The 121489-nt window shown below is 35.9% G+C and overlaps 17 protein-coding genes across 28 annotated transcripts; 7 read left to right on the top strand and 10 right to left on the bottom strand.

Moving 5' to 3' along the window:
* The first annotated feature begins 6841 nt into the window (after positions 1-6841).
* On the top strand, positions 6842-10449 carry LOC121743172 (BEL1-like homeodomain protein 1). Its single transcript, XM_042136400.1, has 5 exons — positions 6842-7017; positions 7187-7710; positions 8718-9031; positions 9117-9177; positions 9903-10449. The coding sequence occupies exons 2-5, from the start codon at positions 7270-7272 to the stop codon at positions 10224-10226; spliced, it is 1140 nt and encodes a 379-aa protein (XP_041992334.1). The 5' UTR covers positions 6842-7017; positions 7187-7269; the 3' UTR covers positions 10227-10449.
* A 1875-nt stretch (positions 10450-12324) lies between these two features.
* On the top strand, positions 12325-16469 carry LOC121743743 (R3H and coiled-coil domain-containing protein 1-like). Its single transcript, XM_042137101.1, has 7 exons — positions 12325-12661; positions 12976-13019; positions 13200-13268; positions 14716-14952; positions 15227-15385; positions 15684-15773; positions 16013-16469. The coding sequence occupies exons 1-7, from the start codon at positions 12387-12389 to the stop codon at positions 16207-16209; spliced, it is 1071 nt and encodes a 356-aa protein (XP_041993035.1). The 5' UTR covers positions 12325-12386; the 3' UTR covers positions 16210-16469.
* Positions 16470-17557: 1088 nt separating this feature from the next.
* Positions 17558-18931, top strand: LOC121744053 (E3 ubiquitin-protein ligase PUB24-like). The gene has a single exon (XM_042137494.1). It carries the CDS (start codon positions 17561-17563, stop codon positions 18821-18823), a length of 1263 nt encoding a protein of 420 aa, XP_041993428.1. The 5' UTR covers positions 17558-17560; the 3' UTR covers positions 18824-18931.
* A 17602-nt stretch (positions 18932-36533) lies between these two features.
* On the bottom strand, positions 36534-37882 carry LOC121744038 (E3 ubiquitin-protein ligase PUB22-like). Its single transcript, XM_042137479.1, has one exon. The coding sequence runs from the start codon at positions 37776-37778 to the stop codon at positions 36831-36833; it is 948 nt and encodes a 315-aa protein (XP_041993413.1). The 5' UTR covers positions 37779-37882; the 3' UTR covers positions 36534-36830.
* Positions 37883-40387: 2505 nt separating this feature from the next.
* Positions 40388-44472, top strand: LOC121745089 (protein IQ-DOMAIN 5-like). Of its 2 annotated transcripts, none has more exons than XM_042138866.1 (7): positions 40388-40545; positions 41138-41355; positions 42114-42371; positions 42482-42709; positions 42819-42932; positions 43459-43960; positions 44030-44472. In XM_042138866.1, exons 2-7 carry the CDS (start codon positions 41272-41274, stop codon positions 44176-44178), a joined length of 1335 nt encoding a protein of 444 aa, XP_041994800.1. In that variant the 5' UTR covers positions 40388-40545; positions 41138-41271; the 3' UTR covers positions 44179-44472. The 2 variants fall into 2 exon arrangements, with proteins under 2 accessions (XP_041994800.1, XP_041994799.1); XM_042138865.1 differs by having other exon boundaries at positions 41261-41355.
* Positions 44473-44650: 178 nt separating this feature from the next.
* On the bottom strand, positions 44651-49001 carry LOC121745090 (outer envelope protein 39, chloroplastic-like). 5 transcript variants are annotated; one of them, XM_042138870.1, is made up of 11 exons: positions 48806-49001; positions 48641-48707; positions 48528-48569; positions 48280-48424; positions 47696-47854; positions 47521-47591; positions 47358-47436; positions 47149-47264; positions 46567-46714; positions 45584-45653; positions 44651-44980 (listed from the first exon to the last, which is right to left on the bottom strand). In XM_042138870.1, exons 1-11 carry the CDS (start codon positions 48837-48839, stop codon positions 44931-44933), a joined length of 981 nt encoding a protein of 326 aa, XP_041994804.1. In that variant the 5' UTR covers positions 48840-49001; the 3' UTR covers positions 44651-44930. The 5 variants fall into 5 exon arrangements, with proteins under 5 accessions (XP_041994804.1, XP_041994801.1, XP_041994802.1 ...); XM_042138867.1 differs by having other exon boundaries at positions 44651-44996; positions 48806-49000; XM_042138868.1 differs by having other exon boundaries at positions 44651-44996; positions 47358-47418; positions 48806-48999.
* Positions 49002-53063: 4062 nt separating this feature from the next.
* LOC121745528 (GTPase LSG1-1-like) lies at positions 53064-56795 on the top strand. The gene is made up of 7 exons (XM_042139474.1): positions 53064-53383; positions 53700-53801; positions 53882-53968; positions 54298-54391; positions 54930-54986; positions 55342-55421; positions 55510-56795. The coding sequence occupies exons 1-7, from the start codon at positions 53163-53165 to the stop codon at positions 56636-56638; spliced, it is 1770 nt and encodes a 589-aa protein (XP_041995408.1). The 5' UTR covers positions 53064-53162; the 3' UTR covers positions 56639-56795.
* Positions 56796-62139: 5344 nt separating this feature from the next.
* On the top strand, positions 62140-71099 carry LOC121744609 (serine/threonine-protein phosphatase BSL3-like). Of its 3 annotated transcripts, XM_042138206.1 has the most exons (22): positions 62141-62867; positions 63267-63327; positions 63444-63522; positions 63615-63694; positions 63838-63932; positions 64005-64104; positions 64293-64362; positions 65202-65303; positions 65428-65509; positions 65992-66171; positions 66970-67240; positions 67307-67541; positions 67647-67817; positions 68160-68398; positions 68782-68866; positions 68944-69042; positions 69120-69319; positions 69404-69479; positions 69929-70064; positions 70286-70425; positions 70525-70588; positions 70673-71099. In XM_042138206.1, the coding sequence occupies exons 1-22, from the start codon at positions 62474-62476 to the stop codon at positions 70684-70686; spliced, it is 2973 nt and encodes a 990-aa protein (XP_041994140.1). In that variant the 5' UTR covers positions 62141-62473; the 3' UTR covers positions 70687-71099. The 3 variants fall into 3 exon arrangements, with proteins under 3 accessions (XP_041994139.1, XP_041994140.1, XP_041994138.1); XM_042138205.1 differs by having other exon boundaries at positions 62140-62867; positions 67310-67541; positions 70525-71099; XM_042138204.1 differs by having other exon boundaries at positions 70525-71099.
* A 266-nt stretch (positions 71100-71365) lies between these two features.
* Positions 71366-74799, bottom strand: LOC121745624 (J domain-containing protein spf31-like). The gene is made up of 9 exons (XM_042139605.1): positions 74647-74799; positions 73753-73843; positions 73599-73659; positions 73093-73170; positions 72582-72655; positions 72252-72365; positions 71984-72091; positions 71791-71829; positions 71366-71666 (listed from the first exon to the last, which is right to left on the bottom strand). Exons 1-9 carry the CDS (start codon positions 74751-74753, stop codon positions 71583-71585), a joined length of 756 nt encoding a protein of 251 aa, XP_041995539.1. The 5' UTR covers positions 74754-74799; the 3' UTR covers positions 71366-71582.
* A 3675-nt stretch (positions 74800-78474) lies between these two features.
* On the bottom strand, positions 78475-81608 carry LOC121745578 (putative axial regulator YABBY 2). Its single transcript, XM_042139534.1, has 6 exons — positions 81084-81608; positions 79960-80079; positions 79719-79851; positions 79076-79124; positions 78902-78977; positions 78475-78805 (listed from the first exon to the last, which is right to left on the bottom strand). The coding sequence occupies exons 1-6, from the start codon at positions 81150-81152 to the stop codon at positions 78758-78760; spliced, it is 495 nt and encodes a 164-aa protein (XP_041995468.1). The 5' UTR covers positions 81153-81608; the 3' UTR covers positions 78475-78757.
* A 1881-nt stretch (positions 81609-83489) lies between these two features.
* On the bottom strand, positions 83490-88118 carry LOC121743262 (E3 ubiquitin-protein ligase RHF2A-like). Of its 2 annotated transcripts, none has more exons than XM_042136508.1 (9): positions 87945-88118; positions 86607-86735; positions 86481-86527; positions 85884-85946; positions 85705-85813; positions 85231-85604; positions 85037-85144; positions 84459-84825; positions 83490-83802 (listed from the first exon to the last, which is right to left on the bottom strand). In XM_042136508.1, the coding sequence occupies exons 2-8, from the start codon at positions 86733-86735 to the stop codon at positions 84498-84500; spliced, it is 1158 nt and encodes a 385-aa protein (XP_041992442.1). In that variant the 5' UTR covers positions 87945-88118; the 3' UTR covers positions 83490-83802; positions 84459-84497. The 2 variants fall into 2 exon arrangements, with proteins under 2 accessions (XP_041992442.1, XP_041992441.1); XM_042136507.1 differs by having other exon boundaries at positions 83490-83861.
* An 879-nt stretch (positions 88119-88997) lies between these two features.
* LOC121744770 (outer envelope protein 61-like) lies at positions 88998-93549 on the bottom strand. Its single transcript, XM_042138404.1, has 11 exons — positions 93162-93549; positions 92607-92837; positions 92350-92406; positions 92121-92249; positions 91765-91842; positions 91584-91654; positions 91367-91416; positions 91074-91269; positions 90128-90806; positions 89510-89653; positions 88998-89351 (listed from the first exon to the last, which is right to left on the bottom strand). Exons 1-11 carry the CDS (start codon positions 93255-93257, stop codon positions 89205-89207), a joined length of 1878 nt encoding a protein of 625 aa, XP_041994338.1. The 5' UTR covers positions 93258-93549; the 3' UTR covers positions 88998-89204.
* A 1197-nt stretch (positions 93550-94746) lies between these two features.
* Positions 94747-103937, bottom strand: LOC121743009 (kinesin-like protein KIN-12E). The gene is made up of 22 exons (XM_042136181.1): positions 103554-103937; positions 103201-103356; positions 103036-103119; positions 102719-102838; positions 102272-102385; positions 101730-101822; positions 101262-101351; positions 101087-101157; positions 100900-100974; positions 100719-100806; positions 100465-100523; positions 100251-100314; positions 99971-100036; positions 99537-99695; positions 99350-99454; positions 98058-98293; positions 97806-97875; positions 97650-97706; positions 97497-97559; positions 97286-97345; positions 97098-97177; positions 94747-96934 (listed from the first exon to the last, which is right to left on the bottom strand). Exons 1-22 carry the CDS (start codon positions 103818-103820, stop codon positions 94822-94824), a joined length of 4290 nt encoding a protein of 1429 aa, XP_041992115.1. The 5' UTR covers positions 103821-103937; the 3' UTR covers positions 94747-94821.
* Positions 103938-105212: 1275 nt separating this feature from the next.
* On the bottom strand, positions 105213-107351 carry LOC121743270 (probable carboxylesterase 15). Its single transcript, XM_042136521.1, has 2 exons — positions 106175-107351; positions 105213-105633 (listed from the first exon to the last, which is right to left on the bottom strand). Exons 1-2 carry the CDS (start codon positions 106864-106866, stop codon positions 105327-105329), a joined length of 999 nt encoding a protein of 332 aa, XP_041992455.1. The 5' UTR covers positions 106867-107351; the 3' UTR covers positions 105213-105326.
* A 135-nt stretch (positions 107352-107486) lies between these two features.
* Positions 107487-108859, bottom strand: LOC121743271. Its single transcript, XM_042136522.1, has 4 exons — positions 108474-108859; positions 108325-108361; positions 107782-107865; positions 107487-107653 (listed from the first exon to the last, which is right to left on the bottom strand). Exons 1-4 carry the CDS (start codon positions 108783-108785, stop codon positions 107601-107603), a joined length of 486 nt encoding a protein of 161 aa, XP_041992456.1. The 5' UTR covers positions 108786-108859; the 3' UTR covers positions 107487-107600.
* A 1426-nt stretch (positions 108860-110285) lies between these two features.
* On the bottom strand, positions 110286-112396 carry LOC121744147 (ubiquitin C-terminal hydrolase 12-like). Of its 2 annotated transcripts, none has more exons than XM_042137595.1 (4): positions 112246-112396; positions 112080-112154; positions 111828-111896; positions 110286-110776 (listed from the first exon to the last, which is right to left on the bottom strand). In XM_042137595.1, the coding sequence occupies exons 1-4, from the start codon at positions 112339-112341 to the stop codon at positions 110744-110746; spliced, it is 273 nt and encodes a 90-aa protein (XP_041993529.1). In that variant the 5' UTR covers positions 112342-112396; the 3' UTR covers positions 110286-110743. The 2 variants fall into 2 exon arrangements, with proteins under 2 accessions (XP_041993529.1, XP_041993527.1); XM_042137593.1 differs by having other exon boundaries at positions 111828-111899.
* A 3432-nt stretch (positions 112397-115828) lies between these two features.
* On the top strand, positions 115829-119016 carry LOC121745032 (protein AIR1-like). 3 transcript variants are annotated; one of them, XM_042138791.1, is made up of 8 exons: positions 115829-116177; positions 116282-116335; positions 116565-116708; positions 116788-116946; positions 117302-117451; positions 117553-117669; positions 118024-118137; positions 118232-119016. In XM_042138791.1, exons 1-8 carry the CDS (start codon positions 115890-115892, stop codon positions 118679-118681), a joined length of 1476 nt encoding a protein of 491 aa, XP_041994725.1. In that variant the 5' UTR covers positions 115829-115889; the 3' UTR covers positions 118682-119016. The 3 variants fall into 3 exon arrangements, with proteins under 3 accessions (XP_041994725.1, XP_041994727.1, XP_041994724.1); XM_042138790.1 differs by having other exon boundaries at positions 115830-116177; positions 118229-119016; XM_042138793.1 differs by lacking the exon at positions 116282-116335 and having other exon boundaries at positions 118229-119016.
* Positions 119017-121489: the final 2473 nt, after the last annotated feature.

Below are 121489 nucleotides of genomic sequence, written 5' to 3' on the forward strand. Positions count from 1 at the left end.
AAGTATAATTGAAAAAGGTTGGTTGAGTTTGTACTTAGAAAAAAAAGTGAATGAAAAAGAAAAAAAAAGAAGAAAAAAAAGGAAAAAGAAGAAAGAAAAAAAAATTGTATATAGAGAATAATTTGAGGTCTTTGGAAGTTGGAAAAAAAATTAGACAAAGTCTAGTTATTATCTAGAAGTGTTTTGAGAATGGTTGAAGTTAAAAGTTGATTGTTGTGATTTCTTGGGATTTTACGTTTTGGGAATTTCAGTCACTTTAGCCAAATATTTCCTCACCTTACCAAAGAGCCTACATTATAACCTAAATAAAAGACCTTTCGGACTCTTGATTTATTGTCACACGAGGTAGAGGAGAGGTCAGACATTGAGCAAGCTTATGGTAAACAATGCATTTTTGCTTGATTTGAGTGACTACTTGATACGTTATACACTTTTTAGTGAGGTGAATATACACACATATATACATCCCGAGTGAAGTACGAATCCAAGGTGATATACGAGTTAGTAGCAAAAGTGCATTCGACAGCTTAACTTGATGGAATTTGTATTGTGATATGCTCATTTATTCCATATTCTTTGAGACGATGATGATGTCTAAAACCCCTTTAAATCCAAGTCTTCTTTTAATTCTTTTTCTTCATTGCTCGAGGACTAGCAATTATGTAAGTTTGGGGGAGTTGACATACTTGGATTTTAGAGGGTGGTTTTGTATGAATGTGATCATATTTCGTCTATTATTAGGCGTGTTTATATCTACTTCTCTATTATGTTGGTATGTTGACCTTTTTGTTAAGAATGTGTAGAAAAATGTGTAAAATAGGTGGATATGCAGCAGCCTTGGTTTGAGCCCATTCTGGAAGTGATTTTGAAGTCCAATCAGTGCCTACTAGATACCAGTCTCCTCGTCTTCGAAAGACCTTCGCGTGGATACCTTAAACATCTAAATCGGAGTTCTGTGGAGAAAGTTGTGGACATTTTACAAACATCGCGCAGTGCAGTCAAAATCTGGCAGAAATTAGGCGGAAATTCACGGAAGAAAAGAAATTATTATATTGTGAAGCCAAATCTCTCCTATTTCTTGTAGGGCACGAAATTTATGAAAAATAAACCTTTTCCAGCCTATAAATACCTCTGAACCTAATTTATAATCTTCATCTCAGAGCCTCCAATCCTTTTCCATCTCTACACCTCTTTCCATTCCATAATCCACACATAATTCATCCATCTTCCATTGGAGCGGAGCTTTGCAGATCCAGGCAAGAGAAGACTGAAGATTGAAGATTCAACCTTGGGTTTTATCAATTTCTTTCATGTCTCGTACTTTAATTGTAGTTTTTACTTGTCTATGAGTAGAACATCTTTTGTAGAATTTTTGGTATAGATATTCGATTGATTTTCCTTGTGAGCTCTTGTAGTTATTTGATTTATCTGGTGTTTTCTATGTTCAATTGATTAGCTACCTCTTGAATACATGTTAGAGTTGATTAGAGTACTCGGGAGACGAAATAATTGACTTGGTAAAAGGGATAATTCACACCTTATTTCAATAGAACTCGGGAGAGTTGAGGTTTTGAGTGAGGTCTTTGATCTTATATGCTTTTAGGAGTTAGGGGTTTAAGGGTTAGAAGGGGACTTCAATCCTATCACCTAATCTACAGGTTTCTCACCTCGGGAGGGGGTTTAATCTATAATTGTGATCGACTTAATAGCTCTGGAGACCGTAATTCAAGGAAGTCGGTTGTGTTTTTGGATCCTAAAATTCTACATTCTTAAGCATGCTTTGTATTATTTCTTTTTATGTTTTCCATTTTTTTGTTTATTTCTTTCAATCTAGTTTAATTAATCAACCAAAAAATCACGTGTCTCTGGATAGTATATGACGCTTAGTATATGGTAGTCAGTTGCAATCTTATTCCCTGTGTTCGATATCCGGTACTGACCTTTAGCTATACTAGATCTACCCTGTATGCTTGCAGGTATTTTTAGTGCTAATAAATAGTGCATCACCGCACGTCTTCACGAAGGTCGGCCACTTCGGGTAGACGCCGTCGGCGAGATAGTACCCCATTTTATACCGCCGGTTGTTGGCGACGAAGTTGATGGCCGGCGCTTTACCATCCAAAACTTCGGTAAAGAGGTCGGACTGTTGGAGCACGTTTACGTCGTTGTTCGAGCCAGGGACCCCGAAGTACGCGTGCCAGATCCAAAGTCGGTAGTCGGCAACGGCCTCGAGTACAACGGTTGGGTGGGTGCCTTTGTGGCCGCTCGTGTAGGAACCCCTCCAAGCCACCGGGCAATTCTTCCATTGCCAGTGCATGCAATCGACACTGCCAAGCATCCCGGGGAATCCGTGCACTTGTTCGTGCAGGTTGAGGAGGAACTGACAATCCTCCGTGGTTGGCCTCCGGAGAAATTCGTCACTGAAGGCTGCCCGGACGCCTCTGCAGAAGTTGAGCAAGCACAAGCGCCCAGTGCTGTCTCCGATGTGCAGGTATTCGTCGAATATGTCGGCCGTTTGTCCAGTCGCAAGCTGCCGGATGGCTGCAGTACATTTCTGCAGCGTCGTGTGGCTGGGACAACCGACCGCGTCGAACCCTTCTCGGAAGAACTCCTCCCTGGCCGCCAAAGTATTCGCTATGTGGAGAAATAGCGGTTTCCGCATGCGGAAACGGCGACGGAAATAGGTATCTCCCCAAATCGGGTTATCGCAGAAGTAGTCGCGTACTAACCGTGCGGCGGCTTCCTCCCGGTTCCGATTGATGTACTTCCGGGAGCGTCGTGGGGGTGGTGCGGCTTCCTCCGCCTCTCATCGTCGATCTTCTTCGAGTGATTGTTCCATTAATTGGCGCATTTGCTCAAAAGGATCCATTTGTTTGAGTTGATTGAAGATGAAAATTGGAGTGATAGAGAGGATTTGAGAGGAATAGATGTGTGTTTGTGTTTGAAATGAGTATGGAATAGAATTATTTATAGAGTAAAAAAATTAAAAATTTAAAAAATGAAAATAAATATTTAACGGTAATATTACCGTTTGAAAAAAATTTTTTTATTAAAAATCGATTTTTTTTTAAAAAATGAATTATTGCGTCATCAGTGACGACGCCCACTCGCGGGCCAGCGAGTGGGCGTCACGCACGCATGGGGACGTGCCACGTGTCCCTGGCGCGTGGCGAGACATCTCGTCTCGTGTCTCGCCGAGACGAGCTACGCGACGAGACGGGCGCGAGCTGGAGACGAGATGGGCGCTGCAATGCGTCTCGCGGGGGTCTCGTCTCTCCGAGACGAGACGCGAGCCCGGCGCGAGACGCGTTGTGGATGGTCTAAGGTCTCCTACAAAATTCTGTGTGAAAATTCTTAATTATTTATATCCAAACTTAATTAGACTATTGTACTTTCATATATTTTCGCTGACACGTGTTGATCATCCGTAAGTATCATACATCATTCAATAGAGGATTGAACTTGCTCGTAATGAATGTTCTTGGGTTAGTGAAGTTCGAACCACTAATTAATTTCGAAAAGATAAAAAATGAGAAATTATAGATTTGAAGTTTCCTTTTCTAATTTGTTGCGCTTAATGTGGCAGTTGTAATTAATGTGTTGGGCTATTAAAATTATAATTGAAAACGAAGGTTAGCACTATTAGAAACCGAAAAATTAGATTTACCAATAATATTTTGGGGCTTTTATATTATAAATCAAATATGTTCATGAATTAGTTAAGCACGTGTGTTATATTGGGTATATATTGCTTGAACTTTCTAATCGAAGAATATTACCACGATCTGAACAACTATGCTTAAACCATCATTTGCATGTAAGACAATTATACAAATAAATATAATGTTCACATGTTTTTTTTCTCATAGTCTAAATATAGCGTATAAAGATATTTACTCATAGTAAATACTCCTTTTGTCCCACTTTAGAGTCTCAATCACTTTTGCACACCCATTTTATAAAAAAATAATAAATAATTAAAGGGAAGAAATTGTAAAGTAAGAGAAAAAATAATATTGAGAATAAAACGCGTGCACAAAAGTGACCAAGACTCCTAAAGTGGGACGGATGGAGTAGATTGTAACTTTGACTAAAATAGATCATTTTGGTCAAATATGGATTTAAATTGGACCAACTAATTATATGAATTTGATTGATTTATTTGCTAAAATTTAATGTGAACACTCCTGTTTTAGTTTTTATCGATTGATGATAATACTTATTAATTATATGTGGAACAAATTTAAATTATTAATAAACGCTCATTTTTTAAATCATTTATCGATCTACTTAAATGGGTCTGGTTTTACTCAAGATATACTAAAATATCGCTTCGATAAAAGTGCATCTGAGGTTATTGAGAGAACACACGTAAATTATTATATGAACCAAACTTTGAGCTTAACTATTCCTTATGAAATGATTTAGTTTTAAAATAGGAGTACTATATTATTAGTCCGATACAACTATATAATATATAGTCGTTACTAGGTATTACAAGACCATCTCAAATTGTATCCTAAAACTCAAAATAAAGTAGTAGTACTGCTTAAGTAAAATAGCTCAAATGGTACATCCCATTTAGAGTTTTTGACAAATACTATATAAGCTCAAATGGTACAGGAAAAAATCATTAAAACGCAATAGAAATGATATACTACTAAAAAATAAGCATAAAATGATTGTGGTCGTGTGTTGTTAGTTCAGAAAATGGAGCAGAATGCATGGTTATAGTATTATACTTGGATTAAAAATGAATACTTTCATTTCATATAATGAAATACTAAGATGTTTGGGGTGGGGTCCAGGAGGAAGAGACAAGAGTGATGATGATTGAATTAGGGGACCCAAGTCACGACTTTAGCACAACCACTTTTTGCGGGAAGCCACTTATTATTGAACCCTACCCAACACGTGTTTGAGTGCCACTTGTAGAAACCCTTCCACACAAATCTTCACTTAGGATTTCTTATTAATGGATAATATAGTGTTATATGTTGATCATATTTTGGCCATTACAATATTAAATTATAACATTTTCTTAATATTATATTTGGTGATGGTCAAGAAAGAATTGTTAAGTTAAAAATAAGAATAGAAAAAAGAACAGAAAACATATTGTATTATTTTAACATCGTCGTTTGAAAAAATACTAAAAGTCGTCGTTTTGTACAGAAATGAGACAATTGAAAAAAATGAAACTTTGAGATTTAATATTTATTTTCAATTTTTATAGGACTGACTAGAATTTTACAATATTACGTTATTTAAAGACTTATTTTTTTATATAAAACGTTAATTATCCATTTTAACATAATATACTGAACTTGTAATTACAATGTGATTTTTCCAATTTAATTACAGATCAAACATGATTATAGGTGAAATTTGAACTATAACTTTTTACAATTGCAAGCTCCTAGATTACTGAAAAAATATAGCATGTGAGGTTTTGAATTGTACATGTTGGATACTATACAAAATTAATTGTAATAACAAAAATCGAAATGTTTTGTTTTAGTCGCAATGTTTGAAAGTCAAATTATATTCGCAAATTCGATGAAAGATGACATGTATTAAATCTGAAAATTAATAATGTTATGATACATATTCAAATTACATTATACTCTATCAATATTGCATGAAAGATCACTCTTAAAGTTGGAATATTTCCTTCCAAATTGTTAACGCATAACCATGAACCTTAGACGCTGGCTAGACGAAGAACGTAACAACATAATTTATTTGAAAAGTGTCGTTAATTAAATAGCAAAACATAATTGATTACAAGTAATCAACCTACTTAGGATTCTCTTAAAAAGAGTTAGCCTGCCCTTCGCAATGAATAAATCATATATTTTACGAAGAGAAGCTATTAGTTAACATATGGAGTACTAATATTATGATGGAAAATATCCGTATATATACTCCAACAATTTCCATATAAGGAGGCAGTTAAAAATAACTTAAATTTAACGTATATAATGAAGTATGCGCAATGTAGATGATGAATGATGTATAAAGTAAATTTATTTGGTGTTAATATATGAAGTAGTGTACTTTTTGGTCAATTATACTCCCTTTTAATGCTTTTGGATGATTATATATGCAATGACCTGCGATATTAGGCAGAATTTCAGCTTTCCATAATCAGCTAATCCAATGGATAGGATTTGATCCTAGTTATGCATTGAGGGTGTAGTTCCCTAATGCAACTCTGTACATATACATATATGAAAATGTGGGTTATATACATTATGTCGAACTAATTTCAAGTCAGAGACCAAATCTCAGCCATCCATTTTTCTAATCTAGTAGATAAAATAAATCAAGCAAATCTTAATTTTATATATACGGAGTTTATTTTTGATTATTTTATACGGAGTTTACTTTTAGAGCGTTATAGTTTACTCTAGAGATAATGAACTAAAACGATCTTAAAATGAAGTATGTGTTCTCTAATAATGAACTTTGTGTTAGTTTGACGGTTCAGCAGTATAAATTAGTTATGTGTATATACTGCAACCAATTCCAAATAGTTATAAACTTAGATACACTCAATGCACATTTATAGCGCGCGCAGACACATACACTAAATACACATATATATGAGTGTGTGCGTAGTGTATGAATTGTGTGTGTAAAATATTTTCTTCAAATTTAATTTTACTATCAATTACTTCAGGTTTACTAAACATAGAATTATAATATTTTGCTTTTACTAAGCTGCTACTTAGAAGCGAGAAGACCATTGATTTCTTATTTATTTTTGGGAGAAGGATCGAGTCTGTGATCAATAATTGAGACGTACGTAGTTGTCTCCCCCAGAATTAAAGTGAAAAATATCAGTGTGACCATTGTCTGGTAATATCACTATATTTACATAACCTCACCTTCTCCTTAAGCTCATCAGTTTCCCTTCCTCCTTCTAGAGAGAGAAGATAGAAAGAGAGAGAGAGAGGCAGACTGACAACATAGATTCAATCCTTCTGTTCCCACCGTGGACAGTTTTGACATGTGAGTTTTATCCTCCTTTAATTCTCTTTCAACACATCCTTTCTCGGATCCCTATTTTCTTCTATTCCCCTTTCATTCTCCATCTTGTCCTTTTCTTTTTCAATTTAGCTTATAATCATATATATATATATATATATGTATGCAATCTGACTGCATTGTATTTGTTCAGGTCTCACCGGCTTATTTAGATTTCTGGTTCCGCCACTGGTTGGTTGAATGATTCCAATTTCAGTGAAAAATTAATCACAAGAAATGTACTACCAAAGCAGCACAGAAATCGAAGGCGATGGGCTTCACACACTTTATCTGATGAACCCTAATTACATAGACACCCAATCCCAATCCAACATGCTCTTCTCCAACATCTCCGTCCCTCACTCACAAACGCCGCGAGGCCTGTCGCTCAGCCTCGCGCCTCATCACAAACAACAAACCGGGGGTGATCGTGATTTCGGGGCGGGGAATAATTCGTCGATCACGGGCTCCAAATACCTAAAGGCTGCTCAGGAGCTTCTAGATGAAGTGGTCAGCGTCGGAAACCACCGCACCGATAAGGGGAAAATGATCAAAGGCGGCGGCGCGAGTAAGGAAGCTGCGTCTGCGGACAAAGGCAACGGCGCCGCCGATCTCACTACTGCTCAGAGACAGGAGATTCAGATGAAGAAAGCTAAATTGCATAGCATGTTGGACGAGGTATGATTTTTCATGTTTTCAGTTACTGTTAAAAAATTGTATATTCCACAAATTAAGTCAAAATACTAGAGATTTGAAGCAGCTTCAATATTTTCTGCAAAAGCCTAAGAAATGTCATCTTTTGCACAGGGTGTGTGGCTCACAGTTATCCATAGTGCGCGAGTCCACCTCACTTCACATTTTGTATATGACAAATCGTCAAATAAATCACGAAAGATGATCTTTCCTATTATTTTCAATTTCTGTAAAATAATTTAGTACTAAGTTTGAAATTTTTACAATTATTTATCCTTCACTGTTTCCGATGAATTCCGTATCTATGTGGTAACGGTTCAAAACACGTAAGTAAAACGGTGGGTAAATGAAGTTCAAAACGACGTTTTGTTAACGTATCTTAAACTAGTTGTCCTATATCTGCGTAATTTGTTGGAAAAGGGAAGGATGAAATAATTGTGACCATCTTTTATTCATACTAAAATTAGACTATCTTTCGTGATTTAATTGATAAATTTTCCCATTATAATATCACCAATGAAAATTTGAGATAATTTACATTAGTTCCAACGTTTATTACTTTTCTTAAATACGCATTTAGCGTTGAAAATGTTGCTATGGAAATTTAGGGTTAGGCTTTCAAATACCCTCCCGCGTACGTGTGTTGATATTTAGGGCGAATTATCGACATCAAACATTTTTTTTGGTATTAACATGTTAGGATTTAAAAATTGTGAGATTAATTTTTTTCCAAAAATGTACTAATAATCGTCGAGATATTTAATGCTAGAGTATATATTTTGAAAAAAATTAGAAAAGTATTGACGCACATATAACTAACCAAACTCGTAGGCTTCGATTGATGATGAATAGGCCCAATTACAATTAAAAGCGATGGTGGGATGATGGTCCCCTTATAACAATTTATTGCTTTGTCTCTCCAAACACAAGGAGACAATCTTTTCCCAAAACTAACTACCTAACCAAAAATGTGAAAATCAAATTTACTGCAGGCGGAGCAAAGATGCAGACAGTATGACCACCAAATGCACACCATGATAGCTGCGTTCGAGCAGGCGGCTGGCCCGGGGTCAGCGCGATCGTACACGCACCTCGCATTGAAGACGATCTTGAAGCAATTCCGGTGCCTGAAATCAACGATTTCTGCAGAGATGAAGAGCTTAGGCGAGGAGGGAGGCTCGGAGCTGTCGAGGCTGAGGTTCGTGGATCGGCAGCAGGCAGGGCATGCGTGGAGGTCGCAAAGAGGTCTACCTGAGAGAGCGGTGTCGCAGCTTCGAGCTTGGCTGTTTCAACACTTTCTTCATCCGTAATTAATTGCTTGCTTTAATTGATTTTGAGTTTGATTAATAGTTATAGTGTTAATTAATGTTGGTGTTGTGTGAATATTGTAGGTACCCTAAAAACTCAGATAAGCAAATTCTAGCAAAGCAAACAGGGCTTACCAGGAGTCAGGTATGTTAATATAACCAAGTTTTTTTTTTGTTATGTAAACAAGAAATTTAAGTAAGATAATGGAGCGATTAGGGATTAATTATGTCGTCGACCTATATGTATTGTTAATTAAATATATAATTCTATGTGAGGATAATTGCATGCATATGAATTGTACAACAAGTAGGACGTACATACATCCAGCTTATTAAATTCGTTGAAAGAATGTGGCAAATTGTACTCTTAGTCTAATGGAGTACTAACCTTTAATTAGGTGAAATGTTTTTTCACCAACTTTGCTACTGCTTAAAAAAAGTAAGGATACAAGTGTGAGGCTTTGAGAGGTAGGCTTCTGGCAGGCTGTGAGTTAGGCCCTCCCCCTTAGCGGGTTACTGCGTACCTTGATTTAACACCCCTTACAATAGTGTCAGATCGGGATGTGGGGGGCCCTTAGGGTTGAGGTTTATGAAAAAAGTAAGGGCACAAATTGCGTATTAAATTTTGGGAATCACTTACTATCATTTTAATATTTGAACGTTTCAGTAATTGCACCTTATAATAGTCCATCATTTTAGTATTTGAACTTCACCATAATTGCACCTTAAAATAAATTACGAGAATAGTAAAAATTAATTATAGTGGTAATGAATTGTTTTGGGTCCTTGGATAATTACCTTTTCTCTATATATTACTAGTTGATATGAAATACTAGAATTAGGTTGGTTAATATGTATTTAATGGTGCAGGTGTCTAATTGGTTCATAAACGCTCGAGTTCGTGTATGGAAACCCATGGTTGAGGAGATGTACCTCCAAGAAACCAACGCCGGAGTCACGCCGGAGTTATCATCTCTTCCTGCCAACTCTGTACCAATGGCTGCTGCTGCTGAAAACACCAACACCTACGGGATTGAGATCGAACAGCAGCAGCAGCAGCAGGGGAACATTAACGGTTTCTCTCTCTCCCTTGGCCACACCTTGCAAGTCGACGAGGCTGCTGCTTATGAGATGGTGGATTTCCACAACAGGAAGCCCTTTCCGCCACACCTCTTGCCCGATTTCGTCGCCTGAACTGAACTGCACAACACATGCATCTCATTTTTCATAACTATATACATACATCTTCAGTTGTACAACACTCCCTACACCATATATTGTAGATATATAAAAAAAAACCAGTTGTTTGTCTATATACTTGATTACAAATTAGAATAGGCCATATATATGTAATTTCTTGTGTTGAATAAACAAATTAAACAATACATTCTCCAAAAATAAAATACTATTCTTATCACCTGATCAATGTATATAACTATGTATATGGTTGAATGTGGTTATTCATATCATTAGCGTGGATCTTCTAAATTTTTTGATGTTATGCTATGAAATTCAATGATGCATCCACACGCATGGAGGAATTGTGGTGTCATGGATTTTTAATTTTTCCTTTTTTTAAGATACAATATTATAGATTAAAAATGATTTGGTGATTCTATTTTATACAGATATTCTACCACGATCTGTCAGATACAACCTTTTATTTTGTAGCTATCTTCTACAGTAGAATGTCTTTGTTTTTCAGGAGTATGAGATACTCAAAATAAGTTTAGTTTATCAAAATTAGTAAAAATAAGAGATGATATTTAATGATGTATATTTTACAATGATAATATAATAGTATTTAATAGCGGATATGTAGAGTATATACATGTAAAAATTTGAAAACCAGCAAAAAAGTATACATAGTACTTAGTACTCCTATTTAACTATTAAATGAACGTCCAATTTACATGGTTTCCTTGTTTTCATTTGTTATTTACACGATTTGATTGAGACTTGAGGTATGCATGCTTATAATAATTTCAAATTACTACAAAACAAATATTATTTATTACTATTTGGAATACAATATTAATAATTATAATTAATCAACCTACCTAATTAATAAAATTTTTTTTGCAGCCCAGGTTTAGCAGAGAAAATAGCCCACCAAGAGAATGGGCCGCAGCCCAGCTAGAAATAGAATGAGTTAGGAAGGCCCTTTCTCAGCTCTTATTAAAGAGGGAATGGCCCATAGGGCATGAGTTATCTATATTAGAAATGAGTCACTCACCCCTTAAAAGGGGTCATAATAGGGAGGATTATCCACACTTATATAGATTAGATGGGATCTTCACCAAGTCGATGTGGGACAGAATTTTTAGAGAATTTAACACGCCCCCTCACGTGTGGGCCGGAAAGGAAATCGGTCTTCCATCACGTGAGTAGGCAATGCAAGAGATAAGAGAACCATCATCGATGTGGGCCGGAAAGGACATCGGTCTTCCACTCGTGAGGTAGATAAGAGATAAAGAGAAAACCATCATCGACTTGGACCCGCTCTGATGCCATATTAGATGTGGGACACTCACCCCTTAAAAGGCCTCATAAGGGGAGGGGGATCTTCACCAAGTCGATGCGGGACATAATTTTAGAGAATTTAACAATCTAGATAGGAGAAGAGAAATATTTAGATATTATTTCTGATTTAACTAAACAAATCTCTTTTTTTTTGTTTGACCACAGGTATACCGAACCAGTCTATGGCGGAATCCGACTAATCCTACTTGACCGGGTTTACTGATTAACACCGAAAGTCTCCCAGCGAGTTGTGATGTTTGATCCCGTAATCTATGTTGTTCGACTCTCTCAGAAAAAAAAAGATTATAATTATCTATGTGACGTGATTACAAGATCCCGTACAATTCAAGAATATGGACATCTTCAGTGGGATGAAGGGAATATGAAATATGGCGCGTAGACAAGTCTGATTTAACATTGACTTATACTCCCTTCGTCCGCCATTAGGAATAACATTTCTTGGCAGCACGAGTAAGAAAAATGAATGGAAAAAATTATGAAATATGAGTCTCACTTGTATATTTTAGTTTTAAATAACGTGAATAAGATGAGTTAGTTGAATATAAAACTCTATTAACATTTATAATAAAATTGAACAGTACTTATTTACGAACTTAGGGAGTATCGATCATAGGAAATTAGCACCATTCATAATATTTGTAATTTCTATATTACTTTTAAAATTTATAGAAAATACTCAGTTTATTATTTATGAGACCAATTTTTTATCTTATGAATTTATTATTGTAGAAATAGAAGAAAAGAAAAGGAAGGGATCGCGGAGGCGCAGTCTGTAATAAAACAAAAAAAGAAAAGGTTAGAGAGACGGCGATGGAGTGCACGACGCCCAACTGGACTGAGAAGGTGGAAGACCTCGTCCACGCCGGAGAAGTAGACCAAGCTATCACCTTCCTTGAATCCACAGTCTCCAATCTTGAACACCTATTCAAAACTCATCAATTTGGCCGAGTGTCCTCGCCCTCTTCCGTACCCCATCAGTTGGCCACTGCTCTTCAAGACCTCTCCAAACTTTATTCCGCCCAAGGCTTCTCTCTCAGAGCTGATCAAACACTCTCCCGCGCCCTCCAAATCAAACACGCCAAAGGGTATCTCCAATTTCTATCAATTTCAAGAAATTCTTCTACTTTACTGTATTTGATTTGCCTTAAAGATTGAGTTTTCATGTTTCTTTATCATGCCAATCCAGAACCTTGCTGAATTGTATTCAAGAATGCGTATATTTTGGGGTTAATTTATTCGAAAATTGAGGTGTGAGTAAGAAAGTAGATGATGGATTGTGTTTCTGTATTAGGAGAAATGAGATGGGAATAAAGGCTTAATAGGGAATCATACGTTGATAGAGGAGAACGTCTGTTAGTTCAACTGATTTTTGGTTGTTTTGGATTGGTTTGGTTTTCAGGGGTTCACGGGATGAAGTTACCTCTGATGATATTGCAGGACATGGTTTGTCTCTTTCAACTGTTGTGGCGTTGTCTTCTCTATTTATATGTCATTATATGGGGATGTTCCTTTTTTTTTGCCTTTGTCTGCTTAGGTAGCATTGATTGGTATTTGAAGTGTTTTTTCATATTGTTGCCTTGCCTAATTCGGGAGAACTGATTGTTCTTTACTTTTGTTGCAAAGGTTGTGCTGAGAGTTCTTCTTCACACTTGAAAAGTGATGGCATCCCAAAGGAGGATGATGCTGAAGACGGTAACAACTGATCATATTGCATTTTCTGATGATAAATTGAGATCCTGTTGAAATGATGCCATAGACAAATTTTCTTGCCCCTCTAACCTTAAAATTTCTTTTTTTGGCCTTTCTTAGAAATTATGCTAGCAATGTGCTAATATCCTGGTTAATATGTTAGTCCATTGACACTGTTTATGTTCTGAATTGTGTTGTGCAATGCATTGGATGTGGTAAAATATTCGTATTCAGCTCAATAGCAGGCTAGTGTAATGTTGGGGAAGTTATGTTCTATTAAATCTGTTATACAGTTTAACATGCCAATTTTGTACTTATTTGACAATTTTACTTTGGTTTATGCTTGCTCAAAGCCTCAAATTGTTCAAATGTGTCGAAAAATGTGAAGCTAGTTAAGATTCCTGTTTAGTTTGGTTTCATCTCATTAAGTTTTACTTGCAATAGTCAAGCAAGGTCAATAAGTGTAAATGAAACTTGAACGAAACCTTCATGGCTCAACTTGATTATTTATGTTGCATCCCTATAAGTATATAACGCTTGAGCTCATCTGTGTGGTATATGGCACAACTATGTGTCTTGAGCTTACATTTTTCAAGATTCAGGATACTTGGATAGGACTAAATGGAACCAAAATTAGGATGCAGATACATGAATACTCTATGCATAGACTGACACATATACAAGATTCTTGCTATATGCGGCCGCAAAATTATGTCGCATAACATAAGACTTAAGAGCTTAAGAGAAATAGCATTTGACATCATAGCAGTATACATAATAGTATTATACCATATTCTTTGTCACCAGTGATGGATCCACTTTTATGGAGAAAGATCTGGGAAGGGTCTTATAGCATATTCCACGACATGGTGCTTGAGGCTGTCCTAACATCAGTTCTTGGTAATGGTTCAACTGTAAGCAGAATAGTTTTGGAAGCCAGTAGTAGACAAATGAACAATGAAAAACTTTACACGTTTCTAGTTCAGAATTTTGGCTGAATGCTGGACAAGTTTCCCTTCCATAGAATCAACAGTATGGCTGAGCATGATTTTGAAGTGTAAAAGGAAAAGGAAAATACATTAATGGTTTTAGTGATCCATGATAATTTCTGCTAGCTTCTTCATAAGGTAGAAAGGGTAAAGCTAGAAAAATGCTTTGACAGTTTTCGTGCTATTCTATTAATTTTATCATGTACTCTAATATCTAGTCCATCTTAGTTGCAGTATCAAGTAATTTATATGAAAGTAGTCTTTCCTTACCAGTGGGTGGTATGAATATAAGTCAATTGGTCAGTACTGGATAAGATTCAGAGGCATTTTGTAGGTGTTGCCTTTTGCGATCCTGTTATTACTTGTTCAACTTAACAAGGTTCCTTTTTGCACGAACTTCCACATTTCCTAAAGATTTATATTTCACTTGGGATTCGGGCTAATGATGTTTCAATTTTCAGATTGGGAAGCTATAGCAGATTGTTCCCCGGAGGAGTTACTTTCCCCACAATCTTTACCAGGGATATCAAAACTTTCTCTGGAAGACTCAAAAGCACAATCCACCAAGAGGCGAGGAAGGGGAACATTTTCGTACAAGAAGCAGGGTCTTTACAGTGATAGCCAGTCTAATGAACCTTGTATAGATGACTCTGAAGATACGTCTTCATGCCAAGAGGAAGACCTGGAAAAGAGAAGCGGTACGTTTCTAGGCAGTTCATATTGGACCTGATCCGTGTTAAAAGATTCTCTAACCTACGTTAGCATATAGTATTTTGAATATTCATTTTATAGGCAAGACAGAAAACATTGTAGAACTCTTTTCCTACGCATGTTTGTTGTATTTTTTTTACAAATATCGAAGTTTATTCTGCATTCTTGTGAATTCTTGCTAAGTGCTTCTTATCATATGAGCTAATCATGAATGCTGTATATTTGTCGAGTCCTGACAGTCCCTTATGGTTTTGGTTTCAGAAATGTATGGTACACGCCATATTCTTGTTCTAGCTAGCTTGAATCTAAGCACTAGGACGACTGACCTTGAGAGGTTACTTGGGAGCTTCAAAGATCGTTTTGTAATTCGCTGGGTGAATGATACAACTGCACTAGCTGTATTTAGAACACCATCTGATGGTATGATAATTGCTTGCTTATTCGGTTTTGTCATTTTTAACCAACTCAAGTCGTGATAGGTGCAATATGCCATTTGGTAAGGCTACTGAATGGGTCTTATTTTAAAGACTCCTCATTTCATGTATCGTTTCTCCTATTCCCAATTCAGCTGATATTTCAAGAAATGTAGTGAAACTTACTCTCCTATATACGAATGCGCCTATTTTGCTAGTTCTAAGACTCCTGGTGTTTGTACATCAGTTTATATCCGACTCTTGTTGGCCTACAGCAAGCTGATGCTTTTGATTTCTTGATGCAGCTCTTGAGGCTCTTAACTCCACCCGGTGCCCCTTTACAATCCGTATACTTGACGAGGACGAAGAACTTTTCAGCAAAATTCCACCAAAAGGTAACAGAGACCAGTATTTTGTGTATCTTCAGAAACATGTTTATTTATTTTTTCCTTATTTTGGCTGGCACATTAATTTCTAATGTATGGTTTAGAGACTGGCTTTGAAACATGAACTCGAGCTTACGTTGATGTTATCTTAACGTAGTTTCAGTTGGGGGTTGAGATGCCCTTTTTATCTCAAGAATCAAAAATATTCTAGGAATGTTTGATTATTAGTTCTGATATTCTATTCTCAGATTTGGAACCACCCCGGCAGCGGCCTCAGACATCAGCAAGAACTGCTCAAAGATTGATTGCACAGAGCATGGGAATAAAACTGCCCTCGTCGTTTGGATCCAACGAGCTACGGAAGCAAGAACAAGCCAGGAAAAATCGGATAGTCTCTAGGCAAAATATGCGGGATGATGCTTGGGGTGATGAAGATCCAAAGTAACTTAGTGTGTCAGTTCTCTACTTTTTGAATGGATTGAAATGGATGAGTGCAGTGAAAGGGGTGTTTGATTAAGAATTTTTTGTGAAACATTCACTCGGTTTTCTCAAATACAGTACAGTCATTTTTACAGAGTTAGTGAAATGCTTCCTAATGTTTTTAGGTTTGATCATACTCTACTTATGTAAATTCGTCTTTCTTATATGAAACAATTGAAAATGATTGTCAGATATGCAAATTCCAGAGTTTTGCGCAGAAGTATACATATAGTATTCGGTAAAGTAGCATATACGGATCAGATATAATATAATATTATAATACTCCCTTCGTCCCCTAATAAACCACGAAAGATGATCAAATTATATTCACATGCTTTCCAAAATCTACAAAAATAGTACTGGTAAATCACAAAAGATTAATTTTTCTCAATTATCTTGTTCGTTCTTTTTTCTGCTTAATTATGCAATGATATGACAATCGGTTTAAAACACCTAGATCAAACGTTGTTTTGAACATAATTAGATGTTGTCGTTTATCCATACGTTGTTTTATTCACGTGTTTTGAACTGGCTGTCACATCATAATTCGCCAGAAAGATGTGATATTTGAGAAAATTTTATCTTTTGAAAAGTATGGGACAAAATATAATTACACCATTTTTCGTGTTTTAGTTAAAAGTTTGTCCTTGATTGTTTATTATCATTGTGTTTAATGGTCCTGTTTACTAGTTTAATATTTCGTACATTGGATATAACCTACTTGTACATCGAATTTCATTGAAGGATGAGTTTACCCAATTTACACGTCATCTCATTGCGTGGATATTTCCAATAACAACAGTTTTCCAATTTCTAATACGCACTTCAAGTGGCAACTGGTTTGCTAGTTATTTCAAAGGCACAAAATTTATTCAAATATTACCTAGAATAGCAGTATAAGAGTGAGTTGCACGTGGTAAAGATCGATATATATATATATATATATATATATATATATAAATAATGTTCATGGATTGGCTAGTCAGGCATTATGAATTTATGACATGATTCGTCACGAATGATGAAAAAATAAATCTCACTTGTGTATGACCACTACCATTTAAAACTAGTTGCCAACCGAAATTAACCTCCCACTTCATTTTGCCGCCAAGAAACATTGCCTTCCCCTTCTCCACCACTCACCGCCCGCCACCTGTCCCTTCTCGAAATACACTATTTTCTACAGCGTTGACTATCTCTTTCTAAACCATGGAATTCAGTCATGGTGAACTCTTCCTTCTTTTAATCATTTCTTATTAATTTATATATTTCCAGTTCAATTCAAACGCCGCATTCCTTTACTATCACAACTATAAATGCTTTCCCTGAATATAATTCAACTGAAAAAGGAAATATTTTTCAAAAAAATGGGTGAAGAAATTGAATTTCCCCAATACTTCCTCTGCCCAATCTCACTCCAAATCATGAGAGACCCCGTCACCACCGTCACCGGCATCACCTACGACCGCGCCAGCATCAAGCAATGGCTCGCCACCGCCGCCGTCTGCCCCGTCACCAAGCAGCCGCTGCCGCCTACCTCCGACCTCACCCCCAATCACATGCTCCGCCGCCTCATCCAAGCCTGGTGCACCGCTAACGCCGTCGATCGCATCCCCACCCCCAAATCCCCTCTCCAAAGATCAATCGTCCTCAAACTAATCCGCGAACTCAATCGGAGTCCAGACGCCGATCGATCGACGCAGATGAACGCTCTCACCATAATCGACAAGCTCGCGGCGGAGAACGACGGCGTTAATCGCCATATCATGGCGGTGGCCGGTGTGCCTAATGCGATGCTCTTGTTTATCGTGAAATACTTCAAAATCGGCGAGATTTTGGGGGTCGAGGAGGCGTTGAGAGTTCTCAAGCTGACGTGGACGCCGGAAGCTGAGATCGGCTTCGTCGGGGACAATTCCGATGTAATCGGATCAATCATGTGGATTTTGAAGATCGAAATTGAGGATTCAGCGAAATTAAACGCGCTAATAGCGTTGAAGAATCTGATAGAAATTGAAACCTCAACCCTAATTGAGAAGCTCAATCTCGAATTCTTTGAAGAAATTGTTAAAATGATGAAGGAGAAGAAATTCGCGCAAGCGGCGATTCAGGTTCTGATTGAGACGTGCTCGTGGGGGCGGAACCGGGCGATGATCGTGGCGGCGGGGGCAGTGGCGGAGCTGATCGAGATGGAGCTGAGAAGCAATCAGGAGACTAAGAGGGCGACGGAGGTGGTGTTCGGGCTGCTGGCGCAGCTGTGCTATTGCGCGGAGGGGCGGCAGGAGCTGCTGAAGCACGCGGCGGGGATGGCGGTGGTGGCGAAGAGGCTGCTGAGGAACTCGGCGGCGACGGACGACCGCGCGCTGTGCGTGATGGAGTCGGTGGCTCGGTTCGCGGCGACGAAGGAGGTGGTGGCGGAGATGCTGAGGGTGGGGGCGGTGGCAAAGCTGTGTATGGTGATGCAGGCGGATTGCGCCGATTACTTGAAGAGGAAAGCGAGGGAGATTTTGAGGCTGCATTCCAGTGATTGGAGCAATTCTCCTTGTATACAAGTGTATCTTCTAACTAGAAACCCTAGATAGCATGTTAATTATATTTGAAAGTTTTTGTGCTAGATCGTCTGACGGGTCAAGATCCGGATCCGACTTGTGTTTTGTATATCGATGATGTTATACATACCATTGGATATGAACTTGGGTCCGAATGTAGACGGATCTTAACTCGTCAGATAATCTAGCATGTAATTTTGTATTTCATTTTTATATAGATTAAATTTAATTACAAAAATATGTAGTATATATCTTTGAGCTTTTCTTTTTCCTTTTACATGAGATTATGTTGCACTTTTGTTTTATTGGATCGTTTGGCACTTGTGTTTTTGCTTTTCCATTCATTTATTTTGATGAAGATAAAAATAAGTATGGGATCATATTATGGTTATTTTGTCTTTTGGTTAAATGAAAAGTTATTACTGTATGCATGATGACAAAAACTTAAACGAATCATTATTCGATAATGATATACATGTACGAAAGTGTTAATCTATTAAGGAATGAGAATGATTGCCATAAAAAAAGTGTTAATCAGTTAAGGTATAGTAGTATATAGTATATGGGAATGATATGATTGCCATGATGCCATCCAAATTGGGAATGATCCTTAATGGCATTTACATGATAATTTCTCATAATAATACTATAATTTTAAATGGGTGAATATCAGTTAAAGGCTTAAATTATACTACTACCGAGTCACAATTACATATCCTGAACTATTGATAATATGAAACGAAGTCTGAATTGTGAAATTCGTAGCAAATATAACTTGATTTATGTATGTTTTTTATCGCAAAAAGATGGTGTGCAGATTTGTTTTCGACAGCGTATTATATTTTCGTTATCGACAACTTCCTTTGGTTCATCATGTTGATCGTACCATGCATATGTTTCGTATATTGTGATATTAGCTAATGCTTACTGTGTTTTCACTTATTTTCGTATATAAATAGAGCTTGAGCGAGAACATGATTGTGCTTAAAAAATAACTAGTAATTTAAAAGTTACAACATACATCAAACTCGTCTAACACGTGACATGAAACATGCAATATTGTAAATACTAAAATGCAATATACATTTATAGAAACTGTCGATGGATTTCTGCAGATTGCATTTTAGTATTTATATATAGTTGATTTTGCATTGTAGACAATCTATGTTAAAATGCAAACTGAACAATATAAATTGCAATTTGCCTATAACTAAAATGCAATATGCGGAAATTCATCTACAACTTCACAAATGTATATTGCATTTTAGCAGTGGCGAAGCCAGAAGTTTTACAATGGGGAGCCCAAAGTACTATTAATAGTCATATGATTTTTTTCGATGTCCGTGCTCAAGAATGAATATAATGATGAAAGAAAACAATTAACATAATTAGTGGTGTAAAAGAGAACAAATAGAACAAAGATGTCATACATGGGAATGAACCACCTGCGCTAACGCCCTCACATATAACTTCATGTTTACATAAAATATATATAGTTAAAGGCCAAATTGATGGGGGACCAGGGGCTCCCCAGGCCCCAACGTGGCTTCGCCACTGCATTTTAGTGTTTACAATATTGCATGTTACGTGTCACATGGCAGCACGCGATTGGATTATATAGTTAATTCGAATCAAGCTCAAAATCACGTTACAATTTGACATAAAGTTTTTATATCATTTCTTTCTTAATGCTATATAATAATAGAACAAATAACAAAGCTAATTTACAATTAAATTAAATTAAATCTAAAAATTAAGGATATTGTGTAGTTGGACAGTTTATGTGAATGTATCTTTAATCTTAATTTAATTACTACAAGATGAACCAGTCAAATCTTATTTAATCTTTTTTCTTGAAATAATTAATATTTAGGAGCGGGTTACGGGTAGCCGCAATAACAATCGGTCTAACATCTCATGGATATATCATAGTATATGACAGGTAATCCTATTTTTATTACTTTTTGACCGTTGAATTGACTTTCAAAATTACATTATACTACTAGAAACTTGGTCACATTGAATAAACGAAATAATTAGTGGTATCTGCATTAATTTATTTAGAGCTGTTACACGTACTTAGAGTTGCTTATACATTTTCTCAATAAGTTTAACTAGAATATGTTATCATTAACTTTCCCTAATAAAATATCTGATAATTTTTATATGAAGCTTTTATTAGTCTTAATATGAAAACATTAAAAAGCAAACAAATTTGAAGACGACAGGTAAACGATTTGCGTTTATAGAATTATAGTAAATCGATCCGTTTTTTGTTTTTTTGTTTTTTTTATATATTTCAGTGGACCTAGATAAAATGATCTCTAAACTTTGCTATTAGCAAACTCGTAGTCTCTAGGATAAAACTAAATATCATGAGAATCTCTTTGCATTTTTTTACTTTTAAAATTTCTTGAATAAAAATGCCCTTCAAGTCATGAAAGTCGACACATGCATCCTTTTGAAATTATTATCCTTTTATATTTGTTGTATAGAGACAATCTGACTAGAGTAAAGTGAATATTTTTCTATAAATTAAATATATTACTACTAAATTAGTATAAACGAATTGATTTTTTTATTTGATTCGAATTTCGAAATTATGATAATTCACAATATAGTTGAATAATAGTATCACTTTTTATTTGTATTGTTGTATATATAAATATAGGGTTGTGATCAATTGAGATTTTTTAGCCTAATTGAGAATTGAGATGCATTATCAGCCACTCATTTTTATTAAATGAGTGGTCCAGAATTTGTCACACGAAAAATATTTTTAGATTAATTAATTATGAAAGGGCATAATGGTAATTTCATGATGCATTTTATTCAATAAATAATTTTTTTTAATTTTAATTTTAATTTTTTTAAAAAATTTATTTATTTATTTATTTTTTGTCAACTAAATATACAATTCATGTCAACTATACACATATAATGTCAACTATAAGTTATTGACATTTGATGTGCAGACTATTGACGATAATACCCCCGAGTTGACATAATCTACTTGCAGTTGACATTTTGAAAATGTTGTGGATGAGTGGCTGAAAATGCATCTCAATTCTCAATTAAGCTAAAAAATCTCAACCTAACATGACCTAATAAAAGTAACTATTAAGATATCTAATTATTCTCCCCTTTGTAATATGTGAACTCACTCAATATAAGTATAAGAGAATCATGCATAATTGCTATGAGAAATAGTAGCATTAAAAAAAACGTTGTGGTCATTTTTTTAATGCAATTTAATATGTTTATTTGTGTTTTTAAATATAACACCGATGCTTTAAAAAACATCCTTGTTGATGTTGTATCAACAAAAATTAGAGGACACAAATGGATGACTCATAAAAAAGCAAAAGATTAAGTAAATTTATGTTCATCTAACCATAAAAATGGATTAAGTTAATTTGTTATTAATTTCTGAACGCATTCTTTTATGTCATAAATTGTTGTTATTTTTTTCAAATTTTCCAACGCAAATAATTGTCTTTTTTACAATTGCAAAATTAAAAATACAGTTACATATTCATTTTTATCGGTACATTGAATGTAGGTCATTATATATATTGAACTCAAGTTATAATAAGATTACAACAAACCTCAATATATACAAATTGTAGGAATATGACCATTGCAAATTCGACAATACATTTAAATTATATGGTTTGTTAAAACAAATTTAAATCTAGAGAATTATATAAAATTATTTAAGATGATATATAACATTAAAGACTAAAAAAATATTCAACATCATAACCAAAAATCAACTTCATTATATTATATACAATAAACCTATAGTATTATAATAATGAATGAACATAATTGTAGATTATTCCATAACTATCAATAAAGTGAGAAACTAATTTACTCTTTACTGAATTGTAGATATTCCACGTGACAAATTCACCCTATGATGTGATACAATCGGTTAATCATGATAGTCTAAAAGTTACAAATAATCTTAGTTTTGATATAATATACTTTTAGAAAAAGAGTAGAATAAGAAACGAAACTCACGCCAGCACGTAAACCACATTTAAGTTTCATTTTCACTTTTTGTTTTATGTTATCAGTGAGATAAACAAGTGGATGCGTGCGTTTGGTCATATTTCCACCTTAGAATCAACTCCAAAATTGACGAGAAATCTTTCTTCTATTGTTTCAGAAATATTTTACTAACTAATTCATAAAAATATTATATCTCAAACTATGCATTGTTTACTAAATATAAACTAAAGAATAGTCTAAATAAATTTTTAAAATACTACTATATATGAATTAAGTCTATGCTGAATTTGGGGTATTAAACTAATTAAGACATATTAATTAATGGGATTCTAGAACAGTTTGACTAAATGTTATTGTCTTATTCCAACCATTATTAACATGGGCAACATCTAGTTGGAGACATTTAATCGTGTTTATAAAACTTGGACTATTTGATCTTGACCTATTCCTTGAAATTAATTTCGTTGATTATCAAAATAAATCACAACTCACAAGATTGAATCGTGCAATCGTGAAAATACCACTATATGTAATACAGTACCAAAAATGACATTTAATTTCTGGAATAAATAATTTTACAATATTAATATTATTGGTAATTTGGTATGAAGATAGATATGACTATCTGGATGATCGACATTTATGCAATAATTTGACGATTTTGTCGAGCCATAAATCTAATTGAAATGACCAATTCAAAGTATTTTAAATTAGTCAAATATATATATATATATATATATATATATATATATATATATATATATATATATAGGGATATATTCATTTTCTTTTCCTATATTTCTTCATTTTTCCTTCTTAATATCATCCATTAGATTAGAGAAATGGACGGTCAAGATCAACATTGGGTAATTAATCCCGTGTTGCATTATTTGTCCTATTTTGTGCATTATGAGGGTACAATAGTAATCTAATAATGGCTGGAAACCGCTACGAATAATGCACCACATGGTCACGAGTAATGCATATAATTGACTATATAATGCACAATATGTGAACTGCAATGCATACGAATAAGATGTACCATGTTATGATGTTTGGACACACGTTTCTTGTTTCCCCTAAGGGTTTAATAAGCTTAGGAGCTAGGGTATAGTACGTAGACACGTATGTAATCTTCACATGGTAACGAGTAATGAATATAATTGACTATATAATGCACAATTTGTGAACTGCAATGCATACGAACAAGATGTGCTGTGTTATGATGTTTGACACACGTTTCTTGTTTCCCCTAAGGGTTTAATAAGCTTAGGGGCTAGGGTATAGTACGTACGCATTAATAACAAATTATAAAACGATACGAATAATTCACCAAATTGTCACGAGTAATGGATGTTATTAACTATATAATGCACAATATGTGAACTGCAATGCATACGAATAAGATGTACCATGTTATGATGTTTGACACACGTTTCTTGTTTCCCCTAAGGGTTTAATAAGCTTAGGGGCTAGGGTATAGTACGTAGACATTACTAAATGCACGTATGTAATCTTCAATCCGTTGATTAACCCATACACACAATACCTCTAATAATGCATAATATACTGAGATAATGACAATTAACAGCTACATAATGCACTACCTAAACCAAATAATGCACATACGTATATTTCAATAACAACAATTTGTTAGTAATGTCTACGTACTAAACCCTAGCCCCTAAGCTTATTAAACCCTTAGGGGAAACAAGAAACGTGTGTCAAACATTATAACATGGTACATCTTATTCGTATGCATTGCAGTTCACATATTGCGCATTATATAGTTAATAACATCCATTACTCGTGACAATTTGGTGAATTATTCGTATCGTTTTATAATTTGTTATTAATGCGTACGTACTATACCCTAGCCCCTAAGCTTATTAAACCCTTAGGGGAAACAAGAAACGTGTGCCAAACATCATAACACAGCACATCTTGTTCGTATGCATTGCAGTTCACAAATTGTGCATTATATAGTCAATTATATCCATTACTCGTTACCATGTGAAGATTACATACGTGTCTACGTACTATACCCTAGCCCCTAAACTTATTAAACCCTTAGGGGAAACAAGAAACGTGTGTCCAAACATCATAACATGGTACATCTTATTCGTATGCATTGCAGTTCACATATTGTGCATTATATAGTCAATTATATGCATTACTCGTGACCATGTGGTGCATTATTCGCAGATACCAAAATGTGGCAGTTACTTTTCCGTCAAATGACAATAATAACCCTGTAATGCATACAACCACCTTCTATAATGCAACACGGAACCAGTTTTATAGAATCAATCTGATCCGTTGATGCCTTAGATCTAACGCGTAATATTAAGAAGGAAAAATGATCTAAGATGTGAAAAGGAGAATAACGCTCCCCTATATATATATATATATATATATATATAGGGTAGTGATCAATATATAACTAATCTTAAGTGTATAACTAGAGAACAAATCTCAGCCACACATCTCAATACTCCAAATTAATCTCATGGCTTAGCTATTTTTACATATTTTAAATAAAAAGTACTCCCTCCGTCCCTGAATAAGAGTCGCTAATTTCCTTTTTGGGTCGTCCCCCATTAAGAGTCACTCTTCATTTTTACCATAAATGGTAGTAGGTCCCACATTCCACTAACTCACTCCACTCACATTTTATTATAAAATTAATATAAAAAAGTGGGTCCCACATTCCATTAACTTTTTCAACCAACTTTTCTTTACATTTCTTAAAACTCGTGTCCGGTCAAACAACGACTCCTATTAGGGGACGGAGGGAGTAATTAACAAGGGTATTTTGGGAAATCATATTCAACTCCAACCATCTCCTTCAATTTTCCAACTCCAATTCACACTCCATTATTTAATTCTGGCGGAGTACGGGGAGCTGGCAGACACGGCGGTGCACGGGTGGTGGTGATTGGGAGGAGTGCGTTCTCCTGCAGGGGGCTTTTTTGGGTGCTGAAGCTGGTCTCGGGGCTGGGGATTAGCCGGGAGAGGAGAGCGGCGCTGGAGCGGCTGATTGGAGGGATGCTCGATCAGGCGAAGCTGGATGACCTTCTGGTGTCCGGCGGCGGAGGAGGGGTGTATGATGTGAATTTGGTGGTGAGGGTGATCAGATTGTTTGTGTATCACTCAATTTTTCCAACTCCAATTCAATTCGGAAACCATATTTGGAGTTTCTGAAAGATTAGGATAATTTCTATATACATCTATTTAATTTTGTTTAGTTAAGTAAAACTAAACAAAATTTAGCGACATAATTGAGTACAACCAGACCAACTGATCTGTGGTCATTTTCTCAGAAGGATTTGCTTCGACAAGCCTGAACAAAAACCTGAAAGCCTAAATGAAAAAGTGTGATTTTTTTATTTTATATAATTACTTGGTGGATTTGGAAGTGAAAAGTCAAAATCACTTACTACTATCCTAGATTTACAACTTTCCCGGTCTGCTAACACTTGATAATTACGTTATTTGGATAAACTAATTTCAAAATTACTCCAACCAAAGCTTAGTGTTTTACTTCACTGTTGTTGTTGATAATTACAAAACACATCACTCTTAGCATGATTTTACTTCACTCTTGTTATGATTTTACTTCACTCTTGTTTACAAAACACATCACTCTTAGTATGATTTTACTTCACTCTTGTTTACAAAACACATCACTCTTAGCATGATTTTACTTCACTCTTGTTCACAAAACACATCACTCTTATTCAGATTTTACTTCACTCTTGTTCACAACACATCACTCTTATTCAGATTTTACTTCACTCTTGTTTACAAAACACATCACTCTTAGCATGATTTTACATCACTCTTGTTTACAAAACACATCACTCTTATTCAGATTTTACTTCACTCTTGTTTACAAAACACATCACTCTTATTATGATTTTACTTCACTCTTGTTTACAAACACGTCACTCTTGTTATGATTTTACTTCACTCTTGTTTACAAAACACATCACTCTTAGCATGATTTTACTTCACTCTTGTTTATAAAACACATCACTCTTAGCATGATTTTACTTCACTCTTGTTTACAAAACACATCACTCTTAGCATGATTTTACTTCACTCTTGTTTACAAAACACATCACTCTTAGCATGATTTTACTTCACTCTTGTTAATAAAACACATCACTATTAGCATGATTTTACTTCACTCAGAGTGACGTGTTTTGTGAACAAGAGTGAAGTAAAATCATAATAAGAGTGATGTGTTTTGTGAATAAGAGTGAAGTAAAATCATAATAAGAGTGATGTGTTTTGTAAACAAGAGTGAAGTAAAATCATGCTAAGAGTGATGTGTTTTGTAAACAAGAGTGAAGTAAAATCATGCTATGAGTGATGTGTTTTGTAAATAACTGTGAAGCTTAGAACAACACGATCGAATCTTGGATTCAATCAACTTTGCCAAAATCGGCTATCAATTCTAGATCATATGAAAAGATGAGAATGAGTAATGCTTGCACACACACTTTGAAGTGTATCGAACTAGGATTTTATTCAATGAATTGGAAGAGTGCAAATCACCAGAAAAATCACTCAATCTCAAAACCCCATTGCTGTACTTATACTTCAGCTCAATTCAAACGGCAAAGAGAGGGAATAGAAAGTGTAAAATAGAATATTACAAATAGATCCTTCTATTCTATTAGTTGTGCAAATATGCCCCAAAATCCTAACAAATCTCCATCTTTGGGACATATCTTGACAAGCACTGGATTTTCACTTTCATTCCTTCATTAGAGCTGAACCATGTTTATCAACTTCATGCAGTACTTGACTTTAGAAGCAGGTAGAACCTTTGTAAGCATATCAGAGGCATTCTCCTCTGTTGCTACTTTCACAACCTTCACAGATCCCCTTTCTACTTCATCTCTTATGAAGTGTAGCTTGACATCCACATGCTTGCTTCTCTCATGGAAGGTTTGGTGTTTTGACAAACATATGGCACTGTTGGAGTCACACAATACAGTCACTGCATTCTGATCAACCCCAAAATCAGAGCACATACCCTTCAGCCATAGACTCTCCTTCACTGCCTCAGATAGTGATATGTATTCAGCTTCAGTCGTTGAGAGTGCCACCACTGATTGGAGGCTGGACTTCCAGCTGACAGCAGAGCCATATAGACAAAATATATATCCAGATTGTGACTTCCTTGTATCAACATTGGTAGCAAAATCTGAGTCATAAAATCCCATCAGAGGCTGGGCTTATTAAACCCTTAGGGTTAACAAGAAACGTGTTCCAAACATCGAAACACGGCACATCTAAACCGTAAAGGAATGAGGCATACTCGCGGTCCTTCATTAAGTCATCCAACGTACTATGCATTATACAGGCAATAGATATCATTATGCATAACCATTTGGTGCATTATATGTATCCAGTTAATGCCAAACACGAATTATGCATTATGCATTATATACTCAATTCAATTCATTATACATCATCACTTGTTGCATTATTTGTATCGTTTTAAACTACTACCCTAGCCACGCCAAAAGCTAAACCAAAACCCCAAATGAATGATTTATAATCGCGTTCACTCATTATTTACTCTATCCTATACATTGCAGTTCCCAGAGAACGCATTATATAGTCAATAACATTCAGTATCCATTCTCATTTGGTGCATTGTTTATACCGACATAACATGAACCCTAAACGGCAACAAATCAAAACTGGACATCATGTTTAAACATGATTTTACAGTACTTGACATACATGCTCAATAAGTAGCATATACAAGGACTGGTCTGAATTGGTAGAAAGACATCCGATACATAAACAAATACACGCATACGGATCAAAATCGCTTGCCTTACCTTCTTCCATTAATGAGAGAACAACAACTGCTGCAACGCAAGCGATAAACGATTGTAATATCGAGGATCCCGTAACCAAGGGGCTTGAATTTCAACGTGTAAAAACTAATGACTGGAATTTCTGACCTACAACAGGCTTCATCGAGGGAGGACATTCAGGTACAACAACCACTGTACATAATTGGAAAAAATGGGTCAGCATAATATAACAACTTTGCAATATAATATGCTGACAAGTAATGCACGATTTTCACGATTTCAATATGTCAAATTATTCAGATAGACAAACACGTGATTTATGCATACGTATAACACATACTAATAAAAACGTTGTTACGGAGTACATGTTGTGGTATATGTATTAAAAATGTTGTTTTTTACATACTACACCCTACCCCCTAGGCTTATTAAACCCTTAGGGGAAACAAGCAACGTGCGCCACACCGCGCAATCCAGACGAAATCTTTTTTACCCGAAACATTGCCTCTCACGAATTATGCATTATATAGAAACCTAAGTGCATTATACATCGTCAATATGTGCATTATATGCTTCGTCTCAACCTAATACCCTACATATGCCGCTAGCGAAGCCATGGAGAAAATTCTCAAAGCAATCAGTAATGTTATACAATGTCAACACAAAACACGATTTAATTGTTGATTAAAACCTACCCCCTACATACTACACCCTACCCCCTAGGCTTATTAAACCCTTAGGGGAAACAAGCAAGGTGCGCCACAAATCGCAAACCAGACGACCCTATCTTTTTTACCCGAAACAATCTCGCTCACTAATTATGCATTATATAGACATCTAAGTGCATCATACGTCGTCAATACGTGCATTATATGCCGAGTCTCAACCTAATACCCTACATATGCCGCCCGCGAATCCTTGGAGAAATTTCTCGCAGCAAGCAGTAATGTTATACCATGTCAACAAAAAACACGATTTTATTGTTGATTAAAAATCAATTAATCAAACTAATACAACTTGTACATACGACACCCTACCCCCTAGGCTTATTAAACCCTTAGGGGAAACAAGCAACGTGCGCCACACCGCGCAATCCAGACGAAATCTTTTTTACCCGAAACATTGCCTCTCACGAATTATGCATTATATAGAAACCTAAGTGCATTATACATCGTCAATACGTGCATTATATGCTTCGTCTCAACCTAATACCCTACATATGCCGCTAGCGAATCCATGGAGAAAGTTCTCACAGAAAGCAATAATGTTATACCATGGCAACACAAAACACAATTTAATTGTTGATTAAAAATCAAATAATCAAACTGCTACCACTTCTACAGAAAGATCCGCAACATTAAAAAAACATGCTAATTCATGATTTACCTTCTTCCATTGCTTAAGATCAAACTCTGACTACCAACGACTGATTAACAATAGGATTTAGATTTGTGATAATTGAAACCTTCCAAAAAAATAGTAATGCAGAATCATATACGTCTGACGCTTCTCTGCCTTCTTCGACGTGAGAGAAGAAAATAAACCGTAATATTTGCAAAGGAGAGAATCAGGGAATTTCCATAACTAACACAATATTATCTACCAAATCTGCCCTTAATCGATTTTTAATTGATAATAATTAAATGGAATCAGCGATTTTTTTAAGCCACAAGATTGCTGGAATTAAAGGTTGAGATTAAAAAGGAAAAAGGAGGAAATATGAGAAAAGGAAATGAATAAATCCCTATATATATATATATATATATATATATATATAGGGTAGTGATCAATGTATAACTAATCTTAAGTGTATAACTAGAGAACAAATCTCAGCCACACATCTTAAAGGAACAAATATTATTTATTTTAATTATAGAAAATATGCTGAGGGTAATTTTGGAAATTACTTTCTGAATTAAAACATGCGATCAAATTACGCGAAATCTTCCAAATCTGCGATCCTTTCTTCTTCCAAATCGTAATTCTGAGCTGGGGGGTGGCGCCGGAGAGGATACTGGCGGCGGTGGGGGAGCTGGCAAAGGCGATCGGGGCGGAGGGGCTGTTGGCGGATTCAATCGTCGCGCCAATGCTGAAAAAACCCCAAATCAAAACCTACCTCTACGTCGGACTCACCGGAATCAGCGTCGGCGGGTAAGGAGACGCAACGATGAGCTGCCGTAGAAGAGAAGCGGAGTTTCGGAACAAGAGCGGGGCGCGGTGGCTGTAGGCTCTAAGATTCGTCTTCGATATAGTTAGTTTCCGTCTACGTTTAATGTTACTAATGTATCTTGTGATTTTACTTCACTCTTGTTTACAAAACATCACTCTTGTTCTGATTTTACTTCACTCTTGTTCACAAAACACATCACTCTTGTTCTGATTTCACTTCACTCTTGTTCACAAAACACATCACTCTTGTTCTGATTTCACTTCACTCTTGTTCACAAAACACATCACTCTTGTTCTGATTTCACTTCACTCTTGTTCTGATTTTACTTCACTCTTGTTCTGATTTTACTTCACTCTTGTTCTGATTTTACTTCACTCTTGTTCACAAAACACATCACTCTTGTTCTGATTTCACTTCACTCTTGTTCACAAAACACATCACTCTTGTTCTGATTTCACTTCACTCTTGTTCTGATTTTACTTCACTCTTGTTCACAAAACACATCACTCTTGTTCTGATTTCACTTCACTCTTGTTCACAAAACACATCACTCTTGTTCTGATTTCACTTCACTCTTGTTCACAAAACACATCACTCTTGTTCTGATTTCACTTCACTCTTGTTCTGATTTTACTTCACTCTTGTTCACAAAACACATCACTCTTGTTCTGATTTCACTTCACTCTTGTTCACAAAACACATCACTCTTGTTATGATTTCACTTCACTCTTGTTCACAAAACACATCACTCTTGTTCTGATTTCACTTCACTCTTGTTCTGATTTTACTTCACTCTTGTTCACAAAACACATCACTCTTGTTCTGATTTTACTTCACTCTTGTTTACAAAACACATCACTCTTAGCATGATTTTACTTCACTCTTCACTCTTAGCATGATTATTTTTGGGACAATTCAACATTGATATTATAATTAGATCAGAGCAAGAAGAAACAGAAAGAGGCTACATCTGAAATGCATAGCTAAAATCTCACAAAATTCAAATACTACACTACATCCCATCATAAAAATTGCAACGATAGCTTATCACCTAATGTTAATTCCCTAATTAAAGGAAATCAAAACTAAGAAAAACAGAAGATAAATTGGGAAATGCAGGCTAAATTATATCATAGATCTGTGTGTTCCCGCTCGGGGTCAGATGCCACGATCATGTGCGACAAGATGTCGTAGAGCGGCCCGCCCTTGGCCATCGCCTCCTTCTTCTCCTTGATCACCGCGATGAGCTCCTTCCGGAGCGCCGCCGCCGCCTTGTTGACGGTGGCGGTGTTGTTGGCCGCTGGAAGAGTGATGATTGGAGACACCGATGCAGATTCCTTCGTCTGGGAAAGAGAGTCACTTGAATCGCGAAAATATTGATAATTTCCAATCGAATTCCTCTTCAATCGGACGAATCGGCGGTAGGAGAGCTGAGAACTATTTTGCAGAAGAAGGAAGAGGAGGAGAAGAGAAGAATGCGGTTTCTTTTTCAAATGCCAATGATGTAATCTAATTTTGGATGTGCAATGACCATTATACCCCGCCTTATTATTGTGGAGTAAATTTGTGATTGAGGGAACTAATATCTCATTAAATTCAAAAATTAATACTAGCCCTTGATTTTTTTGATCTTGTGGCTATTATTTGTTCTCTAGTTATATGGTTAAGAGGTGTTTGCCATAGATCATGACCATATATATATATATATATATATATATATATATATATATATATATATATATATATATATATATATATATATATATATATATATACCTCCCAACAGCATGGATTTTGGTGGTCAGAGTTGTCTCACTAGCATAGCGTTCAATGATTTTCGAATTTCAACTATACTTTTTAGGTTTTTAGGCTAAACGTGAGCAAGGTCTCAATCCACCTTTTCCCATTTTTTTTCTACAAAAGCATCCAAAACATAAACAGTAACAAAAGGCAATATAATTATAGAATTATCGCAGAGATACTACCAAACTTATATCTAAAATAATTAAGTACATAAAAAGTAGTAGACGAAAACCAGGAAAATAGAAAAATAGTAATAAAAAATAAAGGAGGAACACACATTCTGATAATTCCAAATTATTACGTACTTTTTGTCCCATCATTCTTTTAAAACACTTGTAAGTCGTATCAATATATTTGCATTTTGTATGATAATCAGATTTAATAACTAGTAGTATTATACTGTTGGATTGCATTTAAACATTAAAAAGTTTAATTAATTAGTTTCATATTTTTTAAAAGTTACTAATAAAGGATACAGATTTAAAAATTCTTAGTTATCTTATTTGATACCAAATTTATTTTGTTTTATTTGTTATAATTTTTATTAGACTCAAAATATCGTTCAGCTGCTATGTCGTCACATTTATACTTTTATGTCAATATTCATTGACATCACCAATATTGTACAAGTGTGTGCACTAATTTAGTACACCTATCAGTTTATACTTCGTGACTTTAGGTAATTAGCCATATAGTATTTCATAATTGGAATATTTGGCCCTAATTATTTGTTTATCATATATTCTTCACACTTAATTTTAATAATTATACTTTCATCATTTGCAACCTCCATGTAAGTAGGATAGACACAAAAATGTAGCCATGCACCTAAATCTCAAGTGTTTCATTTCTGAAATTTACTCTATGATGTTTGTTGATTTTTTTTTCTCATTTTCTTTTGTGTTGGTGCAGGCAGTTGTTTTTTTATTTGATTGAGGCAAGCTTGTTGTTTAGTGATAGAAGTAGCATTTTTCCTCACTTATTATTCCTGAATGAATTTGTCCAAATGCTGTAGCCGATGCTCATTAGCACAATCTTATATAGAATGTTAATTTGTATTAGAGTAAAGGCCAAAATTGGTCCTGAACATATAGCCATTTTACGATTTTGGTCCTAAACATTATCTTTTGGATTTTTTGGTCCTGCACATATGGACATTTGATCATTTTGGTCTTGCACATATGGAAATTTGATCATTTTGGTCCCCCGTCAACATTTTCGTTAAAAACTAACGGTCAACATTATCTTTTGGATTTTTTGGTCCTGCACATATGGATATTTGATCATTTTGGTCCTGCACATATGGAATTTTGATAATTTTGGTCCTCCGTCAACATTTTCGTTAAAAACTAACGGTCAACGACCGATTTTTGACTAAAACAATGGGTTGGGTCGGGTCGTGTTTGGGTCGGGTTTGGGTTACACGTTAAGAAAAAAAATAATTATTTTTTATTAATTAAAAAATTATAAAACTATAATTTTTAGTTATTTTTGTTGATTAAAAATATTATAACGACTAAAACATGATGTTATTATACGATTTAAACATGATATTACACAATAAAATAAAAAATTACCAAATTAAAATAATCATTTTTTAATCAAAATAATAAAATTAAAGTATATTAATATTAAATCTATATAATAAAATTAAATAATTAAAAAATTATTTTTAATAAAATCTAAGCATAATATTTTCTTCAAATTCATGAAAAAATTAATTAAAAAAAATACTATATTATTAATTAAAAAATATTAATTAATTTTTTAAGAATATTATGCTTAGATTTTAACGAAAATATTATGCTTAGATTTTAAGAAAATATTATTTTTTTCTTAACGTATAACCCAAACCCGACCCAAACACGACCCGACCCAACCCATTGTTTTAGTCAAAAATCGGCCGTTGACCGTTAGTTTTTAACGAAAATGTTGATGGAGGACCAAAATGATCAAAATTTCATATGTGCAGGACCAAAATGATCAAATGTCCATATGTGCAGGACCAAAAAATCCAAAAGATAATGTTGACCGTTAGTTTTTAACGGAAATATTGACGGAGGACCAAAATGATCAAATGTCCATATGTGCAGGACCAAAAAATCCAAAAGATAATGTTTAGGACCAAAATCGTAAAATGACTATATGTTCAGGACCAATTTTGACCTTTACTCTTTGTATTAATACATCCACAATTTCTATTTTGGTATAATAACTAAAATTAAGGGACGCAAACAAAAGCGTCTCGAAAAAAAAATAAAAGATTAAGGTGTGTAATGGACAATTTTGTCCTCAACTTCAGAACACTTTTTTATTGTGCCCTTTTGCCATTTTCATTTTTTTTACAACACAAGTAATTGCGTCTTTAATTTTTTGTACTTTAAGATAAATTTTAAATTTTGTTGTGTGATGGCATACAATTTCTTAAAAATTAAACATGATGATCTGTCTATATATGCCCATTCCCTATAATAGTTCTCCAACCAACCTATATATTAATCGATATTTTCAAGCAAAGAAAATATCTAAATTCTCAAATAATAATTCTCCACCCAACCTAGCTATATAAATCGATATTTAATTTTCAAGCAAAGAAAATATCTAAACGTCTTCTTCTGAAGGAACAATAAGGACCTAAAATCGTGTATCCTGTTTGAGTCTGTTTGCCACACATATATTTTGTTCCCGAAATCTGCGGTTATTGAGGTTATATTTGTTGCATTTGTAAAACAATGGTTACACAATAATCAATACTTTCAAATATTGTGATAATTTTGATATACGTTGGGACTTTATTTGAATCTAATTTTCAATAAAAATCTAAAATATCATACTATAGTTCTATCCGGGCAAGTTGCTATTTCCATAGCGTCGTTGAAATATTTATTATCTATTAAAAGTCCAACCTAATTGTTAGCTCTTTATTTTTATGATGTAACAACTTTTCTAGGACGAACTTGAATAGATTGATGGGCCCTTGCCCAACTATATGTGGTTTCATTATATATCAATATTAATTTATAACGCGTACGGTCCAGCTACATGTTGAGTAATCATCCACACCTCTTTTTTATGAGAGGCCATTTAAGATTATAGTAAAAGGAGTAACATTATGGAATGGTATCAAAATTGACCCAAGTTGATGCTAGATCTCTTTGTTTCAAGTGTAAAAGTATGATGTATATTTTGGATCGTACGTGTGGGGAGTGTTAAAACCCTCAATTATTGTCTCACATTGAATAGGTATCACGTTGAATTGGTACGGTACTGATCATATCTCTTCTATAATAAAAAATAAAATAAAATCATGTCTCTAGCTTGTGGATGATTGGATGCCCTCTTAAGATGTTTTTTAAGGGGTGAGTGACTTATTTTCGTACATGTGGGGCATGTTGAAACTCTCGTTTCTTGATTTATATCGATTTTGTAGTGATCTTGTTTCAGTTACATATAATTGGATAAGAAATTTTGATCGCAATATAACATATGAATATATAATTGATTAATCATATATATAGATGGCTCTCTGGCACCATGGACCATATATATATTACCTAAATCAACAAAATCGGCCTCCGATTCTACTTGCATGGCATGCAGATCTTGCTACATCGGGTGTATATTTATGAATATGAACTCACAGTCACATTAAATACAATGCAATTTTCACATACCGCCGACTGAAACAAAATTAAATCCCATGTTATCAACTAGAGATTGACTAAAATATTCTGGACTGTGGTAGAAGTTTGCTAGTTATATGGTGTGAATGAATTACTCATGGCTATTTAAAGCTCCACCACTATTTATTGTGCATTAATTTATAGATCACATGCATTACATCCTTCTGCAGAGAAAGCTGTCTTGACATTTAAATCCAGGCCATATATTCACTTCTCCTTCATAAACATTACTACTATAAACCATAACAATCAAACTTTCTAGCACGTATAAATTCATAGTATAAGTCAATTAATTCTACATAGCTCTCTAGGTATAAGTAAGAAGAAGTGCACACAAATTTTTTATAGTTAAATGAGCAGAAATTTAAAGCTTGCATCACAGTGTGCACACATTTAGTAACACAAAGAGTGAGGATTGTATAAAAATTCCCTTGATGCACCAATATTATTTTCTGGCTTCGCCATTGGTCAGTAGTAGCTAGGAATAAAAAGAAAATTTCTCATGTATGTTTGGCATGAGATGACTAAGATGGATAAAAAGAGAGCAAATGAGGTGGTATACAAGAAGACTCCTTCCAAACCCTAGAATGCAATCTCAAAATCTCCCTAATCCTCTCTTTAGTCTTGTGACTAGCCACTACCTGCAACACCAAGCACAACTTAGCAACCACCCCGACCTCCACCATCTCCTCTAAAACCCTAGAATTCGCCGAATACTGCGAAATCAACCCCAAAATCCTCACCCCCCTATCACTAACCACCCCCGAAACCCTAAGTATCTTCTTCGACACGACTGCCAATCCGGCCCCGTGCCTCAGCAGCTCCGCCCGCCCCTCCGCGCACCTGCACACCTGCTCCAGCGCCGCCATCCCCAGCTCGCACTCCCTCCTCTCCCCGCTCTCCAGCAGCATCTCCACCACCGCCGCCACTGCCCCTGCCTCCACCGCCTTCACCCGGTTCCTCCCCCACGGGCAGAGCTCCACCACCAGCCTCACCGCCGCCTTTTTAGAAACCCCCTCTTTAATCATCCTCACCGCTTCAACGAACACCTCCTTCCCCGCCCCGATCAGGTGGATCGGCTCGGCCACCGCGTAGGCCTTTCCGATTAGGGCTATCGCGCTTGCTCGGGCTCCGGTGTCGCCGTTTGTTAATTGTTGGATCAGTGTTTCGAGAATGCTGGTATTATCGGCGAAGAAGGACTTCAAATCCGAATCGGAGGGTTCGATTTGGGAGGGTTTGGGGTGGGGCCAGGTGTGGATGAGGCGGCGGAGGGTGTGGTTGGGGGTGAGGGCGGCGGAGGAGGGGTTTAGGGGCTGTTTGGTGACGGGGCAGGTGGGGTTTTCGGAAGAGGATAGCAATTTTTCGATGCTGTGGCGGTCGTAGGTGATGCCGGTGGAGACGGTGACCGGATCGATCATCGCCTCCATTGAGATGGGGCAGAGGAAGTAGCATGGGGTTTCTATTTCCTCCATTGATGGAAGTACTTCAATTTAATTAGTAGTATGATAATAGTAGCAGTAGTATTTTTATAGGGGAGTATATATGCATGGGTTGAATTGAATTGAATTGAATTGAATTTTCTAGCAACCTTGAGAGATTAAGTGGTGGAGATTGTGGTAGGAGTGGGATAATATATTATATTATAAAATGCAAATTTAGGCATACTTTGCAAGTTGAGAAATAATGGTGAAGCCATTTATCATGCTTGAATAGTTGAATTCAAAAGAGAGAGAGAGAGGGGAAGTTGATGGTGGACTTTCCAAACTCAACAAGAGCTACAGAAATACTAGACTTTTTATATTTATGGGGAAAAAAGCAACCACGTCGGTGTTGGACCATTTTGATTTTTGACTATCTTTCAAATCTATTGCTAAATATTTAAGACAATTTGATGACTAGCTGTAATATTCAAAGTGGGAGATGAATGATAAAATGAATCTCAACTATATAATGTATTCAGAGTCGCCACCGAAATAGCACGTACTCCCTCCGTCCCGGACTACTAGCACATTTCCTTTTCGGCACGGAGATTAAGGAATGAGTGTATAGCAAAGTCAACAATTGCGGCTGTAGGTGATAATTTTTACTAAAAATGGAAAGAGTGCAAATAACTTGGGACGCCTAGAAAGAAAAATAGTGCAGGTAACACGGGACGAAGGGAGTATTATTTATTTTATTACGAGCCTAATTGTCGAGTTTTGTGTTTGAATTGGACAAAGAGACAAAAATTTGATTTTGAATATTGAAAGAGGGGCCTTTCATGGCATTTTTTCATAGAAAGGATGCTAGATCCAGTCGAGAATATTTCTATTTTTGGATAAATATGTTACTCTTATTAGGGTATCCACAGTGGTGATAGCCCAGCAATAGCCCAGCCATAGCCCAGCCACAAACTCCTCCTGCCACATCATCAATACTAAAAATCTTCCTGCCACATCAGAAATAACCCAGTCATAGCCTAGCCATATCATAAATAGCTCAGCCACATCAATAGCCACATCACTAATAACACAATATACGGAATTTAATTTAAGAGACATATACGGGAAACATTAATAATACTATTTTAATTTTAAAAAAAGTATATTAAATTAAAAAAGTACAATAAATTTAAAAAAGTACTAAAATTTTAAAAAAGTACATTAATAATAAAAATTACATTAAAAAAAGTACATTTTACAAAATTACATAAATAAAAAAAACTAACTCCGAGCAGTCCTCCGCACCCATAACTCTTCAATTAAATCCTTTTGGAGTCGAATATGAGCTTCCGTTTGGCGCGTGTCTCGAAAATTTAACAAAAAAAACCGCTGGGCGATGCGCTGGGCGATCCCGACGCTGCAATGGCGCCGAGCGGATCGCCCAGCGCATCGCCCAGCGCCCGTCGACCGCCTAGCGCTAGGCGATTTTTAATTCCGAAAAACCGCTCGGCGGTTTTCGGAAGCTGCAATGGTTCGCCTAGCGACCGCCTAGCGCCGGCGCTCGGCTAGGCGGTGCGCTAGGCGCCATTGTGGATAGCCTTAACGAGCCTTTTGTAATAAATTCTAAATCTTTGTGCAAATAATTTTCAGCATTTTTTTAGTTATCAATCTTTTCAGCACATTAGTTCATCTGTACACATAGAGCATCCAGTGAGATGAATTATGTCAGCATTTTATAATCCTACCTATAGTGGGCGGACTATAACCACCTTATCTTTTAACAACCATTTTATATTCATTTTTAATATAATAAAATAATGATATATGTATAAATTTAAGACCACAATATGAAAATCTTTATTTTATTAAAAGCCAAAAAAGTACTACGCGAAGAAAAACTACAATTCCAACAGTTAAGTGACCAAATTTCTTCGATGAGAAGTGAACCGGAAAGAATTGGACGGTTTGAGAAATGAAGATAAAATGTGATGTATTTATAGAATGGAAAATAGGATAAAAAATTTAAAAAATAAAAAAAAATTAGAAAACATACCATGGGACTCTGGGTGCCCGTAGTGGGTGGACTATAGCCCGGACTATACATATCCGAGCTTGGTGCGAGGGGCATTAGGGCGGCCATCCGTAGTGGCGGACTATCCGTACAATGCTATAATCTGAGCTATAGTCCGTCCATTGTGGATACTCTAGTCAAGACTCAAATTTTCACTCAAAACCAAAATTTTAATGACACTTAAATTCAAAATAAAGGTAGGAAATAGCTCTAATAGTATCTCCGTACCCATCTTAACAAATGTATTACCGTATTTATTTAATATATAAGCAAATCTTATTGGATTTATTTAATTTCATGTGAATTATTGATAAAATATTTAGGGAGTCAATATCTAATTTGGATATAATATATAGGTATACTTCAAAAAATATTGTAGTATAAATAACTAGAGTAAAATTAGTAATTAATTTGATGTTTATTGAAAAATAGTTTTGGATTAATGTAAATAAATTATTAGAGATGACTTTTAGCCTTTAGCAATTAATAATAATTCCAAATAAATTAGGTGAAAGTATCCAAATAACAAATTCAAAAAATTAATTAGTGAAAATAACAAAAAAAGTTCAAAACCCGGTAACCTATTAGACGCAAAGGATAAACAGTAAACTCTCAGCGCTGATGAAACTGTCTACCACTTCCACATTTGGATTTCAGATCTGTTAATTCACCACTCACTTCACCATGTTTTCGCCTTAATTTCTCATTGATTCCAACTCCTGCCCGATTCCGTGCTTCGCTACAAAGGTAAATCTCTTCCCATCTCAATTCCGTCGTGCTCGGAGGATTTGACTTCGATTCGATCAATCTGCGTGCCTCCGAGCACTCGTAGTTGGAAATGTAGCACCTTTTGTGGTTAGTTTTGATTGGGGAGCTGCTTTTTTCTGTGTTCTGAGGATTGTACTGAAAAAGATTGAAGTGAATTTGGGTACATTGTGGCTATTGTTTGGCTCTGTAACTGTTGATGGATATGACATTGGTTTTTCTCTTAATTTGTTGTTTGCGATGTTGTGATTATCTGCCGCAAGTTTAGGAATGAAAAGGGATAGAAAGCGTGTTAGTTCTCCTCAGGTTTAAAATATGGAAACTTTTTGGTTTTATTTTGGGATTGTAGCTGAATTGCCAAAATTAAGTTTTACATTTGTTTAGTGTTTTTGATAATTTTATGCTCCTTCCAGACTGGTTTGGTGCGTTAACAATTTCTGTAGGAAACTGTAAATTCTCTATTTGATGTTGTGGGGAAATTTTCTGCTTCTTTCTATGGTTAAGGGGAATACCGCACTCATATTTATTATGGACATGAGGTGCTCATATTTAATGTAAGTTTTTGGCTGTGCAGCCTAAGCATAATTAGGCTGTTAAATTCCTTGCATTGTTTCGTCTATGGAGCTGTAACAGTGGAGATGGGGAAGTGGGTTTCACGGAAGTGGCAAATTATGATCTTATAACTTCCTTGTACCAGGACTGATAGAAATGGGTGCACCAAAGAAATGGATTAGAACACTGCTTGGTTTGAAGAAATCCACTAAATCACATTCTTTCGAGACTGATGAAAATGTAGGTTATTTCCTGTAATTGTACTCCCCTAAACACCCCCGATACGGTTCCTTTCTTTGAGTTGTCTGAATTCTGTTGTTTATTTTCTGGATTCTTGATATTTTAAGCTAGTTAAAGTGGTCCTAGGGCAAAGCTGCACATGGACCTCACTGCTCATTAGTGGAGAAACTTTTAGTTGCCCTATATGTTGACTAATTGATGTTAACTTCATTTTGTTTTATACTAGTTCTAGTTAATATGTTATCTGCATAGTCTACCTTTATACTTCAGAAACTTCTTGGATCCTGTTCTTGTTGGAAAGAGGACGTGTCTAAAAGGAAATACTTTTTCATTCTGAATGTTTGCCTTTCTCTTCTCCCCATCATTTTCTCTTTCCACCTCGCTTATCCATTTTAAAAGCCACCTGCTTGCCAATTGAATCATGCATTGCTTCCTCCACGGATCCACCCAGCATGTATTCCTGAGTCCTACCATTGATCGGAAGCATCGAGTTCAATTAAAATCCCTAAACATATCTCTTTTTGTGTGCATGTATATATGCATAGATATGCACATAAATTTCTTTTAACATTCGATCCATATGCGTCATTCAAAATGTTTATTCTTGAATGTGTATGTGTTAAGGCTGTATCTTTATGCTTAGACCTCTTAAAATCTTTTGGCTTTTTAAAGTAGTTACATGTAGATTGGTTCCTAATGGTATAAATTTTGATCAACTTTTCATAACTAGTACAATCTTGAATTTTTCAAACATACAGAGATCTGGGAGTACTGGCAAAAGTCGCCACCGAAGAAAACACTCCATTGAGATTGATAGCCATGTACCTGAAAATGAGTTCAATCAAAATGGGGTCACATCAATTGATGAAACCAAAGCAACAAATTTCCAGTCAGTCTCAGAATCAGCTAGGTCCCCGTCTACTTCACTTCAGGTTCAAAATATGCCTCAAATTCAACAGAATATTGGAGAAGAATGGGCAGCAATACGCATCCAAACAGCCTTTAAAGGATTTCTGGTAATTGGGCAGCAATGCACGTCCAATCTTTCATTGCTAGATTACGCATTCTCTAGCAGTGAGATATCCTCATATTTAATCCTTCGCAAACTGTTCCTTTTGTCTATCAGGCAAGACGAGCTTTGCGTGCTTTGAAAGGATTAGTGAGGCTTCAAGCTCTTGTCAGGGGTCATGCTGTAAGAAAGCAAGCTGCCATTACACTCCGATGCATGCAAGCTTTAGTCAGAGTTCAAGCTCGTGTCCGAGCTAGGCGTGTTCGCATCGCATTAGAGACTCAGACAGTGCAGCAGAAACTCCAGCAACAATTTGAACACGAGGCTCATGTTAAAGAAATTGAAGTAATCTAGCTCTAGATAAAAATAATTATTTTTGTTACCTAACTCGCTACTGCATTTTTTTAGAACCCCCTTGCTTAAGATTTATCTCCATCTTTTGACTGCAAACTAGGAAGGGTGGTGTGATAGTGTTGGATCTGTCGAAGAAATTCAAGCCAAGTTGTTGAAAAGGAAGGAAGCAGCTGCTAAACGTGAAAGAGCAATGGCTTATGCTTTAGCTAACCAGGTACGCATTCTATTATTCTCAGTTTGTATGTAGTTTGACCATTTTATTACTGAAAATAAACAAAATGCATCTATTACATAATGTGGAGATAATTGAATATTATAATATACGGAGTAAAAGATAATAATTGTAACATGTCGCACCAATTCTTTCTTCTCTGAAAACTGTTGTTTATATATCTTTACTTTTCCTTAAAACATGTTGGGGATTTATAAGAAAAAAGGATATGGTTTACCTTGCCTTTCTTGGTCCTGCCTGTCCAAAATCCAGAAGAAGATCCAGTTTTTCTCTTCTAAAGCAGGGACTGAGTTAAACTAAAGAAGTACATAGTATTTTATTTTCCTGTTTCAAAATAATTGGAATTTTTTTGTCAAATTATGTACAATTAAACTTGGAAGATGATTTTATTGTTTGTTTGCCATAATTATTTTTATATAGTGCAACAAGCATTTTTTAACATGTACTCCATATGTAAAGCTAGTTTGTCACCTTGAAATATGCCTCAAGTAGAATTACTGTGATGCAGTGGCAAGCTGGGTCAAGACAGAACGTTACACATTCTGGCTTTGAACCTGATAAAAGCAACTGGGGCTGGAATTGGTTAGAGAGATGGATGGCTGTGCGCCCATGGGAAAACCGGTTTCTAGATCTTAATCTCAAAGATGGTGTCAATATTTCTGAGGATAAACCAGCCGATATGATGAATGCATCTGCAACTCAATTCAATTCCACAGGAAAGAAACTTGCAAATGGGAAGGTTCCTTCACGTTCTAGTAATAACACCAATTTCTCCAATGAAAAAAGGGCTGCTTCCAATTCCGAAGGCTGCAGCTCTTCACCCAACAAGTCACTCAATGTGCAAGAAACACCAGTCTCACTTTCCTCCGCGCCTAAAACAGTTGCTGAAGACTTGGTTGAGGAAGCCACGTCATCACATAAGGTTGTTTCAAGATCACAGAGTAATCCTAAAGAGAGGCTCACTCACACTGATAGACAAGGAAAGAAGCGGTTATCTCTCCCTGCCAGTGGTCAGTCTCTCTCTTCCTCTCCCCATTATATTCTGAACTGTTTCCTAATGTGCAATCAAATATCAACAGGACTGGGGCAAGCGGCCCAACCAGCAAAGCCACTCAATAAAACTAGTGTTAGAAGGTCCCCTAGTGCCACAAACCCCGTAAAGGACAAAGTCAAGCTGAGCGGGCTTGATGCCAAGTCCTCTAAACTTAGGCGACAAAGTGATCATTAGGAATGGCACAAGTTCCTCTAGCAGCTGCTGCTGCTGCTGCTGCTGCTGTAGATTGTATGTAAAGAGCGCATTGCTTGTGATGAGTGAGAGGGTTGTTGCAGAATAAGAATGTAGTGTCACTGTTTAGCAGAAAATGTGTATTTATTAGTTAATTAGCATTGTTTAGAGCTGCATCGTTGTTTGTTTCTGTCAGTAGATTGATTGCTGCTGCCTCTGCCTTGACTCTGCCTTGAGATTCATAATCATATGTATATGTTGTATGGTGTATATGTAAGCCATTGTTTTATCCCTCAATTTTGTCTTGGAATTTGGTTTGTGCTTTTTTTTACTGAGCGTGGAGAAGAGTATATGTATTTAGATAATTTATCTGCGTAAACTATATTTAGATTCATATTGTACTAGTATTATTTCTAATACAGTTTCCTCCTATTGTATATAAAGACGATTATCAATCTAGGACTACAAACGAACAGGAGCCGTATTATATCTGTATATATGATTTATTATCGGCAATATTAGCTTTCTACAAGTCAAGTGAAAGATAATGAAATCTCGATTATCAACCTAATAAGATCTAGAAATGGGAAAAATAGAAAAAAAATATCCAATCTGCTAGTATTTGAATATTAATCTTCTGCACCAAATATGTGGCTCAAGACTTCATCATGAAACGTTACTGAACCCAAAATACACAGTTCTCTGTTTTAAAGAATTCATAGCAAGGTCGACCTGCAAGTGTCCTAAGTGAGATTTTAATCGAAGCCCATATCCCATACCAACACCGCTGCCTGGTTTACCATGCCTGAGAGATGGGTTTCCTAAGAAAATGAGTAGTGTTTAGATTACACGGTATAGATGCAAGTTTATGCAAAAGATTAGAATCGTAATGGGAAGGAAAGGAACACAAGAATAGAAGGATGTTCACAAGATCGTTCATAAATACGAAGCGCACAGGGAAGCTTATATATTGAATAAACAGAGTTCCAAGGCTATCAATTAGTGGGCACAGATGATCTTTTTCTAGTCAGACAAGGCCCCAAGAATTTGAGATGCACATGTTCTTCAGAAAAATAACACTTACATAAATGTATTATATCCATTTCCCAATCTAATGATTGACAGCAAAGATAACATTAGGATCATTCTAGATGAATCTTCAAATCTAATTAACCAATTTGCAGTGTTTTTTTCTTCATTTCCACCAAAATAGTCTTGCTCACTGAAACCCATAAATATGTTTCAAAATTTCAAAATGAATAATCATAGCAACAATCCATATCTCATGATTTCTATATTTCAACAGACAGACAAAATGAAAACCAGTAAAATCAGATGACAGCAGTCAGCTTACAAGTCTTAATGTGAGTATAGCAGTGTTGAAGAAAGTTAGCCAGTTGAAACTAACCAGGGACATGACGGCCAGAGCCCAAATCAGATCCACAGTCTAAGAAAACAGCACCTTCAAGCATTGAGCTCTGAGAGAGGGGAGGGGGGATTATTAAGCTCGTGAGAAAACAGAAAAGAAATCTTTAGAGGCCTTATATGAATGCGTTCAAACCTAAATTGACACCAGGATCTTGTTCACAAACAATTACAACAAAGATCACATGAATCTAGAGGGGTGTAAGAATAAACAAAAAAATTGTTAATCAGTGTCTTCTCAAGTGTAGATTAGAAAAAAAACAATGGTATAACAATGTCTCATATTTCAGTTGGCAAAGTTCATATCTCTTTTTTCGTTTCTTCTCTTTAATTTGTTGTTGCTTTTTTGGGTGGGGCCTGTTTATCAGTTAAGCTATGAGCACCGTATCACCCAACTGTGAATAGACCATCCCATCATACAAAGTAACAATACCAACAAACTTCAGATCTGAAAATTAAACAAGGCACAACTAAGCTAGACTCATCTGAACCAAAATCTCACCACTCCTGGTCCATTATAAATCATCTTGCCAAACCAATTGTCGCTAGACTACTACCATAGGGGCTACACATGACAAGGAATTTTCACTAGTTCTTTCATCAGCTAGAAATTCAATAAAACCTCTTTAACTTTTGGAAACTTGAGTACCAGTATGTAGAAACTTCAATTATCAAGCTTAATGTTCCTTCTTCACACACATAAAAAATTAATGCTTGACCTAACAAAAAATCTATGTTCTTTAATAGGCAGGACTTTCGAGAGCTTATATAGTGCTACGTCCGTGTTTCTTAGTCACAAAAGCAGCAACCTAAATTAATCTTGCAATCTTCAGCAGTAATTTGGTTTCTTTTAGTTATCAGGATCCTTATCAAGACTTAAAGCGAAAAAGGATGATGTCACAGTAAAGGTTAAGAACAAAAGAGTACAGATTAACATTCTTCTGATAAAATTACAAAATAACATACCAGTGGTAGTGTCAATTCACTGTTAGCAACTAGGCATGATCTGCCAGATCCAACAGCCCCATCACCATAGCCCCTTACACTACCTTGTCCTCCTATGGAAAAGGCTTGATAAGGAGCTATGTCTCCTACGATCGAGCCGCCTGTGAGGCTGTAAGAAGTTGCAAGTGAAAAGAAACATTAGTAGACATTAGTTATTAGAGAGTAGAGACAGAACAAAATTAATAGAAATACCATATGTGGTACATAGAGATGGTTTTCTGGAATAAGAGTTATTTAGAAAGTACAACTCACATCAAACTTCCAATTCAGAACTTTGGCAGAATCAAGTTCTTCCCTGTTAAAGAACAATATCATATTCCAAATTCTTAAGCAACAATGGACTTTTGTGTGTGTGTGTGAGCAATGAGGTCTCCAGTATGGTTTTAACACCACCATGCTATTTTGGTGTCTTAGTGTTTTTCATCAAATAAAGTTTACTAATAAATGGGCGGAAGACAATGTTTTCTTCTTCCAGTTCTCCATTTTTAACAACTTCAACTTCTCAATTTGAATACCAACTCATATGCCACAAGTATTGATCACCTTGTCAAGAAAAATACAGGCCCAAGCCGTATACCCCTTGAAGCAGCAAACTTGAATCGGTTAAAGATTAGCCACTTGGAAAGAATTGGAATCCCTTGTTCTATTTGCACGCTAAACTACATAGAATTTCATATAGAAAACATCAAGACAATGACTAAAATTGTACAAAATTGCATAATACTTATATTGGTGGCAAAATATGTATTTACTCGAGTAAAGCTGCGATCAGTTGCTTTGGCAAAGCGAGATTCCTGTTTGAGCACTACCATACTATCATGATAATCGCCACAGGGGAACATGTATCAAGCAGGAAACTCATCAGTCACGGAAAGAAAAAGACCGACGGAAATGATCAGTAGATGCTTAACCTACCTGCAAGTCACTGGAAAACCATGAAGATCTCTGCTAATAGACCGCCCATCATCATTAACCGGACGAACATGCTGAATTGAGTTTCACAGTTCATGTGAGAAAAGAAACAAATATTTGGACGCAGAAATGCAGTTCAACAGAACCTATTAACTTTCAGTGATAGTATGAGACACACCTCAAACTTGATACTGGTTTTACTGCTCCAATTGGAGCTTGCAGGCTCACTTAGGTCTACACCAGCGGATAAACGACTAAGATTGACACCTCCACCTGCTGAACGAGAAAGGTTTTCAACGGGAATGCCATGAATTCCTATCTCGGGGGAAATGGAGTGCTGGAGAGCAAAGTTATGGTTAAATTAGATCCATATTTAGTAAAAAATTCTTGAAAAATCAAAAGTGAAGCTTTTACAAGTACATAATATCCCTGTAGTTGAATATTTATATCACTCTCTAGCTCATATTCTTGAACCAGATCCATGGAGAGCAACCCACTAGGACAGTAAGACATTCATTACAAGTACATTAATGCATACGTTATTTCAATACCAAATCCTTGTTTAGCTTATAATGTTTTTACAAATAAAGTCCTCTCTAAGAACCAAACTTCATGTTAGTGAAGAGAAGAGAATGCAGAAATCAACTATGACTTTCATATCAAATACTCCTATAAACTATCTTTATTAAAAAGTAAGCTTTAGAAATGATTAAATACAAAAATGGCTTCAACGGTCCGGAATACAGAAAATAAGATAGCAACCTGAATAATGAAGGCATGCTGCGAAAGCCACTCCGGCCTTGGCTTCCGGTAAGTAACCAATATATTGGAATCACAGAGTCCTTTATCCCACAACACATCAAGCTTCTCACTCTTTCCAAATAGATTTGGATGCTTTATGCAAAGGCTGCCAGTGAAACAGTTCAATACCCAAAAAACTTATTTTCGATGAACACCAAACGTAACAAAACCAGAAAATTCAAATTCTTTTCATCAACAAAAAAAATCACCTTCCGATAACGAGTGAAAGTGGACTCCATCCACCCGCATTTCTGTTTCACACAAGCAAATAATCATAAAACGGAAAAATTAAGAAGAAAACTCACACAGAAGAAAATCAAACCTGAGAGAAGGTAGCATCAAAGCAGCACATAGTTTGTGTGTGAAATCAACATTGAACTCTACCTTGGCTACACAAAACCCCAAAACGACACTGTTACGAAAACATGAAAATGAGAAAAAATTAAAGAGGTGGTCCAGTGATCTGAAGAAATGGGGGAACAGTGACCATTGCCGGCGTGAATGCTTTTCTGTGCTCCCATCCAATTACCATATCACGGGCTTATTTGCCTCTCCGCCAATCAAACTAAAATCTTGATAGTATTTGAAAGGCAAATAAACTGGGAAAATGGAGAAATCTTGGGCTGAGAAATTGGCCGTTAATAAAAGGCGTTGGAAGGGAAAGAGAAGAAGGCATAAAATCGTGTTGTGGGGAATTTATATCTTGCTTTGAGCGGAGGGGATTGCAATCGCACGTGGACTGTGTTGTTCCTTTCACTTTCGAATCTTTTTCTTCTGGGCTTTTCCAACACTGGGCTACATTATTACTACTACAGTACTATTATTGTTGTGTAGGGTTTTAACACAAAATGCTAAAATAAGAAAAATATTAGACAAAACATCATCAAAACTGTTAATGGATTCCACTTTATTAGAGTAAAAGAATTTAAAATATATTTTTAAATATTTCCTAAATAAGAAAGGGGTCATCTCTGTTGGACGCACGAAAAAGGAAAATGGATCATCTTCAGCGGGAAGGAGTGGGGGAAAAACGCATTTCTAGGCCAGTTGGCCTCAGAAATAACGGAAATGTACCCGTTTTGTTATCTGTTCCATATATGGGAAAAACGCCAACCGCATTAGCGTTTTTATAAGTAAAAACGCCAACAACAATGGCGGGTTTTAATTTAAAACGCCAACTACGTTGGCGTGTTTTAATTGCAACGTATTTTAGTCGTATTTTTTATAAATACAGTATTGAGTATAAAACGCCATTCGCATTGGCGTGTATAATATAAAACGCCTTTTTCGTTGGCGTGTTTATTCAAGTAAAAACGTCGGGTAGAATGTCGTTTTGATAAAATACGCCAACGTGGTCGGCGTGTTTCAAAGAAAACGCCACTGCAATTGGCGGCTTTATACAGATCTGATATATCCCCTTCTCCTCCCCCAAATCGCGAAAAACTCAGCCCACACTGTCACACCTCAACCCTCCTAACGTATACTCTTATAATAAACAAATCCCTTATCATAAAAGCAATCAATACACAAGTCTAATTCATAGAACACTCATATTATACAAGTTCAAACCAACACTTATCCGATACATATTTCAAAATATCCTGTAAAGTAGTGGAACCCTCTCACCACTCTATATACTATACATTTATCTACATGCAAAAAGATGAGGATGAGAAGGTTGCCAATATGCGTCAGCCGCCGAACCTGATAACATGTGGAGTTCCTATGACCCACGTCACTCAAAACTTTACTGTTATCTTATTCCTGAAAAATTTAGTGGTTTATATGAGCCACAACTCAGAATATATAAATTTCCACCTTTAATCTCACATGATAAAAACATCAAAAACATTCTTTTATCAATACATAAAATCAGAAACAATATATAACATAATTTAAAAACAAATCATTTCATATTCATATGCATATGCCACTCTATTCAATTTATTATTCTGTAACAGTCAAGCCTGGTATCTGCCCGGGATTCCTCTATGACCAGAAGGTTCCTCTGTAATTGGACTCATAGGTCCCTCTGTATTTGGACTCATAGGTCCCTCTGTATTTGGACTCATAGGTCCCTCTGTAATTTCAGATCCAGTACAAGGCTGTCACAGATCCTCTTTAATCACATGATTCATGTAATCGGTATCCTAAACATTTCCTTTGCACCAATAACATATCCATATCATATTACATCAAATTATCCAATATATCTAAACAAACATGTCCATTTCAGCAATCAAATATTCATATCATATTCGACCATCAAAATCAAATAATTCATAATCATATCAATTTCACACCATATAATCCAATAATTCACTCCAAATCAACATATAACAATCAACCACAAACACATGTAAAACTAAAAGTGTGATTTATACACACCTGAATACGATATGTTCTCTAATTGAGCTCCTGATTCCATCTACTAATTTCTACTGATCTTGTTTCTATTTCCATTTCCATTTCCATTTCCATTTGTTATAGCTCTCGTTCGTCCCTTTTTCTTCTAAGAACTTTTATTTCTGTCCTCCATCAAAATATATCACTCACATATATGTATAAAGTAAGTTTTTCTTCTGCCGACTTAATCTATGACTAAGCTGTGTATAAAAAAAAACTTGGCTTATCTTTACCTATACTCATCACACGTGCACTGCTAACAAAACTTGTACTACTGTTGTATTAACTAATAGGATAAATATAAGAATTTATCACACTAGTCCATGCACACATTCACGTTGTTACACATGCACACACTTAAAATAATTATTTAGTATTTAAAGTAGTCATACACATATACTTTATCTATATAAATATATATATATATATATATATAACATATAATTAAGCAAATAACATTATAAATATATAATGATAAATAAAACCATATTAATATGCAAAATGATGCATGTTTCGGGTTGGGGATGTCACACACACACTCCCAAATCGCGAAAAACTCAGCCCACACACTCTTATCCAAGGTAGACTGCTCCACGCGAATTCGCCCTCCATCCATCTATCGGTGCTATTTTCCCCCAAATTTGTATATTATTTTCGGTTAGTATGCTTATCTTTTACATTATTTGAGTAATTGTTGGATAGTTAGCTAGGGTTTGTAATTGGTTGTGAATTGAGTTGAAATATTGTGCAGAATTATTATTGTGCAGAATTATTATTGTGTAGAATTATTATTTAGCATATTTGGCTCACTCTACATAATGATGAATGTAAAAATAATACATATTTATTTGTGTTTTACATTATTGCAGATAGTATGACGTGGTGTGTCAATTTATATTGGGGTGGAAAGATAAATCCCGGAGCAGTTATTTCGTATGATCCTCTTTTTGCTAAAGGATTCATTATGTTGGATGAAACAATTTCGTACGATGAGCTTGTGGAAAAAAATTTGTGAAATGATGGGGATAATCATATATGAAAACAACATTCAAATAATATGGAAACGTACAATATGCTTTGGAGCCGGAGTCACGTTTGTAGGTGTTCTACTAGACGAAGTATGCATGCAACTAATGTTTAGTGAGAGTATGGTTATTGGAGGTCTAATTGAATTATATGTTGAGTATTCGGCAATTACTCAACATCATAGTCATCATGTCATAAGTTATGATGTTGGTACGTCTACGAGAGCCCAAGAACCATATTTTGCTGCAACACAAGATTTTGATGTTGGTACGTCTACGAGAGCCCAAGAACCATATTTTGCTGCAACACAAGATTTTGAAGCTGGAGGCGTGCATTTAGGGGAAAGTGACAATTGTGATGCGGTTGATGACGTAATAGGTCCTGATAAAGCCGACTTTCAATTTCAATTTTGCCTAACCTAACTATTTCAATTTGTCCAATTTCAATTTGACAAACCTAACAATATAAACAAATTTAACAATTCAAACTAATCAACATACATCAACCAAAACCCACATAAACCAAAACAATTTGGTTTTAGCTATAACAACCCTAGGGTTTAGGTTTATAATCAAATTTATACACAAATTCACTTAAACCCAAACAATCCAACATAATAATCAACAATAATGTCATTCAACCAATACAAAATGCATAATATTTCTACTCAATTCACAACTAATTACAAACCCTAGCTAACTATCCACCACTTACTCTAATAATGTAAAAGGTAAGCATACTAACCGAAGAAAATAGATGAATTTGGGGAAGAATAGCACCGATTGATGAATGTAGGCCGAAATCACGGAGAGGAGGCCGATTTCGCGGAGAGAAGGCGCGCAACTTGGAGAAATCGCGAAGTGTGTGTATTGTGAGATTTTCGCGATTTGGGGGAGGCACTGCTGGTATATCAGCCTGTGAAAACACGCCACTCATGTTGGCGTTTTTCGCGACTAGGTAATTACGCCACTCAGGTTGGCGTTTTTTGCAAAAACAAGTAAACACGCCACTCAGGTTGGCGTTTTTAGCTACTAAACACGCCAACCAAGTTGGCGTTTTTCAACGTACTTGCAATTGGAGAGAATACGTACGACACAATTATAAAACGCCACGTACGTTGACGTCTTTACGTATAAACACGCCATTAACATTGGCGTTTTTACTTAAAGACACACCAATTTCATTGGCGTTTTTCCCATATGTGAAATAGATAACAAAATGAGTACATCTTTAATGTAAACTGTCCCAGAAACCCGATTTTCTCAAGGAGTGGGACGGAGGGAGTACTATAATTAGGTATACTACAAAGGCACGAATTTATCAATTTGGGAAGCCTCCGCCACCACCGTCACTGCTCGCCCCCGCCATCCTCTCCGGCCTACAGCCCAACCAGTCTCAGAGAAAGGATCAAGATGCCCAAGGGAGAGAAAATCGTCCTCGGACGAGCTTTAGTGAAGCACCACAATCAGATGATAAGGGAGACCAAGGAGAAAGGCAAGTTATACCGAAGCCAGCACAAGAAGGTTCTCGAATCGGTCACTGAGGTCAGTGACATCGAAGCCGTCATCGAACACGCCGACGAAGCTCACCGCCTTTACTCCTCTCTCAATCCCGGCCAATTCCCCATCAATTTGTGAGATTCCCTTGCTCTTCTTTCCAACTAGGTTTTTGCGCTCTTGAGGAGTTCATTTAGTTTCTTTCAGTTATTAACTTTGTCGAGTTGTTCATTCTTCATTTTCCATGATAGGTAATCAAAATTACTGCTGTGGAATTTTGAAGTGAATTAGTAGTTGCGTTGTTGGTTGCGTTAAGTTTCATGCCTTTCAGTTATTCTTATAGTCGCTAATTGTGCTAAATTATTGTTGTTTGGTCATTTTCTCTGAGTTTTTTCTTTTCTTCTTCTCTTACATGTTTGTGCTTTTTAATTATGTCTGTGTGTCTTCTTTCAGGGATTCTGCTTCCAGCACAATTGATATGACACCAGAAGAAAGAAAAGAGCAACAGAAGAGGGAGGAAGCTTTGCACGCCAGCAGTCTCCGTATTCCTCGAAGGTATGATTTGTTATGTCATCTAAATTTTGTTTTGTTGTCCTTTGTTTGTGCAGGGTTTAATGCTAAAATGTCTTATCCAGGCCACCATGGAATGCTAAAATGTCTGTTGAAGAGCTTGACGATAATGAAAAACGAGCATTTCTAGAGTGGCGCCGCAGTCTTGCAAGGTTAGCATTTGGGAGATAATAACACAAATAGGATTTGTGCAGTGTATTCATGGTCCATGATGGTATGGTGTTCAACTGTTCATATCTTTTTTACGTGTTCGACTGTTTTCTAGTTGAGATAGTATATTTTTATTGGAATAGTTAATCATACATATGTGGCATGCCCCACTTATACATGTAGACATTTCCTGGTGTTTTAAGCCTGTTGATAGCTTTCTCTGGTTGAATAGGGCTACTTTTGCAGTCTTGTAATGTGCATTACCGGGTTTATGAAGTTAATATGTTGTTGATTTTTTTATTTGCTAACGTTTATACTTTTTTCATGACAGGCTTGAGGACAATGAAAATCTAGTTCTTACTCCATTTGAGAAAAATCTGGATATCTGGAGACAGCTTTGGAGAGTGCTTGAACGCAGTGACCTGGTGAGACAATAGATTCTAAAATGCTGCTCTTTTCTGAATTTTATGAACGATTATGTTGCCTTAATATGCCATTTAGTTGTATCAAACATGCATACTTAGTTAAGTGGAAGATGAGAGGAGTTGCACAATATTCTTAAGATTCTCACAATACAAAAGTTTAATGATTCTACTTGATGGTTGATTGCCACTTTCAAGTATTATTTGGAATAAGAAGAAACAACAATGTAAACCGGGAATGTGCATGAACATATCAAATGCGTTCTGAATCGATAGGAAGAAAGTATTTAACTGAAATGAAAATACATCGTATTTTTCAGTATGACTTTCTATTGTCTCAAGTAACTTTTTCTCATATCTGTGGGTTTTAAGATGATAAATGCCTAAAGTGACGTGTAATCTAATGAAGATGGGCTTCGTAGATAGGCAAATTGAATTGCTTGCCTAGAATCAAAAGAAGTAAAATGTTTCACTTTCTAATTATACCATGCTAATAATTACTGCTGATTGCTGACCCCTTTTCAATTGCTTGGCCTTGAAGATAGTGATAGTTGTTGATGCAAGAGACCCGCTCTTCTACCGTTGCCCTGATTTAGAGGTAATATTGCAAGTTTGATAAAATTAAATGTTTGGCTTCTTCTTGTAAATTTGTAATACTCCATATTTATCTAGAACTTCTATTGGATGAGTAGTCAAAATTAAAAAAAAGTGCTGGCTTTAACTGCTGCTCAAGAACAGTCTTTAACTGCTGCTCAAGAACAGTCTCAACTAGACGTGTTCTTGAATAGCACTGGCTTTAACTGTAGCACTGGCTTTAACTGCTGCTCAAGAACAGTCTCAACTAGACGTGTGTCTTCTCTACTATTTCAGATAGCTCGCTGATGGTTTTTGCATTTTACTTTACTAATATTTTGAGTAATTGTTAATCTGGCATGGATGTGACTAAACTGTAGGCATATGCACGAGAGATTGATGAACACAAAAACACTTTGCTCCTCGTGAACAAGGCAGATCTTTTGCCATTCTCTGTTAGGTTGGTATTTTATTACAGTGCTTGTGTTGATTCCCTGAAATTTCCACTCTTTACTCCTTTGAAGATTTGTTGCATGAATTTTGTGCAGGGAAAAATGGGCTAATTACTTCCATGAACATGGTATTCTCTTTCTTTTCTGGTCGGCTAAAGCTGCGACTGCTGCTTTAGAGGGGAAGGAGCTCAATTTGTCCGTTGGTACTCAGCAAGGCTTAGCTGATTCTGGAACGAAAGTTTATGGTAGAGATGAGCTACTTGCACGGCTGCAAGCTGAAGCTGAGAATATTGTCTCAATGAGAAGCCGATCTAAGTCCACTGACATGGACTCGTCAGACGTGCATTCTCATGATGAAAGTGTTTCTGAGCACGCACCACCCCGCAATGTAGTTGTCGGATTTGTTGGATATCCCAACGTAGGAAAGAGTTCCACAATCAATGCTTTGGTGGGAGAGAAGAGGGCCGGTGTAACCTCAACTCCTGGGAAGACCAAACATTTCCAGACATTGATAATATCCGAGAAACTTACTCTCTGTGATTGCCCAGGACTGGTGTTTCCGTCCTTCACTAGTTCAAGATACGAGATGATTGCATCTGGGGTCTTGCCTATCGATCGCTTGACAGAGCACCGTGCGGCTGTGCAGGTGATTGCAGATCGAGTGCCAAGATCCGTTATTGAGAGTGTCTACAAAATCAAATTGCCAAACCCCAAGTCATACGAGCTACAATCACGGCCCCCTTTGGCAGCAGAGCTTCTAAGAGCATACTGTGCCTCTCGTGGGTATGTAGCCTCAAGTGGACTACCAGATGAGACCAAAGCTTCACGCCTGATGCTGAAGGATTACATCGATGGGAAGCTTCCCCATTATGAAATGCCACCAGATATATCAAATGATGAAGATGATGGCGAGGATGCAACTGAACACAGCTCGCCAAATGAATCAGACCTATCTGACGATGAAGACCCTCCAGTTGCTGCAGATGAAGCTGCCGCTGGTCTGGAGCACGAGCTGAGTGATCTGAATTCCTTCGACATCGACAATGGGTTGACTTCTGCCAAGACTGCTGTTAAGAAAAGGGAAACTAAACCTCATAAACTGCATAAGAAGCCCCAAAGAAAGAAGGATAGGACGTGGAGGGTAAAAGACAACGACGGCGACGGGATGGCGGTAGTCAGGGTAGTCCAAAAGCCAGCAAGTGGAAGAGGCCCTGTGATTGCTTAAAAGGTGGTCCCTCTTCTTGTACTCCTCTCCTCTCCTACCCCATTATTCTTTACTAAATTTTGACCTTGTTTTGTTTAGTGTGATATATAAACTCACTTTCTCTGGAGACTTCTGGTTTCTTACTTTTTACAAACTAGTAGTACTAATTTGTGTGAAATGTTTCATTTGTTGTGGCATAAATATCCAATGCACCTACTGTGTAACGAAAAATGTGCAACTTGTAATTTAATTTACTGTATTACATTTCTGGAGAAAAACATACCAACTCATTTGCAAAAATTAAAAAAAAACATGCATTGCCTTTGTGTTTGTCACACATTACTTGTAAAAGGAAAAACCAAAGATCTTGTCAAGATAAGTAGCTAGTTCATCTTCTTTGCTCCTTCAAATTCTACTATAAAAAAGGTGATTGCAAAGCAAATCCCACATCCCATATCCTAAATTTGAAAATGTATGCCACCAAATTAGTTGTGAATAACAAAATTGTTAGCGCATTAACAATCTTTGTTCTACTTTGTTCAACAAAGAGTAGCGATGCAAGAGTCCACGTCCAAGTAATAAACGAGCTGGAGTCAGGGCAGCGGCTGAGCGTGCACTGCCGGTCAAAGGAGGATGACCTCAGCCACCGGATCTTGGAGGCGGGCGACTCCATTGAATGGAGTTTCAGTGTAAATTTTGTGAGCACAACTTTGTTCTACTGTGAGGTGCAGTGGGACAACGTGCATTGGTACCGATTTGATGCATATGATGCTAGTAGAGATTATGATAGATGCATTTCCTTGTGTCGATGGATGATATCGAAAGAGGGTTTGTTATATGGATACGATGAATTATCAGGGTTTTGGAAATTGTTCCCGTTGCAACCTAGCTAGTTGAAACTGTAAATTTAGTAAGGGGTGGCTCGGTAGAATAGATAATTCATCTATGTTGGAGTTATATGACGAAAAATATCAAAAAAATATATTTTTTTATCATATTTTATTTATTTATCTTCTCTAACCTTTGCGATAATAATATATTTCTAGATGTTGTCTTACACCCAAATCTAGGGCTGGGAATCGGTTCGGTTCGGTTAGAACCGAACCGAAAAGTCGGTTAACCGACTCCAAAAATTTCCGAAAACAAAGAACCGGAACCGGAACCGAGAGGGAATCGGTTCGGTTCGGTTAGGAACCGATTTTACACGGTTCGGTTCGGTTAGGAACCGGTAGGAACCGAATTGGGAAAAAAAATAAAAAAAGTTGTTGCTGGGATTCAATCCCTAGTCAATGCGTGAGAAAAACGGCTAGCCTACCACTTGTGCTACAACGCTCTTTGTTTTTCTTATGTTTGTAGAAATAATTATCTTTATATTTCGGATTATAAATTAAAAAAATAAAAACAACCTATGCTTAATCTAACAAATAAAGAATCAGTGGAAGCTGATTGAGATACACTACACAATTGAACATAATAAACAATTTTAAACCAACTGCAAACTTGAACCTATTATATCTAGCATGAGTTCATGGAAACCAAAAAGTACAAAAAGTCACCAAATAGATTAATGAGCAAGCCATTATCAATTTATCATATTCGAAAGTCATCTGAATTATTTTGATAAAAAAATTCCTCTGCTTATCATATTCGAAAGTCATCTAAATTATAAACATTATAAAAATATTAAATTTAATAGGAGTACTTATTTTACAATAAATTAAACTTTAATATCAATCAATTTAATACATAACACTAGAGTTTAATATCCATTTTAAAATTAACCCAGATTAATTAACTGATGATTAATATGTCTATCCTGTATATACGTATAGATTTGTGCAGCTTAAATAAGATAAGCATCATGTGAAATTGTGGAAATCTCTAACAAAATAGATTGAGAAAACAAAATTACTGCTGTTAATATTAGTCAGTAGAGTAACAGTAGTTGATTTACTACTCTCCGTCAAACACACCTAAGTTAAAGAAGGAGTCTCCGGCGGAAGGAGTCGTTGCGGAAGGAGTCGCCGGCGGAACAAGTCGCTGCGGAACGAGTCGCCGGCGGGTGGGAGTCGGCGGCGGGTGTGGCGTGTTGGAGGAGCGGGGTAGGGTGTGGGAGGGAGCTCTGGGAGTGGGACTGACGGACTGTGGGAGAAGGGTTAGTAATTGTTTGGGGATATATTGGGCTTCATGTAACTTGGGCTCAATAGTAAAATGAGTCTTTGGGCCAGTTTTAAATAATTAAATTACATCAACTAAGCCCAATCGGTTCTTTACGGTTATAACCGATCGGTTCTCGGTTATAACCGAGAACCGATCATGACCTTCATATGGGAACCGACACCGAACCGATAACCAAAAAAATCAGTTATCGGTTAACCGAGAACCGATTTTTTCGGTTCGGTTCTCGGTTAACCGACTAACCGATGACCGAATTCCCAGCCCTACCCAAATCCCATATAACTTGTGTTGTGGTATTGCTCCTATATAAATAAAAAATTCAACTATAATAAATCCTCTATAGAGGAATATCTTTGCGGCTCAAAAAGTATTCTTTAAGTGGAGGTTATTTTTAAATAGAGGTCTAAGATTTTTTTTTATTTTTTTTCAAATGCATGCTAAATATATAAAGGTTATAATTTCCACATAAATGATCAAGCTGAAATATTTAACCTATCAATTGATGCAGATATTTTGGATTAATCAAGAATGTAGTTGTGTGGAAGAGCAGTTGAGCATGCAAATTAAAGGTGTAGTTGATCCCACAAACATTTCTCTTATTTATTCATCCTCTTCCATTATTCACGACTCTCATATCTTAATTTTTTTATCTATTTCTTATGTTCTACGTATACTAAATTAATTACAAATTTATAATTCATATGCAACTTAGTCAAAGAAAATAGATTTTTTTTAATTCATATCATAGTTATAATTTAGATATACTACTTCCGTTCCACTTTTTCAAAAACCAATATCTCTACTTCAAAAAAGAATTAGCGTTGTTGTGGATATTCTTAGACCATGTTTATCAGCAACCACTCAACATAATCCAACCATCCACTTTTTTAATATTTAATTATAATTTCTATCCCCTCCACATCATCTTACACCTCATTAATACTCATCCAACCCAACCGCACATTTTTTCATGATTTATCAATGACCACCCAACCATACCAGTACATATTTATTTTATATTATCTTGTAATAATAATATTAATAAATAAAATATTTATTATTGCACAATAAAATTTACAAAAAATTACAATAACTCGCAGCTAAAAATCATAAAAATAAACAAATGAAAAATATATGTACAATAATTAAAATTAAAAATTAAAAATACATAATTGGTGCAAAACTTTAGCAAAGGAAACTAAAAAAATACTCCATGAAATTGTAACAAAGAAAGATTATGGGAGGAAAAATGATGATATTTTTTTTATGCAAAACTATAACAAATGTGGTCTCTATTTATAGAGGATGAAAAATTAAATTTGATATATATTTTATAATTTTTAGATATAATACATAAAAGATATTTTAATTTAAAATAAAATATTTATCAACCAGTAAGATTGAGCCATTTGGCAAAATCTCGTTGGCTGATGTAATAAATGTGGAGGAAGACCAGGCAGTCTGCACTTGCCCTCGAAGGGACCGAGATCGAAGAGTGAGAGAGCCCTTTGGTTTCAATTTTTATTTTTTTAAAATTAACATATGATGTGGCGGTCGGCCACATCTAACCGATAAACATGGTCTTAGAGTGTCCACACTAGGGAGCTGCGGCTCCCGCCCGAGGACACGGCTGGACCGCGGCTCCCTATAGTTGTGGAAACGAATGGGCGCGACGGGGGGTGGACATGGGCGGGCCAACTACTCGGCCTAGATGCGGCTCCTTACCTGGCGCCGCGGAGCAGCCTGCGGCCCCTATTGCATGGCGCCGGAATATTTTTTTTGATATTTTTCAATTGTTTTCAATTTTTAATTAGATTTGTGTCCGTGGCTTGTCCACTATTAGGCTGGACAAGTTTTTTTATGGCTATGGAAAAAAAAATTTGGCCGTAGACAAAAATTGTAGCTTGGCCTTGGCCTTGGCCTTGGCCTTGGTCAAACTATTGTGGACACTCTTAGGGCAATAATGCCGGTGCATGGCCTAAAGCCCAAAATATTAAAGAATTGAGTTTTTTTTAATATTATTATTATTATTCCGTTTCATTATTACGATCAATCATGGAGTAATATTTTTATCTAGATTTGAAACTAATTGACAAAATTGAACAACTTGGGGAGACTAATTTGAAAGCATCAATTATGGTTACACCACAAACCTACGGTAATAAATGTCGAATAAATGCTTCAACTAAAAGAGAAGAATAAGTAAGTGAGATAGAGATCATAGAGTTTAAGAACTGCCTATTACCATGGTTCATAAATTAGTTGTGTTTGGATAAAAGCATTAAGCCTCCAATTAATAGTTGTTGGACCCTTTTCACTTACAAATCTTTCTATGTTGTCCTTGTCTTTTAATGTGTCTTCGTTAATTATTAAAGATGGCCTTTGAAAAATGGTAGATGTATTTTTTTCAACGTGTCTTCATAATTGATATTGTATTGTACGGACCATTATTTATTTTGTTCAGTTAAATTTTTGCAATATTTTTTTATGTCATTTCATTTGGATTCGATTTTTGGCGGACAACACTTAACTTTCAAACTAACGAAAACACTACTACATAAGAGAAAAATTGGATATATCTTCTGATTGTTTACAAAATTATTCCCGTTGAATCAAATTTCTTTTTAAAATAAATTGATCATGAGGTGCTTTCTTGCGTTGGCATGCCCCATGCTTACAAATGGTAGCTGAATAAATATATGACTTTTTCTTTACTTAAATTAATTTTCAACAAATGAAAGTAAACGAATAATGCTATTTGTCAAATACTTAAACATCAGGGGCATATTTGCACCTTATCCATTAATTAATTTATTTGGGTGGCATTGATCTTACATAATGCACCTATCATCTGCTTTTAAATATCATTTCATAGATGGATATATTTTGATATTGCAATACATGTGCATCAAAAATTCGAAGTTAATTAGACACATATTTTTTTATATTTCCATTCATGTTCAGACACACATATTTCATATACAAACATTTGTCTAGGAAAATCACAATTACATTATTATTCAATAAAAATACACTAAACATGAAGAATATCCAACATAAATATCAAATAAATACATTTCATACATAGGTAAAAGTAATGATGAATATCTCTATTATTAGGGGCAGAAAATTATTAGTGAAACAAAATAATTAGGAAAAAAACTATCTCTGATATCTTTTAATTTCATCTAGGATTGAAACAAAATAATTAGAGAAAATCACCACAAAGTGATACTCCATAGTTTAGATATTTATCCATATTTGAAATGGAAATGGAATTTTGAAAGCGACAGGAAAAATGGAAAATATGGAGGGTTGTACAGTGTGGAATGATGGTTGTACCAAAAAGGGATTTACCAAGTTTGGTATCCCGAATATCTCGTTATTCCGCCGTGGCAGTGTTTAGTCTTCGTTTCATTGTCGGAGTCTTCACAGCCGTACACACACTTCACCCAATCATTTCTACCAATTTCACTCAAATTTATGTATATTTTTGTAGAAGTTGGCGTTTGGATTGCCTCCCCTCCATCACGGCTTGAGAGATTAAATTTTTGAAGGATCGGAGCTAGGGCTTCCTTGACTCTTCCCGCAGAATGAGGATTGAAAATGCGAGTTGCTGAGGATTTGGAGCTCCGATCTTATTGTAAAACTTGGAAATTTTAGAGTTTTAAGCTAGAAATGGACGTGGATGCGGCTATGGCTACGGAGCCCGATCACGAGCCCGCCACGGCTAATGGTGGGGACCACCCGGCCGAATCCGATTCCTCGTCGTCTCATCAGCTGCAAAGTAGTAACACTGATGATGTTAATGATAGCATTAGTAGTGCTGGTGGCGGAGGCGCCGGGGTGCGCTGTGCCCCAACCTATACTGTGGTGACCGCTGTTATGGACAAGAAGGAGGATGGTCCTGGGCCGCGATGTGGCCATACGCTGACTGCGGTACCTGCCGTTGGGGAGGAGGGGAGTCCCGGATATATAGGCCCCAGGCTAATTCTTTTCGGAGGAGCCACGGCACTCGAAGGGAATTCTGGCGCATCGGGAACTCCCTCGTCAGCCGGAAGTGCCGGGATTCGTATGTGTTGTTTAATTTCGGGATGTTTTCGATGATTTCCGATTGCACATTTTAAAGGCTTAACTATATTTCTAATTTGTTGTTAAGTATGCTGACAGATGATATCTATCATTTCTGATGATTGATGTTGAAAGGATTATCTAGTAGATTTGGAGTGCAAGTGTGAATTCATTTGTTTATTGAGGGTTTATGACAAGAACTAGAAGTGGAGATTTAAGATTTTGTTGTTTTGCTGTATTTTTCTGAGAACATGTAGGTTGCCTGTGTTAGTAAAACATTTTCCGTGTTTCTGTTATGACAATGAAAGACATGAACTTCTGTCATTACCTGAAAATTGGTTCTGCTGTAACTCTTGAATTCAAATATGTCAATGATAATGAAGCACTGCTTTTGTTGCAGGGTTGGCTGGTGCCACTGCTGATATACACTGTTATGATGTTTTGACAAATAAATGGTCTCGGTAAGTCTAATAAACTAATTATCATCTTGTTCTCCACTCTTCATTTCTGATACTTTTGGGCATGTTTTCTGTTATTTTGGACTTTTTGTTAAAGGTTGTAGCTTAATTCTTTACAGAATTACTCCAATTGGAGAACCACCCACACCCAGGGCAGCTCATGTGGCAACTACTGTAGGTACCATGGTTGTTATCCAGGTGTGTGGAAAGATGTCGTGTTTTAAAAGTAGCCTTACTTTTATTCTATTGTGCAGATATACATTCTCACTTTAATATTATTCTCCTTACAGGGTGGGATTGGTCCAGCAGGTTTATCCGCAGAAGATCTTCATGTTCTAGACCTTACGCAACAACGGCCGAGATGGCATAGGTTGGTATTTGCTACAACTGAAGTAATGCACATATATCTGCATTAACAACTATTCACACATTTCTTTTTCTTATCAGAAAATTATTTTTATTCGCTCCAATTCCTTTTTCATTATTAGTCACCTGAACTTTGCCTTTGCTTAGGGTTGTGGTTCAAGGTCCTGGGCCGGGGCCTCGCTATGGCCATGTCATGGCTTTGGTTGGTCAAAGATATCTTATGGCAATTGGTGGAAATGATGGTTAGCATTCTGGTTTCTTCCTTCACTAATTTGTTATTTCTGGCAAAAAATAATTTGGTGTGTGTTTCTTAGGTAAACGGCCTTTGGCAGATGTATGGGCCCTGGACACTGCTGCAAAGCCTTATGAATGGCGGAAACTGGAACCAGAGGGTGAAGGTCCACCACCTTGCATGTGAGTTTGTAACTTCTGATCCCCTTTATTTCCCAATTTCTAGTGGAACTATGGTCTTCTAGTGGTGTGACTTTCTAGTTCAAATTGAAAACAATTTACTTGTATCCTCTTGTGTGCCACATGTGGAACTCACTCCTGTCCAAACTGACTTATCAAAAATATCTTTTCTTACATCTCCAATTATCCAGGTATGCAACTGCAAGTGCACGCTCTGATGGTCTTCTTCTGCTTTGTGGTGGGAGGGACGCAAGTAGTGTGGTTAGTGTGGCGACCAATATGTTTGCTTTATTTTTTCGTAGCATGCTCTATTCTTCACGTGGCTGCTTTCATCATAATATCATTTGTATTTTCCACTGAAATGGTGTACCTGTATGATATCTAGTTGCTTTTCATAGTCTCATCACTACACTTTTCTACGAGATGTCTAAAATTTTTGATTTGGCATCTATGATGAAACAGAGTTGTTATTTCTTTTATCATGATTACATGCTGCCAAGTTCATATTTCTCTGCCCAATGTAGGGCAAGGAACCTGTATTACAGTAAAAGTAATGGTAGTTGTCTTTCAAAATTAATTTCATATTCTATTGATTTGATGGCCAATATGTGTCCATCTTGTGAAGTATGATTAGGTTTCTAGTTTCTACTAAAGATGTTTTAGTCTCTGAAACGCAATGTGTCCATATATGCCTACTATAGATGTTTTTGTTTCCTTACTCTTGTAAGTTAGTTCCATCTTGTGATGTATGATTGCTCCATAAATAATCTTTACATTAAAATCTGCAGATGTGTCTTTGACCATGGTTGGTGGCTTATCATCTCTCTGTTGTAGGATAAAACCTTGTGGGTTCAATTTGCTGAGAGCAGATTCGTAGGCCAAACTTACTGTTATCCTTGATTAGTACATACTATAGAGGGTTCCAACTACATGTATAGTCTGTTATTCTACTGTCTAACATATTTGTGTTAGAGCTGCCCATGACTGTGTACGTAATTTAGGGGAGGGCTAGAAGTTCTTGTTATCTCCTCATTGATGCATGAGCAAGTGTAATAATATTCCGGAAACCAATATGGCTAATCATAGAAAATACATTGCAGCCTCTTTCTAGTGCATATGGGCTTGCCAAACATAGAGATGGTCGTTGGGAATGGGCCATTGCTCCTGGTGTTTCTCCATCTCCAAGATATCAACATGCAGCTGTAAGTTCTTTATTGTGCCGTTATATGTTCATATCACTCGATTTTGCTTTAAGTTCCATAAACCGAAGGCTATTATCCATCATCCTCTTAGTTGACGAACTTTTAGCTGCAATCTTGTAACTAGGTTTTTGTTAATGCACGCCTTCATGTATCTGGTGGGGCTCTTGGCGGCGGTCGGATGGTAGAGGACTCGTCAAGCGTGGCTGGTACTTATTATAAATTTTTTTATTAAGTTGTCTCCTCGTCTACCTATTATTGCCTAAAATTGAGGGGTTGTTTGGTTTCATTCAGTTCCAAGTTTTAGTTCTTAGTACTTCCACTACAGGTTGTGAAGTTGTATTGGATTTAGCAGTAGTGTGTTAATCAATTGTGACAGTTGTTGAAATGTTCTTGAGAGTTTATAGGTTAAAATTGAAAATATTTGGTTGATTGTATATTCATTTGTTGGTGTGCCCACTGCAAAATTTATGGTTAGTCTGCCTGTGACAAGAAGAATATTTAAACGTTTGTAAAACAATGAAACAGGATTATGTTGATGTTTCAGGCTTGAAAAAAAGGTTTATGATACACGAGTATTAACACAACTGAAAATTGTAAGAGGTGGTTCCAAAAGAAACATGAGTTGTTCTAAAAGAAGTGATGAAGTTAATATGTGAAGCAAACCTTTCATATTTACTTTTCTGTGTAGTTTTGGATACTGCTGCTGGAGTCTGGTGTGATACAAAGTCAGTGGTTACTAGTCCAAGGACTGGAAGATACAGTGCTGATGCTGCTGGTGGGGATGCAGCGGTTGAATTGACAAGGCGATGTAGGCATGCTGCTTCTGCTGTTGGTGATTTGATCTTCATCTATGGTGGTTTGCGTGGTGGTAAGACAAGATACCTTCATCAAAGAAATGATATACACTATTTGCTTGACATAATGACTTTTAAAATTTTATTCTAACTGTGATATTATATTATAAATAAATTTTATTAATATTGTCACCGCGAGGCATCATATTTGTTAATCTAATTATTTAGGAAGCTAACATATTTATTGGAATTGAATGTTAAACTGAAATGGCTTCTATATCTTCTCACTAGTAGTTGATATGCTTACTATCATTAGTATGTTGATATGCCGTCATGTTATATGATGCTTGTGTTGGACAAAAATTTACAAGATCATTGTTGATTTCATGTACTTGGATCTTTGTCACTGTTGGTTATAAAATTTAATGTTATGCGGCTTCTTTATTACTGTCTTGGGAATTTTATTTGCCTCCGTTGCTCTTACCAGTTAAGTGGGCCCTAGATCATGAAGGTGTTCAGGAATAAATTCTTGTATAATCTTTCAGTTTGCATGTCAATAATATATCAAAAGTTGTGAAGCTATATGTGGATATCTAGTTGCTTAAAACAAATATGTCCTGGATAGGCCTTCGAACCTTTTTTTGTGACATTGGAATGGAACAGTTTGTAGTGAACCAGAATGTTGTACAATCTTGTTCCGGTGTTTTTGTGAATACTGATCTACATTCCTTTTTGTGTTTCTTTATAGTTTTGGACGTTTGGTATAGTTACTTGATACATGATGTAGCTCATAAGACAAAAATGGTAACACTTTTTTGTTTGTTTGGGAATAATGGCAGTCCATACTAATAGTTGTAATATTTTTACCACAGGGGTGCTGCTAGATGACTTGCTTGTTGCAGAAGATCTTGCTGCTGCAGAGACAACTAGTGCAGCTTCTCATGCTGCTGCAGCAGCAGCTGCATCCAATATACAGCAGGGGAAGTTACAAGGTAGATATGGGTTTACTGAGGACAGAAATGGGGAACCTGTGCCTGATGCTGCTGCAGATGGTGCTGTTGTGGTTGGAAATCCCGTTGCCCCCCCTGTAAATGATATCTATACAGATATAAGCACAGAAAATGCAATGCTCCAAGGTTCCCGGTAAGTATATGGACTGCCTTTTGTCATCCTTCAAGTTCTGTGACTAACTATGATATTCCTGGACAGAAGATCTAGCAAAGGTGTTGAGTACTTAGTTGAGGCAGCAGCAGCTGAAGCTGAGGCCATCACTGCTGCACTAGCAGCTGCCAAAGCTCGACAAGTTAATGGAGAAGTTGAGTTGCCAGATAGAGATCGTGGAGCTGAGGCTACCCCCAGTGGGAAGCAAATATCCTCTCTGATCATGCCTGATTCCATGTCAAATAATTCTGTTCCAGCTGGAGTTAGGCTTCATCATCGAGCAGTAAGTACTGTCATAACAAAATATGTACTTTAGACGATGTTGAGTTATTTTAGGACTTAGGGTGGTTTTATCTGTTTTTAAGTACCTGCTATTAATAATTCTCAGGTGGTTGTAGCTGCGGGGACGGGTGGTGCTTTGGGTGGTATGGTCAGACAGCTTTCAATTGATCAGTTTGAAAATGAAGGCAGGCGTGTCAGTTATGGAACTCCAGAAAGTGCTACAGCAGCTAGAAAACTTTTAGATCGGCAAATGTCAATTAACAGTGTACCAAAGAAGGTATATTTTCCGTAAGACAGTAAAAAATGTCTGGTATACCATCTGGCCGGGAAAAGGAATATACTTGGATGAGTTTTAATGTTTTTACAGTGCTTATAGTGAACCAAGTGCAAGTTGCATCAGTGAACAATATATTTCTTGAACTGTCAAGGGTTAACAGGATAAACTAGAGATTTACATTTTTCGGGTTCCTAATAGTTCCATCTAAGATTTGCTCACTAATTTATTTAGTTATAGGGCCTGGCATTTTACTGGGTTAATTGACTTGAGATCATGGTAGTTTTATCATATATTCTATTTTGATAGAAAAAAGTTTGTTAAAGTTGAAGCCTATTGGACCAGGTGATTGCTCATCTTTTGAAACCTCGTGGTTGGAAACCTCCAGTTCGTAGACAATTTTTCTTGGACTGCAATGAGATTGCAGATCTTTGTGATAGCGCTGAAAGGATATTTGCAAGTGAACCTAGTGTACTGCAGCTGAAGGCCCCTATTAAGATATTTGGTGATTTACATGGCCAATTTGGGGATCTAATGCGACTTTTCGACGAGTACGGATCACCTTCGACTGCTGGAGACATAGCGTATGTTCTTATACTCTTTAAGTTTTATTTTTTGTTTGACTATCCTGACTGCTCTATGGTCTTGCAACATATCCTGTAAACATGCCTCACCGATTTATTACCGTTATCGGTACTATTAACACTCTTCACTAATGAACATCATCTGCCGCATGAACACATTCCCTTTGAGTTATAATATAATGATTCCATTTACATTCGAGCGGGGAACCTACTCTCCATCTCTCACACACACAATGCACATATGTGGAGCAACATTTGTTTTTGCACTGAATGCATTAATTCATGAAATATGCCCACTAAATACGTCACTTGCAAATCTTTCATCTACTCAACTTTGGTACCATCTGATACTAAGTTGCTGACTATGTAATGTCTATTATCAGATATATCGATTATCTGTTTTTGGGAGATTATGTTGATCGTGGCCAACATAGTTTGGAAACTATAACTCTTCTCCTGGCGATGAAGGTACTGGTCAATTTGTCAACTTTCAGAGTTTTGGTTTATCCAGTACTTATTGACAAACTGGCTTCACAAATATATAGGTTGAGCATCCCCATCAAATACATTTAATTCGTGGCAATCATGAAGCTGCAGATATTAATGCACTGTTTGGATTTAGGATCGAGTGCATTGAGCGGATGGTAAATCATAGAGCTTTGCATACTTGTTTCTTTACACGGGATTAACCCATGGGCCTTCTAATGGTTTTCCTGAACAGGGTGAGAGAGACGGAATATGGGCATGGCATCGGATAAACAGACTGTTCAACTGGCTTCCTCTGGCTGCTCTGATCGAAAAAAAGATCCTTTGTATGCATGGTGGTATTGGGAGATCGATAAACCATGTAGAACAGATTGAAAATATTCAACGTCCAATTGCAATGGAAGCGGGATCCATAGTTCTTATGGACTTGTTATGGTTAGTGCATTGCCTTTGCTCATATTTAATGATTATTATTTTAATCTCTTAATTTGTAGCACTGATGTTGATGTTTCCTTGTAGGTCTGATCCCACTGAAAATGACAGTGTAGAAGGGCTGCGGCCAAATGCTAGAGGTCCTGGGTTGGTAACCTTTGGGGTGCGTTTCCTGCAACAGTTGATTATTTCTATCTCTCTGTGCACACCCATGTATATATCTTTGGACTTTGTAATCTACCTTTGAAGAGACCTATCTCAATTGAAAATGGTTTAAAGTGCTGCAGTAGGACCTCCTTTTTATATCTAATCTAATTTAAACAGCAGTTGCAAGAGCTATCAACTTCATTACCCTGAGTCATGTTTAGATTTATCACATGAAATCAGATTTTTATGTTTGCTTATCAGTATGTAAATATCTTGATGATTATAGTGTGTTTACAAGTTATAACTCTAATAGCTCGTCATTTTCTTTCTGCTTGTGAAGATCTTCTTATGTCATCATGTATTCAATGTTTTTACATCAAGGTGTTTTGTTATCTAGTATAGAAAGGTACAGTGTTCATCATAGGATCCAATTGTTTTATTGCTAATAAAAGATTTTTTTTTCAGCCTGATCGTGTTATGGAATTTTGCAATAACAATGATCTCCAGTTAATTGTTCGAGCACATGAGTGTGTGATGGATGGATTTGAAAGATTTGCGCAGGGGCATTTAATCACACTTTTTTCAGCAACGAACTACTGTGGTATGTTCTAACTTACTGCGAACATTATGGCCAAACTTTTTTTTTTGGTAAAATAGGTGGAGCAGACACCGATCTCGCACATTTACTTGCGAGTTTTAACCACTCATCACATCCCCTTCAAAACTTGTCTAAAGGATCATTTATGGCCAATCTTATAATTTCTGTGCAGTTGTTACTTTATTCCTTTTGGGGTTATAAAATTATTGTTTTTAAATCTGCAGGTACTGCGAATAATGCCGGTGCTATCTTGGTCTTGGGTAGAGATTTAGTGGTTGTACCTAAACTAATTCATCCTTTGCCACCCGCAATTTCGTCTCCTGAAACTTCTCCCGAACGGCAGATAGAAGACACATGGATGCAGGTACGTTACTTCAATTATTATGCATACTTTCTTAATCTGCAACATGTCGTTGAAAGCATCATATGCTACGAGATTGATCATCTCCCCCTTTGGAATCAGGAGCTGAATGCTAACAGACCACCGACACCAACCAGAGGCCGCCCTCAAGTTGCTAATGATCGAGGTTCTCTCGCTTGGATTTAGGTTCCACTTGCAGAATGTTTTCTTACTCTTCTTCTAAGCTCATGCTAACACCTGGGATTTCCAGTGGCTAGTCCATAGCATGATACCTTAATGGAGAACTCTCTCACGAGCTTCAAGAATCTGCCACATTTCGAGGACTTCACAAGATGACTGGAGGAGTCAGGACCACACTTGGCCTTGATGCAGGCTAATCGGTGCTCCAGAACGACCTTCTCTGGCATGCAAAGTCGAGCGATAGAGGTCACTGCGATAGCTGCTCAGTCTCATTACTTGTGAGCTCTATTATTTTTGATCCATGTAGATGTATCGTCTTTTTTCGTGATTGGTGAGGTATGAGATGTCGTCTTCATGTATAATAGATGGTGCTTGTGCTTGCCTTGTGTAATTCTTATTTTTAATCACTACTGTGTATCAAATAGAAATATATCCCCTTTTTGATTGACATTTGGTTTTCAGACCTATCAGATTGAAATAGAGCTTCTTGGCCTTTACTTCCCGTTTCCTATATGAAATTATGCAAGTCTACTTATACTCCTTCAGTTCCTCAGAAATAGGTCAATTAGGTTTGACGTGAGTTTTAATGCATAATTTATAAAGTAAAAGCGAATAAAAAAAGTAGTTGAAATTTATAAAGTAAAATAGGAAAAAAAGATTGTTATAAATAGATATAGACTATTCCTTTGGGATGGACGAAAAAAGAAAAAATATACCTATTTCTATGGGATGAGGGAGTATAACAATACTACTAGCCAAAGAATTATATGGAACTATGATAAGCATCTGGTATAAAATGAATATTGTATACGCGGCACGCCACCAATAAAGGTGTTTGTCTGTTGTTTGAGAGATTAGTTAAATTGGAGCACAACAAAGACGGGCTAAAACAGTTACTAGCAACACTACATCTCAAAGCAGACTAGTTTCACCCTCGTTCAGTGGCCTTTGAACATACGACTTGTTTGGAACCTCGGTATTCAGCGTTTGAGTGGTCTTTGAACATACGACTTGTTTGGATCCTCAGTCTTCAGCTTTGGTGGTCGAAGCTCACCCTTCTTAGCCTGTAAAATTACCAATGAAGTACTAATTTAACTTGCTACTGCTAACTCCAGGAGTGAATCAAAATTTAACGAAACCATATCATAAGTTTTGGTATGATATAAAGACCCCAAAGTATGATCTTACCTTCTTTCCTCCCTTCATGAAATCCCTCCAGCTAGAAACCTGTTAATTGTAAAATGAAACCTATAGTGAATAGACCAACCCCAAGTGAACTTCAATGAATATCTTGTTTGCATCTATCGAAAATGAAGAAAACTTCTGTTCATGGTTGCTCTGTAATGCAGACAATGTAGTAGTACATGTACAGGACACTAACCCTCTTTTCTCTTGTCCCTTCCCACTGCTCCTCGTGTTCACGCTTTCGTTTCCACATTTCCTTTGTTTCTTCTTCGTCTTTCTTTAATCTACCTTCTTCCTCTGATATCTATGATACCCATAAGGTTACACACTTTAGAACAAAACAGTAAAAGAACCCAAAAAGAGCCAAGAAGAAATTCGCCTTTGAGTTATATTTGAAGAGAAACTGAGCCAAGTTATGATGTAACAAGTAGGTTTGAAGTTCCTAGACCGGCTTGAAGGCATACCCTCATCTGCATCTTTCTTCTCCTCCACTCTTGATCTGTTAAGAGTTCTCGAACTTTCAATTTCAACTGCTGCTGGAATTCCTCTGATCGTTCATATTCCTGCTCATATTTCCCCTGTTGTTGCATAGAGATGTAAATACACAAGAAACGTTTTCGTTACAAATGGAAAGAAATATCGGCATGTGAGGGGGATATGTGAAAATACACTCATTAAAAGACAAAAAGATAGTACTAGTATTTACTTCTGTGAATATAACTAACAAATTCAGTAGCTTAATAACAACTGATAAAGAATAATGAAAGCTACTTGAATTGAGCCAATGGTTTTACCTCATCAACTAATGATTTTAATTTGGTTGCAGTGTCTTTTTTAAGCTGCTTCTTCCTTTTTGCTCTAAGTTCCTCTGCAAGGAATATTAGATCATGATCATGAGCCTCTTTCAGAAATTTGTTATTGTAGACTATTATTACAAGCCAAAGAAAAGGAGAGACGGTGATGAACAGTGAGAAAAATACAAGAATAGATAACTGTGAACCAGTAGCCCCCTTGACTACCCCCAAGCCTTTCTTTTTGGATCAATTAAATCATGGAGTAGTTAGAAGAGTTAGTTTTCATGATTTTTTCCTTTGATTTTAGATTTACTATAAACAGAGACACCGAGAAATGTTTGTAATCTGTTCAACCACAATGTTGAACAGATCTGTATCAGTTGACTCCAAACACATGATACTAGTAGGAGATAACAATGTTGGATGAGGAAAAATAGGAGAATTATAACTTGCAAAAACAAAAAATGAAAGGAATAAGGTAAACACAGCAAAATAAGCTAAAAAGATCCACCTCGTGCAGCATTAACCTGGTTCAGAATATAATCCCTCTCTTGTTGGTCGAGTAACAATTGTTGTGCTTTAGCTAAAGCTGTTCAAAGAAGCAAAAGTCCAAATTCAGAACTGAATCATTTTTTATAAAATGCAGAGACAATAGTATTTTTCTTACCAAATTAGTAACATGGAATAACATTTCAGTATAGACTATACTCCCTCCGTCCATGAAAAATAGTTCCATTTTGCCATTTTTGGATGTCTACAAAAATAGTCTCATTTCTAACTCTCTCTTATACTTTCCCACTTTTTCTTCTCTTTCTCATACTTTATCTACTTTTTTTCCTTATCTCTCTTACTTTACCCACTTTTTCTCCTCCTCTTTCTTACTTTATCAATTTCTCATTAAAACTCATGCTGTCCATAAATGGGACTATTTTTTGTGGACGGAGGGAGTAAACTAGTTGGATAAAGAGGGAAAAGAAGAATATATTGAACTATTAGAAGAATAATATGGAAAATTACCTCCAAATGCGTCCTTTGCTTGTGGATGTTTGCATTTGTCAGGGTGAACAAGCAATGATAACTGCAAGAGCAAAGATAGAATTGCACCTGCAATTATTTCTCACAGATACCAATTAACCTGTGCTTAGCAATTTCATAAAAACCAGAAATTCACCTTTCGATATTGCCTTTTCACGTCATCTACAGAGGATGTAAATGGAAGGTTAAGATACTCAAATGCATTTAACTTGAAACATGAAAGGATCCTACAGCAACAAAACATTAACTTATGTCAGCTGGAAGTAAATCACTAACATACAAAATTGAATTGAAGGAGAATACAGAATAAGAAGAGGTACTAGCAGATAGGTCTACAGCTTTGAAAAAACAACAAACTCTGCCTCGAAATATCACGCTCAAAATGCTAAATTGAGCTCACATTATTATGGATAGTAACCATCCCATATTTTCAACAAGGTAGCACTAAATCACTAACCAGCCTGTCTAAAATCATGCTTCATTCATGAATTTATATAAATGACTTCACAAACAAAGACAACACATTTATAGTAATGGCATCCTCAAACATACATAGCACAAATTTACTAGATGAGACATCTTTGTTCTGAACAAAGAATCAGAAACCTACTATAATTCAAGTCGGGCAATCTTGGTTTCATCCTCAACTGTTTTAGATTCTTAGATTCAGTTATTCAGTAAGAAATCTAGGTCCTTAGGGGAATTATTAGCTAGAAATTCCAAATATCCAAAAAATTCCCAATTTCATGGGCTCAAGATTGAATTTTAAGCTAGAAGCAGCATAAAATTCCATTTTCAAAATCTCTCTACCTTATCGCCCCCAATATCTCATGAACAAATACCAAAACCATCTAGATATGCGTCAAATGAATACATAATACATATGGAAGTACATGATACAACAAGTTCACGCTCCCTCTATCAATATTAAGACCAATTTCTTCTCACAAGAAACAAAAACATGCTGCGAAGAAATTAGTTTTTTTAACCAACCGCAAACATATACTACAAGTATTCGTTCAACATAAACCTGCTGACTTCGTTATCGCGCTCGACCTCGCTGACCTCAGCGAAGAATTCCTTGAGAAGAAGATCATCGTCGGCGGCGGAGGAGGTGGCTCTACTGACGTCACCCATCGGAGAGTCTGATCTTCCCTCTTCCAGAATTTCCGTTTCAATAAAAATAAAATAGAAGTTCTTTTAAATTGGGCTTCAGATCCAGTCTCCTGAATTCGTAACTTTGGGCTTTGAGTTGAAATACTACAAAGGCCCATTTAAGACATATAATTTGAACATAAATAGCCATGATTGAAAATATAATATAAGTATATTATTAGCCCTCTCGAGAGATTTCTTTTTACTACTTAAATTTACAATTCTAAAGAAGGCTGCCAACTAATTTAAAACGGTCCTCACTTTTTACACTTGCAAAAGGTGATGATAAAATTAGTATTTTATCAAATTAGTTATTAAACTTAGAATATATGAAAGTATTGAGATACAATTTAAAATATACTACTCTTTTTGTAGCTAACTAAACTCATTGTTTCAAGTTTATTTAAAATAATACACAATATTTGGATTCTATTTTAATTTTTTGTTTCGATAGATCCAGCTTCTACAATATTTTCGTCTTACTTGATTCTTGTAACTGTACGTTTTATATCATTTTTAATAGAATTATTAAATCTGTTACCTTAGCCGTTAAATATACTCCACTTCATCAATTATTATTGAAAATAAACTTCACATCATATTTCATTTACAAAATAAACGTAGTCAATAGTCATATTTTATGTTAACTAGTGGGCACGATGCACGAATGTGTTAATATTCTTGCGAAGTACTAATAAATTATGTTCCGTTTTCAAAAAAATGGATTAATTTTATCATTTTGAGTCGTCTCCAGAAATTAGATAAAGTCTAAATATAAATTTGTTTTAAACAATTACTCATCATTAATAATTTGGACTCCACAATCCACCAACATTACTTCCTTCCATTACCTTTTTCCTCTTTCTTTCTTACTCTTTTCCATCTCTCTTCCTTTATCAATTTCACCTTAAAACCAGTGTCATATACAAGTTTGTGTATTTTTGGGGTATGGAGGGAGTATTGATTATAATTTAACTATATAAACAATGATATGGACACATGGATATAACAATAATTTAAGTGTTAACATATATTGTTTAACTAAAATACAAGAAAATAAATTGCAACTAATAATTATAATTTTGATTTGGTTTAACCACTTAATATATGATGATATGAATAGTGAAATGATAAAATAGCATTAGGTTGAATTACTAAAAGTTAGATCAGTAATAGATGAATGAACAAAAATAATCACAAAGTAATAGAGTATGAAGAAAGAGAAATAAAAAATAATCACAAAGTAATGTAGTATGAAGAAAGAGAAAGGAAGCCTAAAACTCAAAATGAGATTATATTCTCCATACCCAAAAAAACTCTTTTGAGGGGGAGATAACTTGGAGTTAGACAAATTGAGTTGATTTTGTCTTCACCAGCATACCACATTTGTTGATGAAATGAATCACACATTTCACGGAATAAATCAATTTCTCTAACCTTTCTACTCTTGTTGGAGTAGTATAAAAAGTGCCTTCATAGCCATAACATCATCATACCACCATTTTTGTAAATTTTGATAGGATGAAAATAATATATACTAAAATAAGGTACTTTCAATACATGGATCCAACGTTTATCCGATTGTTCATATTCCTTCATCAACCAGATCGTAACGTTATAGCATCCTTCATCATAATAAAAACACAAGTAATCCCCCAAAGTGCACAACTTGTCCTTGATTCTTGTTCTATTAGGAGGCAAGAGAAAGTGCTAAAACATTCGGTCTTGAGATCAAAGCAACAAACATAAGGCGTTCCTCTCCTATATGACACCAACCAATGGAGATTGCCACTAACAAATGAACCAACGGAGCAGTAGATATGATCAAACAAGGGTATGGCGGCTACAACTCCTCTCCACAAAGACCCCGCTTCAAGAGTATATACATGAAATTTATATTCATAGTCATAACAGACAACCTTATATTGTCCGCTCATTTTACTCACTCTAAATCCATAAGATTCTTTCAGTTGAGCATAAGTAGAATTAGGAGGCCCGTGAAGCTCAACAAATTCATAGATGAATAGATTACATACATAAATATCTCTAGCATCATTTTTTAGAAGAAGCAAACCATTGACAGAACCTAATATTTTTTAGAAAATCAGATATTGAACCGTATTCCTGTAAACAAAAGTAGATAGAGAAGAAGAGATTAGCTTCCAATAAGAGATAAACGTTGAATTTGGGAGAGACAGAGGGATATATATATAATCTGAAAAACCCTTATACTATTTCCCGTAATATATATAGAGTGGCGGCCGAGTTATATTTTCATGTTATTTTACCTCGAGATAGAGAGAGATATATTGTCTTTTTTTTCCTTCTAAATATTTATATCACCATCAATTTCTCGATGATATTATCTCGAGTTATCAATTTCTAGATAAATTTCTGTACTTTTTTTTATTCAGACCAAAACTAGTAATTTGCATTAGAATTTAAATAACATTATAACAACACTGATTTCCAATATATATATTTTACCATTTAACCTAATAAGAAAAATAAATTATAGGAAGACTCGGCCTAAACATGAAAGAACTGATTCAAATCAAAGCCTACTTTTTAAATATGGGCTCTTGGTTTTGTAAGAGTATGGGCTTTTGATTTAAGGTGGTTAAATGGAGTATTAAATGGTAACGGAATTAAACTTTATTCATTATTTTCTTTTGTATATAAAATTCTCATCTGTTATAATCTATAACACACGTGATTAAAATTAAATTACCAAAATATCTTGATTTGATTACATATAATCGTGTACACCGATTCATAATTAATTATTGGATGAAGAACCAACATCGATAAAATAGTCTCCTGACGAACTGCATTGAAGAGAAACTGTTCGAAGCGAAATTGATCAATTTTGCTCAAACAAACTCTGATACTTTTTTATTTCATTTTTCTCACTCTGAGGCGGAAGAACCATAGATGCATGTATATGTTAGAGATTGAAAATTGCACAATTTAATTAGTGTCCTTAAAAGGGTTATAAAACGAACTGTGTTTGTAGGATATATATTTGTTGTATGGAACTATTTTGATCACTACAATGCAAGTGAATGGGTATAGGAAAATTATCTAAGCAATAGAGTACACCATGATGAATATATTTTCATATTATTAGTATTTTATAACCATATTAATAGTTAATTTTTAACATCATATAATGTTCACTACAACATATAGGAGTACTAATTTTTTTTATGTATAGTGAGATTTACGAATGACACTAGTTAATGTTGTGATGTATTGTAGGTGGATAGTTATTGTGTCACAAAAATAAAGCATGTGACAATATATAATGCCATCTAATTATGTAAGGACTTAGCTGATTTTTTATTTGTAAAGATATAGTTATTTTTTGTAATATGTGAAGATATAATTTTTATGACAATATATTTGTAATTACTTATTGTATTTTTTTTATTAATTTTAAAATTTGTGCATGTGCATAATTTTTTTTGTTTTTTGATTATTTTTGGTTAAATAAATTTAGTTATTTGATAAATTCCACAGAACTCCTTTCATTTAAAATTGTACTATTAAATTTTATAAATGCAAAATATATAGACACTGAGTGCAACTAAACTTTGTTCCACCTAAAAATGTACACGCAGCTCTTAATGACATTATCGTTTTATTACTAGACATTTGGTTGTAATGATTTGTAAGTACCATCTTCAGAACTCTCAACTGATTAAAATCAAATTAGAAAGGGAGAACATATTACATTAATTTACCAACAGGGATACATCAAACGCAAATTTTGTTTTAGTGAACATATATATGGAGTATTATCAATCCCACAAAATTAATACAAAGCGAGTGGGCAATAGGCATGAAATCCATCATCGAATTTAATAATCTAGCATTACCACACGCTTATTTTTGTAATTTAGCAAATTTTCACAAACTCTTATTAATTAACTGGCATATAATTATATTATAACATATGAAAATTAATCTTCATGGCTCACATCTTAGCTTGTTTTGTTGAGTCCAAAATGAATCTGAGGAAGATGTGCCCACTGCATTAATTCAAGACAAATAACGACAATTTTAATTAGTAACAAATTAATGAATAAACTAATTCATGTGGTTAGTATTGTTAATTAACGACTTACGTTTTTTGCAGCTGCGCTAAAAGCTTCACGATGAGTAATTTCAGGATTGCCAGCCTTTATCCTCTGAATCTCCTCTCTGCAAAGTTATTATACATATAGATGTTGAAGCAAATTAATTTGGAAAATAAATAAACTTCATTATTTTTGGATTTGGATATTGTGAAATGAACTTACTTTATGAAACGGTTGTATGCCGATGGAACACGTTGCCTCTTCTCCGGTGCTGTAAATAATTCAAAGCTATTTAGTAAATTTAATTTAAGATACGATGTTAATGAAATAAAAGAGGTGCTAAATACATTTTCATCTTTGATGATTATATAATAAAACGAGCATGGTATGAGCATAATTTTTTTTACTTGTTGTATCAGCACAAATAAGTTTGCAAATTGCATGAAAATTAAACTCTTTAAATTTATGTTTTTAAGTTGAAGGGGGAAACTATTCATGCTTTCTTTTGTGTAAATTTAAACATTTGATCTGAAATACAATCAATTTCTTAGAAAAATATAGCAACATTTTACTTTTATCTATATAAATGTATATATCTACAAAATTCTAAATTAGTGATATAGAAAAGATAGTAGTGTCGCAGTCACAATAGGCCAAGAGTGAAGAGAACGATAAATTAAAGTGAGTGCATGCTCATTTTTCATCATTAACTTGAATAAAAAATCAAAGTGGAATTTTCTAGATATGTAGGAAATGCATGGGAGTTTTTTACAGCACATGTTGACAAATGATAAATTTAATAATTTTAGAGGTATTAGAAATACAATAAATATTAAGAAGGGAGAAAAAGATTAGAGAACATTACGGCGTATTGGAGGCATCTTAGGTTGTACTTCATGTTGAGTCTGCAATGGACCATATCTATTAGAGGTATTATATGTTGAAGATGAGCCATTCACACTTTCTTTAACAGCAGCCTCTCCCATTGATTGTTGTTTCTGCATGTGAAAGAGTAGAGAGAATTATAAACAATATCTCAAATTTGGAATGATCCTCATTAACAAAACCTAAATTCCAATTTCAAAATTGGAGTGGCATATTAATACCTGAAAATCTTGGAGGTAAACAGACTGAAGCAATCCTCCCATATTAACAGACAGCAAATTGGCACAGTGCCCACATCTAACAGTCACCACATTCAACATGTTGCTTCCTGGAACATTCACCTACAATCATTCACTTCTTACAATTAATTTCAATAAATAAAAAAAAAACTGACAAAGCTGAGGTTTCAATTTCAGTTTCAGTTGCAACTAAACCCTAATTCAGGAAAATGTTATTCTTCTTCACTTCACACTCTATCTAATTGGGAAGAAACAGATGAAGAAAACTCAATTTTAAGAAAAAAGAAATTAGATATATATATATATTACTCCAGTAGTAATAATTGGTAGAAGGCTGCAATGCAAAGCATTGATGAGAGTGTAACGATATTATTGACAGTAAAAATGATGGCAGTGGTAGCAGGCACATAAGCAATGCCCATTAATGGCTTGTGCTAAAAATAAAGTCCCATTATCGTCTCCCCTTTCACTTTTTTTCTGCTTTCTCTCTCTTAACCTCTTTATGTGTATCAGAAAGAGAGAGACGAAAACGACTGCTCTGGAACGGAAATCATCGAACACCTTATATCCATACACACACCATCATCATCTCAATTAGCTTACTGTCTTCGCTCATTTACTTTCAGAGTTTCCGGAATAATTGTGTTATATACATTTAAATCTAAACAAATCAACCCTAGAAGTAGACAAAAAATTCACAAAGACAGAAAAAGCTTTCAAGAACCCTAAAAAGCCTAAATCCAAGATATCCGACAAAATTACCTTCAAACAAACTAGTAAGATTCATGCTATTTTTCAAACCCTTGAATCTCAACTGAAATAGTAATATAAAAAATGAAAGTAGCATAAAATATCAAATATTGTTAGGTTGAAAAGGAGAATGAGAGATCCACAGTGTTTCTCCAGCATTCAAGACAAAAAAAAACATGAAATTAAATTCTGAAGCAAAGATCTCTTTCAAGTTTCAATTCCCCCAAATTTATACTGCTAAAGTTTCGGGGGAAACTCCCCGCAAAATTAGGTCATCAATTGATATCTTCGATCTGAGCTGTTCAATTCACTAATCAAATCGAAAATTAAGACATAAATATATTAGTATATTATACCGCTAAAATGGTGTTGCAGAAGTTGCACTGAACATAACAAACTCGCTCCGAACTCATATCAAATGACATTCTTTTACCGGATCTCGGTCGCCACAGATCTATCAACAAACAAAACAAACTGCCTTAGGTTTAGAGAGGGAGAGAGAAAGTGTAATATAGCTCATAATTTCTATGTGTGGAGAGGAGGGGTTGGAGTATAACTGTATAAAGGTATATGTTTTAATTTTTTTTTTTTGTGTGTAAAAAGAAATGATGATATGCAAAATGGGAGGTGTGTTTGTGGGCAAGTTGTGGGGTTTGTGAAAAGAAAAGAAGGTTTTTGTTTATGGAGAAATGGAGTTTAGAGAGAGAGTGGGTGGGAGTCGTATATCTATCAAGAAGGAGAGCTGGAATGTGCCACATTTAATGCTCAAGAATGTTTTAGGGATTAGTGTATCAGTATATCTCTTCTCAACCATATACATAAGCCTAGATTTCTGAATTCTCAAATTCATCAACCTAACTATTTTATTGCTTTAACTCCAAATAATGGACTCCACAATAAACCATCTTCAATATGGAAATAAGTAGCATATAATGAAATCTCCTAAGATTTAAAGATTTCAGTTGCATTCACACGCTATAGCTAAGCCCAAATTTCAGCTAGACATATCACAAATTAGAGCTAATTGCTTATAAAATCACAAAATTTGATCAAATTTTGATTTATCACACGTCTTTCAAAATTTGAATGACAAATCACAAAGTTTCAAAACCTCCCACTTGTCCCATTTGATCAATTTTGTGCTATTATTCATAGTTCGTTAAGCTCAAAATAACACCGCTTAGTCGTCTTCATCGTCGCATTAATATATATTTACGTCACTATTAATTGACAACACCAAAATTTCACATGTTTGCACCAATTTAGCATCGAATTTGTCTCCGAAAAAGTCATCACGTCACAGTTGAGAAAATTTTGAAACTTCATGATCTATCATTCAAATTTTGAAAAGTATAGTCTAGGCCGTTAGAATTTGACCAAACTTCATAATTTTATACGCAATTAACCATACAAATTAGCTTTGAAATAACAAAAACCAAACCAAGTTATTTACTATCGATTATATATAATTAAAGGTGTAAATTTTGAGTAAATTTCTTAATTTTACAGGCAAATAAGTACACAAATTAGCTTTGAGATAACCAAAAATAAAATCAAGTTATTTATATACATTATTCATATAAATTGAAGAAATGATTGAAAGAATAAAAAGAAAAAAGAGAGAGACGAAAAAGACGAAATCTTGGAGTAGATGAGCTCAATCTAAGTTATCCCAGAATACGTCAAATACGAAGATATGTGTGACGATGTGACAGATGAGACCCAACTTTAAACGATGGGTAGAGACTTGACAGTATCCACGTGACATGTTGCTCACTTTTATTTCACTTGCTAATAATTATAATATGACAAAACGCAATATGGAATATTAGTATACACTAACCTACTTAATAACATGTCCCTAAACTTACTACTACACCAAATTTGATCTAACACTTTGTTTTAAGGTGTCTGATTGATTTTCCATTCATTTCTAGGGTTTGGGATGTATATATATAAATAACAACTTATATTTAAAAAAATGATTATTGGTTGCTAAAATCATGAATTATGACTGAATTCAGTTATTTCTATTTACGTTGTAAAAAAACTTATGAATTTTGACCCTATAGCTAGCCATACTAAGAAGACTCTTTAATGGACCTTTTTTATGATCGCATGCCCAGTTATATATTTCTTCGATTGCGTGGAATTTATAGATGAGTGAGGATCCCCAATCAAATGTATGTATATTCGTGATTTACAATACTTGAGTGCCAAATCTCATACAAGCCGTCCATTTCAATGGAGACTATTCTTGTTGTATACTTCTACCATTATAGCTTCATCATTCTTCGATTTTACATCTGAGTTCTATATCACTTCCATCCCTCATCTTTCCTAGTTCTATTTTGATGAAAGTACGTGTTTTATCACTGAGTGTGCAGATGAACTCACTTCAAATTGGAAAGTTGATATGAAAATTGCTCTCTAAGTTAAATGTTAAAGTGGAGTATTAGAATGATTTAAAATAAATACCACATATGTTGATGATGGAGATGCATGGCAAGTGATTGTGAAGGATTAGAGTATGTTGACATATATGTAAAGTGACAATTAATGAAAAATAGATTTGAAACTCTAGTGATCAAGGGCAGTTAATTATGATGAAGATGATGGCTGGGTCAGAGGATCAAATTTTTTTGAATCCCTCCAGAAAATGATGGCAATGATTTTTATTTTTTTTTGGATACCCAAGCAGCATACCTATTACCAACAACCCTATCAAAAATAGCTAATATAAAACCCCAATTTTACATAAATAAACCATCAACCAACACCAAAAGTTTTATAATTTGCTGCTCATTCTAACGGAAGGCTCGCATATTTGTTCGCACGAGTTCAACAAACATACATAAACTATAGAGGATTACAGGCCAAAATTTACAGCTCTATATTTGTTTATACATTGAATTTGGGTTTCAAGATCCTTAATTTTTGCAAATTTGCACTAAACTGTCTAAATTTCAGTATGATTGGTGGATTTAGCATTTACCATAGCCCCATGAGTCTTGACATGCACTCTGAGGTAGAATTAGCCGGACGTCATTGCAGCAGCAGCAGTCTCTTGAAAACCTAGTGATTCACCCGATAACGATTGCTCAAGATCAACAACACTAGCTAGGGAGAAAAACCTAGCAAAAGTCATTACTATTAAGAGAGGGGATCAATTCAGCGACTGAATTGCTCTTTGGATATAATCTTCACTTTATGCCAAATGTCAAAAAATAGAAACATGTGTATACTTTCAAATACCATAAGTTATTTTATCCAACAATGTCATGACATATATCTTTAAGGTGATAATAACATAAGCTACACATTCAAGAAATCAGGAAGAGTGTAGTACGACTTCTAAAGAGAGCTAGATTTTTATAGCAAGTCGTACTTATGCTACTATTTGAGGATTAAAAGCCTACACCTTTAACACCGTTTACATAATTCTTCGAGACTCATTTTTAATCAATCCAGTTTACATGAGCCAGACTTTGAGTATCTAGAACCAATTATGCACGGCAAACCAACCTAGTTCCATGGATCCCAATATAGAGAGGCAAGGAAAAGGGGGATTGTCATCACAAAACCAAAGAGACCATTAATTTTCGTGGAAATCAACAGCGACGCAAATTTTGAAGGACACATAGATCCACCATCAAGTGACCAGCCTAAGGTTGACTACCATCTAAAACATTTCATTGAAAAGCATATATTAATCGTGCAAAAAGACTTACTGCACAAAAGAAGTGCAATGAACTTGAGGAGATCAGCACTTAGGTTGATGCAGGACTAGCAGCAGTTGGAGCTTGTGAAGCATCCTCATTCAAAGGAAGGCTGCTTCCCATCACCGAGACCAGCTGTTCACTAGAATCCGCTGACCTGGTATCTTCTGCAGCACGTGAGGCAGTAGATGTGTTGGTTCTACCATGTTCTGCTATTTGAAGATGATCCATCACTCGTGATAGAGTAGCAATTCCAGGACCATTAGCATTTCTTTGGTCAGCTTCACGAACTTCACTGTTGGGTTCAGGTGTAGAAGTGTTGCGAGCAAAGAGTCTCTCCTTCCAGCCTCGTGTGCTCTTTGTTATGGACTCTTTGTATCTATGAATACAGAAGAAGATCAAATTCAGTAAATATAATAGTCAACCCAATTTTTTTTACTGCCTTGGTCCAACGTCCAAGTAAAGGTCTCTAATTGAAGATCAAATTTTCTCGAGCATTACAACTTCCTAAAACCAGCATCCAGTGTTTGTATGTTTTCTTCCCTAATAATGACTTGGAAAGAAAATCATATAGACAAAATTCCGTGTACCTTGTTGAAAAGGCACTAAGCCGAGATTTCAGAGAATCGGAAAATGTCTGGAAATCTGAAGGTCCACCAGCTCTATCTTGACTATTGGGAGAAGTATGGGTAGGAGACCTAGAAAGAAAATACCATTGTTAAATACGACCGAGTGAACTTTTAAAGGTTAAATGATAGGAAAAACCAGAAATATGCATACTTACCTATTGCTTGAGGATGTCCCGTGTTGATATGCCCCAGGACTTGATCCTGAGGCTGTAGTTTCGAGCTGTTCTGCTTGAGCAGTAGAAGACCGTGCAACAAGATGTGCAGCATCTCCTCCAACAGTCATATATGGAGAATTGGAGCCAGCAGTTATAACTTCAGGTGGGGGGCTACTGCCTTCTCTCTGAGAAAGTGAAGATGCAGCTGAAGCCTCATTATGGTTAGCTGAGGATACCAAAAAACGAGGACGGCCTTGAGAAGACCTAATCCTCTGACCCTCTCTCCTAGAGAGCTGACGAGCCCTCCCCATTGCAGCAGCTAAGTGCTGAACAATGCGTTCTTCAAGTTCAGACTCACTTGCATTAACAGGCAACTGCATCCGAAATATCAGATGAAGACCATGTAACTATTATAGCCAATTTGAAAGAAGATCAAAGATGAGAATGATTTAGAAAGTTAAGGCAGTAGCTAACATGTTGCAACTCAAAGTCCCCTAAGCTTGGATGATGAAATATAGTTGTATTTCTAGGTGGATTCATTCGCATATTCCTCTCATGCTCCACAGCATCCAGAAGTTCCTGACTGTCAAATAACCACACAATGAGAACCCTACTCACGGAGTTAAAGCACATGAAATAAACGGCAAGTATACCTGCTGGGATCCTTCAAGCCAATAGACTGCCAGCACATCGGGCACTGGGAACTTCTCTGGCACCTAAGGACGTAATCTAATGTCATGGCTAATTCATCCACCCGTAGTCAAAATTAAATAAAATAAAACAAGAAGGAAATTAGGAAAACTAAGTCAGAAAGAGCGCAATTTGGAAGCACATGGCTGTGTTCAGTTTTAATTAAGCACACTTTAGTTTCAACAGCAAAAAAAGCAAAAGTAAATGTCAAAAGCAATAATTCTTCCTAAAGGTGAATGTCAAGTTTCATTAGTTTAGCAGTTCATCAAGTATCAAATCTATCTACCCATTGAATTCTACAATCTTCAACCAAAAGCATTCATAATCAAACACCATATATGAATGTTATATACATTAACAATGGAAAATTATTCAGCCTTCTTATATAGGTTCAACAGGACAAGTTTAATAGACTTGAAATGTAAATCCAATATTGGCAGGGTAGGAAATGTAAATCAAAGTCTCATCATTAGACATGGAAAAATACACAAGATATCAGAATACCAACATTGCAAAAGAAATGTGTGAGGATTTTATTTATGGAAAAGAAAGTTTTGTACCATTCAAGAATGCACTGAAGATGAAACTCGTGCTTGCAAGTAGTCAGCTGAAGCAGAGAAAAATAATCAATTAAGTATATGTCAGTTTCAATCCTCAGCCGTTAATAGACAGTAGTTTGTACAAACCGTAGAAGGGTCACTATCACAAAAGGCTTCAAGACATATACTGCAAGCATCATCGCATGCTTCCTGAATTCCCCCTTCCACAAAAGCTGCAGCAGAAGTCAAACTGCTCGATACATTTCCTTCTTCCATCTGTCACAGAGTTGAAATATTTAACAAAGCAGATAGCACAAAATTTCTTTAAATCAAACTTTAGCAATATCAACAGTCCGAAAAAAATAAAGGAGCAGTAGAGCTCAATCAGCCTCGTCATTTACCATAAAACTTAAGTGGTAATGATACAGCAGAATGCAAACAAAAGCATCGACACTAGACTTCAAGGAGATCAAATCACTCAAAAAATAAACACAGGAAAAGGAGCATAAATCAACTCTAAAGGTACCAATCATCAATTTGGATTAGGGAAACTAAATTGATTGCTTATTAATGCTGGTTTACAGCAAAATCTTATTTAGCAGGGGCTTAACAGCATGTTAGAGAAAATAGTCTCGTAGTACTATCTAACAGTGCCTGACAATAAGTAGAGCTTTCACGTATTTCTTATGGTTTAATCGCCAAAAAGATATCACTTCAGTGATGAACTATGCCTAAGCTCAAGAAAACTGCATTAGACTAAAGTATAGTACTAAACCAAAATATTGAGCACCACTGTCTCCAAACAACTCAAGCACTAGCACCACACCAAAGGAAAATAAAACAAAATATATCAATGATAATTCATGTCATATTCAGAGAGGTACCAAGAAGATACACTTGAAACCCACCATGGTTTTTTAAACCCCAATTGTCAGTACCCAACATAGCTAGAAAAAAGGTAGTTACGTTACGGCGGTGTTAAGCCCTCAAATGAGGGACGAAAACAAATTCCCATATATTCAACCAATATTTGAAGAAACCCAAAAATTCCACATATCCAAGTCTAAGTCTTTGCACCAACAAAATGGATACAGCCCGAATTTTGAATAAAGTAAAAGAGATTCCTTTACATTCAACAAAGATATTAAAAACTCCAAATTCATGCATCCAACTCAAATCCTGACAACATCAACAAAATAGAGAGAAGGCCACAAAAAAACGAAAAGGAAACCACTGTGATAATCTGAACACCGCAATTTGGTTGGATAAAAAAATCCCAAACATTCAACAAAGATTTCAAGAAAGGCCGATTCCATCATCCAACTAAAGTACTGTAACAGCAACAAAATAAACATAATCCCACAAAAAAGTCTCAATCTTTAATGCACCGAGAATGAATACAAGAAAAATCAGTCCAAGAAAGGGCGAGAAAACTCAGAATATGGCCGTCTCGTAAACATGGCTAAGAAGATGAGAAACGGTTACCTCCAAAAATTAACAAATTGGGGCGATCAAACAGCCGATCAAAGCCGAGCAGCTCAGAGATAGATAATTCGAGAAAAGAGGCGAAGATTAGATTACAGAGAAGAAAGAATTGGGGGTGGGGGGTTTAGAAAAGGAAGAAAGTGTCGTGGACTTTTCTGTTGTTGGTTCATGTAGAATATTAATTTTTACTTTTTTATTCCTACATTTATTGCTTTGGTATAAAGTACTTCCATCGTCTGAAATTAAATAATTAATATATTCCGCTAAAAAATCATTCTTTTAAACGTGCAAAAAAGTTAATCATTTAATTCGAAACAGAGAGTAAATTTTATAGTACTATATTTTATAGTATAATTTGTCAGTAGATTAATCATGTAACCAGTATAGTATAATTTGTCAGTAGATTAATCATGTAACCAGTATTTAATACTTCATTTGTTCATTTGTTCCATGTTGGTGGAGACATTTCTTTTTAGCACGGAGATTAAGAAAAAGACATGTAATGTATTAAATAATAAGATGATTAAGTAGGGGAGAGGAAATAATAGAAAGAATAAAATGAGAAAGAGGGAAAAGTAAGTGATAAGAAATGTGTTGACTTTTATTAAAAAAAGAAAATGATTCAACCACTGCAGCACATACAAAAATGGCAAAATGACTCCACTGCTATAGAACCGAGGGAATAATATAAAAATGTAAATACGTTTGTTAATAATAAAAAACAATATACATCGTACATGCACAAAGATATAATACAAGAACAATTATGCAAGTATTGCTCAGATGAAATCTTTTGAATTGCAACTACAATTAGTTAGTCATAAAATACTGTTACATTAAATTACCGAATCAAAAGAATCCATTTATATGGATGTTGCATAAATAAATTATTTGGAAAATATGTCAATTTAGTACGGCGTTTCAGATGATAATTCTTTCTGCACAACTTGACCAAAAATAGTGACACCATATGGGTCAAATTATTTTGAGGATCAATGTCTCTGAAAACAGAAAACAAAACGTATATATTGAATACTAGTATTGTTCAGTCAATTAATTAGATATGTCATACTCATTATTTCTGATGAAGAAATAAATACATAGTAAATGTTAATGGAAGCCTTTCCTCCTTATAAATGAAAAAAATGCAACTTTAACCTTACACTTACTTTTACCAAACAAAAACGAATCAGTCAAGTAAAAAAATGCATCTCATCGACTAATCAGCCATATATTCATCAATCATCAGTATACACCCATCTACTTGCCCACGAACCCAAACCAATGAAGAATGACTGCTAAAAGGAGCATAAATATGGCCAACAACATTCCAGATCTTCCCAGAAAAAAGTTCTTTGTCTTCTTTGCACCTTCTACACCGCGTTGAATCCTATCGGCCCATTTCATCTGTAGTCATATAATTATTCGGAATCAGTATTGAAAACACCAAGTCATTAGCAAGCATATTGATTACAAATGTCAGAGTGGTGGCATACAGGTTAACAGAAGACATATGAAAGAAACAAAGCGGGTTGAGTGAACAATTAACCATATTTGATACGTACCATGGTGTCCAAAGTATCGGGCGACAAAGACGACATGGCCTGCTGAGCTTTCTCTGCATCTTCGCGTGAAAGCTTGAACCCAAATTGCTCGCTCATGTTAGCCATCACGTCAGGGCTCATATTTTTCATCATTGATGTCATCATCTGCAAAATATAATCCGAAACAGAATTGAGAACACATTTTCTACAACAAAGAAAAGCAATGAAACAGAATAACACAAGTTGGGGATTTCATTCCATTCAATGGTCTAATTACTAAAGCTATATACCGGTTTTCCACAAAGCATACAAGTATGTCTTAATTTGAAAATGGGGCTATGAAAAATCAAATATAGGAGTATCAAATATGTATTGCAGATGCAAAACCAGACACACCAACCAAGGATAATGAAATTGGCCATACTAAAAACTGTATTACAAACAACCAAATTAAATTTAAACAGAAACATGGAATAATTGAAGCATAATCCAATCACATATCAATTTCATACATTTTTTCACAATATAAAAAAACCAATAGGATCTATCACATGTATACTTCTCTCCTGTGAATAAACAGAAGATTGAGATTAATGGCTGAGGAGAAAACAGAAAAGGCAAAAGGATGAAGCAGCAAACCTGTCGCATAGCTGGATCCTTCAATTGGTTTCTCATTTGCTCTTGTAGATCACCGCTGGAATTTAGGAAGTCTGGTCTTGGAAAACTTGAATTAAGATGTTGGGAGGAACTACTTTCACCAGCGTCACTGCCGTTTACTGACAGATTCTCTCGAGTTTTAGATTCATCTGATCTTACTCCATTGTTTGCAGTTGATGATGGTCGTTCCTGTCCTCTCATGCATGAAGCCATCTCAAACATCTTTTGGCGCTCTTCAGGTGGCATCTTATTCATCATATCAGTTGCCATTTTGAGCATGTCTGGTGTCATGTTTGGTGGAACTGAACCAGGGAAAACTGCTGATGATGACGATGCTGCTTCATTCCCCTTCAAAGATGAAGCCATCTCAAACATCTTTTGAAGGTCTTCAGGTGACGTTTTTGCCATCAGGTCAGTTGCAGTCTTGAGCATGTCAGGTGATAGATTTGATGGAGTTGCTCCAGGAGTAAAACTGCCACCATTTTTCTGTCCTTGGAAGGAGGAAGCCAATTGGAACATTTTATTGAGTTCTTCAGGAGACATCTTGCCGATGACATCAGTGGCAGTCTTTAACATATCAGGAGAAACACCTTCAACTTTTCCGCCATTCATAGCAGACAATGTCTCAGGATCAGTCCGAGAAATGAAGTTCTGGAAGGATCTACAGTACAATAACAAAAAGAAAAACTTTTAGCTAATTAAACTTGGGCATTACCATTAGCTAATACAAGGTCTGTTAATTACTTCAGCACATAAGCTGTAGGAAGAGAAGATTACAAACGAAAAATGGGATGTATAATTATATATCCAAACAATACAGATGCTGTTAAGCCACATTCATGAAAACATAAATTTGAACATACTGTCAGCAATGCAAACTTTTACAACTTGCACAAGAAAAAGGTAAAGGGATTGAGTGCAATGGAACCTGATAGATTCCGGGTCATCTTTTATAGCCTTAAAGTAGTCCTGATTAGAAGGCTGAGGCTCCACAACACTAGCAGATCGAGTAGATTTAGACTGACTGGTTTCTTGTTGTGATAAAATGGAAGATTTTGATGTCAAATTCTCGCAGTTATCAGATGATACTGTGGCTTCTTCAGTTATTTCTTCAATAACCACCCCTAGAAACAAATGAGAAATTGCATTTATATAAACATCATTCCAGGAATATCAGTCAAAAGACTCAAAACATGAAAACTGAAGCACAAGCAAGCATACCTCTTGAATGAGTCCTGCCTCCTCCTTTATTCAATCTTTCCTCAGCATCCCTACGTATATTTAATATCAAAGAACATCAGTCAATAAAATCAAAAGAACAGCCATAAAGGTGAGGAACCTGACCAAGGTACCGAATGAGGGGAAAACCAGCCTCAATGCAAGCTGGATAATACTATTAATCAACAAGAGAAACTTAGGGAACAGCCAGATACAGTACCTTAAGCTATCTGCAATAGTTTCATCCCCAAGAGATACTTCATGTGCTTTACTCAAGTCAGACACAGCTTCCTGAAATCATTCAATATGAATAACGATTAGAGAAGAAAACATCAATAGTGGAGAAGTAATCAAGCTTACAAACACAATACACATCAAAGAAATTTAAAAGAATTACTCACTCCTAGTTTTCCCAATTCCTTGTATGCTTGACCCCTTCGGTAGAGAGCTTTAGGGTTCATTGCATCATAAGCCAAAACCTGCAGTACAGAAAGTTATTGTACTAGCTACTGTTCATTGGTTATTCCAGGTCATCAATGCAGGTCACTATAGAATGAGAGTTTCTTCGAAAAAAAAGAAGAATATGTACATAATTTTTATCAGCAAAATACTTTTATCGCATATATGTTAAGCATTTTACGCCCTACCGCTAGAAATAATATTTACCCACTGTTTGGAACTTGCCAAAAGGTTAAATAATGATAGTAAGAATATATGGATTAACAAAGAAAATGAAAAAAGTTGAATCTATGCTTACCTCTGTACCTTCCCCAACACACTCTTCATACTGCTTGGTTTTCAAGTAACATGACATCATATTAAGAGAGCATGCTAAAAGGATATTCCTCGCCTTTGAAGTAGGAATATCTTTAAGATTATTCTTCGCCTATATCACCCAAAAACAATGAAGATTAAAAATTCCAGCTTCAAAAAGAAACTCATGTGCAACCAGAGACATAGATAACAGGCACAAAAACTGAACTTACACGCATATATTTCTCCAGTGCCAATGCGTACTTTCCCTGACTGTGAAGTTCATTTCCCTGAGATGAGATATAAAAAATAAGTGAGACAAAAACTCCAGAAAAAAAAATTAATTGAATTACTTCTAAAGTACTATTCACATCCTCCAATTTACTGTTATTCCACATATGTTTATTTAATCAAGTATAGGTGCATGTCACATTTAGGAGGCATTACAAATAAATCAGGGACAAATACATCTTCCCACTGTCAAAATTACCTGTTTTTTCAGCATCTCAGCTCCATTAATTTCATAAGACACTTGTGCATCCATACGAGCACGCATAGCAGCTAACTCTTCAGGTGAAGCATTTGCCATCTTCTCACTAATCTCGGCCATGTCCTCCGGACGAGCGTTTTTCAACTTCTCAGCAGCATGCTTGAAATCTTGGGTATTCAAATTTTGCATTCCTTCAGTTGCCATCCTCATTAAATCTGGATTGGACATCATCTGCGATAGAATCAAGTTAGCCTCCACCATAAGTCATTGGTAGAATTTAGCCAGAAAAAGGAGTACGTAAAATCCAGTCAACTTGTCTAAATTATGAGCACTGGACTGAAACAGCCGCATGCATCAAATGTGAAGGCCACAATTGATCCGAATTAGTAAACAAGTACACATCAAGTAAGCACAAAAGAAGAGCTGCAAATCCACCCTAACCTAAAAATAATCAAAAGAAAGAAAAACCCATTGAATTCCCCAAAAAAAGTTGACACAATCCGAAGATGAGATTCAGACCACCGACACAAAAAATCGAATAATTGGGACAAGTACCTGCTGCTGAATCCGAGCCAAATCAGCTGGTGACATCCGGCTCATCTGCTCCTGAGCCATCCTGATCAATTCGGGATCCATCATTCCGTTGAACATTCTTCCTAAAACCCTGGAACCAATATCGAGTAATCCGACCAAATAAATTACGCGGCGGAATGGAAAGAAATGAATTGAACTTTGAAGTCGTCGAATTGCGAGGAGATTTGATTAGGATCTTATGTTCAAAATTCAAGTACGAGTGGAATTTATAAAATGTTGATCGATTTGGGAATTTCAATCTGGGTATGAATAGATACAAAAGATTTCGAATAAATTAATTGGGAAAACAAAATAAAGTGGAAAAGTCGGAATTGGTAGGACGCCCACCACGCTAGAACAAAGATGCTTCTCTCCTTCTTCCAAATTCGAATCTATTTTTCATTTCAATTTCTTTATTTTAATAGTCGTCAATCAATTCATATTTTTGTTTTTACTCTTTTATTATGAGTAATTTTTTATTTAATTTTATTAATTCCTATTCGGTCATATACCGATCACTATCAATATATATATACTTTCAAAATAGTGGTGAGATTTTGAATTAATTTTATTCTGCGGATAACTATGGAGTAGTACTATTTAGATTTACCTAAGTTATTTGTGTTTTTGATTTGACAATTAAAACATTGCAAATAGGTACGGGATATTTCAATTGTTAATTGGATGTGAAGGTATTCAAAAATGCCCGCATTTGAAGCAATTTTATCTAAAATAATGGTGAAAATGTGCAAAAGCATCTGAAACTATCAAAATGTAAAATCTAAGGACCACAAATAATAATTTGCAAGTATAGATAGATGCGAACTTGTGTTAGTGAAAATATACAGCTTTAAAATGTTCGCTTAGAAAATTTGCATTTCGAGTAGAAAAATCACTAGTTTGTTTACTTGAGAATTAATAAGTTTCAATTTAAATTGATACAATCTGCGTATTAGGAAAAGTGGATAAATAAATTTTACAAAGTCTAAACTAGACAGTGCTGAAACCAATAATCAAGCTATGATATCAAACTATTCCACAAAGTATCCAATCTAATGGCAATGAACATACAACTTACGTCAGTTAACCTAATTATAACTCTAAGTAATCCTTGGCCAGCCATTAATTATTAATAACCATTTTAACTATTTGAGCTTTAAATCAGTGGATATGTCATCTTGCAATTTGCATTTAATGACCAATATACATCGTATAATAATAATATGATGATAGGAATAAGCACTTCGCTTGAGTCCGCACACATATTATAAAAGTACTAATATTAGAACATCATCATGTCACACATCCACTGACCCCCTTAGGTCTAACTTATTTGAATAATCAATTTTGCCATTAAATTTAGGGTTAATAGTGTTTAGTAAATTCTGATTTGTATCATCAACTTATTAGTTATTACGCCTTGTAGCGAATTTCCCTTGAGTTTAATTTTCAATTTTCGTGAAACCCGATAATGACTTGACCATTCTTCCTAAACCTGTAAACCAATGTCAACAAGGGCCAACTGAATTATCCATCTTAATTTTATGACAATACCATCTCCTTGTTCAACAAAGTTAGAAATTTCACTGATCAATGACATTTCCAGGCAAGCCAAATTCATATACATTGAAAAGGAAGTTCATTAACACAGATGTTGAAGCAAAGAGTTCAACTCTACAACTGATGTTTGTAAACTATCAAGAGCTGCCTCCACCTTATCCGACACTAAGCATGTGTCGCACGACATGGCTTCAACCAGCTCTGTCTTTCTTCGTGTTACTTCATCTTTTGCCATCTGCAAACCTTCTACTTCTCTTGCTTCTCTCAACAGCTCCTCGTGCGCGATTTTGATCTCTTCTTCTTTCAGTTCTGCTTCAAAAACACTCTGATGGTACTCGACTACTATGCTTTCGAGTTCATGTTTACCATTTTCTTTAACCTCCACAAGCATTTCTTTCTCCCGAAGAGAGTTTTGAAGTTTGAGGTTCATTTCATCAACAGCGAGCTTTTCTTTCTGCAATTCAGCTTCAAGCGTCTGTATTTCACTCTCCACCTTGGCCAGCTTGCTGTTCATAGCCTCGCATTCCTTCCTTACATCGCTCAGCTTTTCTCTGTTGAGTTTCATTTGATTTTGCAAATTTGTCTTCTCTTCCTCAGATTTGAGCAAAGCAGTGGCTTTGCCTGTCACTTGCCAATTTCTGTTAGAGAGGTCATTTGCTGGTTTCTCAACATTATCTATTGCAAAGAGAACTCTCTCACTTTCCAGTTTCTGATTTTCCTCATCCACTTTCTGTTTCAAGTTTTCTCTGATGCTTCTCAGTTCATTCTCAGTTTGCTTCATATGTGAAAGGGCGTTGGCTAGTTCCCGCCTGGATGTCTGAAGGCTGGCTAACTCCTCTTTTCTTCGACTAAGATGTTGTGTAGAAACCTCCAGTCTTGAACGTGCCATAGCCTCACGCTGTTCAAAGTAACTCAGTGAAGAAGAGAAGTTCGTCAAAGAGTGCTTCAAGGCCAGCAATTTCTTGTGAGCCAGTTCTTCTCTCTCATGCAGCTTTGATGAGAGTACTTGTAGGTGTTGACACTCCTGTTGTTTAGCCTGCTTACCGCATTCCAGTTTCCCAATTTGTGTTGCAAGAGTGTCAACTTCAATCATTGCTTTCTCAAATGAGCCAAAAGTTCTTACTGCTTCAGCAGAGTACAAAAGCTTTTCTCGTGATTCAGCAAGCTTCATACTTATCGACCTCAGATCTTCACACACATGCATTGGGAATGTATTAGGTAAGTTTTCCTGCATTTCCAAATCAGTTCCAGCAGTTGGATTCCCAGTGCTCATGCAATTTGATTCTTCAAATCCCAACATACAACTTTCTGCTTGTTCTTCAAGTTTTCTTGGCTCATCTGTTTCCATTTCGTCCTGCTCAATTGGTTCTGCATCATAATTCTTCCTAACTTCTTCATATGACACTGTATTTGCTTCATTTGAGTCGTGCAGTGGTGGGTCTATGAAACATAGGTTATGCTCATCCTGCACTTGCACTTCATATAAGCATGATTCTACATCAAGGTCCGCATATACATTATCTGCATTTAGCTCATTGGACTCCACTTCCTTTAGCTCGTGTACATTCTCAAGAAAACCTGAAGCTGAGCAAAAACTAAGACGTTGACCTTTATCAACTTCAACAAGCTTTTCTGGAAAGCTATCATCTCCTTCACCATCTGCATGCTTCACCTGACCAGTAGCAATTACTTTTTTCAGGTCATCTCTCTCTAGCATTGCATTCTCGTATAGACTCAAAAGCTTATCATTTTCTTCATGCATTTCTGTAAGTTGACATTTTAGCTTTTCAAACTCTGCCTCTATCTCCACTCCCCTGGTCTCGTCTACTTTAGCAGTGTTATCACTGTGATCTTCTGTGGTATCTTGCCAAGGGATTTCAGAACCATCAGAGCTCTTTGTAGGGTTTTCTGCAACTGCCTTTTCATACAGGTCAATCAGTTTATTGTTATCATCAATCAACACCTTGAGCTTCATCTTCAATTCATCATTTTCTTTGGACAAGAAAATTGCCATTTCATGTGCTTCTGCTTCTCTTTCGCTGGCTGCTCCAATGGCATCAACCATTGTTTTTAGTTCTATTTGATCACTTACACCCATATTCACGAGAACTCTAGTTTCTTGTTTCTGCGCCTCAGCTATGGCTTCTTTTGACAATTGCTCGGCCTTGAGCTCTTTAACCAACTCATCAACATTCCTGCCAAATTGTCCATATGTTAAAACGCATAACTATTCAGGTCCATTGCACAGGATGCCTATATTTGACCTTAAGAAATTCTAAGTTTTCAAAGATCTGAATCAGCAGAAGCCATGACCAAATCATTGAAAAAGTTGTTGGGTCTATTAAAAGGTGTCCTTACCTTTCTAACTTTTCTTTCTCACCAACAAGGAAGTCAATTTTTCGGTGAAGTCCGTCAATCTCTGATTGGTTTTGAATGGCCTGATAGAACAAAAAAATTAGTTGACAAGATTTAATTTAGGTAAACTAGTCATAAATAGGAAGGGGGTTGAGGAAGAAGATAGAGAAGACATATATAAACTATGCTACCTGCATGCGCAAGAACTCATTCTCTTCACTCATTGATGTGCGCCAAGGTGATGCTGATTCCTGCAAAAGAGAAAACTTACATAAGTAACAAAATCTCCTGACTAACTTTATTTGAATGCCGTTCAGAAAATTCTTAGAGCTGATCAACTATGTCTACGTGCACGCAATGTGACAGGTACATAAGTATATCAGAGAAACCTTCTTGCATTACCTTATTGGAAGTCAAAAAGTTATTAGCATTGGGAGTGCCCAATACTGAATCATTGATTTCATTCTGTTCCATCAATAAGAGCCATTGTTTAGCTTAAAAAGTAGCATATTTTAAAACTTATACTAAAAAACTCACGTAAAAGAAGATAAGCACCTGACTGTTAGTGCAGTCCGACTCATGCATAAGCTTCCAATCAAGAGCTTCTCGCAGCTGCATAAAGCACAAATTTATAAATTGATAATTGGTGATGTGAGCTAATTTCAGATCCTAGACAGCAGGAGGAGATGATAAAAAGCTGCAAGACATTACCTCTTTCTCTAGTACTGTAATCTGTTCATGAAGTCTTTCCCGTTCACCTTCCTCACAAAATGACTTTAGTCTGAATATACCAAATATTATACCAGATTTGATTAGCAAATAATTAGTAATAAAAGGATGCATATACCTAGAAAGAGAAAACACAAATACAAAGCAGCTACTTGAACTGAAGTAGTTATGACATGCCAACAATATATCCCTATCAAACATGAGAGACATAAGAAACAAACTGGAAACTCTTGCCTTCTGATCTCTTCTTTCAGTCGCAGATTCTCCATAGCAAATCTTGTTACCTCCTGGTTACGGTCTACCTGAGCATGCAAGACCTCTATTACCTTTAAATGCTCTTCTCTTTCTTTGAGTAAGTGAGTCTCAGCAGATATCTTTCCAGAAGCAACACATTCTAGTCTCTTTATTTGAGCTTCTCGAAATTTCAACCTCATCTTCAGACCTTGAACCTCATCTTCTCTTTGTTTGGCCTGATGACGCAAAATGGTCATAAACTCAAAAAGGATTAGGTACACCGTACACATTCCTCAAACTGATATCAGATATTAGATTTAGAAGGGGAGTTTCTTTTATTCCTTTGCATAATTTCAGGTAGCGCAGATGAAGTAAAAATGGATGCAGCAAAAATTTCCTTATTACACACATAAAATTTGTAACTGTAATTTTCATTTGTCATAGTTGACAACATGGTGCTCTTAAAGACTACCAAACCAACAAATTTATGCACAGCAATTTTCCACATTATTAGACTCAACCTTTCTAATCATTAGTGTTCTTATAAATATCCTACAGATGCTAAACAAAATTATTTATTTTGGACGTTATGAAAGAAATATATTAACATTTCCATTCACCTTGCTCCTCAATTGTGTTGTGTGAAATAATTGGATATGTCAATTATCATTTTAAAATCCATCACCACAATAGATTTTACTAGACAACATGTTTAAGAAAAATAACAGAGTCACAGACACAATTTGCTATTTAGTGAACAATAATATCAACAAAGAAACTTAGCATTTTGTGTTTATCATTTGGAACAGTACTAGAATTGACAGATATGATCATTGGGGTCGAGGAATAAACAAGCTGTACTTCATTCCTGTATGCTCAAATCTTCTTCACAAGTAAGCATTCAATTTTCTAACTATCAATACTTTCCCTAGCATTTGTTTAAGAGCTTCCTCGTGGCAAGAATTCAATCTACTCGTTAAGATCAAATTTATGGAGTACTCCATCCGTCCCCCATTAATTGGCATCAATTTCCTTTTTCGTCCGTCCCAAATTAATTGGCACCCTTACTTTTTTCTACTTTTGGTAATGGGCCCCACATTCTACTAATTCATTCCGCTAACATTTTATTATTAAATTAATATGTATAAAAGTAGGACCCACATTCAACTAACTATTTCCACCCACTTTCAACTGCATTTCTTAAAACTCGTGCCAAGTCAACCGGTGCCAATTAATGGGGGAAGGAGGGAGTATGATAAAATATGGAACTGAAAGTGTCAGATGGGAATTACCAGCCGCAGAGCTGCTTGATTTTCTTCAGCCAAGGACCGCAGCGCAGTGTCCTTGTCATTTTCCCTCTGAAGAGCTCCGACAAGAGCAACTTCATACTCCTTTTTCTGAAGCAATAAAGAGGAAATTAAGTTAGAAAGAGCAACCATGCAAAATTCTCATTCTCGTAGTGGAGACATTTAAACCTACATGTGACATCTTTTTCTGTGATACAATTGGACTGGAAAATCCTTGTTGCCCATCCCATTTAAAGGTTCCTGGAGATCCTGGAAATGTTATTGATAGAGCATCTCCATCCTGGCTTTCAGCTCCACCATTTACTAGGCCCCTCAAACGAGATACTTCTTTCTAAAATTTGCATATACCAAAATTACTAATAATGAAAATTGGAAATTACAGGGTATGCAAATACAAAATAGTCATTGCAGGAAATAGAACAAATACAATGGGATTAAACCTTTTATAGATTAATATGTAATAGAATCTACATATAGAGTTAGTTCAACTGTTTACAGCACTCAAATGATAGAGATTTCACGAAGAGAACTATTGGTTTGTCCGTGTGCATGTGTATGCCAGAGATAATGTGATAACGTTAATTAGTTATGAAATTTTGTTGTTACCTTGAGGTTCTGGTTTTCAATCCTAAGAGCCAGCACATCACCAGAAGCATCTTCATTAACAATAGCCTAGTGTGGTAACAAAATGGAGAATTAGCAAAAGCCAGTATAGTACTCATGTACTAGCAACACTGACACTAATAAAGAATATAACATTAACATCAATGAGCATAATAACAGTAATAAGCTTAAATGTATACAGCATTAGCAACATTCAAAGACAGCTTTTCATGATCCTCCATCAGTATAAGATTATGTGATTTTGATGAGGAAAGCTACTTACATGATTTTTTATAAATTTGGCACGTTGGGCAAACTTTAATGTGCTCAAAGTTTCTAGCGAGCAGCTGCAAGGGGACAGATTTATGTGAATTTGAATTTGTACAGTAACTTAAACGGAGTAGGAACTACTGGGAAAATGAAAATTATATATTTTGGAGAAAAGTAAGTATATCCATACACATTTTGCTTAATAGTTCAGATCAAGAAAATTTTACCTAGTCGAGGGACTAATGTTTGCAATGATTATTGTCTTTGCATTTCCCCCCAGAGAATCCTGCATAATATTAATTAAAAACAGAAATAAGGCTCATAAGTATCGTACCAAAAACAATCCAGTTACACATCGATCAGTGAGCATAACACATGGATTTTCTGATTATTTTCTCACACATACAAGAACAGCACTTATGCACTGTATATATTTAAACCCAAATATAGCTTCTTCATGATCTAAAATAGAATCATCAACCTGAAGCAAAAAGGTGAGCTTGGAATCCCTGTAAGGAACATGAGGTGTCCTCCCATTGGATATGCTCACGAGATTCATTATCACGAGTCTGCATATTAGATATACATCCATTCTCAGTTTGTAGCCCATAGGCAAAGCATAAAACTAAGATAGTTCAACATAGCACCAAAAGCAAACATACCCTAAAGTAGAAAGAGACTTGTTGATATTAGTAGCTTCCTTCAAACGTTCACCTTCTGCACCAGAGCTCTTTTGCCTGTAGTTGAAGCAAAGAATGTGAGATCAACATAGAGTTATTTCTGAAGCGGCATGATTGACCTCAGTCTATAAATTTCACCCTCTGTTTCTCCCACGTAGTTTCAGTTTACCTTTCAGATCCAGCTAAATCCACAAGATTAAGACGAGCAAACCGGTGATGAGTTACCCCCTCAGACTCCCACTGGAAGAAAGAATGTGTTAATAGTTCAATATAGAAGTTTGAGGTCACAATCGTACTATCCAAAAAAAAGTTTGACAAAAAGAAACAAAGAGTTATTTTTTCACCTTACTCTCTATGGCGCATGTGAATACACTATGAGAACGACTACTAGCATGGTTCATGTTTGTTGCAGCTACCTTTCTGTTGACTGAACCCTGAAAGTATAACATTGACAAATGAATAGTAAGAATTTTTAGAATTAGAATGGACATCATGTGCTAGGGTTCATCAGGTGACAAATCAATTTTAGTCTGCATACGAGACCTCCAAATCCTTCAATCTTATTATTTCATGATCATGATAGATTATCTAAACCAAACTCATGGTCTGGTTATACTATAAAATATGGAAGCAGTATATCAATGAAGGCAAATTCATTTGTCTCGTTCCAGTCATGCATATATGGCCATTTTGTTAATAATGTACTAACAATCTATATTGCTTCTGCATCTTTCAAGTAAATATAAACTGCATATAAAGGCCATTTTTGAAACATGAAAGAAATAGCAAGTCATGAATAAAGGAAATCATACCTGAATGAGTTGTTGGATAACATCACGAGCACTCGTGACTTCTACCTCAGTGACATTTTCTACATAGATACCTTTATTAGTGTCTTCTCTTATCTGCAAAAACCATGTAACGAGTTCAATCAGCTAAATCATTTATATTCGCAAGAAAAAAGGACCATAGAGCTCAGAGCCTATCCAATGCAGATTTTGGAAATTCAAGAGCATGAATCTGCAGGCTGCCCGGGAAGATTACAGTAAATTTCTGAGGGCTAGTCTCATAAATCCACATTTTCACATATCTTAACTCTTTAGTGATAAACTAAAGTATGTGGTTTAGAATGCGCTTAAATTTCTGACAGTTCTAAGAGGTTGAATTGTTACAAGCACAACTAGTATGGCCTAATTTATCAAATTCTTGGGACCACTGTAGGTGTACTGGTGTACATTCTTTATCCAACAAAAATGATAAGTCTCAGCAGGCACCTGTTTCTCAAAATGTGATACAAAGATAGAATAAGTAACAAGTACAATCCATATTTCATGTGAAGAATTGTGATTGATACCTGTAAATTAGAAGATGAGGGATCCAAAAGATCAAGAATCTGTTCGTTGTAGATTTCTATGAAAGAACATCTACAAGTAAATTTTATTTTTTCCTCCCTTCGAGCATCTTTATCCTGTGACATATAGAGTGACTAAAAGATGAATTTGACTGTGGCATGTTATATGACAGATACAGACAAGTAATAAGCTAGACCAATCAACATTAGCAATGAAAGGCAAGAGCTTGCAAAATGAACCGAGTTGGGCAACTTTAAGACAATGTTGTGGGCTCCCTCAAGTAGAATCTAACCATAAAAATATTATTGAATTTTTTGGCTCCACTGGCTGATTTCTCGTAGATAAATTTCAATCCGAAAAAGTAGATAATTTTATAGAAAATACAGTAATGGCGTTAGTTCTACTTCTTTTTTTTCAACATAAATATTATGATCATAGGATAACCATACCTTTTGAATTCTGGAGAACAAGTACTCAAAAACTCTCGGTGTCATCCCACAGTTAACACTGTGTCTCCTAGTACCTCCCTCGATGTCTCCCAGCATTGTATGAGTTTTGCCACTTCCAGTCTATATCATCAAAAGTGAATGGGAAAATAAGGAAAGTTACCTAGTATACGACCATACGCATTTCCAAAATTATAGAACATTAAGAATGGCAGCAATTAATGTAGAGATTTATATGCTTCTCCAAAGCCTACATAAAAGTGCCAAATTGTACCAAAGGCAAATAATATTAGAATGCTAAAAGACACGGTAAAACTTACTTGTCCATAAGCAAACATGCAGCTGTTATATCCTAGCATGCAATTTTCCACCATTGGAATCCCAGCAACTTTAAACAGCATTTCCTGTTTAAGGAACGATAACATGAAATACGAGATAAATAAAACCTTATTTATGAAAATCAAATACGCAACAGTGCAAAATACCTGGCTAACACTTTCATCTGCAACAATGTCAAATGTAAATCGGGATTCTGGATGTCCCGTCCATGTAATTGTCTGGGAGCTATCCTGCCTAACACATCTGTTAGAGCCTTGAACAGATATCTCAGAGCTGCTCAAAGGCCGCAACCGAATAATAACCTGCAAATCACCAAATTGATAGTCACTGCACCTTTTATCATTGTCAAATTTACGTAGACTTCCAAGAGACTTATGCCTGAAATTTTCATAAATCGCGCATCACAGTAATCGAATTAAGAGCAAGTAACCTATTCAGCTCAATGCTATAGTGTAATCCGAAAGCCTAACCTAATTGATAGAAATTAAGAGAAATGTACCTGAACATTGTGGTCCTTCCAAAAGTTAGGGTCGAGACCGAACTCGAAACTGCGTGCAGTAGCGGGGGCGGCCGAGGTGGTTTCTCCATCGTCGGATACATTATTATCTCTGTGAGCTGATCTGAGAGTCAGATCTGGAGTGTTGGCGGAGTTCTTCATGACGGGGGTTGCCGAGTCGGCCAATTCGGGGTGGTGAATTTGGCCATAACCAAAGCGCGACCTAAAAGCGGACATAGCGGATTCGGTGTTGGAGGAGAACAGCGGCATTTTGGGGGCTCCAGCGGATGTGATGAAGAGAAATGAGTTTGATGAGATAGAGAGAGTGAATAAGAGAGAGAGGCGAAGTGGAGACCGTTGAAGAGTTTGAAATATTTTGAATTTGAGAGCGTGGAGCCAATGTAGAAGATTGCAGGATAGGAATATCAGATTTTCATTTATTTATATAAGTGTTAATTACAATTTACAACTAATAAACCGACCTTTTACGAATTTCTTGAGAGGTATGACAACTTTTATGAAGTACGTATCGATTTTAAAATTATTACCGAATCAAATTTTCAAAATTTTGAAATTTTTAAATGTTGATCAACTAATACCTGTCAAGCTTCCATAAAGAGAACGATCTCTACACATATAAAAGACTCCAATTTTTCTCCTATTCCTTTTTCAAATATTATGGTCTATTCATAACGCAAATCGCAGTCGTCAGCTATTGAAGTCTTATTGCAACTCGAGAATTGAGGTGATCGCTGTCATTTTAGCCGCAACCTATGTTGAACGTCATGTTGTGCGCACAATCACAAAAGTTTTTTATATTTTTATACTTTTAATATTAATACATTTTTATCTTTATAACTCATTTCATCATCCATTATTTCCTTCTTGTTCCATATCATCTTTCTATTTTTCCATAGTTTTTGGAAATAGATAACAAACTTGTTGGTCCATCAATGCACTTTATGACTTTGGCGGCTCAAAATGTTTTCTTCACGTATTATGTTGGAATGAGATGAGATCAGAATAATGCAACAACGTGGCACCACAACTAAGGTATCAACCGATGCTCCCGAATATGGGGACCCCGGATACACATGGTTCCGGAATCAACCACCAGGGTGCAACCGCTACTCCCCTGGACGAATGCACATAGTGAAGACAACAGGGTTTAGGTCTTCTTCTAGGCTGAGTTTGTTTGAGATTAAATCTCTTTTATTACATTTTCAAATTATATTTCTAATGAACTTCACAAATAAATAAAGAAAAAATGCGGTTAATTAAAGTCAAACTCGAACCAGTTCAATAATCTTCCGTAGAGATGCGAAACTAAAAATGCTTTACATCTTTGAAGACACAAAATGAAAACGCGTTTTTGAGGGCATGCACATAGGCGTTTGGTGATTTATATCAGCAACATAAGTCACCTATCTAATCATATATTTCATTCATCATACTCAAAGTGACACATTTTCCTTTTTTTGGATGTCTTACTTTAATTGACACATTTCTTAAACTGGAAAAGCAATATCTCTACTCTATTATCTCACATGTTTTACTGTCTCTCTACTCGATTCACAAAACAAAACTACATAAAAAATGACAAAAAAGTAATGTTTCACCTAAAATAGGATGCAGGGAATACACTCTTCTAACCAAAGCATAGAATTGAAACACAATTTCATTTATCACATTAAACAATGCAACATCAAATCGCACATGAAAGTACGAACAACAACCAACGACAAAGTGATTATGAAAGGCATAGGAAATAAGTGACTAGAGAGAATTGTGTGCAATGAATTTGTTGATAAGGAGCATTAGTTGCTGAGATGGGTCTGAGAAAGGATCGATGGTGAAGAAACCATGTTGCTGCCCTTCAAACTCCACATATTCTATCTTCTTTCCCCATTTCTTTAACCTATTTGCATACTCCACTGCTCTATCCCGCAGCAGATCGCAGCCCCCAACAATTATTAGGATTGGGCCCAGATCCACTGTTTCAAGATTTGGGCTGTTGGGCCCAAATGGATTCACTAGTGGATGATCTGTTGTTTCTCCAACTGGGATTGACAATCTCCAAAACCTATTCACATTATACATTTTGAAATCATCACATATTGATTGTAGTGTAAATTGACAAATAAATTACTATAGATGGATAAATTATAGTCAATCCCACACTTTCAAGATCTAAAAATTACTAGTATATCACGAAAGATGAAAATTTCACAATCATCTTATCTGCCCCCTTTCCGACAAAATATGCAATGACATGGCAGAGCCAATTTTAAACACGTTACCCACCATATAAACATATATCACCTTGAAGAAGTGAGCTAACAAAGTCATAACTCTTCTATAGGCTTAAAACCAATTGTCACATCATCACATATTATGGCGGAAATAAGGCGGATTAGATAATTGCAAAATTTTCGTCTTTTGTGACTTAATTTCAAGATTTTGAAAAGTGTGCGATGAACCAGAATTTGAGCATCTATCCTGATTTATTTGGCAATTTGTGGTCATTGTATTAAAAATATAAATCATGTTTGACTTTAAATGTTACCTTCAATGATTAAATTTCCTAAAAATAGTAAGTTCCAATTTAAAAAAAAATAACAGACCTGTCAATGAACTCAAGGTTAAGGAATGCATCCTTTGGTCCATTAGCCTCAAACTCAGTCCTCACAGTCCCACCAAAAAATGGAGCCAAATACACATATCCTCTCACTTGGACAGGACCCAGCCACCCTAACTCGGCTCCGACCCGAACGGCTAAGTGGTGCGCAATGTTCCCACCGGCCGAGTCACCTGAGATGAATACGCGGCTGAAGTCCACCACGTCCGTGAGCCATGTATCCGGCTCCTCAGCCGTGGCTTGGGCCCGGAGCCACTCCAGGGACGAGTAGCCGTCCTCGATGGCCGCAGGGAGCCGGTTCTCAGGGGCCAGCCGATAGTCCGGTGCGACGACTACGGCCTGGAGCTGGGAAGCCAGCCCCAAGCAGTAGTTCTGGCAATTGGGCCATGTCCGGGAGCCGATGCAGAAGCCGCCGCCGTGGATGTAGTAGAAGATCGGGAGCTTGGGCGAGGATGGGTTAGCCGGCTTGTAGAGGCGGAGCTGGAGGCTGTGGGCTTGGTCGAAGACGACATCCTTCCATAGCACGGAGCCGTCATCTCGCACAGCCACGTGGAAGCTCGGGTTTTCGGAGCGCCATATGGAGCCATCGCTGTAGACTCGAAGAACGCCGCGGCACTCCTCCACTTCATAGAATGGAGGAGCGCCTGTGGTGGCGGAGGCAGTGTTTCCCCCACTCATAGATTACACTTGTTCAACTATGATTCCCCCTCTCTCTCACAACTCATTAATAGGCAAAAAATATCACAGATAAATGAAAACAGAGCTCCAATGCAAGAGTTATAAAGTGTTTAGGCAGCCGGCCAGTTTTGTCATTACCATTATCTTTTAAACATTCATAAATCAACCAACTATATGCAAAGGACAAAATCTTCCAACCAACTATGGTCAGGTTAGGTTCCTATTTTGTCACAATGATGAACAATTCTCCACCATTTTATTGTACTAGTTAGGCTACCTAATTTGGGAGATGATTCATTTCAAAACTTTTCTTAAAGTGAGGACAGAGAATTATATCAGTTCATAAATACATTAATATTAGTTCACATCACAAAAATATAGTATATTTAGCTATTGACTCAATATCAATTCGTTGATTCATGAATATCAGTTTTTGACTCAATATATAAAGAACTGAACCACCCCCTACCTAATATGTGATGTCACTTGTTCCAAATGCTAGTACTTAGGTATCATACGTACGATGTCATATGATAAACGCGACGGGCACTGATGTTAGCAAGCTGTATGGTGAAAGAAGCCGTGTTTAGACTAAAAATGGGGCCATTAAGAAACAAGTCTAAGAAACCATAACTCCAAACAAATGGAATCAACAATGGAGAATTAGTGTTACATTTTCAAGAGTGGAACAAGAAATAGAATGAGTAAAGAGAGCTTCAAACTCTAATTAGGCGTTATAGTCGCTTGGAATAACCCGATCCTCCACACTTCTTGCAGAGTATCAATCCTGTCATCAAATTTCATCACAAAATTACAAGTAATTTCAGTTTGCATTGACAAAAAAAACAAAGGAGCTTAAATCAATCTTGAAGCTAAAACAGAAACATAAACAGATAATGGTAGAAGCATTAATACCTGCACCCTTGCACACTTTACAATCTACAAGCCCTGTCTCAACCTTCATCTTACCATCGTTGCAGAACACACATTTTGTTCCACCTATGGTCATCAAACACCAGTATATTATCATCAATGGCACACTTAACTAAGGTTAAGGACAAGCCTCGTTGAAATCTATACGACAAAAAAAAGTCCTATGAAAGACATGACAGGAGGAAAAAGAGTACTCTGTCTAAGAATGAAACAAGAAGAGTACAATCCCATGAAACACAAGATGCAAATGGGCATGTTTACTTATGTCTAATCTTATCTCTTGTATGGTTGCCCTTTATCTAAAAAAACCGCATGTGACTAATGTAATCCTACACAAATTATGTTTTGGTCATATTGTTATTTTGTTTAACAACTAATGAAAGTATTTGGAAAGTAGAATTACAAATTTGAATCCATCAACATTACAAAAAAATATAGCACAAAAAAACAAGTGTGATTGGTGATTTCAGTTGTTTTAAACAGATTATTAAGAGACTTGTGAAAGAGTTGGAAAGAAAGAAATACCATTTCCAGCACATCTTTCACAAGGTACAGGATCTCCCTGCATGCAGAAAAATCTCAGAATTTATCAACAAGCACATAAATTTTTACTTTGAATTATCTCTAAGAGTGTAGCATTGATTGAAAGGTAAAAAAGTAAAATCAATTATTACCTTGAGACCAAGAAGGAGGGAGAGAGAAATGGCGACCAAAACACTAACAGTGACCAAGAAAGTCTGGGTGTCAACTATAGGCGGCGAGTCGATTCCGGTGAAGAGCAAAATGGGGTGGGTTGAAATGGTGGGCTCATACTGATGATGGAATTTGCTCAATTTTGAATTATATGACAACGCTGGGATTTCTGAGTTTGGGTGATGACAAGGAAAGAATAAAGTAGAAGGAGGAGGAGAAGAAGAAGAAGAAGAAGAAGGAGACGGTGATGAGAGGGAAAGTGGCGGCGCCGGCGGTGGTGCTGCTGCAGCCATCAAGTGGATTGAGATTCTAACATGTGGAGCTCCTAGCTTCGTTTCCAATTTCTTTTCTATTTTGTTTTTTTATTTTTTTCATCATTTATTTTCATCAGTAGTTTTTTGTTTGTCTTTTTTTTTTCTGTTTTAAGAAGTGGAAATATCTTTTTAGATTTGATTTATATTTCATCCAACTGAAAACAAATTAACTTGCATTTTCATTGAGACTTAGTATCGACCAAAATTAATTTAATACTCCTGCTAAAAATAGACAGTTTCTTGACCCATGGGTGGTTCGGTACGATATATCGTATCGTGAGTGTCATACCATATACCGTACTGAAAGTTACGGTATGACAAAACACCATATCGATACCGTACCGAAAACTCGGTAAGGTAGTTTTTGATGCCGTTATCATAACTTGTTTTCGGTACACCAAACTGGGGTATGACATACCGTTATACCTATTATACCGAAAAAAAAAATCTATTATACCCAAGATATGAAAAAAACAATTCTATTTTTTATTTTTGTATAAAAGAGAATTCTATTTTTAAATTTTAGTATAAATATGTGTTTATATATATAATACTAATAAATCGGTATACCGGTATACCGAAGCGTCGGTATATATCGATGATTCGGTATCCATGGTATACCGCAGTATAGGAAATCTAATACCGTTACCATACCGAAAACTACGGTATACCGAAAAATCGGTATTTTTTCGGTACAATAAGTCCGGTATTATGGGATTTCGGTATAATTCCTCAGCCCTAGTTTCTTCATCCCTCCATCAAAAAAATACTCCATATATTTCAATTAAAACACTACCAATTATGTTAGTTCTACGTTTAACCAATACTACTACCACTTATTAATTTTATTTTCTTTTTCTTTTAAACTTTACTAATTTTATTATTAAAATGCATGTCTTTCATCAATGAAAATATTTTCACTGAACGAAGAGAATATAATTGTTTTCAGTGCGTGGAACTAACATTCTTAACCCCAAAATTCTATATCATTAGTATCTCAAAAATTAATTCATTTTAAGTAAAAAATGAAAAATAGGGGAGTACGTCTTTTTTATAGTATTATATTTTTCTCTTATTATTTTCCTAAAATAAATTATTAAAAGAAGCATCCCACCTACAGTGTGACGGAAGTATTATAGATTAATAGGAGTATTTTGATTGTACGTGTTTAAATTCAGATTTTTGCAATGAATTTTATGCAATTGTGTAAACTCCTAACGTTAATGTTGATTTCTTTATCTTGTTATCTAGCAATTACTACCAGAAAAGCAAACAGCCAAAGGCGTATTATTTTCAATTTGCATATTAACAAGTTTATTATCCCATTCAACTCCCGCAGTAAAGTAGAGAGAAAAATCTGAAAGCTAAATAAAAATAGGAGATAACACAACAATTAGCACAATAAAATTATACTCTGAAATCAAGTTCAATGGTAGTCGTACAACATCAAAAGCTCTTGATTCTGCTCCTCTTTTCCTACTAGTTTTATACACATGACATGACATGACATGGCCCCATATTTTTTATTCACAACCAGAAATATACATCTTACAATTGAAACCAAAATCTTGACGACCCTTTCTACAGCGCTAGCATATACACAGGCCAAAATTTCGTTCTAAGACCTACGAATCAACAAAATTTACTAATCGAACCATCATCTGATGGAAACCATGGTATATTCAGACAACAACCGAGCATCCATCTGGAGAGATCTCATATACTAACATCTGCTGAAGAGCTTGCAGCACCGGTTTTTCAGAATCTGAAATGCATTTCTTAATCAATCTGTGGTATGCATTTCTAAACTGTAAAACGCATTTCTGACTCGATTTTTGGTTACGGGTGTCCTCCGAAATCTTTGGCATGAAAGGAGAAAGAAGTGCCTCTGGTAGTTACAAAACTCGACCACTCCAGAATCTTGTTCCATTACCCTCTTAATTGTATATCTTCATGGATGGTCGACGATGCTGAAAAAGATTTGGTAACCACAGATATTAGTGCAACCTATCCACAGCATCCAAGAACAAGTTGTACACCATAGCAACTCCAATTTATGGCAATATCATAGATTCATAAGCAAAAAACAACACTTCTTTTTAAGAACTACTACTACTTGTAAAACCGAAATGGGAGGTTGTTAATGAGGGTTCAATTTATGGTCCGTCAAGCGCCCCATATGCATACATGGAACATATATACACTCACGCATATAATGCATGTATGTCATCTTCATACCAACCTTTTCTACTTTTAGGGACCTTCTTAATATGGGAGAGGTGGAGTGGGAAAAAATACACCTATATCATTATTGTTTTTGTTTTTATTATATGTAGAATATGTTAAGAAAAAAAACTAAATACTACTACAGAGAGAAAATAAATATGAACTGCTGACCTTAAAACAGATTTGAAACCAAACCACAACACATTTTAAGGTGTTTGAACTCAACTCATATTTTTTATGTTAACAGAAAATAAATATATATACTATCTTCCTTATAGTTATTTATCATATTTTTTATGTTAACAGAAAATAATAAAGATTGAAATATCAATACTCAAATATCTATAGTTTGATATGGAGTACTTGGTAATTAAAGGTTTACATAATATACTAGTATTCATAAAATTCAACAACAAATTTTCAAGGAAAACGAGAACAAATTCTTATATGCTTATGTTTAGAAGAAAACTCAACACTTACTTAGGTCCTTACACGCTAGTTGATACTATTAACATAATAATAATAATAATAAAGAATATAATAAGAAGAATAATAATCATAATTAAATCAAAATATATTTATAGTAAGTGGGCTGCTAGACAATATTTTCCAAAACTTGGAAAGAATCGTGGCTTTTTGCAAGTGTGTATATACTTATGTAGATCTTAAAGCAAGAATCTAATATGTTGAAGGAATCGATAAATATTATCCAAAACTTTACAGAGTTTATATGAAACTTAGGTAACTGACTGAGAATTGGCGTAGAAAAAGCAAACAAGTGCTGGTCCAGAATACCTGATTAGCGGCAAGAGGCCTTTTGTGTTCCAGCCCAAGATACTGCTCCCAAATATACATGCTGCTTGACTGCTGGCCCGAGACTCAGGAGAATAAATACGAACATTATGAGATGTTGGCTCATCTTAACAATATAATATCAGTGGATGCACAACAGAGAAATGAGAGGTTTTTTTTTTCCTTTTTGATTCTGTGTGTGTGTAAGGAGAGCGAGAGGGAGAGGGAGAGTGTGCATAAGATAGAAAAAGAGACCTGGAATCGAGAAAACAAAATCTCTGAATCATCTAGGTACTCGGTCCGATCTCGTGAAACAAAAGCAAATTTCCACTGGCAAAAAACAAGACAAGACCAAGGGGCTCAACAGTTAAGGGTTAGAATCACTCAAGACCTTAATGGAATTAGTTCTCAGGCATACAACCTTAGAGAACTCTTCATCTGATACTTGTAACTTTTTCTGAACACGAATCTTGACATTAGCTAAAATCTCGAATGGCCAATAGAAAGGGCTCACCATCTGCCACAAACAAAGTGAAATATTGTGATAACAAATAACAAGGCATCAAAGTGCATCTTCTTGAGCCATTATCCCAAGCATGGAGCGGCTCAAAAGTCAAATCATAAGCATCGACTACAACACATGCATGGATGAGTATGTAATGCACCCAACCATCAAACACACTCACACACATGGGGGGGGGGGGGGAGAGAGAGAACCTCTTCTGCCTGTAAAGCCCCATAGTTGTCATTTATACTTTCTATCTTTTCACCTGAAGGAAATATCTGAAAAGAAGTCCCTTTTTAGTAAGTAGTAGTACAATATTACTTTCTGATACATCAAGGATATGATGTAATTAACAAACCAAAAAAGCAGCTTCTTGATCTTTAGTCCATCTGGCAGCCTATGCCAGATGATTCAGATCACACACCAGACACCGGGCAGTTCTAGGTAAAAATCTAACCCAAACTAACAAAATTAATCTGATTGTTTCAAAGTCCTTAAAGTTCACCTTTCATCACAGTCACCTACCAGGCACCAGCTTAATGCCACTTACATAATTCCCTGCTAGTTTCCAATTTATAAAAAGCATGAAGCAACATATATTTTGTATAGAATGATAATTGAACGTTTTTCTTCAACTATAAACATACTTCTCCAACTTCTTAGAATATGTGGTAATGTCTTCATTAAAAATGACTCACCAATCAAGTTAAACATCCAAACCTTGTGTGAAATGTGAACATGGTCCTCAAAATTTTAGTAAAGACAAACTAGTGATTAGGTTGTAACTAAACAATAGTACATTTCTACCGATTTTGTTACTAATATAATCAAGGGATAACTGTCTTAAAAGTCACCAACTTTGCCCGAATTCCGGTTTTTTCCACGAGCTTTAAAATTGGCGTATAAAGTCACGAACTTTGCATTTAGTCTGGTATTTCCCAACCCGACCCGACCCTGTGTTTTCCGGCAACTCAAAATCCTATGTGGCATGCCTGAATATTGACGTGTCCGGCATCGGAAAATCGTAAAACGACGTCGTTTCTAACCCCTAAAACGACGTCGTTTTACGCAGCTGCTCTTCTTCCCTTCCTCCGCCAGCCTTCTTCCTTCCTTCCTCCGCCAGCCCTCTTCCTCCCTTCCTCCGTCAGCCCTCTTCCTCCCTTCCTCCGCCACATCCCCACCCCTGCCATCGTCAACAGCCCTGGTGGAGATACAAGGCCATAAACAATAAATCGCAGCCGCAATTCCGGCGATTATCCCAATTGTTCCAACAATGGCAAAAACCAACAAACTTCGCCGCAAACCTCTTGAAGGGGAGCGATCGACGACCACAGACGGCTGCAGAAATGGGGGAATTGAGGCTGCGAAATCGCAATTGCCGCAAATGTGGCCATTTCCGGAACAGAGAATTCCAGAAGCCGGTGTTTTTTAATTTTGTGTGTTAACTGTTAAATTCAGCTCCTCATAAACCCTAATTCTTCCATTAATGGCGATTTTGGAAACAAATTCATAGCTCAAGCTTCAATCTTCCGCCCATGGCGGCCACAATTCTCCGCCGCACTCTAATCTCCTTCTACTCCGCCAACAATTCCTCACTCCTGCTCAAATCTCATTTCTCTGCCTCCCCCTATTTCTCAACCACCGCCACAAATCCGCCGTTAGACCACCTCAATGTCACCAAGTTCGTAATCGACGACCACCGCCTCTCCCCGGAGACGGCGGCGCAGATCGCCTCAGGAACCAAAAGGCCGCCGATTCAATCTTAATTTTGTGTTTTTAAGAAATATTTTTTAAGTTTTTAAATTTTTTAATTTTGTGTTTTAAGTTTTTTTAAAGTTTTTTAATTTTGTGTTTTAAGTTTTTTAATTTTGTGTTTTAAGTTTTTGTGTTTTAAGTTTTAAGTTTTAAGTTTTTAAAGTTTTTTTAAGTTTTTTGGAGTAATTGTTTTAAGTTTTTTTTTTATTTTGTGTTTTAAGTTTTTTAAAATTTGAAGTTTTTTAATTTTTTAATGTTGTGTTTTAAGTTTTTCAAAGTTTTTTCTATTTTTTGAATTTTGTTTTTTAAATTTATTTCTTTAATTTTTTTCACAGTCACTACATGATGTCCATGTAAGCGGCCACGAGACGCCACATCATTTAAAAACGACACGTCAGCTCACCATTTCGCCGGAAAAACAATCATGGGAAATCGGCGACTAAATGCAAAGTTCGTGACTTTATACGCCAATTTTAAAGCTCGTGGAAAAAACCGGAATTCAGGCAAAGTTGGTGACTTTTAAGGCAGTTATCCCTATAATCAAATAAGGACAAAGAATTAAATACAAATAATGAAGATGGGAGCTGAAGACCTTGTAGATCTTGTGGGCGAATACATCCAGCAATCTGAGTTCTGCATCAGGACGAGACAGCAATATCAGTCAAAGTAACACCAAAAAACAAATAATCCTAGGTCCGTGAAGAAAGAAATCCCAAAGATGAATCACAGTGATATGTTGATGCAATGAAGCATCATCACGATCATCAAGCAAATCAGCCACAGTGCTATCCTTAGACCGTCTTATAGTGTTAATTTCCATCTAGAAATCAGAAAGTGTAGGAGAATAATTATTTTGTCAAACAAATAGCACAACTAATTTACTAACTCAAACTAGAATATACTTTATCGTTTGTTCCATGACGGAAAGCCACTCTAAGCGTTTTTAAGCCTTCCAATTCTGGAAGAGGTATATCCAGGACTTCATAGTACAATATATCAGAAACCTGACCAAAACAATAACTATTCAATATTTCAGATAGTAAACATGTCAACTCAGACTCTTAGCCTTAATGTTAAATGATACTACTACCTGATTGTAATGCTGCAACATATCTAGCAAAGTATCTACTCCTCTATACTTTATAGGATGAGGTTTAGGTTGTTGGGTGAATGAATTGCATGACGTGAGTCTAATTTTAGAAGGATCATTTGATCCATGTCGGCAAGCCACTTTTTCTACAACTTCATCATATGTGTTACTCAAGTTTCGAAAATTCCTTAAAGAAAAAGTCCCAAAAAATTATTTTTAATTTAAATCGTTTTTTCCATGCTTGATCAATATTGTTTGAATTTTGATTCTTCGTTGTTTAGCCAAGCTTATTTATATTTAGAGCAAAATTCCAAGAAGAAATGAACAAAACTATTTTAAGTATCTTCGATTTCATGTTTAATTCGTAGTTTTCCTTACCTTTTTAGCTACTTTATGTGTATCAGGTCACAAGTCCGCCACAAAAATTTAGTCAATGTTTTCACCCACTAGATATAGTAGAGAATTGCACTATATGCTCAAAATGGATAATTGACTTAAACAACTCATGCAAATCTATCCTTAAATAATGCATTAAAAGAAATTTGGACTTCATATAAAAACTTTGGGCCTCAATCCATAGCAGCCCAGTGACAGGCCCACTGACTAAGTACGGTCTTCAATATTCGTTTTCTCCGTACTAATTCAATTTAGGGTTAGATTTTTCGAACCTATGCACTGATTTCAATTCCCCATTCGCCGGGAATTGAATCCAGTAATGGGAAGGAGAGCAAGTTCGAAAGCGGCGAAGCCGGAGGAATATTCGTCGGAAGAAGACAGCAGAAAGCGGAAATCCTCAATCGAAGCGGTGAGCGATGATGATGATGCCGAGGCTAACGAAGATCTCACCCTCAAAATCGTTCAGAAATCCATGCAGCGAGCCGCCAAGAATGATCCCCATGGAGACGGCATTGCGGAAGTAGTTGAGAATTTGAAGGAAGAGCGGAGCAAGAAAGGGAAGAAGAAGAGGAAAAAGTGCAAGGAGGCTGAGCTTAATGGAGATGCCGTAAGCATTGAGTCGAACTTGATTTATTTGAAAGTTGTTTACTGGTTAGTTTTTCTAAGTTCTTGCTTAGTCACTTATTCAGGTAATTTGTGTCATGTTGTCAGGTAACAAATGAAATAGATGCGGGGTTTAGAGATTTCTGCGGTGAATTGTTTCTGGTATATTACTGCTATTAGTTAACTTGAAGCAATATTGCTTGGCATAGTTTGGTGTGCTGATTATGATTCATGTTTGTATTCATACAATGGGGAATTATTATGGACTAAAATTATTATACTACTGGATATGTCCCTCTGATGTGATTGGGTGAATGTAATTATTTTCTCTTGTTAAAAGTAGCCCAGCTAGAATCGTAAAATATTCTCTTTTCTTTCTTTTATTATTTAGGTGGATAAAGTTCAGGAGAACGAAGTGGATAAAGTTCAGGAGAATGAGGAACCAAAGATTGACAACACTGCCGAGGTTGCTAATATAGCAGTTGAAACCAATCCTGTGGAAGTGTCAGATAATGCTGTCCTGAGGAAACTTCTTGTGAGTTTTCGTAACTTGTGCACAGGCATTGTCTTTGAGATAAGCGACCACTCCTTTATGTTTGTTTTTGTGATCTCAGCGGGGGCCAAGGTACTTTGATCCTCCTGATAACAATTGGGGTGCTTGCTATAATTGTGGCGAAGAGGGCCACAGGACTGCCAACTGTACTTCAGCTAGGAGAAAGAAACCTTGCTTTGTTTGTGGGAGTTTTGAACACAATGCAAAACAATGTAACAAGGTATATACTCAAGCAAACTACTTATTTGCACTGGCTTGATGACAAAATTTGTGCTTTATTGTCTGGATTATTCAAGTGGTTTTATACTGTGGCTAGATGGAAAATAAGTGCATTTGATTTCTTTCTCATTTGATTAGTTGACTTCATTCTTAGGTTTTGTGTTCGTGTACTTTGGATGGATTTCCAATTTACCGGTTCTATATGAATGAAAATTCGGGAATTTGGTGTTTGAAACATAACGCCCAATTTCAGTCAGTCTGTTTTTTTTGTGAAAAGCATTGTGACTTAAGAAATCGTGTCTTTGGAAGGATATTGTTTGGTTTTAAATTTTATTCTATCTCCTTTAATTACACAGGGGCGAGATTGCTTTATCTGCAAACAACAGGGTCACCGTGCTAAAGATTGCCCTGAGAGGTACAAGAGTTCAAAGATATGTTTAAAATGTGGAGATTTAGGGCATGAAATGTTCTCCTGCTGGAATGACTACTGCCCAGATGATTTAAAGGTTCTCTCTCCCTTTTTCTATTTTCTCTCTCGGAAGATGAATTGCTGCATTATTATTTTGTTTTATCTTTACAGATTTTATGACACCTGAGTGGTATGCAGGAAATACAATGTTACATTTGTGGAATATATGGCCATCTTTGCTGTAAAGAATATGGTGATCCTGGGCCCAAAGAATTTTCTTGTTATAGATGTGGTCTATCTGGCCATACGGGTTTGGTAAGTTTGATATACATTAAATGCGTTTTTGGTCAGATCACGGGCATCATTGATCAAATAAGAAGGCATACCTTTATAGGCTTGAAATTTGAATCTTCATTTGGTGTAGTAGCCTTTACAGTCTAACCTATTAACAATAGTTGGCTTTTGCTTATGGAGCCAATTATGCAACACTCCAGGCTCCATTAACTATGGCTTTTTTTGTTGCCCTTTGTGATGGGACATGAAAATTTTGGATTTATTATTACTGCTGACTGTTTCATTTGCTCATAATACCTGAATAAGTAATTAAGTATAATGTTCTGATTTTAGCTTCAGAATTCCATTTTCTGAAGTAGTTTCTGATTTCTTCAGGCTTGCTCTGGCTTCCGTAGCCATCGGGATGCCAATGATAATGCCCCTGATAGTTCATGCTACAAGTGTGGCATAGTAGGACATTTTGCTCGCGAATGCACCAGCTCAATGAAGGTGCATCACTATGTTCCCTTTACACTACTTTCTAATCTTTCAATAATTGGTTGAGCTTGCTTATGTGACACGAGTTTCTTGGTATTTTCAGCAGGCTAGTAAGAGAAACCATGAAGCATCAACACCCAGGCACAAATCTCCAAAAAAGAAGCGGGATCGTTTGGAGACCCAATCCGTCCCGCGTGATATTGGAAAGTCACGGAAAGGGAAGAAATTCAAGGACATTGAGTTTCATTCATCTGCAAAACCAAAGCATAAAGGTGGTTGGTCTACTGAACATCCTGGAGATTATCATAGCAGTAAAAACCAAGATAATTACTGGAGATCCCCAGCAACCCCAAGAGATAGAAAATCTCGGAATCCCTATTCAAATGGTGATTATGCATCAAGTTCTCATTCTTCCAAAAAGCCCAGGAAGATCAATTTCAATGATTCGCCGTCAAACGGGTCGAGTAGATTTCATCAACGTAGACATTCAACATCAAGATTTGGCAATAGTATCAATGGTTATGGTGGCACAGGAAGAAATGATGATTGGTGGTAGATGTTTTATTTCGACGAGAGGTGGATTTGGGATTGTGATGCCGGCCTAGGCCATACACAAGGCTGTTTAGGCTGTTGCGTGCAGCTGATGTTGGAGGTCTTTAGCTTTGTTTTAGCCCTCCTGCAAGAATATACAAGTGTGCTGAAAATTGCCAGCACACTCCTGCGGAAATGGAATACTGCTTAGTGAAAATTTAACAGTGTGTCGTAATACCAAAGTATGCCCCTCCTTGCATACAGGATAATAGTGTCCCAATTGTTTGTTAATTTGTTCTTTATTGGTAGTCTGTATTTTGATGCGTCAGTTTTTATAAGATAATATTTTTCCTCATCTCACCCAACTGGGTCTTTAATCTATAACCTTTAAAATAGTTAAAAAAAATTCCAGTGTCATAATTTGTTCTGTATGTTTCCGAATTTCTTTATCTAGTTTCGTAAATAAATCATGAAGTCTGTGATTTTTCCTCCAGTCCAAGGTCCACGTACTTACCTTTCCACCAAAGTTATACATATATATTTGTTCGTTAAGTTAATGTAGTGATTCAATTCAGTATGTATGCCATCACCAAAAAAACATTATAAAAATGAATTAAAATGTAAAATAGACATTGAAAATTAGTTGTTATTTTTCACGTATGAACACACGTACCTTTATTATTTTTATCAGTAAACGAGTTATGACGAAGTTGTTATTTTTCACGTATGAAACACACACACACACATACACTATTCTTGACGAAGTTGAGTAACAAAAACTTAAAAAAGAAATGGTGTCATCATGTAGGTGAGTTGATAATGCATTAGCAATACACGAAAGGAATATAATTTGGTGAGGCAAATTAATATGGATGACTTAATATTGCGTTAATGAAAAATGAAGGTGGTAGGTCGAATTGGGCAATGTGGCCTATAAAGAGTTGACGGCTGAGAGTTTTGAGGTACTACCATGAGGAGAGGTGTGCAATGCAAATTTATCCATTTTCGGTAGTCATAACTCATGCCTTCATATTTACATATTTAGAACTCTTGGGAAAGAGATACGGAGAAAAAAGATTGTGCAGTGGCCGGGGATGAGAGTAGTCTCGTGTTTGAGGTGAACGGCAAGAGATTTGAGGTGGGAGAAGTTGATCCCTCCACCACTTTGCTCGAATTCTTGCGTTCCGCCACTCCTTTCAAGAGTGTCAAATTGAAAGGGGTAAATTATCCAAAAAAATAATGAAATTTTGGTCAATTTTTTGTCATCCTCGCAACTTTAATAAATACTCATATAGTTGATTATATGGTAATTTTATAAGGTTGGAAATGAGTAAACTCTTAAGATTTTGCAGTTTAATTGAACTCAAATTGAAATATTTTTGTAAGCATGCAAACCTAGATAATCTAAAATTAAATGAAAAAGGAAATATGAAAGAAAGTAGGGATGTCCATGTAGCCAGCAACCCGTGGACTGGCCCGAATAGCCCGCCAAATTTATAGGGTTAAGGCCGAAAATGTCTAGCCCGATAAAATTAAAACTCGATTAGCCCGCACCCGATTAACCCGCAACCCGTTAGGGCCAGACCCGAAAACTCGATAAAATTTCTATTATTCTATTTTTTTTACTTCTAATCCGACACCTCATTGATTAATTTTATAATATAGATAACTAAAAAAATAACTTTCCATTTTATATTAAATACACAAATTATATATTGAATTTTTACTAATATAATAATTGATAAATAAATCAAAAACTTCAATTTCACTTAAAAATATTTAAATTTCTAAAACATGCATTAAAATTTCACGAAATATCTCAAATATTAGTATTTGATCATGTTTATGATTGAGTTTAAGCATATAGAGAGATGATCAAAGTATAACTAGAGAACAAATCTCAGCCATTAGATCAAAATGATCTAGTTCACTATAAGAGTGATTTAGTTCACTATGGGAAGGAGTGAACCAAAACACCATTATAGTGAAGGATTTACTTCGTGAAGGATTTAGTTCACTGTAAAGGCGTTTTGGTTCACTCCTTCCTGTAGTGAACTAAATCACTTTTATAGTGAACTAAATTCGTATTCTCTAGTTATGCATTTAAGGTGTGGTTTCCCTAAATCACTACTCTATAAGCATATATCTCAAATTATCATAACTAAATATTTTATATTTTATGAATATAACTAATTTTCATAATTATTTATTAGATTGATCGCTTGTTAATCTTATCGGTTGCAACCCGATGGGCTAGCCCGAAACTCGAGCTTTTAGGGTTAGGGTTGGACTTTTATAATCCGAAAGAAACCACAACCCGTTTAGCCCATACCCGATTGACCCGAAACCCGATGGCCGGCTTGATTGACATCCCTAAAAGAAAGATCATAATTCCAAGTTATGCATTAGAATGTGCTTATTGCGTCGGCTTATTCCGAGAGAGACTATTATTCTGAGAATGTGTTTGATACCATAGAATTGATGTGTGTATATGAAATTAGACTATTAAATTATAAATCAATCTTTCAATATCTCAAAATTTTAGTTTTGGGATTGAATTCAGACTCCAATTCTCCTAATTTTACGATTTAAATTTTATAATCAAAATAAATATATAGAATAATTTTACGATTTAAATTTTATAATCAAAATAAATATATTTTAGATCTCACTTCTCGTTGTTGTGATTGGTGTCGTTGACTAGGTTTTTGGCGTGATACTAAAAATGATACTCTTTTTTACTATCCCGACCATTAATCACTTTACTATTGAATTAACTCATTCGCATGCACAAAAAATTATACACTTTTTATCGATAAATAAACAGAAATTT

This window comes from Salvia splendens, chromosome 8 (assembly GCF_004379255.2).
Source record: "Salvia splendens isolate huo1 chromosome 8, SspV2, whole genome shotgun sequence".
Lineage (NCBI taxonomy): Eukaryota > Viridiplantae > Streptophyta > Magnoliopsida > Lamiales > Lamiaceae > Salvia > Salvia splendens.

Excerpts from the sequence above, each read along its gene's own strand:
- LOC121743172 (XM_042136400.1), top strand. The coding sequence starts at position 7,270 with ATGTACTACCAAAGCAGCACAGAAATCGAAGGCGATGGGCTTCACACA. Across the intron at positions 7,711-8,717 it reads TGCATAGCATGTTGGACGAG|GCGGAGCAAAGATGCAGACA; the intron begins GTATGATTTTTC and ends AATTTACTGCAG. Across the intron at positions 9,032-9,116 it reads TTTCAACACTTTCTTCATCC|GTACCCTAAAAACTCAGATA; the intron begins GTAATTAATTGC and ends TGAATATTGTAG.
- LOC121743743 (XM_042137101.1), top strand. The coding sequence starts at position 12,387 with ATGGAGTGCACGACGCCCAACTGGACTGAGAAGGTGGAAGACCTCGTC. Across the intron at positions 12,662-12,975 it reads CAAATCAAACACGCCAAAGG|GGGTTCACGGGATGAAGTTA; the intron begins GTATCTCCAATT and ends TTTGGTTTTCAG. Across the intron at positions 13,269-14,715 it reads GGAGGATGATGCTGAAGACG|ATTGGGAAGCTATAGCAGAT; the intron begins GTAACAACTGAT and ends TTCAATTTTCAG.
- LOC121744053 (XM_042137494.1), top strand. The coding sequence starts at position 17,561 with ATGCTTTCCCTGAATATAATTCAACTGAAAAAGGAAATATTTTTCAAA.
- LOC121744038 (XM_042137479.1), bottom strand. The coding sequence starts at position 37,778 with ATGGAGGAAATAGAAACCCCATGCTACTTCCTCTGCCCCATCTCAATG.
- LOC121745089 (XM_042138866.1), top strand. The coding sequence starts at position 41,272 with ATGGGTGCACCAAAGAAATGGATTAGAACACTGCTTGGTTTGAAGAAA. Across the intron at positions 42,372-42,481 it reads CAGCCTTTAAAGGATTTCTG|GCAAGACGAGCTTTGCGTGC; the intron begins GTAATTGGGCAG and ends TTTGTCTATCAG. Across the intron at positions 42,933-43,458 it reads CTTATGCTTTAGCTAACCAG|TGGCAAGCTGGGTCAAGACA; the intron begins GTACGCATTCTA and ends ACTGTGATGCAG.
- LOC121745090 (XM_042138867.1), bottom strand. The coding sequence starts at position 48,839 with ATGGGAGCACAGAAAAGCATTCACGCCGGCAATG. Across the intron at positions 47,437-47,520 it reads GGTTTTCCAGTGACTTGCAG|TGGCGATTATCATGATAGTA; the intron begins GTAGGTTAAGCA and ends CATGTTCCCCTG. Across the intron at positions 46,715-47,148 it reads CCTGTATTTTTCTTGACAAG|CCTCACAGGCGGCTCGATCG; the intron begins GTGATCAATACT and ends AACTTCTTACAG.
- LOC121745528 (XM_042139474.1), top strand. The coding sequence starts at position 53,163 with ATGCCCAAGGGAGAGAAAATCGTCCTCGGACGAGCTTTAGTGAAGCAC. Across the intron at positions 53,969-54,297 it reads TGGCGCCGCAGTCTTGCAAG|GCTTGAGGACAATGAAAATC; the intron begins GTTAGCATTTGG and ends TTTTCATGACAG. Across the intron at positions 55,422-55,509 it reads CTTTTGCCATTCTCTGTTAG|GGAAAAATGGGCTAATTACT; the intron begins GTTGGTATTTTA and ends AATTTTGTGCAG.
- LOC121744609 (XM_042138204.1), top strand. The coding sequence starts at position 62,474 with ATGGACGTGGATGCGGCTATGGCTACGGAGCCCGATCACGAGCCCGCC. Across the intron at positions 63,695-63,837 it reads CAACGGCCGAGATGGCATAG|GGTTGTGGTTCAAGGTCCTG; the intron begins GTTGGTATTTGC and ends GCCTTTGCTTAG. Across the intron at positions 66,172-66,969 it reads CTATGGTGGTTTGCGTGGTG|GGGTGCTGCTAGATGACTTG; the intron begins GTAAGACAAGAT and ends TTTTTACCACAG.
- LOC121745624 (XM_042139605.1), bottom strand. The coding sequence starts at position 74,753 with ATGGGTGACGTCAGTAGAGCCACCTCCTCCGCCGCCGACGATGATCTT. Across the intron at positions 72,366-72,581 it reads TAAAATCATTAGTTGATGAG|GGGAAATATGAGCAGGAATA; the intron begins GTAAAACCATTG and ends ATGCAACAACAG. Across the intron at positions 71,830-71,983 it reads AAGGGACAAGAGAAAAGAGG|GTTTCTAGCTGGAGGGATTT; the intron begins GTTAGTGTCCTG and ends TACAATTAACAG.
- LOC121745578 (XM_042139534.1), bottom strand. The coding sequence starts at position 81,152 with ATGTCATTTGATATGAGTTCGGAGCGAGTTTGTTATGTTCAGTGCAAC. Across the intron at positions 80,080-81,083 it reads TCTGCAACACCATTTTAGCG|GTGAATGTTCCAGGAAGCAA; the intron begins GTATAATATACT and ends GAATGATTGTAG. Across the intron at positions 79,852-79,959 it reads TTTACCTCCAAGATTTTCAG|AAACAACAATCAATGGGAGA; the intron begins GTATTAATATGC and ends TTTCACATGCAG.
- LOC121743262 (XM_042136508.1), bottom strand. The coding sequence starts at position 86,735 with ATGGAAGAAGGAAATGTATCGAGCAGTTTGACTTCTGCTGCAGCTTTT. Across the intron at positions 85,814-85,883 it reads GGCTTGAAGGATCCCAGCAG|TCAGGAACTTCTGGATGCTG; the intron begins GTATACTTGCCG and ends GTTATTTGACAG. Across the intron at positions 85,145-85,230 it reads GGGACATCCTCAAGCAATAG|GTCTCCTACCCATACTTCTC; the intron begins GTAAGTATGCAT and ends TTTTCTTTCTAG.
- LOC121744770 (XM_042138404.1), bottom strand. The coding sequence starts at position 93,257 with ATGTTCAACGGAATGATGGATCCCGAATTGATCAGGATGGCTCAGGAG. Across the intron at positions 90,807-91,073 it reads GATGACCCGGAATCTATCAG|ATCCTTCCAGAACTTCATTT; the intron begins GTTCCATTGCAC and ends ATTGTACTGTAG. Across the intron at positions 89,654-90,127 it reads AGGATCCAGCTATGCGACAG|ATGATGACATCAATGATGAA; the intron begins GTTTGCTGCTTC and ends TATATTTTGCAG.
- LOC121743009 (XM_042136181.1), bottom strand. The coding sequence starts at position 103,820 with ATGCCGCTGTTCTCCTCCAACACCGAATCCGCTATGTCCGCTTTTAGG. Across the intron at positions 99,696-99,970 it reads TTGAAAACCAGAACCTCAAG|AAAGAAGTATCTCGTTTGAG; the intron begins GTAACAACAAAA and ends TGCAAATTTTAG. Across the intron at positions 97,346-97,496 it reads ACTTTTTGACTTCCAATAAG|GAATCAGCATCACCTTGGCG; the intron begins GTAATGCAAGAA and ends TCTCTTTTGCAG.
- LOC121743270 (XM_042136521.1), bottom strand. The coding sequence starts at position 106,866 with ATGAGTGGGGGAAACACTGCCTCCGCCACCACAGGCGCTCCTCCATTC. Across the intron at positions 105,634-106,174 it reads AACCTTGAGTTCATTGACAG|GTTTTGGAGATTGTCAATCC; the intron begins GTCTGTTATTTT and ends TAATGTGAATAG.
- LOC121743271 (XM_042136522.1), bottom strand. The coding sequence starts at position 108,785 with ATGGCTGCAGCAGCACCACCGCCGGCGCCGCCACTTTCCCTCTCATCA. Across the intron at positions 107,866-108,324 it reads TGAAAGATGTGCTGGAAATG|GTGGAACAAAATGTGTGTTC; the intron begins GTATTTCTTTCT and ends TGATGACCATAG. Across the intron at positions 107,654-107,781 it reads TAAAGTGTGCAAGGGTGCAG|GATTGATACTCTGCAAGAAG; the intron begins GTATTAATGCTT and ends ATTTGATGACAG.
- LOC121744147 (XM_042137593.1), bottom strand. The coding sequence starts at position 112,341 with ATGGTGAGCCCTTTCTATTGGCCATTCGAGATTTTAGCTAATGTCAAG. Across the intron at positions 111,900-112,079 it reads TTTTGTTTTCTCGATTCCAG|CAGTCAAGCAGCATGTATAT; the intron begins GTCTCTTTTTCT and ends GTCTCGGGCCAG. Across the intron at positions 110,777-111,827 it reads GGCCTCTTGCCGCTAATCAG|CATCGTCGACCATCCATGAA; the intron begins GTATTCTGGACC and ends AATCTTTTTCAG.
- LOC121745032 (XM_042138790.1), top strand. The coding sequence starts at position 115,890 with ATGGGAAGGAGAGCAAGTTCGAAAGCGGCGAAGCCGGAGGAATATTCG. Across the intron at positions 116,709-116,787 it reads CTGTCCTGAGGAAACTTCTT|CGGGGGCCAAGGTACTTTGA; the intron begins GTGAGTTTTCGT and ends TTGTGATCTCAG. Across the intron at positions 117,452-117,552 it reads ACTGCCCAGATGATTTAAAG|GAAATACAATGTTACATTTG; the intron begins GTTCTCTCTCCC and ends AGTGGTATGCAG.